Below are 144,179 nucleotides of genomic sequence, written 5' to 3'. Positions count from 1 at the left end.
AGGGAAAGAATGAGTCTGCAGAACAAGAAGGTCCCACCAAGGAGATACATGGCAGGTGCTCCACGGGATACCCCCCTTGCATGAGCCAGTTTGAGCTGGACTGGAGCTGAGGACCTGGGCAGAAGCCCCTTGAGTCACCCTAAAGTTACCTTTAGCTCATGACAACACTAAGATCTCTTTCCATGGGTGGGGTTTTCCATCATTTTTTGGAACATACAACCTATGCACTAGCGTGTTGATATGCTAAGCATGCCCAGTGGAACAGAAGTGCCTAAGAAACAAAATATGTATCAGTTCCTTAATGTGTCAAGCCCCCTGCCCCTGCCCATTAGCACACTGAAAAAAGTTTCCTGCACTAATCTTAAAAGGAGACAGGACTTTGAGAAATCTCTCTCTGTCTCCTTACATGCTGCAAGGATTACAAACTTTTTGCTCAAACCAGGAGACTTGGGCTGGTCTGTTGGACGAGGCACCCCAACTGGTGGACTCTTCACATTTGGGGACAGTTTGAAAGTGATTACTCAAGAAAAAGCCCTCCATGTTTTCTCCCCACAACACTCTTGGGATATATTTGGCATTTCTCCACCTCAAATTTCATTCCTTTTGAATGTTTCAGTTCCCATTTCCCTCCCCAAATGTAGACAAAATTAATTAATGAATTAAGCAAGGTGTTAGAGAGGAGGTGGCATTTGAGGGGGGCCTGACATAACTTTTAGCCATGGAGTACCCAAGAGGTAGGGAAGGGAACTGTAAGCAGAAGGAATGTAGCAGGAGAGGAGCAAAGGCAGGATCTCTGGATGCAAGGACAGACTGCTGTAAGAGGAGGTTTTGGCCTGGTCCAGGCTTCCTGATAGGCAATCATGCGATGGGAGATGTGGCTGCAAGGGAGGATCTCGGAGAGGCCATGAAGGTTCTCTCTGCCAAGCAAAGGAGAGTTAGCACTTTATTTTGTGGGCGGAGAGGGTGTGATAATAAGACAGTCCTTTATGAACATGAATTTGGTAGCCATGGGTAGAATGTTTTGGGGGAGCAGACCATAGAGGGGTGGTTACAAAGCAAGTCCCTTGGCACAGGCAATAAGTTTGAGGGACTCAAGTAGGAAAAAGGCAATGGGAATGGAGAGATGGGGGTGGATGGAGCAAACACTGCAAACTGGCCGCTCAGGATGATGGATGGCGCTGATATGTGGCCAGGAAGTGGAAGAAGAAAATGGTGAATCCAAGCCCGGGCAACCGCAAGAATGAGGATCCCATAAACAGAGTGAGGAACGCAGAATGAGCGGGTCTGGAAGTTGAGACGACTGTGGGAGATGTTCCAGGTACAATAGATAGGGCTCTACAAGTACCCAAGGTAATGACAACAGCAAGAAAAGGCTCAGCAAAGTTTTGAGCTCCAAGCTCTAAAGAGAAAAATGTTCAGGTGCTGTAGAGCTGTGAGGAATGGACTTGAAGAAAATGCTCGCCTGGCCACCTTTGTAAGGAAGGTTAGATTCTTGTTTTTTTGTTTTTTTTAAAAGATTTTATTTATTTGTTTGAGAGAGAGTGTGAGAGCACGAGCAGGGGTAGGGGTAAGGAGGGAGGTCAGAGGGAGAAGCAGGCTTCCCACTGAGCAGGGGGCCCGATGTGGGGCTCGATCCCAGGACCCTGGGATCACGACCCGAGCCAGAGGCAGACGCTTTGCTGACTGAGCCACCCAGGCGCCCTGGAAGGTTAGCTTCTAAATCTTCTCAATCCATTTGGCTAGGCGGGTAAACTTCTTCTTAGAAGATCTCGCAGGAAATTCCGTTTACAGCTCCTTACATAATCATCAAGTATTTACTTTCTGGCAAGGAAATTCTATGCCAAATAAAGAGGATCCCTTGTGTTTATTATTACAACTAAGTGGAAATAAATGCCAAATAAGGTGGTTCTTACAGTTAAAAAAAAAATTACACTGGAGCGTCCTTTCCTGAGTGCTATTAAGGTTCTATTGAGGAAATAGCACGATTTACTTCTGAGTAAGGGTTAATTATCTCTGTCAGGGCACTTTTTCTTGCAAAACAGTTAATTTGTTCCCCCGTTTCCCAGAGGTCTTAATTATAACGCAACAAACCTGTTACAGAAAACATATAGATGGTATTATTTTAAGTGGTTTTTTAAAGTGCATTTGAAAAAAGTCATGGCAAAAAATCATACTCGTTTATTAGGTAATTTTAACATTAAGTTGTTTTGTAGTTCTCTTTCTAGAGTATTCTCTTCCAGTATGTGGGAATATGCCCGGTTAGATACTTAACACCTTAACAGGAGCTGCAAGTATTTCACAGAGAACCCCGGTCATTTTTCTAGCACATATTCGGTATGCATGTACAAAATGCCGTGTTAAGTGCCTGACAGGAAACACTTTACTTACCCCTACGAGCGGAAGTCGGTACTATTATTACCATTAATCTTCAGTGGGTGGGGCTTGTGTATTTGGAAATTCACCTACTTGCTAAAATTTGTTTGTAACCACAAGTCAATACCTGTGGTCCTTTCGCAGTTGACCGTGGGCAGGCCCAGGTGCCGAGCAGGCAAAAATGTGAGTTGTCTGATGCACACGCTCCCAGGTGAGGGAGGCCAGGTGATGCTCTGCCTTCTTGTTTCAGTTCTTCCTGAAGTGATACAAGTGATACTTGTAAACAAGTGTCCTTTTGCAGTCTAGTTAGCATTGTGTCTTCGTCTTTTGTTATGTTTTTTGCATTTTTGTGTTTTATGTTGGGCATTGCCTTGTTTTAAAATGGCCCCCAGGCGAAGTGCTGACATGCTGTCCAGTGTTCCCAAGAACAAGAAGGCCACGATGTGCCTCGTGGGGGTGTTAGATAAGCTTTGTTCGGGCATGGGTTACGGGCTGTTGACGGTAAGTTTGATGTCAATGAGTCAATATTAAGCGAGGTGTCTTTAAACAAACACACATAAAACAAGCCTATGTATTGACAAGTGGACAAAAATACTGTGACCAGAATCTCGCAGGAGCCTAACGTTGTATTTCCGGTGGGACGATGGTTCAGTGACAGTGTTCACTAACTCACTGTGTATAGCAACTTATAGAACGTAACTCCCGTGAATAGGAGAATCAGTTGGTGTCTCTGTATCACACAAGGGGAAGCTGAGGCCTTGGGTCACATGCCTAAGGGCTTTCTGTAGGTAAGTGGCACAGACGGGATTCGACTCAGGGAGTTTGTTTGTTTATCTATCTATTTATTTATTTAAAGATTTTACTGATTTACTTAAGAGAGAGAGACCCCGAGCTGTCCCATGGAGGGAAGGGCAGAGGGAGAAGGAGAAGCACGGGGCTTGATCTCAGGACCCAAAGATCAAGACCTGACCCCAAGGCAGACACTTAACCGACTGAGCCACCCAGGCGCCCCCAACTCAGTGTTAATGTCTTCAGTGCTTTGCTGCCCCCCAAAACCTAGTTTAAAATTATTCTCTTGCTCCTTCCCATAGTCTCCTGTTGTTTATATTTTCTACTTCAGCCATTGCATTCTGAGGAACATTTCTTCCACTCCTGAGCTTGAACCGCTTCAAGTCCTACTGGCTATGCTTCAAGTGCATAGCAATTTGGGCTGATGCTTCGTAACAGACTAGTGCTGGGTTTTCTGAACTCCTCAGCTGCCATGTCACCCACTGTCCTGAGCCCACAGGGCATGAGTGCCTCTCGCACCTGGAAGTGTGGGCAACGGGTTGCTGGGGGCAGGGGAAAGTCAGTCCCTGCATAGGTTCAAAGGAATTGTCAAACTTTGTTCTTATTCCCAGAAATTCTGAGCACAGCACCTGCAGGAAGTTTTAGTGTTATTGGCTACATTTTACTCCTTGGCCAACATTTTATTCCTTAGCTTTTTGCTTCAACCCACTAGTAACACTGAGGACTCATCCAAAATTTCCCTCCAAAAAATCTGTTTTTAACCACTGCAGGGAAAGGAAGCATTGTAATTTGTTAACACAGAGGTAGCAACAGCACACATTTCCACCTACCACGTTACAAAGTTGATACACACACGGTTGCAACATATCTGTGACCACACAGCTTTGCTCTCCCAGAGCTCTAAGCTTTCAACCAACCACTGGCATCTACACTACTAAAATGACTTCAATTGTTTTGGAAATTTCTCTTTTGTGAATATAAAATTTACACACACATATATGTAGATTACTTGGGAAGTATAGCTAAGCAAAGAGAAGACTATAAAAGGTATTAGTTGGTCCATTATTCACATATAATCCCACTCAGTGTGTGTCCTTCCAATGTTTTCTCCCTTATATGTTTTCTCCCTTGTAGTTTATACAGTTCGAAACGCTGCATTCCAGCCTTTTTTCATGCAATACTATACTACAAATATTTTTCCACCTGGTTAGATATAGTTCTTGCTATTAAATGATAGCAAAATATTCTAGTGTTTGGGTCCACCACAAATTATTTAAAGATTTTACATAGCTATATATATTCAGGTTTTCTGCTTATTTTTATGTTATAAAACAACTCTATAATAAGAATCCTTGTAGCTAAATCCTTGCACAAATCTCTCATTATTTTCTTTGGAAAAATTATTAGAAATGAAATTGGTGGATCAACACTGCGCACATTTTTGAGGCCTCGGAAAGACTCACACTCAGCGGCAGTGTAAATACTGGTTGAGATCTAAACACCTTTTACTCTAGCTGAATCTCCTCCATGCCGGCAAACCTATTAGTGGTATGGGGGACAGGCAGGGCGAGGTTTAGGGAAATGTACTTCAAGGACAGTGCTTTGGAAGAAAAATCACTACCGTTTGAATCTTCCAAGGATTGATGGCAAAACGATAAGGGCGAGCTAGAACCAGATAAACTGTGTGTATATTATAAGGGGCGCATATTTTCCTACAGCAAGTTCCGGACCATTCTGAATTAGGGTGTATACTTGAACTTGGCCTGAAACAGCTGCTGAAATGGGATAGTGACTTTTGAACACTTTATACTGATTTTCTACTCAAAACCCGCCACTTCTCCTTTAACTGGCGAAATTCCCCCCAAATACTCATCTAGAGCTTGGAACACTTTCTTAGAAAAGCAGCTTTTGCAGGTGTAGTTGCTGCAGGGCAGAGCTCCATTGGGTAAGCTCTCCTTAGTGATGCGATAAAATCGTTTAGAACAGAAAGATTGTATCTGCAGCTGTCCGGATCTATTTTCATAGATAACTGTTGTGTCATCAGTGTACAATATCATGGGCTAACTTGTGACCCTTGTGCCTCCAGAAAACCACCACCACCGCCATCCTCACTACATCAATCTTTCTGCTGAAAGAGTAATTAACGCTCCATTCCTGGGACAGGATATGTGCTGTTCACATCTAGCAATAAAGAATTTCCTTGTGGGATTTGAACAAATCGGATGGCAGAGAGCGAGAGCGTTCTTCCGTTTCACCAAGACAATTTTTATTGTGTATGGTATTAGTGCATGCATGCCCAAATTTGACACAAAGACAAGAATTTGGTCCTTCCTTTTTGTCTTCTGAGTAGCTGATGGTGGCAATGAATGGTATTTGCTCTAGAAGTATGCTTGCAACTAGAATTCACGTAAGCATTGGCAAGCACCCCAAATGCTGGTTGTCAGGGCTGACAACATTGTGCGGTAGGGCTGTTTGTCTTCGAGATTACTACTTCCCCTTCTTGTACACTTACTTCATTTCTCTCCTTCCCACTTCCTCTCTTGCAACCTGGGTCACAGAGGAGAAGGATGTGATAAGCGACTTTTCAGTAAGGTGATAATAATATATGTTACTCCTCCCAGGAATATTTTAATTTTAAAGTAGGTCCACAAGAAGGACGCCCTTAACAAAAAAGCAATTAACTTCCAGCATGTGCTTCACTGCCATTGCCACGTCGATGTCTATGTTTATAAAGAGGTATATTCATTTTGGTGGTAAGAGGGTGAAAAATAGAATCATGAGTAGAAGAATATAGCTCTGTAATGGCATTATCTTTATTTAGCCCAAGGGATTGTTGATTAATCTGACAAACTGTCAATGTAAATCGCCATGTGGTTAGTGGAAGATTCATTCTTCTTAAATTAATTGTTCTTTATACTCCATCCATTTTCCTACTATTACGGGAGCAGAGTTTAGAAGCTGTAAAAATTTGATAACTATTAAAACCACTGGCTTTTTTTTGCATTGTTAAAACAATTCTTCATGGTTCCTTTCAGCAAATTTCTGCTTGATCATCCTGGAAATGTTTCCGTCGCTTATTGTTTTCTTTCTGAACTGGGGAAAAGTTTGGTACAATCCCTATTCACTGTTGGAACATATAGAAGGTTAGCCGTGATAACACCATAAATGTACCTGGTCCTCTATTCTTATTACAACCCTTCCTGTTCTTTTAGAATTCAAATTTCTTTTTAGTTCCAAGTATCTACTCAGAAAAAAACAAGGGAAGATTGAGGAGACTGTTCAAATAAAGAGGAGCTTTTCTAGTGTGATTTTATATTACGTATCTTTTAAGTTATTTAATGTGTTTTTATTAAGAAGAAAATTTACTTTATCCTTTTGGTAATAGGCAGTATACATTCAAATGAACAGGAAGCATTTCATCTATTTTTGTCTTTAATTCTAGTTAGAGGAGTAAACTCTCAAAAAATAATTATCATTTCTTTGTTCTTTTTTTTTTAAAGATTTATTTATTTATTAGACAGAGAGAGACAGCCAGCGAGAGAGGGAACACAAGCAGGGGGAGTGGGAGAGGAAGAAGCAGGCTCATAGTGGAGGAGCCTGATGTGGGGCTCAATCCCATAACGCCGGGATCATGCCCTGAGCTGAAGGCAGACGCTTAACCGCTGTGCCACCCAGGCACCCCTCTTTGTTCTTTAAAGACAAAGTATATATTGTACAGAAACAGCTCAATACACATTTTGATTTTGTTACCCAATTTTAGTGACTTTATTTTATTTCAATGTACTAGAAGCCTCTCATACGGTGGATTGAACTATCAAGGTTCTTCTTCAATAGGAGAAAGTAGTTTAGTGACATAAAAGAGAATGTGCCTTATAGCTTTTATTGAGCGTACCTAGCACAATTCAGTAGCTAAAATCCAGGAAGGTAGTAAATATCACACAAGATCAAGACGGTGGTCAGAGGCTCTTAGTTTCTACGGTTGTTCCTGAAGAATTCACTTAGTTTCTCAAGTTGTATCAAAAGTTGCTCTGATGTTTTATTTGATTCATTCTTTCCAAACATCAATAGCGTTCACCATAGGGAGGTCCACTAACATGTTGGCATTGTGCTGTTTTCTAAAATGGGTCATAGCGTTTACAAAGTGCATTAACACCACCAACACCAACACCATCAACAACTTGATCTGGCTTGGGCTGAAGGAAGTTCATCTTTGTGGGATTTCACAAGGCAAAGGTGGAGCAAAGATATATCTCCCAGTCATGCTGTGGTTTACTAAAAACATGGATCCTCAGAGGACTGAACTTGCAGCACTTTAGAAATGGGTCAGGTCAAGCAACTTCATAATTAATTGGGAAAAGAATTCACCATGAAATGAATGGGAAACTCATAGGAAACTTTTCCTGGAACTGTCCAGGAAAAAGCTATGCTCTGGTTAGAGCTGTTCAAGTGCTTATCAAATGTTGGTCCTTAAGAGATTAGGGCACTGTCTTGTAGCTCCATAAAGGGATTAAGGAAAGTGTATCATGAGATTTCTGGAGAAAGAATGTATTAGTCTTTTAGTGAAAAAATTAAAGGGATGAATGGTGACATGCAAACTTTTTATAATGTGGAACTGAACCAATTCACAGTTACAGCATTCATGCTTATGTCCCCAGGATTCACGCACTCATCAATCCAAGAAATATTCGGTGAGTGCCTACCATGTGCCTGGCATGGGGATACGTGTTGGACGTAAAAGGTGCATAAAAATCTCTGTGCTGGAGTTCACAGCCCTGCGGGAACATAAGACTTCACATAAATAACCATGGAAATTAAAACAGGCATGAAAATTGCTGTGGTATCTTGATGGACTAACTCCAAGCTGGGGGAAGTTAGAAAAAGCTTCACAAAAGAGGTAACCTTTGTTGGAGCTGAGTCTTGAACAATGAGGGGAAGTTGGCCAGGTGCAGAAGGGAGGAAAGCAGCACAGGCAGAGTGAACAGCACGTTCAAAGCCATGAAGCCAAGCTTCCCAAGTCTATCAGAAGTACCACGGGTGGGGGTGGTGCTTTCTCAAAATGCAGATTCCTGCGCTCGTGCAGATATATCTGGAATCAGAAACTCATGGGCAGGGCTTGAGAATTTTGGCTAGCATTTATATGTATTCTTGTGCATCCTATAGTTTGAAAACGATGGGCATGGAGGGAAGACAAGAGTTTCTGGATATTCCCCGAAAACAGCCAGTCCTGCAATGGAATGTAGAGATTTTGCAGGCACTTCCAGGAAGACAGTAGACGCAACGGTTGCCATATGTGTAAAATTTTTAGGGAGCAGGACCTCTTCTCCAAAGGACTACATCTTGCTCTTTCTACCATGAAGAAGGAATCACAATACCTATCCGGCCTCTTTGGGTTCCAGAAGCAGCATATCCCACAGCTGGGAATGTTGCTCCAGCTCGAAGACTGAATGGAGCAAAAGGCTACCCGCCAGCTGTGAATATAGCCACAGTAGGAAAGGTCGCTGCTGTAGGCTTTGGAGGTATCAGCGGTGGGTAAAGATGGCTATTGACCACTCCTTGTGGGAGAATCAAAAAATAGTTCCCCAGAGTTCTGGAATAACGCCATTTTGCCAGCAGCATAGAATGACAGGCTTTTTAAAAGCATTTTCTGATGTGTTACTGTGCTCTGGTAGAGACAGAATGAGTGATCAAGAAACCCTAAGTGACCATTGAGCTGGATCTGTCCATCGCGAGCTGGACAGACCTCGGAAATCGTACGTTCAGACTGGCCCAGCATCAATACACCGTGGCGGTGGTGAATCGGCTGCATCCAGGATTGCGCATGAACAGCACTAGTGGGCGTAAGCAAACGGCGTGAGCAGCTGTCCAGGTCCCAACACATCCACGACTGCTGTACAGTGCTCCCTCTGCTAATCTTATGGCTCTGTAGGGGATCCTACAGATGGAAGAAAAGGCCCAAGCTTGCTGTATAGAGGGTGAGCTTGTTATATGGGTGGACACTGCAAATGGATGACGGCCACGCTGCATGTTCCCTCGGAGGGGGCCTTGGTAGAGCGTGGGGAGAGAAGAGCCTTCCAATGGGCAGAGAAGTGGCCCGTGGCTAGGAAATAATGAGAATCATGGGGCACCTGGAATGGCTTGGCCAGCTGGTCAGGGGTGTGGAAGGAAAAAGACTAGAAGCTTGTAGATGCATGTAAATGGACATATGGAGCCGGCCTGAATGTGAAGACCTTTGCAGCCCATGTTAATACCCACGAGAGAGGATCCATAGAAAAAGTACTAAACAGCTGAGCAGACAGAATGATCCAGCAAGTTTATATCAGCCAATCTCCATCATGAATCACCCTGGTGCTGACATGACCCATGAATGCAGTCACCACGGTGACTACGCATGGGCCGGATAGCACCAACTCCCACTTACCAAGACCCATGTAACCACTGCTGTGTCATAGCCTGTGTCAACGCTAATTCAGAGAAGAATGCCATGAGCTTTCTTCTTCTCTGGAGCCCTGCCCTTGTGCCCTTCCAGTTCCTGGCTTCAGTCTATATCAAAGGGCTCACAGATTCATTCTTAGGGTAGCCTGGAGAAAAGTCTGAGACATGGTTCACCTTGGCCTTATTACCATTATAGCCATAATACTTAGAACTCTTAAAACTTTTCCCTTGTTGAGCTGCTAAACCAGAAAAATCCAGTTTTAGTCCTAGTAGATATGATTTGGCTTAAAATTCTTTTTTTTTTTTTTTTAAAGAATTTATTTATTTGACAGAGATAGAGACAGCCAGCGAGAGAGGGAACACAAGCAGGGGGAGTGGGAGAGGAAGAAGCAGGCTCATAGCAGAGGAGCCTGATGTGGGGCTCGATCCCATAATGCCGGGATCACGCCCTGAGCCGAAGGCAGACGCTTAACCGCTGTGCCACCCAGGCGCCCCTTGGCTTAAAATTCTTTTGGTTGTCTTCAGACAGTTGATAAGTTGACTGAAGTTAACACATTTATTGACGAGGTCAGTTTTCACAACACTAAAACAGCATCACAGAAATCTATTAGAAAAGGTACAGGGCTCATGCACAGCACCACGAAGGAGAAGGTGATTTCCTTTAAAATTCCACTCTCCCCATCTTTGTGCATGTGTGTGCGCGTGTGTATGGGGGAGGGGAGAGAGAGAGAGAACACGTGCACACTAAGGGGGGGGGCAAAGGGAGAGGGAGAAAGAGAATCTCAAGCAGCCTCTATACTCAGCGTAGAGCCAGACTCGGGACTTGATCTCATGACCCTGAGATCATGACCTGAGCTGAAATCAAGAGTCATACACATTTCGCCGATGGAGCCACCCAGGCACCCCTAACATCCCCCATCTTTTAAATCAAATTTAACTCAATTATTGCAGGAAAACTCAAAAGCATCAATATTTTCTTTGATCAATTCACAGTATCTCATAATAACGGGTTAAAATCTTACAGGATGTACTTTAAAAGACCAATGTGTTTGAGAGGAAAAAAATCAAAGTGGTCTTTCATAGAAGCCATTGGTCATACATAAGACCCATTCCATAGCTGGGAAAACATAAGACCATGTATTTGTAACATCCATAATCTGTCAAGATGGTAAATATCTCAGAGTCTAGCTTTTGAGAAATCTATTCTTGACAGCAGAGTAATTTCAACTGAGGAAAGTAATCCTTGAAAGAGTTACGGAATTATCTACAGTTCCAGCAACCAGATAAAGCCTGCTTATTTGTGATAAACCTGCTATGGGGTTTCAAGGTTTGTAAAACTTTGCCCTGCCTTGTATTTTGAACTGATTAAAATTACCCTCAGCCAAAAAAGTCTCTGTATGGTTGCCTTAGAGACAGAGCACCTCGTGTTGGCCCCCGGGGTCTGGTGTAACCGCAACACAGGACAGAGGCTTCTCCTGGTTTCTACGCTAGAAAATGGTGTAAGCTGATACCAGAAGAGGTGCCTACATTCTTTCACCTCCGGCAACTAGAGGAGAACAACTGAACTCTCTGAATGCCTAATAAATAATCCAATGGCAAAAAGAACATTAAAGAGAATGGGAATTGCTTCAGGCATTTTCCAAATACTAATTGTGCCTTTGGGAGACCTCCGATGTTAGAGATTTCAGGAGCAAAATAATCAATTTTTCTCATACTGAATTAATGGCTTAAAATTGAGGTTAAGTCATATTGGGAACTTACGTTTTCGCTTAAGGGAAAACTTCGCTTTGCACTTCCTGGGGTTCCAATACCCATGTGAAAATGTGTACACCTGCCTTGTCAGTGCTTTTTCTCAGCATGCTCTCGGCTGGGCTCTCTGTCTCTGCCTCCTGCTGTGCCCTAAATTCTCCCTGTGTCTTAATTCCCCCAAGTCTTGGCTCTGTCGGAAATCCTTCCCTGTCACCCCTGATATGAATATCAGTTCCTTGAAGAAACCTTCTCTGATGCCCACAACTGCGATCTGTCTCTCCGTGCTAAGATCGCTCCTATGCACAAGAACTATTTAGTACATGTGTATGTCCTTTTCCACATCACAAGCTGAGGTAGGGACAGCCTCCCCCTCCTCTTCCCCACTCCTCCTGTTCCCTGCGATGCACAGAGCTTCTGTGGGCCTGTGCTTCTCGGATAATGACAACACTTAACACAGATCCCTGCTACTGAGGGCCTAATTGTCTCCCTACCCCCACCCACACCCCCCACCAGCCCTCAGGTAGACTGTAAACTCCAGGAGGGGTGGTCCTTCCAGAAGGATCCTGAAAGCCACTGTATCCAGTGTCCAAATCATTTGAAGAGCACCTGACCCACAGAAGGCACTCGACAGGTACTTGTTGCTTTATCCCTCTGCAATTTCTCGCATAGTGGATTTAAATTGATACATTTTTTTTTCATTTGGGTCAAACCGTGTTTATTAATAAACCTTTCCCATCTGTCAAGTGCTTTTGGAAATGATATAATACCATTGTTGTCTAAGCCCAGCTCGGTTCCTCTAAAACATAGTTCAGGCACTGTTAGTCATGGCTTCAATGCTTTGGAAGATTACCCGAATGTTTATGTAGTCGAGATTGAACTCTGTGGGCATTCGGCCTCTATTAAGTCAGCAAAAGCCACCCCGTGTGATTGAAAAGAAGCTAAACCAATGAACACAGGGCACGTTTCCGACGTTGCAGCTTTTCCTTTAACAAAGGGATTATCGGAAAGCAATTTGTAATTCAATGAATACTCCTAGAACTTCTCAACATGTAAAAATAAGAAATTGTGGCAAACTGACAACTGGCATATCCAACACTAAATACATCAGAAACGTGTGAAACGTATACCTGTGGTTTTCTGGTTTTTGTAACCTGTAATAAAACTGCCAGGATTTGGTACAAGAGTTGGCAATGTATTTTAGTCCAAACACTGCTGCCTAACCCGAACGGCTGTTCTGTGCAGGAAAATGGAACTTGGGAAAATACTTCAACTGAATGGCCTGAGTGTGGGGAGTTCTATCCTCTCAGCCACAGTGAAACCCTAGTTTACTCAAGTCTAGAAACTATTTACATAAAATAACACTGAATCTTAGAACTGCTCAGATGTGCAAAACCAAGATTCAACAGCATGAACGCCACCATCTGGAGAAAAGGTGTTTACTCCTCTTTGAGACAGGCCTTCTCAGGCAAATGAACTGGGTGACCCTCCCTGCCCCCATGTTAAAATTGGGTTCCTTTCAATTTAAGGTTGCTGTTTGTTCGTAACATTTGTTCACTCTTCTCCCAGCTGCATAATATCTTTGGAACGTTCTCCTGAGCGAAAGACCCAGACTTCTTCACTCCAGTGAAAAGATCCAAACCCAGAGTGGAGATTTTCCATGCCCAGGTGTATATTTAGAACTCTGGAGAGGGAGGTCCGGAGACTTCCCCTCTCCAATTCTTTCTTAATCATTTCTTACATTTTCAAGGACAAGAATAATGAGGTCGAAATGCAATGAGAACTCATTGTGTGTTTATTTTGTTTTATTTATTAACTTGGCATTAGGGCCTGTTGGGGGAAGGAAAAGTTCACGCCATGCTATCCCCCGGAACGACAAACCACAGTGTTATTCTTGCTTCCTTCTCCCCTCAACAACCCACCAGAATGATCCTCTCTGGGCCTGCACAGGCTTTTCTACCGTCTCTCCTACCTAGGAGTTGGCCCTTTTGTGCAAACCTTCTCCTTTTCAACTCTGGAGCCATTATAACTCTTTCAATTCTGCTCTTTAGATAATTTTGTGCATATTCCAAGTGCTTGAACACATCACAACCTGGGAAATGCCTTCCTTAGGACAGTTCTAGAGCGGCGGTTGAAAGCGTGGGTTGAGGACTCAGAAGGCGTAGGTCCAAAGCCCGATTCCACTATTTCGAGGCGGTGTGACCTCTGCCATGGTAGTTAACCTACCCAAGCTTCTTTTGAGCATCTCTAAATTGGAGATAGTAATCGAACCTATCTCTCAGGGCTGTAATGAGGATAAATGAGATAATGTTTGTGAACAGCTCTGCAAAGTGTCGGCCACACAGTTCATGCTCCGTAAATGTTAGGTATTGTTTATATGTGGGTTACCATTACTGCGCAGGCTTCTAAGTTTTAACATTCTGTTGGGAATATCATCCTGTTCAGCTCTTCATTAGAAGCATAACTGGGTCACCCTAAGTTATCTCTGCCAGAGAGGTGCTTCGGGCCTCACCTTACAAAGCGCTAATATTAATTCATCTCTTTTTAATTTATCAAGGGACTTCCACTAGCTACTAATTTAGCAGAGCCCAGAGTCTCCCTGTGTGTCCTTGAGCTGAGATGTAGGAGACCAAGTATGGAGGAAGAAAAAAAAAACTAATTGCTTAGCCTTCCAGCTGTTCATTTTCTTGTTTTTCAAAATGGCTCTTAGCAGCAAACAAGAGACAGGAAAAAGGTTGTTCTAAATTGGAACTTGATTTAATGTGTTCTGGACACAAAGCTTTCACTTTTTCAGCCCCCTTTGGGCCCAAAATACATGAACTACAACCTGTAATGTATTTGGTAAATGCTGAGGAAGCCTAGAGGTCAGGGGCAGCCTGGCACTAGGGGCACCCGGTCTTGGTCAACAGCTGCTCTTGCAGGCTGGCTTTAGACTGGGCTTGACCGTCACCTTGGTTCGGGGGAGGCAGGAAGAGGCCCCTTTTTGGAGCAGGGAGAGAAAAGCCTCTCCTGATTCCTTTCTCCGTCCCTTAACGTCTGACTGCAGGGAGACTGAAGTGGCTGGAGCTGAGGACACGGTTCCCCTTGGGTCCTGGCAGAAGGGACAAGTGTGGTAGTTACCTGTGGGGGTGGGGGAGCACGCTCTGTCCACGCCCAGGGGACAGGGCATGGCCTGATACCACGGCAGGGGTCATGTCCTGTCGGCAGAGATGGGGAGAAACAGCTGCTTCCATTTCATTTAGAGGAAAAATGGTTCTCTGCTTTGTTCTTCCGTTTCAACTTTCATTATGGTGAAGAATCATCAGGGGTAAAATCTAGAGAATCTTCAAAGATGTTTATGACAGAAGACAATCCAAGGGAAAATTCTCCTTTTCTCCACTCTGTCTTTATTCAGAAAAAAAAAATCACATACAATGAATTTAGGATGAAACAGGAATTTTCATAGTTGAAATTATAATTCTGATGCTAAATAGTTGTTTTACTTTGGTCCTTTAATATTTCTGGATGTCATTTTCCTCAGATAGAAAATGAGGGGCTTGGAATGGATGAGCTGTAAAGCCCCTGTCAGATTTAAAAACTTCATGGTTCTGCTGGAGGCTCAATTTATAAAGAAATATATTGTACCCCTACCCCTACCAGTCAGTTTCAGATAATGTGCTATTTTTCACAAACATTGCTGATAGAGCATCTATTTTCAGTTTGCAATGCAATGGAGAACAATGTGACCCATTTAAAAGCTAGCTTATAAGAGAATATTATCCACCAGTTATCAATCCTTCTATTTAATTTTCTTGATAAGGACCATATGATAGAAATATTTCCTTGCTACAAAACTAATAGCAGTCTAGACTACAGTTGATAATACTGTACATGCACTCTGTGATAGCTCTGAAAAACGATTTCGTATTTGTTGCCAATTCAATTTGGATGAGCGGAGAAAAAGGAAAAAACACTTTTGTGCTCATTTGTCCTGAACAACTGAACAGTTAAAAAGACATATGGTTTCTCCAGATCATTAGAAACTGTAATTGTTAATTTCAATTTGGATTGCTCTTGAGTTTATGATCCAGAAACGATTGCTATTAAGATCATAAGAAATTTCTTTTTCAGTTTTAAGAAAATATTCTTCTGTTCATGTACATGCTTTCTTAGAATGAGTTAGAGGATGTTTACTAAGAAAGATGGGAGAGTAATAATACATAGGAAACAGTATTATTTTAATGAATAATTCAGTTGATGGATACAGTTTCCTAAATTTTATCTATCTAAAAATGATTTGGCTAATGTCTATCCACTGGTGATAGTTAAAAGAATTTGAAAAAAAATTGATTCCTTAAAGACTTGGTCATATTGGATAAGTGATGTCAATGGCTCCTCGTTTTCATATTCAATTTTAGTAACAAAGTTCCTACCCCAGGTTAAGGGTAAACACCAGAATATGTGTTTTTAATGATATATTAACTTCGAAGTGCATAATTTAAAAAATACCATGGGGACATCTGGGTGGCTCAGTCAGTTAAGTGTCTGCCTTCGGCTCAGGTCATGATACCAGCGTCCTGGGATCGAGTCCCACATTGGGCTCCTTGCTCGGCAGAGAGCCTGCTCCCTCTGCCTGCCGCTCCCCCTGCTTGTGTGCTCTCTCTCTCTCTGTTTCTGACAAATAAATGAATAAAATCTTTAAAAAATAAAATAAAAAATACCATAAAATGATGGTACATTAGCTAATAGATATCCTGTTCAAGGAGATGCTTAAGAAATGCTTTATAAAAACGAAAATTGGGGTGCCTGGGGTGCAGTCGGGTTAAGCACCCGACTCTTGGTTTCAGCTTAGGTTGTGATCTCAGGGTCCTGGGATCGAGTCCTGCATTGGGCTCCGCACTCAGCGGGGAGTCTTCTTAAGACTTTCTCTCCCTCTCCCTCTGTATCTCCCCCTCCCTCCCTCTCACTCTCTAAAATAAAAAAATAAAATCTTAAAAAAAAAAAAGAAAATCAACTCAGCAATACTGACAGTATTACTGTTAATCCTTTCCAATTTCTGATACTCTGACCAGGAACAGTTCATATACACACAGGCACACACACACACACACACACACACAGAGTCTCACATGCACACACCACACAAATGCTTGCACATAGATACTACACACAAACACACACACACACACACACACCACACATGGTGGTGCACCCCTTCTACACATATACACACCCCACAGGCAGACACACACAAACACACACACACTCACACACCACATATGGAGGTGCACCCCTTCTACACATATACACACCCCATAGGCAGACACACACACACACACACACACACACACACACACTCCCTGAGTTATTGGCGATGGGACGGAAGACACGCCCTGAAGCGGCTAAAGTGTCCGGTAAACACAGCAGTGAAAAGACGGAGTGGTGCTTGGAACCCAGGTCATGGCAGGGAGCACTGTGTGGGCTGCTTTCTCACCTTCAAGGGCAGCTGGCGAAAAAGATTTCCAGGAGAGCTGAGAGCAGCATGGCCTACAGACCAGGGGAGCATAAATCCGCAGTGCTGCTCACAGATGATGCTTCTGTCCCCAGCTCATGTTTATTCATTTATTTTATATATATATATATCTTTTTTTCTTTAAAGATTTTATATGTTTATTTGAGAGAGAGATAGTGAGAGCACGAGTATGGGGGAAGGGGCAGAGGCAGAGGGAGAAGCAGACTCCCCACTGAGCAGGGAGCCCAACACAGGGCTCGATCCCAGGACCCTGAGATCATGACCTGAGCCGGAGGCAGACGCTTCACCGACTGAGCCACCCAGGTCCCCCTCAGCTCACTTTTAAAATCAGTGGTATGGAGAGATCCAGTGAAGAGTGAATGCAGGAAGAACAGGACGGAGGTGGGGAGAAGGGGAGCGAAAGGGGGAGAGGCACCCCCTAAAGCACTGCCTTGGCCTAAGAGGAGGTGACTAGACATCCTGGTTTGCCTGTTGTCCTCATATAATTAGAAACATCATTCTCTCCAAGTGTCCCAATGTGGATGATAAATTACTATCCTATATACATGCGTGCCCCAGATACTGGTGGCCCAACTGGTGATGGGTCACCGGTCCTGGGACTCTAAAGGGTCAAGTGGTGCAGCAGGGAAGGAAAATTGCCGAGGATGTGTGGATAACTCAGACAAAAGGTAAGAAAAAGTCACTGCATTTTTCTTATGTATTTGTACAATACGATAGACTTCTTGCAGCTTGGATATGCAGAGAAGTGTGTTTGTATTATAAATCAAACATGATCTGATGCTTAGATAAGACGTTTCCCTCATCACATCTCTCACGGTCTCTGTCCTCCTTTGGCCTCTAAGGCAGCCCCAGTGGTACTCATGGCCTCCTGTTATCCCCTCCCTGAGTGCAGGCTGGATTTCTTGACGCCTTTCTAGCAAACAGAATGGGGCAGAGGTGATGGGATGCTTCTTCCAAGATTAAGTTATAAAAAGACTCTGGATTCATCTTGGCTCTCTCTTTCTCTCAGGGAAACTGGCAGCCATGTTGTGAGCTACTCTGTGGAGAGGTCCATGTGGAAAAGTACCAACAGTTAGCAAGGACTGTCTCCAGCCAACAGTTAGCTAGGACTAAAGCTGCCAGCTGCCATGTGAGGGAGGCTGGAAGCAGATCCTGTCCCCATGGAGCCATGAGATGACAGCAGCCCCAGCCTGCCCCTGACTATAGCCTTGAGAAGACCAGAGGTGGCATCCAAGCTGTGCCCAGATCCCCAACCCACAGAAGCCATGGGATGGTTAGTTTTCTTAAGCCCCTGAATTTTAGAGTAATCCATGAATCAGCAATAGATAACTGGGACAAGCACCATTTTTGTCCCCTTGCAGCATTCATGGATTGGCTTCCCTACCTCCCACTGACCAAACCTGATTAAAGCAGAAAACCTACAACTGACTGCCATTGAGCAACAGTAACCAGATGCCTACAGTTTAGTAGGAGGGCAGGAATTTAAACAAGTTTCTGAGGGAAATGGCCACAGTGAGAGGATTTATATGCAGGGGAGGCTTCCTCGTGGTGAAGTGCCCCAGGGCAGACCTTGCCGTACTCACTGACTAAGCCCTCCAACTCCTACAGCTCACACAGTCTGTATAAGGCTGCCTCTGGACTCCTTGACGCACCCACTTCCATTACTTACGGACCTGCTTTCCAGCAATGGAACACCTCATCTGCTTTTTTCCACGGGAGACTCTAGCCCTTCTAGTTCCCTTCATTCGGGGCAGAGGCCAAGGCCAGGCCTGCAGTGCTCTTGCTCTTACTGCGTTTGAAAAGCAATGATTCCATTTCCTGCAGCTTTGTAGTAAAACCTTTGGCTGCCTCGTTACACATTTTACTTGGTTGGTTTTAAAGCACAGTTTACCTATAAATGAGGCCACGATTTCTCTTTCTGATAAGGACTCTTCCCTGGTTTTGTTCACTCTTGAGAGACAACAAAACGTGGTGGTTTCCAGCTTGGCTCTGGATCTCACCTTCCTGGCTTTAGGTTCTGGGTCTCACAGTTACCAGCTGTGCAACCTTGGGCAATTCGCTTCACCTCTCTGTGCATCTGCTTACTCAAACAAAAATTGGATGGCAATATAACTGTTATTGTGCACCAGCGAGCATATGTCCCTTATTTATAAGGACTAGAGCTGGTGAGTTATTTCAGAGTGCCGAACAATCAGGAAGACATGGAGCACAGTCGCATAGGGTGCTGGCACTCGGGCATGAGGAAATTAACATATGCAAATAGTCCCTGGCTCTGCGTGAGCACTCTGTGAGCCCCACCCACAACATCACGGTATCACCTGGCACAAATTATAAAGCAATCATTTTTTAAAATCAGAATGATTTCTTGGGGTTCCTGAGTGCCTCAATAGGTTAAGCATCTGCCTTTGGCTCAGGTCATGATCCCAGGGTCCTGGGATTGAGTCCCTCATCGGGCTCCCTGCTCAGCAGAGAGCCTGCTTCTCCCTCTCCTCTCTGCTGCTCCCCCTGCTTGTGCGTGCTCTCTCTCAATCTCTCTTTGACAAATAAATAAATAAGATCTTAAAAAACAAAAAACAAAAAACCTACAGCAGATCTTAGTCTCTTGGAAGACCAGCATTGGCATCATCTGGGAGCTTGTTAGACATGCAGGATATAAAAAAAAAGAAAAAGAAAAAGAAGAAGAAAGCAAAAAAGGAATGCAGAATATCAGACCCTGAACTGGACCTACTAAATCTGAACGTGCTTTTTAACAAGATTGCTAGGGAACTAGTTTTAGAAGCACTTCCTGGGAAACATATTAGATTAAAACTCAAGTTCTTATAGCAGCACAGCATAGCAGTAAAAGCAGGGAACCTGAAGCTAGAATGCCTCTGTTCACTGATGAGCAATACGAATCATACAACTTAACCTCTCAGAGACTCAACTTTCTAATCTGTAAAATGATCATGGTACTACCCCATTGGGTTGTAATTGAATTAATAATTGCAGAATGCTTGGAACAGTAACTGGCACTTAGCAATTAAGTGCCATATAAGCATTGGTTAAATATGCTTTCCTAAGCTCGGTGTCACATAGTCAAGAAGTTCTAGAACTTCTTTAAATAATAAACTTACGGAATGATTACCAAGGCCTACGTGACTCATTTCTCCAGATCTCACTCACTATTTCCTTACTCCCTCTTCTGAGCTGCCTCTGAGCCTCACACATATTCAACTCTGGGCTTATTACTCCGCAGTGTAATTATTTGTTTATCACTCTGCCTTCCACGCTAGACTATGGGCCCTTGGGAACAAGGTCTCTATCTGGTATCCGTTTAGAGTCTGGCACAAGTAGGTGATCAACAAATGCTTTTACAATGAATGAATAGATGTTTGATTCACCACTGTTTCTATTTCTGCATCTTTCTCAAGGCCAAGACACCTCTTTCTTTTTCTCATGCATTTTTCTCTTTACATTATTTAACACCATCAATTGATATTCACGGAGAGCCCTTTGTATATAGCTGAATACACTTTTTAAATTTACTAAATACATTTTTGCATAATTTATATCGGGTTTGAACGTGGTGCCTGGTAGTTCTGATAATGCAAAACCCAGAAGATTTCTCTAATGTAACTATTCCAAGGAGAATTTCTGCTCTAAGTAAGTTTGGCCCTCGTATCCTTTACTACCAGCAGGATGTGACGTCTTCCAGTTTTAGCTCCTCTGAATACACATTACAACATGTGTTATGCACCTAGATATTTGGACCTAATTAAGGCATACATTCTTACCTTTGAACACTCAGCAAAAAACTAGCAAACCAAATCCAGAAACATATAAAAATAATTATATACCATGAGCAAATAGGATTTATTGCAGGACCACAAGGTTGGATTAACGTCAGAAAATCAATAAAATTAGTAATACTAATTTTAATATTGAGAGAACAAAAGACAAAAAAGTACACGAGCATCTTAATAGACCCAGAAAAATATGTGACAAAATCCACCACCTTTTCATGATAGACACTTAGCAAACTAGGAAGAGAAGGGAACTTCCTCCCACTGATAAAGAGCATCTACGAAAAACTGTCAACGAGGACCATACTAAATGGTGAAAGACTGAATGCATTCCCCTTAAGACAGGACAAGACAAGGATGTCCACCCCCACCACTTGTTTTCAACATTGCACTGAAGTTCTTCCAGGCGGAGGAAATGGGAGTGACCGCTCATGGATTTCTTTTTGAGATGATAAAAATGTTCTCCACTTAGATGATGGTGATGTTTGCACAACTCTGTAAGCATACTAAAAACCATTGACTTGTACAGTGTAAACAAGTATATTTTATGTTATGTAAATTGTATTTCAATGTAACTGTGAAAAAGTCCCTGTAATACAAAATGACAAGTGACAAATGTTATAATAGCCCTTAACCTTTTCCTAAGCACCCAGGGCATACTGTGCAGTGCACTAAACTCTTTAAACGTATTATCTCCATAATCACGTAAAAGGGAAATGTTGCTATTATCCCTATTTCACAGCATTTGACAGATGGGGAAACTGAGGCTTAGAACGTTTAAGTAACCTTTCAAGGTTATACAACAAACACGTGGTGAAGGAGGAATTCGGTCCTGAATACTACCAGGCTACAATGTACATTGGGAGCAAAGGGGAAGGACCTTCCAAATTCTACTGTTAGTGAACACATGCTTTGATTATTAAACCTTTATACCATTATAATTCTGTGGAGTTATACAGGCCGCTTCCTTTGGTATGAGGTTGGGGACTGGACTTGGAACTGGGGGCTCATCGGAGTCATAAAATGTTCTAGAAGTGGGCTGAGCTGAAACACAGATTTAGGCATGGTGAGATCACACGCCCTTTCGTTCGCCCTACAGCAATGATAACATCCTACCCAAATCATCATCAGCACACACAGGCATAACAGTAAGGCCATCCTCTTCCTTCAACTCCTGGGAAAACAACAGGAAGAGCGACATCTGCAGCGTCACATTCTAGCTCTTACAAAGCAACCTAGCCCACGGAAAGTGAACACTCATGAAGAAGGGATGGGACAACAGCAGGTGAAAAGGGGCTGTGGGAGATTTTCCCTCCTGTTGCTAAAAAAAATGGGACTCCATGAGCACTGAAGCACATGGAGCTTCTCTTCTGCAGAAATCTTTTACCCTCGCCGATTCTCTCTGCCCCTGCCTTTTATTTTTGAGAGAGAGAGAGAAAGTACATGTGCGAGCTGCAGGGGAGGGGTGCAGAGGGAGAGGGAGAGATAGAATCTCAAGATCTCAAGCAGGCTCCATGCCCATGTGGGCCCGATGCGGGGCTCAATCTCACGAACCTGAGATCATGACCTGAGTCGAAATCAAGAGTCAGACACTTAACCGACTGAGCCACCCAGGAGCCCCTCTGGGCTCCCTTTTGTGACCTGTCTTTACTTTGAGGGTCTTTGGATGTTTCTTTTCATGTGTTTGTAAATTTTGAATTGGAAGGTGAGAATAGGACAGGGTGAGAAATCCGGGTTTGCTGGCTCATCACCACAGGCAAATGTTGCATGGCAAGTGACCTCTGAGGAAACGAGAATGCTGCTTCTGGCCTCCCTCGGGGGCCCTGGATCCATTTCTTTTGAAAATTCCTGTAAGTGTTTTTAATTACAAAGTAAGACATCTTATTTTGATACATTCCACCTCAATTACACCTACCTGTCAATTTCAGAGCAATTTCCCTATGGTTTTACCCTGGGGAAAAAAACCCAAGTAAACTTCAGGCACTAGGAAACAGCTATCTATGGGGCATCTACTTATTTATTTATTTATTTGTTTATTTATTTATTATTTTAAAGATCTTATCTATTCACAAGACACACACACACACACACACACACACACACACACACACACACAGAGGCAGAGGGAGAAGCAGGCTCTCCACAGAGCAGGGAGCCCAATGTGGGGCTTGATCCCAGGACCCCGGGATCATGACCTGAGCTGAAGGCAGACACCCAACCGACTGAGCCACCCAGGTGCCCCTCTATGAGGCACTGAGAAGGGAAAACTTATAAAATAAGCTCAGAATAATTTTTAAGTGATTCTAAAAAAAAAAAAATAGGTGCATGGAGTCTTATACATATCTTTTGAAAGACGTGGGGAGCCACAGAAGTGAACGACATGAAACTTGTGACATGTGAACAAAACCAGCAGCACCAGGTACTGGGGACAGGACTTTCTCTATGCCAGGAAGCCTGCTGACCTTCAGAGTGCAAGCTTGGGCTCCGGGTCCCTCATTTTCCTGGGGTCCCTTGCAAGGCCCTTGGAGAGGCTCCCAACAGTTTTACATGCTTAATTTTATATATTTTTGAAGAGTGTCATTTTATTGAAGTATGATATCACATAAAAGAAGGGTAGACAATTTTGCATTATTCTTCCCGAGCAGGACCCCACACTCCCGAATCGTGTAAGTTTCAGGCCCCACAAAACCTGCCTCAGCCTCTGCTTGAACTTGCTTCTAGAGAGGAAACTTCTCCTCCATCTCTCCCGTCCTGACCGTGGGGCTAGATCTTGATTACCAGAAGCCTCCCTGAGCTCGAGTGCTTTTGGCGTGTGTTTTGCACTTTGATCAAGAGAGCTAGGAAGTGACAGTGGTAACCTCAGGCTGGAATAATGTGCTCAAATTCTCAACATTAAATTTAAAAGACATACTGTCAAAAAAAATTTCTAGCATTTGAGTTATAAAACAAAAGGTACAGGATAGGGGAAACTTGGCTGGAGTGTCTTCTGTGAAGGAAAGAATTAAATGTTCTGCTTCACCGTAGACTCAGTGTGGCAGTAGGTGCTAATGAGGTTACTGGAAAGCTCTGGAGTTAGGGGACGTGCAGTAACCAGGCAGGCATGGGCAAGTGCACTGTACTCAGACCCCATTTAGTATACCCTACTGTGTTCTGGGGAGCCTGTCTCAGAAGTGTGGAAGCATCGTTTTCTGAAAGGTAAAATCACAAAAATAAAATGAACAGGTGTCAAGTATTTTATTTAACTCATGAATTAAAATCTACTTAAAATGAAATTTTGACTTACAGAGATTTATGTCCTCTGCCAGACAAAATGCATTTGCATTGCCATGAACAGGAATCGTTTGCATTGCTATGGGCGAACATTTGCATTGTTACCCATTTTCTATAACTTAAAGTCTATCCCTACCGATTTGTAAAATAGCCACGTGGATCAAAGACAATCAGAAGTGCACACCCCTATAGAATTAGATAACCCCAGAGGGTCTGCTAACAATGCTCTGAGCTTCACTGAAAGGATACCAGAAATCAGTTTGGCCCATTTCCAACGATTTGGACCATTTTTCCTACATGAAAGATATTACCAAGGAGGAGAACATTTAGCATGGAGTAACCGTGAAAGTAGAAACGCCTGCAATCATGCATTATACAGACAAATGACGGCGGGGGTGGGGGAGAATGTGTGGGATATTTTCAGCCCAGGGAAGACAGAGTATATTGCACTGGGGATATTTTCCACCTGGCAAAGATAAGATACACTGTTGACAGTGATTCAAGTTATACAGTATTACACAAATGTCATGAAGCAAAGGGTTATCCTTTTCTCTGTGGTTTAAGAAGTCAGAATCAGGATAAAGGGAAAACAAACAAAAAAACCCCAGGAAGTTACAGCAAAGCAGATCTTGATTCAATATATGAACGTGCTGTTCGGATATGAAAGTGCTAATTTGTGGGTTCCTTACCATTGGAAATATTCAAGCAGAGGTTATAGAATTTTTAATAGGAATTTCGTGGAGCCAATTGTTACACTTTTTAGAAATTTGGTCTACAGCAGTGTTGTCTCTTAGAAATACAACACAACTCGTGGAATTTTAAATTTTCTTGTAGCCAGATTAAAAAAAATACTGATTACATTGATTTCAGTAATATATATTATTTAACGTCATACATCCAAATCATTATTATTTAAGCATATAATCAACATAGAAACCACGAATGAAATCTTTTGTTCATTTTTTGTGCTGTTTCTGAAATCCAGGGTGTATTTTCCTCATGGCAGCACATTCCAGTTTGGACTAGCCACATTTCAAATATCCAATAGCAACATGTAGCTAGTCATGACCTTATTAGACAGCACAGGTCTGGACCACTGGTTCTCAAACTTTAGCCTGGAGGACTTGTTAAAACATTATTGCTGGGCTACACCCCATTTCCCCAGTCTGGAATGAAGCCCACACATTTGCACATCTCATACTGATACTGCTGTTCTGGGATCATGCATTATAAACCTTTGCTTTAGGCAGACCTAAGATCTTTACACACAAGGTGAGATATGCTTCTCTTGACAATGGATGTACATTTCGGACATCTGTCACTTACTTTTTGTTAAATGATGGTCTTTGTGCAATAAAATTGAGATTTTCTGGGATGACTCCAAAATGATTGACTTTTTCAGTCTTCTTGAAAGTTTCTTCTCTTATATCATGAGCTCCTAATGTTTTATTTGCATTTGATTTTCAACTGAGGTACTTTTACAAATTTCACTGAGACTATACAAACATTAATATAAGAGTAAGTCAAAAGGAGAGTTTAAGATTTTTGTATTCTTATAAAGGGCATTCAAAGATGGGGCATGATTTCCCAATGCGTTAGACCCCAGAGATATAAATCTCTGTTTTTCTTTTGTAACATATCTGTAGGCTACTGAGTTTATCTAAATCTTTCTTGAAACTAAAAATTTGATAAACTACATCATAATTTTATATCATACTTTTTGAAGCTTAGTAAATATATAAAGTAGGCCTTCTTGTTGTTTTTCTTAAAATTGTATCTTTTGATTTCCAAGAGGAAGCCCTCTTACTTTTCTTAGTCCAGGATTTGGCAATAACATCTATATCTGATTTCCTGATACCGCATCATTCCCAACTAGAATGTGTCTAGATGTCTCCTTGGGAACTTTAGTTAGGGTCTTAGCCAATGATGCTTATCCATTGGCTATATCCATCTATATCCATAAGGAATTCCATTTTCGATGTATGCTATCAAAAGCCACATTTCTTGTGCAGGTGTTTTGGTTTGGCCTCTTCAAATGATCAGTGAGCACCAAAGCAGTGATGAAAAGGGGAAAAAAATGGGTGGGGGAATTGCATTTCAGTGTTTTGGGAAAGGAGACAGGCCTGGATATTCTTGGTAGCCAAGAAGACAAAAGTTTCTTCTCAGCCGACACAAGAAACACAGACCTTTATTTTCATGTAGCCAAGCAACAAAAGTTTCTTCTCCTTTGTAGGAAGTTTGGTAATACAACAGGGGCCATTTTCTCATGCTCTTCACAAATGCACAAGGTTTCCATCAAACCCAAATATAGATGGGCTCGGATGTGCTGTTTAGTCAGGGACACCAGGTTCCCGTCAGGTTTTTGTTAGAGAGGAGAAGCTTATTCACGCTGGGGCGATTCCCAGGGAGGACCAAAATCAATGGTTTAAAAACATAAAACATAGGCAGTTTAAGAATGTAAATTAAAAATTTACGAAGCTTTTCTTAAAAAAGAATTCAGTTAGGTGTACTGTGGCTCAGAGATGCCATGTGAGAGTAAGACTTTGACCTTGAGAGTATGTGCCAAATGAAACAATATATTTGCTGGATTCTTCTCAGGAGACTCAGAATTTTCATTTTAAATTACGGAGGTTCCAAAACATGTCATTAAAAACAAGATTAAAATCTTGTCATGTGTATTGGTCAACAAGCATTTAACGTGAGCGTCTACCATGAGCCTGACTCTTACTAGGTCTTTGAGATTCAAAGACAAATGAAATGTAAGCACTGACTTTTGAGAGTTTGTACTCAAGTGCTAGAGAAAGACATGTAAGTGATAATTATGGTGCAAATGCTTTGGGAATAGCACCTGCTTTTGCAAAATGTAGGAGTTGGGGAAGGCTTTGCAGAGAGAAAGAACTTGAGTAGAGTTTTGCAGGGAGTGAGGGGATGAGGAGGGTTGGGGGTGGGGAACAGAAGAAGGAACAAGAGGTGCTCTCCCTTTGGGTGGAGGGAGCATCATATGCAATACATATAATAGGAACTACATGGCATTATAAAAGGGGACCAGCAATTAGTTGGTGTTTTAGGAGTTCTAGATGTGGCTGATTCAACCCAATTGAGATAGATCCTGTGTGGAGTGCATGGGAGTTTTGAGAGTAAGTGGCATTCAAGATGGAGAGAATCCAGAGGGAGAACAGCTCGTAGGCAACCACAGCAGACAGGGTGAGAAATGGCGAGGTCTAATTAGCTAGCATCCTGCTACTCAACTGTATCTATCACTAAGTATCTAATACATTTGGAATGTCAAATGCATTTTTGAAAAACAGATTTGAGCTTGTCAACAATCAATCAGCAGCTATTTATTAATTATCCACGTATTTCTGGAGTTACAATGTTCTATTACCAGAGTGACGAAAGCCATACCATCTTTGAAGCTAGCTGATTGTGAGTGCATGTTTCTTTTTAAAGATATTTATTTATTTATTTATTTATTTATTTATTTATTTATTTATCAGAGAGAGCACGCACAAACACAAGCAGGGGAAGTGGCAGGCCGAGGGAGAAGCAGGCTCACCACTGCGCTGGGAGCCCCATGTGAGACTCGATCCCAGGACTCTGGGATCATGACCTGAGCTGAAGGCAGACGCTTAACCACTTGAGCCACCCAGGTGTCCCTGTGCTTGCATATTCTAATTTCACTGCTTATTGCTTCTGTCATGTTGGTTTAGTTACATGAACTCTCTGAGCCTCAGTTTCGTCATCTGTACCATAGAGATAATAATACATCACAAAGTTGTCATGAGGATTAAATGAGCAAATAAGTCTAATGGAATTTGATTCACACTTGGTATTCAGAATGTGTTCATTGCTGCTCTTGCCCTAACCCCTTCCCCTACTTTGGTGTGAAACGTGGTTTTCCTATGTCTGTTCATAGGCTTAACATTGAATTTATTTAAATAACTTTTTAGAATTTCGTAGCATCTCTGGAGAAACTGGAGACACTTGTGGGTTGGTTTAGTGAAGGTTTGCTCTAGCCCAGTGATTTTTATTCCTGCTTATATTGATCTTTTTTTTTTTTAGATTTTTAAAAATTTACTTATTTGACAGAGAGAGACAGCCAGCGAGAGAGGGAGCACAAGCAGGGGGAGTGGGAGAGGAAGAAGCAGGCTCCCAGCTGAGTAGCCCGATGTGGGGCTTGATCCCAGAACACCGGGATCACACCCTGAGCCGAAGGCAGATGCTTAACGACGGAGCCACCCAGGCACCCCCTTATATTGATCTTAATTGGTGGAGCTTTTAAAAATTATGATTCTTGGCTCTGACCCTCTCCCGTAGTTTAGAACCACTGCTGTTAATTCATTTAAAAGAACTCTTCTGAAGATACAACTGATCTGGGGCCATTCTTTTAGCTTTTCATGCAAGCTAGTCACTGCTTTGGGTATTCTGAATGAGGTTCCCAAGGGTGTTTTTGCATAATGCATATTCAATCTGGAGAATCATATTGATAATTTAGAACAGCATTTAAGTTGTCATATGACTGTTCCCCAGTACCTATTTCCCAAGTTCATTTTATCATGAGACGTTCCTTTTCTGGGTCACAACACGAGCTGGGATTTTTTTTTTTCCTAGCAGAAGTAACGTACTAAGATTATTTAATTTTTTCACTTGGGATGACTGTAAGAAGTACTCAGATTAGAAGACTTCGTTATAGTAGGACAAGGCTCAGCTCTGCAGATGTTAGTAATATATGAGTCTATTCAAAAAATCAATGGTGAAACTATTAGAGACATTGCTGGAAGCATTTGGATCTTTCATTGTGTTTTGAGTATCTGGGATAACTCCAGGAATTACAAGGGAACTCTTACCTCTAGAGCCCCTGCGAAGAGAGTCCAAGAAAGTGTTGTTGGAGAAACTTGGAAACCTAGGGAGCACCAATGGGAAGAAAGAAGAGAAACTTGCTAGAATTCTAGATTGGAAGTTTCTCGATACAGAGAAATGCCAAAAGGCTTTACGACAGAGAGTGGAAAGAATGTCAAGCGTTAACAAGAGACCTGAAACAGCTGTGTAAGCCTGGGGGGGTGGGGAATCACATGACCTCTCTGAACTCTGCCTTTTGCAGATTTTTTTTTTTTTTTTTTTTTTTTTTTGAGAGAGAGAGTGGAGGAGGGGCAGGGGGGAGTGGGAGAGAGACTCTTAAGCAGGCTCCATGCCTAGAACAGAGCCCAATGCTGGTCTCAATCTCATGACCCTGAGATCATCACCTGAGCCAAAATCGAGAGTCTGACACTTAAAGGACTAAGCCACCCAGGGGCCTCTGAACTCTGCCTTTTAAGTGAAGGGATCTGCAAGGGCTTTTCTGTCAGGAAAATTTGTGAAAGACATTTGAAACAGGCAAAAGAGATTTCTGGATGTCCTTTTGATGGAAATCTGGCCACTGTGTGAAGGGCCTTCCCAGGAGAGTCAGCTTCTCTGCTGCAAAGTCTTTGATTGTCTTTGCTCTATTTTGTAACTCTGTAGCAATAGAAGCGGGGCCTTAAAGTCATCAGTTTATACATTTATTGAGCTGCTGGGAAACTATAGGGTGGGAAACTACCAGACCCTAGCAAAGCATGTATAGATAAATGAGATAGGTTTGCAGTCAGTTCCCAGCCTAGGAAAAGTGCCCCATAGCCCCACTGATAGCGTCTCCCTTTACCTGTGCACCCACCAGCTTCCCCATCCTCAAAACCACCCAGGAATAGGGACTAGGTCAAAGAAGAAACATTATGCAAAATGGTATGGTGGGCATGAAAACAACTGTGAGTATTTTATAGTTAATGATAAGTTTCGTGGGGTTAGAGTTTTGGATTAATTATGGAATGGATTTAATGAAGCTAGCTGGTAAGATTTGGCCAGCTTTTTTAAGGGCCTTGTATTCCATACTAAAGAAAGCAGATCTTACATACCATAAGCGGCAGGGCATCAGCAGGGATTTTTAAGCAAGAAAGAGACAGGATGGTACCCTCACCATTGATTCGGAAGATGAGCCCCTGAGGAGAGAGCGGGGGCAGGACTACCCAGGTAAAAGCTGCCAGAGGTTTCCACTATGACAGTAGCTGTGGGAATGAAAAGGAAGGTGGGGGTTGAGAGATGTGCTTGGAAATGGAATTAACGGATTGAATTAGAGAGGAATATTGCATTTGTAAGAAGGGAGTAGTGCAGGTTGAGGATGAGCTTTCTATGTGGTACCAAGAGTAGCTTCCCCATTGGTAGTAAAGAACATAAGAAAAGTAAGTTGTGAAAACAGATCGGGTGAGTTGGGATTGAATTTAGCTACAGACATGATTTGAGAAGCAACTTAAGAATCATGATTATGAAGCAAACTTACAGTTGTATAATTATTTATAATTTTTAATGATCTTCATATTTTAGAAATAATTGTGAGTTGAGTATCATATTTTCGTCTTTCATCGAGGGGACTGCTACTCTTGTCAACACCATGAATGTCTGAATGTGGATTGGGCAATGTGTGTGTGTGTGGCTCTTTTCACAATGAAGGCGCACACTGTTGTGCTTTGATGTGCGGCTGGAGCGTCTACAGATTGGACCTTCCCTGTTGACGGCTCTGTGGGAAACCTACAAGCTCCGCATCTCTGGGATCTTCCCCAGTGGTCCCACCGTGATTTGTAAGGACTGTTTCTCAATCAATAAATGCTGCCTGAATGAACGGATGGTTGAATGAAAGGGCACGTTCAAGTCATCAAAGCTTAGGTACAGCTATAGTTGCAGCACTGATGGACCGCCTGAGAGGAAGTCCGCACTTGGTATTTGTATCTTCATTGTGTCCTTGAGGGTTGCTCACAGGTGGCTCGGGCTTTTGAAAGTGCATAAGAAGTAGGACAGAAAGCGTGCAAAAATTCACTTCTCAAATGATCTTCTTGCCTTCTTCCCCTAACCTCAGCTCCTCTGGTAAACTTACTGATTACTTCCCTTGTATCTGAAATGTAAATCTCAACCCCCCAACCCCACCATCTATACGATCATTGGTTAAAGAGGCTTATGGAAAACCAATCTAGAATACATATAGTTGTCTAAAACCAAACTATCTCAAAGTCAAATACCTAGAGTCACCTACTGATTACCAGCAGGTCCTATTTTTATCTTTGGTCTCAAAGGGATATGGTCAACATCCTGAGGCTTGTAATACATTTGAAATCCTTAAGTGATGGACTGTTCTTGTATTGTTTTATGTGCTTTGGGCAATCTCACAAATGAGCAAAACTTAAAGACCACTTCTGGCTATGACTATAATAATAACGACTATTACTAATATTATAGATTGTAATCAAACTACTAATGGTAATAATCAAATTAACCCAAACATAAAACGACCTAAGGAAATATCCGGGTCATACACACTAAATGTCTGTTTCTTATAATTACCACCATATAATTTTATTATTTGGGTGTTTATGACATGCAAGGTAGAGTCAGTTTTGCTATAATGTGACACACGTGTTCTTAAAGACCAATGTGCTGTGCAAAATTGGCAGTAACCATCACAGGGCTTATGGAGAAAATGAGTTTAGGGGCACAAAGCTCAAAAACTTCATCAGTGACACATTAAAAAAAAAACAAAGGTAATAGAATGGTAGTTTTGTACACAGATATTAAGATGTGCCTAATTGCTAAAGTAAGTGTGGCATTCTACCTCGGAGAAGACTGATGCTTGCTTGTGGAAGCAGGTGCTAGAGGGGCTGCAGCTTGCGAGTGACTGTGAAGGGGTGGGAGGAAGGTTCCTTGCAATCTAATGGACAGATGGGACATCAGATGAGGATGGCTTGACTGCTGACCCACGGCGAACTGACGTAGCTGTAGACTTCTGACGTGTGCGCATATGTGATTTAGTGTATTCAGTTCAAGCGGGTGCAGTTCATGTGTCAGTTTGGTGTTTCTCACACACAAAACTGCATAAGCAGCAGGGAAGTCTTGTTGTGCTCAAATCATTCCTCAGATACCAACTGCATCGGAACAAATCTGCATTTCCAAAACAAACCTTCTATTCGAACTGACTGTTCTAGTTCTAGTGCGTTATCTATGTGAACTTATTTAATCATCCCGTCACCCTTTGGGTTTGGTACCATTATTGTCCCCATTTCATTGATGAGGAGACTGAGGCAAAGAGAGGTTGAATAATCTGATCAAGATCAAAACTTATTAAGTGACCAAACCCATTATATTACACTACACTATACTGTCTTTCAATGTTAAATATTAATAATAATAATACATTTAATGAGAGAAGTGTTTCAATCAGACTTTTGGAGAGGACTTTAAATAATTTTTACGGTCCGATTATCATTGTGTCTCACCAAAATCTCTCATGCTGTAGTTTTAGTCTATTTTTCTGTTATCTCTTTTGTCAAGGTGGGGAATATCAAGTCACAACGTTGTACGTTACTACGCCTTGAGTAATTAAGGCCCAGTTGAAACGAGTGCAGTCAGTCTTGTTTAGTGCTTAGCATGTACTCACACCAAGCTACACTTTCTCTTCCATCACTGATAATTATGCTAAAAGTAATATTCAGTGAAGTCTAATCAATGGGGTTCCAATCATAATGTAAACATGCTGTGCTCCATTAGCATTAGAAATGTTTATTGCTTTGTGTATTTCATTAGTGTCCCTGGTTCCTCCTCATTACACAAACTCTTTATGAAATAGAAATATTTAATATAAAACATCTTGAACGCTTTCTGTTTCTGAGGAGTAGCATTTTAGGTTGCTAAGTAGGCACTTAATTCGTATCCCATTGAGAGTTGGTTGCAAACGTGAAAGGATGAATAACTAATGACACTTTGAATGGGCTTTTGCTACAACAGCGGCTAAAGCTTGGCTCTGAGTGAGAGGTGGGAGAGGGTTATGGAATAAGCCTTCCGCTGTTGGACTTGGTTCAGATTTTAATTCTTCCATTTGTTAGCTGTGTGGTCATGGCTAAAGCACTTAATTCTCTGAGTTTCAGTTTCTTCACCAATAAAAAAATACCTTTTGTCATATTATGAATTAATGAACTAAATCTCATTGCGTACTTAATACATAATAGGTGATTAATAAATCACCAGCCAAGGAGGGAAGACTCTGCAGTCCACCAAGAGACATCTAATCCTGGGTTGTTGGTCTGAGTAGGGCAAGCCTGAGGTTGAAGCCAAGCTGTGGACCGTGTGCCACGAGGCATAAAAGCTAGAGAAGGGGCAAAACAGACAGGGGCCACAAGGATAGAGAAGGGAGAGGTCAGAGAAGCAAGCCAAGGTGGACTAGGGCTGCAGACAAGGGCTGGTTTTGGAGCAAATCTCTTCAACATAGAATTCCAGCCACTGATTCCCTTTTCTAGACTTAAGCACAGTTTTAATACATAGAAGGTAGGACAGGAAGAGCGAACCTTAATATAATCTATGGGCTTTAGTTAATAACAGTGTATCAGTATTCTTAGCTCACTGTCTATGTAACAAATATACCATAGGAATGCAAGATGCTAATAACGGGAAATTGGGCTGGGGAAGGGGGTAGGTGGCAATTGTGTGTACTTTCTGCTTAATCCTTTTTGGAACCAAAAAACAGCTCACAAAATAAAGTTTATTATACTTTAAAAAAGGTTCAGTTGTTGTAGGTCTTTTTCCAAGCTTCCTTTTTTTAGCTCCCTTTACCCTTCCCTTTGAGCCCTCCTGCCAAGACTGGTCCAGTCCCAGTTTGCTCAGAGGCAGGATGCAAAAGGGCTGGAGTGTGCATGTCAGTTGGTGTTTGAGTCTTAACTGTTCCTGCATCCCACATTCTCTTGGTGGTGGTGATGGGGCACATTAGCTGAGTTCACCAACTCTAAAGGTGGTCAATTTGGCAGCTCAGAGCCTGGGCTCTAGGGACAGACCTCACCCACCACCTCTGTCTGTGGCCACGGACAAGTCTGAGCCTTTTGTTTTGTCACCTGAAAATGAGCCCATATTGCGGCTCTTACGAGAATAAAAGGAAACGGCGTGTGTGAAATGCTTTACACAGTATCTGCTAATATAGGTAAGTGCTTGTTTCAGTTATCCATACTGCTTATCAACCACTCCAGAGCTTCCTGGCCTAAAGCAATGATTTATGACTTCTCACAGTTCTGGGGCCAGGAGTTTCGGCAGGGTTTTTCTGCTACAGCTGGGGTCACTCATCTGGCTGCATTCAGCTGGTAGCTAAGTTGGGCTGGAAGGTCCGAGAGGGCTTTATGCAAGCTCCCATGCCTCTGTGCTCCTCCATCTGTCATGACCCACCTCGCTTGCTCTTCCTCACAGCATGGCGTGGGCTCACAGTAGTAGGGTTTCTTCCATGATGATGAGTTTCTGAGAGCAAGAGAGGAATTGGCCAGCCCTCCTGAAGGCTAAGCCTCAAACTGCACAGGGTCACTCTACCACAGTCTGTTGGACAAAACAAGTCACAAAGCCAGCTCTGATTTAAGGGGAGGGGAAAGAGCCTCCTCTCTCGAATGGGCGAGTGGCATGTGTCTACAGGAGGACAAGAATGGTGGCAGCCATCTTTGGAGACAGCCACAGTGCTCAAACGATTACTTTCCTAGAATTGGTTTGCCTTCTTGCATAACAGGCATCCCTTTATCTCCTACCGCTAAAGAGCCTGTTGTAAGGTCGAGTGAGGTATCCCAGTCGCTGTGGGAACTAAAATATGGGTATGGCCAAGGCACTGGTCTAACCTGGCCACTGCATTGCCTTGTAATGTCAAAAAGGGCTCAGTATATTTTTAGTATTGTTGTTCTGTCAATACTATGTCCTCACATAAGCATGTCATCTACTGTGTATTTTACTCCACGTCATGAGATTATTTTGAGGCTTTTTAAAAAAAGAAGTCACTAAGATAGACATACACACATTATTCGCATGTGTCATTTTGCATTTTTATTAATCATAGAAAACTTTCTATTAATGCCATAGAAAAAGAAAAGTTGAAGCCTCACTGGCTTCTGTATTTGAGTTTTTGCTCTGTATTTTTCCTTTTGACTAGAATGTCCTTTTTACCTCTTTCCTCTTCCCTTCTGTGGGCAAAGGAGCACTTACTTATCTTTCAAGACCGTTTATATGTCCCTTCCTTTATGAAGCCCCTATTGACACACCTGCCACCAAGTAAACTGGACCACTCCCTCTTTTTGTGGCCCCACGGCACCCTGAAAGCTTCTACCTTGGTAATCATAATTTTTATTGCACTAATATATTTATAAAGGCTAATCAGGTCACCATATGGCTGCTGGCACAGGGAAACGAATTCCTAAGTGCCTACCATGTGGGGAATACAAAGCGGAATAAGCTGAGTCCTTTGCTCTTGGGGACTCATCGTCGATTAGAGGAGGAGATGGCTATAAGGTACATATTTCAAACACAATCTTAATTTCAGGGCTAGAGATCTGTACACGGTATATGGAAGCACTTTAACCACTTGTGTGGGGTTTCATTTGCCAGAATACTAGAAGGCTCCCTAAAAAAAGTTTGGCTGCCTAATACAGGTAGCTTCAAGAAGTATCACTATAATGATCTCACATTCCAAATGCAGCCTTTGTCACTTTTGGGCCCCACGCATAAGTGGTATGACCTCAGAGAAGCGAAGAGAGTGATAGCTCATGTTTACTTAGAGCGGATGGGGATTTCCGATGGATAAGGGCTGTCCCACTGTGCGGTGAGACTGTGAGGATCCTACTGGGGGCCAGGGATTCTAAGACCTTCGTAAGGAGGGATAAGGGCCCCGCTTGAGACTTTAGTTCAGTTTCCTTGCAGGCCAGAGAGGTACTTTTACGCCGAAGAAAAAGACAGATGAAAAAAGCATCTGAAGACATGAAAATTACCCTTGAACTCACCTTGACCAGATGGGCTCCTGTAACAGCTCGGTTGTACTGGGTTATGGTGCTGTAACAGATTATCCCCAAATTTCAGTGGCTTATAAAACAAAGGTATACTCCTCACGGACATTACACGCCAACTTCTGCTTGCCTGGGGCTCTGATCTACGCGTCTTCTTCATGCCAGGATCCAGAGTGACTGAAGAAGCAGTCTCTTTCTTGGATAATTTGGGGACAGAGGGACAAACAGGATGGCAGAACTACATGACAACTCCTGAGGCTTCTATTGGAAGTGGCATGTGCCCACCTACCCATATTCAATTGTCAAAGCAGGTCCCATGGGCAGTCAGTGAAGTATAATCTCGCAGAGAGGGGCAGCGAATGACATAAACAATAAAACAATCCGCCACAGCTACACCAGCTGATGTTCAGAAGACAAAGACCGAGAAGAGGTCAAACCAAAATAGGTTCATAAACAAAACTGTAAGCAGGCAAAATATGAGATTAATCTGATAAGAAAAAAAAAATAAGAAAGCATCGGAACTTCTGGCCTTACAAGCAAAGCTTGAAAGCGTCAGAAATCAAAATGTACATAATAAGAAAAATTTTGATGTTGTAAAATTTAAGAAAGGAAGCCTCACTAAGACGGAGTTGGGAGGCCAGAGGGGGAATGCAGAAAGGGGGAGCCTTATCTCTCAAATGTCTATTAGAGGAAGAATTGTCCATTGCAGACTTGAACAGAAGAATTGTTGACAGGAAAGAACCATCAATTACAGGCCCCCATAGGGAATGATGTCCAATGTATCTCCTACAAGAAATGAACCACCCCTGCAACTCAGCCGAGAAACCATTATCACCTTTAACTCTCGCTTTTCTCCAATGGGCTTTCATTCAAAACAACCCCTTCCAACCTCCTCCTCCTTCTCCATAAAATAATATCCCTTTCTTTTGTTTGTTGGACTTGCCTCTGGTTTTGCCGTGGCTTACGTGTTCTAATCGCAATTCTCTGATACTCTTGAATAAATCTCTTTTTGCTGGTAAAATAGGTGACTGCTTTGTTTTAAAGACATTTTAACAATGTCTTTACTGACAGAACAAAGATCAGACTAACAAAATAAACCAAAGAAATGTCGTACTCCAGACATGATCCCATTGAAACACACTTATTTTGAGTAATCTAGCTTGGTCTTGGCAGGTCACCGAGGTACTTCGTGGAGAAACGGATCCACAAGGAGCACTTCCAGGGTTTGGCATCATTATTTGTGCTTGAAATGCTGTTTGCTCACTCACTGTCCTCTAAATCCTACTCATCCTTTTGCATTTGCCTTAAAAGCCATCTTTTCCAAGAAACTTTTCTAGAATGTTCCCATCTATATTCATCTCATCTTCCTTAGATGTAATGGTGCTTGCAACTCTATTAAATATATTGCCTTTATTATAGTTAATTATTGACTCCCTCTTCGCCCCCCGCCCCTGTCCCCCAATCCCGAGAGAACTACGAATTCCTTGCGCGCAGAAGGAGTGTTACTCATTTTGGGGTCTCCCACAGGCACAGTGCAGAGCAGTGCACATGAAGGAATGTAATTCATTGTTGAATCTCAGAAATTTACAATCCGGTTAGAAGCCACTTGACATACATATGTTAGCTCTGTCCTGGAGGTGCTCCCAGAGCATAAGATGCACACAAAAAGAAGGTAATAATTGTTTGTGACTGCTGTAGGGCCGAAACTCGTGAACACAGCAAGAAAGCCTTGATTAGGTAGGCAGAGGAGAGGAAAAAATTGGGAGGAGAAGGGTGTGTAAGTCAGGGGTGCTGTGAAACAATCTTAGTGTCTCTTTGTCCCTGTGATATCTAGATCAGTTTGTCCCTTTGAGGTATTTCTATTTCTTTCTTTTTTTTTTTTTTTTTAAGATTTTTATTTATTTATTTGACAGAGATAGAGACAGCGAGAGAGGGAACACAAGCAGGGGGAGTGGGAGAGGAAGAAGCAGGCTCCTAGCGGAGGAGCCTGATGTGGGGCTCGATCCCACAACGCTGGGATCATGCCCTGAACCGAAGGCAGACGCCTAACGACTGCGCCACCCAGGTGCCCCAGGTATTTCTATATCTATTTTCTTAGTATCAAATAGCAATTAGTTATATAGGTCTTAGTTTTAACAGATTGTTCTACTGATGTGGTTTGACCTCAGTTATGCAAACACTAAAAGCGAGCAATAGAAAGTTAATTTAAGGAATCGAATATGATATTAGGTTGAAATATTTAAAAAATTACATACGGGGATACGAGGAGTCCTTATGTTCATAATACAGAGCATGAATATTTTTAGATTTTCTGATATTAGATTTAGGTGTGTTTGTTCTAGTTTATAAATTAGAGAATTGGCCTATATCTTCGGTCTGTGTGTTTAGGTTTTATGGTGACAGATACCTTATAATAACTAGAAATAGAAATTCCATCTTTAGCAATAATATAGTACAGGGACCTGAGAAGAGAAGGTCTGAAGGTGCTGTTAATTAGCAGAAATCTGAAGCACGCAGTCTCAAAGCAATTAAGGCTGTTAATTGAATACTTGGATGCAGGGTGGAATGGTTCATATGTTGCTGGGTAGAGTATCCTAGGAGCTACATTATACACACGACGTTGAATAATTTAGAAAGAACAAGTATGGGTAAACATATGTTTGTCTAGTAGTTAACTGCATTTATAAATAGTGATATATTGTTGGCTATATACGAAATGGTCTATTAGCTGCAAAATTCAATATTGGTAATTCAATCTTTCAGCCTGTCTGCAGTAAATATGGCACACCATTTGCTCATGGAACATTGAGTTTTTTGCCATGGTGATTTTGCTGTCCTCTGGTTTGGTAAACATCTCTATAATTCATGTGATACTTTAAATGACATTGGTGGTCACACAATGGTTACAGTTTGGCATCTATGCATGTTTGGGCCGAGGGGGATGGACATTGCTGATGAGCTCAGGGTGGCAAAATGATTTTATTATTTTTTACAGGTTCCATTAGCTGCAGCATTTGATTAATGTGTGAATATACTTCTAGAAAGAAAGTTTTATGAAAATTTCAAGATTGTGAAAAAGTTTTCAACAATGGAAAGATATATGAAATGTTCCTTTTAGAAGAACTTCAGTGAAAACTGTTAATACTTTGGGTAGGGCTTATTATTTTTAAAAATTATAGCTTTACGGTAGCCTTACACTTCTTTCAATCTCAGGCTTATTAAGGAACAGAGGAGAGAGGCTATCCACTAAAGAACACCCAAATGGCAGTGAGTAGAAGAATGAATTTCATCTCTCTTAGACTGTGATTCAAGTCCTCCTAATGGTAGACTTTCTAGTCTCTATGTTGAGGGGGAATGTTTTTTTTTTTTAACTAATGCTTGGAATCCTCAAAGCTAAAGCTGACCAATAGTTTTCACCTATTTTGCTAAATGTTCCAGAAAGTGTCAGAATTGATTGATTTGCGCTCCCTCCTTCAATCCCAACCCACTTTGTGGAGTAATTTCTCATAGCCTGTTAAGCGGCTTTTTTAAATGTGGGGGGCTGAGCAGGCCGTGAATGGTAAGGAGCACAGAACGGAAAAATCCCCTGGAGTATCTCCATCCTAAGAGGAATTAAGCGTTCTTAAAGATGGGATGATTTAAGAACCGGCTATTCAAACTGCTAACAGACGTTCTGGTGCGTGCACAGAACATATAAAAACAGATTCTGCTTAAGGTCCAAATCTGAGCTTCTAAAAATTTGCAGTTAACCTGGTCAGGGGTTATTAGCTGGGGCTTTTAAAGCGCATTGCAACATTAAGTCGTTGGGAAGCATGTTTAAGAGGTAACAATGCGACCTCTTTGGATCAGGAAAGTTCCTGTCTGTTATGCAATGTGTGCATTTCATTATTTACACGATTTCACCTGGCGTTTGGGAGCTGGGTACACAGCCAGCTGGGCCTGCAGCAGCACCCCACACTCCTAAACTAAAACCAAACACCCTTTCTTTATTGCTTTTCACTACTCTTGCTTTTGAGATAATTTCTTTCAGGGAAAAAAAAATCCCCAAAGTATATCTACTTTTCTAGATTAAAACAATTTTGTCTTACATGTTTTAGGAGCTACCAAGTTTCTTGGAAATTTTTCCATTCTCTTTTCCACCGTCCTTTAAGGACGAATGATAAAGTAAATAGCCAATAATAAAAATTCAGAGCGGGAAACTTTTTACGGGGTCTTCCCAGCCCTCTCTTCTCTCTTATCCATGGCAATTAATCTCTCTTCTTCCGGACCCACCCCTCCGCTTTTTTTTTTTTTGGTATTTCCGGCAGTAAAGCCGAAAGTAAGTAAGGTAGAAAGCCCCTGGTCTAGGGCCTGCACACACTGGTCCTTGGACTACTCGCGGGCTTCTGGAAGGTAAGCGTGGGCCAGCCGCCAGTGGGGAGCCGACCCCGCAGGTAGGGCGACCCGGTTTCTGCAGTTTCGTTGGTGGGGCCGGTAGCCCCAGGCCCTTTCTCCGCTGTCCAGCCCCCGGCGCCCGGGCCATCGAGCGAAGGGGGCGGATCCTCCCGTGCCAGACACGCCCCGGTCGGGTTTATAATCCGCCGGCCGCCGCTCCTGGAGCTGCGGCACCCCTCGCCCAACGCCGGGACTCGGGACGCGCTCCCCGCCCCGGCCGCCCGAAAACTCCGGCCCAGCCCGCGCCCGCTTCGCCCCGTTCGCGCGCTCACACCCACACACCCGTGCGCTCGTACCCCCACGCGCACCCGCTCGGCCTCACACTCACACGAGCTCACACGCCCACTCTTGCCACTCTTGCCCGCTTCCCTGCGGCCGCGCAGGCACCGCGGGCGAGGGCGCCGAGGGGACCCACGGCTTTTCCCATGGCTGACCTGAGCTTCATCGAAGATTCCGTCGCCTTCCCGGAGAAGGAGGAGGATGAAGAGGAAGAGGAGGAGGGGGTGGAGTGGGGCTACGAAGAAGGTAACCGGCCGCGAGTCGGGCGGGCTGTCCGGGGTCCCGGGCCACGCGAGTGCGTCTCGCCGAGCGCGGAGTTCCTGCAGCTCTTGCGCGCTCCCAGCTCCGCCGCCGCGTCCCCTCTCTCCCACGTGCGTCTCTGTCGCTTTCCCGCTCCCCAGGCCGGATTTGGGGCCGAAGTGGCTCCAGGCAGAGCGGGCGTGCCCGCCGCCTGCGTTCGCGTCGGGGAGCCTGGCCGCGCTGCCGGGCAGCAGTTGGCACCTGCGGCCGTGCGGAGGGCCAGGCTTAAGCTGCGCCTGTAAGCCTTCTGTGCACTGAGCGCCCGCGAAGAGCAGCGTTACGTTCCACTCAGCACCTTGGGTACACAGTGTTCCCGAAACTACTCGTTTCTTGCTTGCTGTGAGGACTCTGCTGGGAGAAAGCATTCTTGCCACTGCTCTTTCCATGAAGGATACTAACGGTGTTCAACTCTTCCAAAAGAAGTCCTAAATTTCAAGCTGAATCAGTGGCCTTGGTCGGAAGGGGGTTGACTTTTTAAAAAAGTTTTGTTTGCTACGTCTATCCCGGAAGATATAGGACTCTTAATAGATTTGACCACTGGTGCTGATGTCGAAATACATGTGGAATTTATAACTTTATAAAATATGCCAAGAGAATATATGTATATATTGTATGAATATATCGGTGTGCGTATATATATGCATATGCCCACTTCAAAATTGCTGTATTTGCATTTCTGATAAGAGGTGTTTATTCACTAGCATCAGATTTATGGTATTTGGTTCTTGTCAAGCAATTTCAGAGTTTCAGATATTTTTCAAGTACTGCATGTAATTGAACTAATGAGCAGAGGAAGTTTTTGTGGAACTATTGATTCTTTTTCAGTCACTTAAAGATGACCTAAATTTCCTAGGGTCACATAGTATTACATCTATGTGGACAAATACAAGTAGAATATTTTGTTAGTACAATACTTTGCATGTGGTATTTGATGGCATTAAATCATTGAAAATATGAATGCAGAAATTCATACACATTTACCATATTTCATCTCTAAGGAAACAGTAGTCATAACCTTAATAATGTCAAGGATCATAAACAGTGTCTAAACTAGCTTGTACATGTGAAATTTTATTGGAACTCGTTTTAACCTGTTCTAAATTTGCTTTATTTTGTGCTTAGGTGTTGAGTGGGGCTTGGTGTTTCCTGATGCTAATGGGGAATACCAGTCTCCCATTAACTTAAACTCAAGAGAAGCTAGATATGACCCCTCACTACTGGACGTCCGCCTCTCCCCAAATTATGTGGTCTGCCGAGACTGCGAAGTCACCAATGATGGACATACCATTCAGGTTATCCTGAAGTCAAAATCAGGTATATGAGAAAATGCTTTTGCATGCCCTTGACCATTAAAAGTTCTTATGGAGCTATTGAATTGATTTGGCTTATATGACTTCAAAGGTAGAATTAACATAGCATCATCATCAGGATAGCTTAATATACTATAAAATACATTTTTTGAATTAATTTCTAAGATCTTTTTGAAAGGATAAAAGGATGAAATTATGGAAATGGTAGTTTGGTTGTTCCGTGTTATATGATGTTGCTGGAACAACCTGAGTTGATCAACTTAAACTTTGTGGGATTTAGGGAAAAGTATATGCAGGTGTACTAATCTGCATTTTGTCCTAAGTGGTTCATTAGCTTAATTCATTCAGAAAGTTATAATTCTCTGTTTCAGTGCTCTGCAAAACTAAAGATTAGGATTTATTGCCATAATCTGGCATTCGGGATAGACTTCTCAAATTAATTTTCTCTACTGTATTAATGTGGCAAGGGGAATTTTAATAGCAATCAAAAACATCCTCTAAACTTAGAAAAGATTTAAATGGCCAAAGCTTGTGTTTGTATTTACTTATTTTTAGCTCTTCCTCTCCCTTTGAATCTGTTTGAGATAGATTTGAAATGTTTTGTGGAAGAGGTGTTGGAAATTTCAAGGAAATTGGCTTAAATGTAGGGGAGAAGAAAGAAGAATTTAAAAAAATTAGCGTTAATTTTATGCCTTTCTTAGTGAATAGTTGGATTTCTCTCTTAGAAAGAATATAAAATTAGAGTATGTTGAAATACTAGGAAGTACTACTGAACAGAGATCACCTGTACTCAAAATTAATTGTGAATCAATACTTTAATATTTCAAACCATAAAGTCTTTAGGTTTATTATTTGACAGGGCAGGCACTGGTTTCCAACCATGGAATCTGTGTTTTAAAAGTCATTGTGAATGTTCCTGAACTTTAATTTAGAATCCATGGACTAGTCATAGATTCATGTAGTCTTTCCTGATGTTCTGAGTTGAGTCAAGGTATGGGTATCATCCCAAACAGAATCCGGTGTTATTATGTGTAGTCAAAGAGAGACAGCTTCAGATGTAAATGTGAACTTAAATAAAACTTTTTTTTTGGGGGGGGTGCTATCCTTGAGGGACATTAGATATTATTTTTAAACTATATAGTAAAATTATTAAATGCTGACTGTCCTGGTTTATAAAAAGCATATTAATGTAATATATGTGTACTAGTGTGTTGACATGCCTTTGTATTTCTGGAAATAAACATTTATATATCCGTACAACAAAAATGCATTTTGCATCGGGCAGTGTGGTGAGTGAGTATAGGTTGCATACAACTGCATAAGACCATTCTTGAGGATTCATAGTTTAGTTAAAAGACAGTCCTTTAAAGTATTAGTATAAAAATGTTAGAGACGAGTTATGAAATATGGAAGCACGGAGGAATGACTGAGTACAAATACTCTCTGCTCTGAGATCCAACTTACTTGATCAAATTGAATTTAATATTTCCTTCTGGTACCTTCTCAAACATTCGCGATTTTCCTTGTCCCCCTCTCTCATCCCCAAAACAGAGACTCTCAAGTAGTGCCACGACTCTCTAAGCACAGGTTTCCCCTTGCAGTCTTTGCCACCCCCTCCCCCCCATCCTCCAACCCTAACCAGCAGCGGAGAGCTCTCTGTCCTTCCCAGACTAATTTGGATACCCATGTTCCAGACCCCTTACTCCTGCCTCCTTAGAGAGCTTGCTCCTTGAGATGCCCTGTCTCCTTTTTGCTGCTGGAATAATGTCGTCTTCGCTGTTTCTGTCTTTTCCATATTTCTGAAACTTAGAAAAAAACAAGGGAACAAAAAAATACCACGTGTGGACCATTTATTTTCCTGGGATATTTAAACTTCTCAAAGGAGTAGTCTGTGAGCCCTGAACACCGTGTCCTTCATTTATTTAATTCCAGGCTTAACTTTATCAAAATAGGATATACACATAATTTAAATCTTTGACTAGTGCTATATGTTGTTTCTCTCTGCCCTTGGTGAGACCCCAACCCCCCAGGCCCCACCTAAAACTTTTTTGCCCTGGTGACAACCACTGTCAACTCTTAGCTATGTCTCCTGTCTCCATCCCTTATGGGTATGTTCATCCTGTCCTGCTTTGCCATTTAAGATACCTGTGATCTCCCTGCTATGGAAAATGAGGCTGGTTCTCTTACTACCCTCCTTCATCTTGGTTTTCCCCTTTGTTGTCCCTGTATACTTAAATTACAATTTTTCTTTAAATTAATACTCAGTATTTTTATCGTTATGACCATGTAGCTGTTGTTTCCAGCTGAGGCTATATTCTGTTTCCTTTATTGAACAATGTGAAGTTTTTCTCCCCTGGAGTTAAGGCATTTTTGGTGATTTAATTTCTTACTTACCTATCATGATTTTAGTTCCAGACTCTGACAGATGGCTGCGCTGCACCTAGAAGTCCTTCCCTCCCGCCCCTTGGTCCTTCCCACCTCCCCTTGCAGGCCTCTCCCTTCTTCTGCCCCTCCGGACTGCTTGATCTCTAGGCCTGCCCTCTCGCCTTCACCTGCAGCTCTCTGGACCTTACGCCTAGGAGGTGCCCTTGCTTTTCTCTTGTGTCCAATCCCATGTTTCCTGGATGCTGGGAAGCCACTTTTGAGGGTGATCCCTCATTTCAGGGAGTTTCTTGGTTTGGTCCCTCCATCTTCTAGTAACTTCCTGAGGGCCAGCGTTTGGATACCTTGTGTGTCTCTGTGCTGGGTGCTTGGTGGCCCTTTTGATCAGGATAATTGTATCTTCCACTTTTTAGGAATTTCCTTATATTACTTAACTGATAAGTTTTCTGTTTTTCCTTTATTTTCTTCTTGCATAACTCCTCTATTTTTGTCTTTTTGTTCTGCTTCCTGGTAGATTTCCTCAACTTACATCTTTTAATCTTTCTATTAAACTTTTATTTTCTGCTCTTACATTTTTAACTTCTAAAAAAGTTGTGTTTATTCTTCTTTTTTTTTTAGTTCAAGTATAGCTCCTGGTATTTATTTCATAAGCGCACTCTTTCTCCATTCTTTTCTGTATTTTTTTTTCCTGTTCTTTGTCTCTGTTCTGGGTTCTTTCTTCTATTTGGTCTCTCTCTTTAAGATGGGAGTTTTTCTCAAATGTATAGTTATCTTTGGGTCTTTGTTCATATCTAAGAATGGGTCTAAAAATTGGATTAGAAGCTCTGTGCGCATGGTCAGGGGTTGCGATCTGGTGGACATCACAGTAATGTGATTATGTAAGGATCTGGCCATGTTGTAAAAGGAACTTTTGTAGGTTTATCCATTATTCTGGGGAAAGGGATGTGGTGGCTCACATCTGGCTGTCAGCATTCTGGTTGTTGACCCAGAGGCAAAAGAGTCAAACCATAGTGGTGCATTTGTTACAGTTGATGAACCTGTGTTGACACATCATTGTCACCTAAAACTTACAGTTTGCATCAGGGTTCACTGTTGGCGTTGTACGTTCTATGGGCTTCCACAGGTGAAATGACATGTCTCCACCATTGTACTGTCCTACAGAATAGTTTCACCCTTTTAAAACTCCTCCATGCTCTACCTACTCTTCCCTTCCTCTCTCCATCTCCTGGCAATCACTGATCTTTTTACCATCAGCATAGTCTTGCATTTTTCAAAGTGTCATGTGGTTGGAAGCATACATTGACTTCTTTCACTTAGCAATATGCATTGGCTTCTTCTACTGGTTTTCTCTGGCTTGTAGGATGTAGGTGGCAATCTTTGTTTTACCTTCTGCAAGGTGTTACCTGTTTTGGATCAGGTAAATTGAGATCAGGCCCCCAAATTGCCCTCAAGAAGATTACAGTGGTGGATTGTGAAAGATAAGTGTAGAGGAAGAGATGATTTTTGGCTGCCATGATTAGGGAAGGATGGGCAGAGGAAGCAGCATTTGCAGTGATCACTGGAGGTGAAGAGCATGTGGATGGGGAAGATTAGAATGTATGGGAAGAGAGGGCAATAAGCGAAAAGGACACAGCTATGGGAAGCTCTAGACATTGGATGAGGACAAGTGAATCCTGAAGTGTATCTGGAAGAAAAGATGGATGCACGTTAAATGAGGTTAACACATAAATTGAGAGGCTGTGTTGGAGCAAACTCATGAGGGATCTTGAATCAAGTCTAAAGAGTAAAACCTTTTTTTTCCCCCTGTAAAATATGTTGTTTTAGGAAACCCCACCTGGCCATACTGAGTAAGATGGGATCTGGGAGAGAGTGGGAGCTGCTGTGTTGGCAGTGGCAGTGGAAAGGGAGGGATGACACAGGGAGTTTTCTGAGATGTCATCCACAGGAAGACGGCGATTGGCTCAGTGGAACAGGGGAGAGGAGGGAAGTGTGGGAGGGAGGCGCTGGGGTGGAGCCCCTGTGACTGGACCACACTGTGCTTCACCCTCTGCTCTGAGCTTAGTTCAGGGTGGCAGAGTGCCTCCTAACATGGAGTTGAGCCGAGCATCCCATACTAGGTCCTGTCGTCACCTTGAGTATGGAGAACGTTATTAAGGCTGCCACGTCTGTCATTTAATCTCTCTGTCGGACACGTGACTCACTGTAGCACAGGACTGTCCACGTTTAGGGTACACGAATGAAAGTCAGACATGTTACAGCAGAATAAAGAGTAGCTTAAGTATGAAAATACAACTATAGATTTCTAGCCTGAGCACTGATACTCAAGTCATGAGAAAGTGTGAGACTGGCCAAGCTTCTGCAAAGAATGTCATTCCATCTGGTGACAAGCCATGTGTTAAGGGTAATGACATTTTTAATGGGCCATCGGTAGGGGAGAAATTGCTAATCAGGGTAGGTCATTTGTGTCCTTCACTGTAACTTATTATAGAAACCTTAATTAGTTTTACTTCTGGGTCTCTTATAATTCTCAATATTAAATTTAGGCTAGATTACTTTTATTATTAATCATACTTTTTTTTTTCAAAAACATGACAACTTTTTTATAGTGCTTCTTAATAGCCTTGCTGATTAGAAGATGAAGTTGTCAAAAATATCTTAAAATTATTTTCACTTAGGAAGTGGCTCTGTATTGTTTACCTATATGAGATGTCAGGGTTGAATTTCTTTATGATTATCCTTATTATTAGCTAACTTTTATTTTTTATTTTTTTATTATTATTAGCTAACTTTGGGGGTCTTGCATTACGTGGACAGTTGCCTTAATCTGCTTCCCTTCGCTGATGCAGAGCCAGGCTAACTGGCCCCCGCCCCACACTGTCAGTGTTATCTCCACTCGTAAGAGCTGACCATATTCGTTCTTTAATATGAAATGAAACTGTAGGTTGGAAGCTAAAGGCAATAAAATAGTTGATTTTTGCTTTTAAGATTTCAAATGCTTTTTAGAAGCACTAATTTATACTATTTTTTGGCATGTCTCGTGAATACATTTTGGATTCCTTAAAAGTTAAACTGAGGTTATAAAATCTTTTATTAGGTTATAAAGTCGAGAATGAACTGTTTGGGTCTTTAGATCCTTTGGGGGACGCATCAAGGACCCTTAACAGTTTCTCTCTGTGTTGGAGACACGGCCCTGGTGGACTCTGTCTCCGGGCCCCACCGTCTGTGCCTGGGTTATGACAGCCAACTAGTTGGCTTGCCCTTTGCTGGTCCACTGTCCATGAAGGTATGGAAATAATATATATATATATTTTTAAAGATTTTATTATTTATTTGACAGAGATAGAGACAGCAAGAGAGGGAACACAAGCAGGGGGAGTGGGAGAGGAAGAAGCAGGCTCATAGCAGAGGAGCCTGACGCGGGGCTCGATCCCATAACGCCGGGATCACGCCGTGAGCCGAAGGCAGACGCTTAACCGCTATGCCACCCAGGCGCCCCTGGAAATAATATTTTAAAACGCAAAAGATATTAGTCCTCTGCTTAAAAGCTATTGGTGATTCCCTGCGTAATAAACTCCCAGCTCTTAGGCATAGCCTACAAGTCCCCTCCTGGTGCTTGCATCTTGAAGCCTACCTTTATTCTCCTGAAATACACACAGGCCTTTCTCAGCCCCTTTTCTCTGCTTGGAGTGTACTTATTCACTTCTCTTAGCTTACTCTTCCCGACTCTGCTTAGTGATCTTCTCTGGAAGGTCGTCTCTGACTTTCCGATGCCCCCTTGGTTCTGGCATGGTCCTTGCTGGGTGCCCTGCTGGTTCCTTGGTGCTTTCCCTTACTGCTTCTCATGTAATCTGTTTAGATGACAGTATTAAGTTTCTTAAGCACTGAGAACGCCCTGCCAGCACGGAGACTGTGTCCTTCTTTTTACATCCTTGGTGGGCAGCACAGGGCTGGGCATGGAGTCCATCTTAAAACGCGTGTTGAACTCAAATGCCACGAGGGGGAATACTCCTTAATCAACAGCCGTTGAACTATCTGGCAAAGGCTTGCGGAAACTTAGCTAGAGTTAGGTAAATGCCTATAGAGCACGTCTTTATGGGGTTCTCAGATTTTGCAGAGGCTTCTGAAAGGAGCCCTTTTTATATGTATAAGCATAATAGCCATGCCTATTAAAGAGCATTAAAGAAAAAGCAGCTAGCGGCTGTGGCATCAGCTTATTTTTTTTTTAAAAGATTTTATTTATTTATTCGACGGAGATAGAGTCAGCCAGCGAGAGAGGGAACACAAGCAGGGGGAGTGGGAGAGGAAGAAGCAGGCTCCCAGCGGAGGAGCCTGATGTGGGGCTCGATCCCATAACGCCGGGATCACGCCCTGAGCCGAAGGCAGACGCTTAACCGCTGTGCCACCCAGGCGCCCCTGGCATCAGCTTATTTTATATTCTATCCACAGTGTGTTAGTCTAAGGAAGTGCAGCGTGTCATCGGTGGGAGTTTCATGTTGTTTCATTGTAATTTTATTGAACATAATGACACCACAACTAATAAACCTGCCATGTGGTGACAAAATATCACTCGGCAAACTTTGACGCTCATAAATATAGGAAAAGCGAACCCCTTTTGGTAGGACTAGTTTCCTTATAAAAAAACAAGCTGTGAAAAGGGAGAATAATGCTTTAAGGGGATGTTGCCAAATGGGTAAAACAGAGCTACTATTTCTTTTTAGTCTATCAATGCAATCATTCTTGGGGGATGAACAGGTAATGCTTTTAGCTGGCACCTCATAAAATTCTGAATTCAGTATTTTGTTATTTTTTATGGCTTTGTACAGCCATGTGATTTTAGTGTGGTTTAACTTTGGACTATTCATCTGCAGCAAAAGCGAAAGGTACCCAGAGCCTTGATTGCTGGCTGAAAGCTGCGTCTTTGTCACCTCTCCCTGGGGACCAGGCCTGGGCACAATGCTTCCCTTCTTTGTGTTTATTTTCAACCCAATGGAGTGTAAGACCCATGAGGGTCTTATTTTATTATAATTTTATTGAACATAATGGCTTCACAGCTAACAAATCTGCCAGGTGGTGACCAAAGACCACTCAGCAAAACGTTGATCTTCATAAACGTGCGGATTTCCATTTCACTGTAATAGAATGTAAGATTCTGGAGGCTGGTGAATTTGGTCAGTTTCAGCCAAGTCAGTGTATCTTAAGCATTTAATGTGGTACCTGGTATAAAAATATTAGTTGAAAGGATGAGTAAGTGAAGCCCTGTGGGCCTGGAACTGCTCCCTGTCAGCACATAAATTGGTGCAGTTTGAGTTTCTAGGGCGTTGAAAATAGCAGCTCTGTCCTCCAGTTCTAGACGAAAGGCTTGGTTCCTAGAAAAGCAATACTGGGCATCGATCAGATGGGCGTTGTATTCTGGGGCCCCGAATTCACTGTCAAGGTCACTTTCCTCCGTTTCTGTAGGAAAGTGTTGGGAGACTGCTCCAAACCAGCTCAGAAATACCAGGGGCTTGTGTGCACGAGCCCTACGAAGAGGTTTTGGGGGAAAGATTTTTCAAATCCTCTTTCCCATTTCACATGTGCTTCCTTTCACAATGCTGCTCTTTCTTTTTCCTCAGCCACGTGGAGCTAAGCCTCCTCTAAGACAATTTCCACCTTCTGTTGAAAGCAGAGTCTTAGGGAACCGGCCTCCAGGTCTCAGGTCAGGGCCTCCCCACCCCAGCGAGGGGTGTGTTTTCGAATTCTGATGATGCAGGCCGGGGTGTGGCATGGGATGTTACAAGAAGCTTTTTCCCATGTATTCTTTTTGGTTTGGGAGGTGGGGTACATTCCACCTTTGGGAGTGGGTACAGTCCAGACTTCCTTCCTGGTTTTTCTTAAGACCAACATCGGGCAGCCAGTGGGAAAGAGTGATTTTTGAGGTTACTCACAAGCTGTGGCATTGCTGGTTGAAATACAAGCATTTCATCCACAGCGTGGGTGGTTATTGGAGGAGAAGATGCCGGGCGCTTGCTCTGCAGTTGGGAATATCTGTAAACCTTTGTGATCCATGTATTTCCTTTTTTTTTTTTTTTTAATTGTTTTGGGAAATAGGATGAGGTGTAGTGCTCAAAGGAGGGACTGCAGTTTTGAAACCCAGGCTTAAAGAACTCATTGTTTTTTTAGTTCCGGCTCACAGATGCAGAGATTTAAATTTCCCTGTCCTGTCTCAGTGGGAGATGTGGGTCAGAAGATTGGAGCTCCAGGCTCCTGAAGCTGGCTAGCTGGGGGCCCAGGACAAGGCACACTTAGCCCGTCCCAGCCACAGTTTCTCCCCTGTCCATTGGGATGGTGACAGTGACCCCTCCAATTTTTTTTTTTTAAAGATTTGTTTATTTGAGAGAAAGAGAGAGAGAGAGAGTAAGCAGAAGCAGTGGGGAGAGGAACAATCTCAAGCAGACTCCACGCTGAGCACAGAGCCCGACGTGGGGCTCGATCTCACGACCCTGAGATCATGACCTGAGCTGAATGAAACCAAGAGTTGGATGCTTAACCGACTGCACCACCCAGGCGCCCCTGACCCCTCCGATTTGTTGTACAACTTAAAATAAGACCGAGCATGAAGAAAATATAAAAATCGTGTGAGGTGGTATTCTCCAAAAGGCCATGTGTCTCCTTCCTTTCCTCCTGGAAAGGGAAATTATAGTTGTGTTCTGCTGCCCATGTTCTTTTTCTTCTTTGAGCTGGCAGAAAGCATAGGACCAAACGTATAGGGTACTTTTCGTAAGGACTTTATGGCATTCATTTGTGCGGTAGCCTTACTTCTCCACCTGTTTTCTGTCTCTGTCTTCGTTTTTCCTTTGCTCTTCTTCCTGATTTATGTCTTCTGGGTGGATGACAGGTACTTGATGTAAGGAGCCTTGAATTCTTTTTGGAACAAGTCATTAGAAGACGAACCAGCCAAACAAATAAATATTGCTGCTCCCATTCCGTTTCCTCTCCTCTAAGGTTTAGGGTAAGGAGGGACAGCAGGCCTGTTCCGGTGTGTGGCCCTCAGCTCTGGCCACTACCACTTCCTCCACAACGCTGGCCCAAGTATGGATGCTCTTCTCTTTCAGACACTGCTTCGTGGGGGAGGAGATAAATTTTATCAGCTCTTTGACTAAAAATAACTTCTAATTCTTAGCTGATACCATTTAGAATTAACAAGTTTTTTTTTTTTTTTTTAAAGATTTTTATTTATTTGAGAGAGAGTGAGAGATAGCATGAGCGGGAGGGGCAGAGGGAGAGGGAAAGAGAGAGAATCTCAAGCGGACTCCATGCTGAGTGTGGAACCCAAAGCAGGGCTGGATCATGACCTGAGCTGAAACCAAGAGTCTGATGCTTAACCAACTACACCACCACCCAGGCGCCCCTAAAATTAACAGTTTTTATAGGAAAAATGCAGACCATCTTTATTTGTGTCAGAATTGGTCATTTGTAATGAACTAAGTTTTTCTCCATGACATCAGGGTGTGTTTAACTAATGAAAGTGTTTTTATTGCTTCAAGATAGGTTCTTACACAAATGTATTTTCATCACCCCTTAGAGTGCTCTTGTTTGGGACAAAGTTCTGGGTCCTATCCAGAAATAAGAAATAGAGGCAGGGCCCTGGAGAACAAATGTTAACATTTGAAATATTGTTAATATTTTATCATAATTTTACTTCATTTGCATTTCTGTGGTACTAAATGGTAAATAGCTTTTTAAGTGTGATTTTATTATCGAAAAATCACTTTGGTGTAAGCGTTCTTTTCATGAGTAATGCTGTTGGCTTATGCTTACTCTCTAAATTGAGAGTATGGTACAAATGGATGATCTGCAAGCAAGATTTAATGTCTCGATTGGTCAGTAGCAAATTACTGGTCAGTCTAGACGCAAACCCTATCCGCATCTCCTGAGCAGTGCTAAGTGTGAGTCTCGAAAAATAGGTACTCTGTGTTTTCTTTGTCCATTTCTGTACCTGAAACACACAGGAAGTTGATGGTACGCAATATTACCAAGTATTTCAGAGTTTTTGAACGTCTGTATCAATGTGATAGGGTAAATGCTTCTCAGTTAGAATGTATTTCTCATTTTGGCTATATGAATTTAATCTGTAGAACTCATGAGAGCTTTCTGGCAAAAAATGTCCCCCATGTTTAGAATGCTGTACTGATGAATATGTTTTCTGTTACTTAAACAGAACTTACTTTCTTTTTTCAGTTCTATCAGGAGGTCCATTGCCTCAAGGGCATGAATTTGAACTGTATGAAGTTAGATTTCATTGGGGGAGAGAAAACCAGCGTGGTTCTGAGCACACAGTTAATTTCAAAGCTTTTCCCATGGAGGTAAGAATAACAAATCATCTTGTAAAAATCTTATTGTTTATGTAAGGTATTCAGCAATTTACTGAGAATGGTTGAGTTTAGAAGTAGGGGTATAGCATTTAAATTTTATCAATTTATATTAAAATAATGAAGTGCTTAAGGAAATGTATGCCTGGGTAGCAAATGACACTTCCCATCGACTTTGGTGAGCTTGGAGAATGCACACGGGCAATTGGCCATAAAGGTAATCTACACTACTAAGTTTCATTTCAGTATTGTTACTGTTCTAAAAATTCTGCTGCCTTTGCGAATTCAGTAGGTCATTTTTGTAGGTGCTACAAATAGATGATAAACTGAAAACCAATAACTTTTGGAGAAATCTCAACGTTAGTCCAAAGTCCAGTTTAGCTCTGATTAAAATTGGTAGGTTGGTTTTATTCACCGTAGGCAATTAGAGAGAAGGAGATTTTTTGAGAGTCTTTCTTTTGTCTGAAGAATTCCCTCTTCACGTACCTTCTTAGTTAATTTCTACTCTTTCTTCAATACCTAGTTGAAGTATCATTTCTTTCACGGGACTTTTTCTGAGTCTCTTCCTAAGAAGAATTAATTTCTCCCTCTCCTGTGTGCCCAATGTATTTGACAGATTGTTGCCATGGCACTCATAGATTATAACCCTTAGTGTCTACAGTGTCTATCTCACTGATCCTGTGGGTTCCTGTTATGGACCAAAGGGTTGGTGCCTCCTCCCCCACAATTGTCTGTTGAATATGATGGTATTAGGAGGTGGGGCCTTTGGGACATAATTAGGGTTAGATGAGGTCACAAGGGTGGCCTGACGAGTGGAATTAGTGTCCTTATAAGTCCAGAGAGAGCTTGCTCTTCCCTTCTCATTGCCATGTGAGGACACAACACGATGGCCGCCTACAATCCGGGAAGTGGGTCCTCTCCAGACGTCAGTTCTGCCAGCCTCTTGATCTTGGATCGCCCAACCTCCAGAACTGTGAGAAGTGAACGTCGTGTAAGCCACCCCATCTACGGTCGTGTGTTGTAACAGCCCATGTTGACTAAGACTGCTCCTGAAGAAAAGTCTCCCTCCCATTCTTCTCTTTACACCCATCATTTAGTCCACTGCTGGGTACATCAGAGACAGTCCATGTTGGTGAACTTCAGGTGATGTCGCTGTTGGTCCAGGCCTTGTTACATCTTCCTGTAAGGACCCACAGTTCTCTCTAGGAAATAGCACTTTGGTGGCACATAGCAGTATATTTTGGGGGCTGCTGGAGTGCCAGTCTTCCTTCTCTGTTGTTCCCAACTGCCGGTATCCTTAAGTATGGAACTGAACATGTGTCCAGTCCCACCTGAGTGACTGGAAATCACTGTTGTGTAATTCCTGCAAGTGATACATGTACTTCACAGAATCAAGGTAGAGGAAGTATTTCTCCATATTATTTTAATGACAATGTTGAAAAAGTGCCTTTGGAATCTCAGGATGTTCCTTTCATTATAAAAGACTCAATTTTTTTTTTAAGATTTTATTTATTTATTAGAGAGAGAGAGCACAAATGGGGGCACAGGGCGAGGGAGAAGCAGGCTCTTCGCTGAGCAGGGAGCCCGACACTGGGCTCGATGCCAGGACCCTGGGATCATGACCGGAGCCGAAGGTAGATGCTTAACCAACTGAGCCACCCAGGTGCCTCAAGACTTGAGTCTTAAAAGTGAAATATTAAGTGTTTTTAGGAGAGAAGGGAAGGGGAAACGGTTGCAGTAAGATGAGGAGCCCCTGAGTATGTGATTGTGCCCTTGTGATTGTGCTTTAATGCCTTGATGGGGAAGGTTGGGTCTTCATCTGTGACCATTCTGGGGACTACTTTTCTCAGTGCCTACAGACATTGTCTCACTTCTACTACCTTAATATAGTTCTGCCCTGTCTCTGTGTCACCTCTGGCTTCTGTGCTGTCCTCATCCAAAATGAGAAGGAGAAGCACACACCAGGATGCATCAGAGAGGAGAGAGGACACAAAGCAGTCCAAAACAGTTCAACCTGCAGGGTGGGGGAAGCCAGAGTGAGGGGCTGAGGACACTGGATGGGCAGGGCTGCCTTGGGTTCGTAAGACTGTTTCATCATTTCCTCTTGACCAGTCTTCAAAGACGTACTTGTAATATAAAAAATTTAGGGTGAGATGGGAGTAACTGGGTAGGCAACAACTTCCGGACGAGAATTTAGTGGCTTTGCTTGCGACACACAGAATTTACAGCCTTGGGAAAGCTTAATTAGATTAAGCGAGTCAGCGGTGTGTGCTTTTTGCTCTGTGGTCGAATAGAATTTCCAGACCACATGTTCAGACTGGTCCTGTTACATGGTGGCGTTCTAACTGCTCTGGTCCATTAGACACAGGTAATAGTTTGTTTTGAGTAAAGATTAAATTCTGATAGGCTTTGTTTCTGCAGAAATATTTATATTTAGGATAATGGAATTACTGGCTGTAATTTTTCCAAAATAGGTGATGAATAATATTTATACTCTCTGTTATCCCAGATTATCCCTGACTCAATCCTAGAGAGAATACTTGTATCATCATCCGATGTTTGTTTAGTGCTCTATGCTACTGAGTGCATGAATCCAGGGGCAGGGCAGAAGTAGAGGGAGAGGCTACAAGCCACGTGTTTTCTATTTGTTTTGTTTTGTTTTGCTTTGTTTTCATGGAGGCTGTGAATACTGAGCTGAGTTTTATTTTATTTTTTTTTAAAGGTTTTATTATTTGAGAGAGAATGAGCTAGAGAAAGCATGAGCAGTGGGGAGGGGCAGAGGGAAGAGGGAGAAGACTCCCCACTGAGCGCAGAGTCCGATGCAGGGCTCAATCCCAGGACCCCAAGATCATGACCTGAGCCGAAAGCAGATGCTTAACTGACTGAGCCACCCCTGAGCTGGGTTTTAAGGAAGAGAGGGTTCACATGGTGTGCTCATGGAGTTCACATGTGTTCACATGGAGAAGAGACAGACACCATGTAGAAAAGTCCAGGAGGGAATGAGAAGGCTAATGTGGAGATAGGTAGGTAACTTGCCACTGGTCCCCTGCTCCTGAACAGCCCTCACGGGCCACCTTGGAGACAAGAGCCACCTTGCCCATAGAATAGTGGAGAGTGAGGGGATCAGGTAGGTACCTTCTTGGGTATGTGATTAAAAAGTTTTAAGACCCTTTCCATGTTTTATTTACATTTTAGGACTAACTTTAATTTCCAAATTACATATGTATGCATATTTTCTTTTTGTTTTTAAAGATTTATTTATTTGAGGGGGAGGGGCAGAAGAAGAGAGAATCTTAAGCAGACTCCATGCTGACTGCAGAGCCCGATGTGGGGCTCAATTCCATGTTCCTGAGATTGGGACCTGAGCTGAATCCAAGAGTCAGAAGCTTAACTGACTATGCCACGTGGTGCCCCAAAATATTTCGTTTTTCTTGATTTCACTTAAACTTAAACGGATGGCTTACTAAACGCTGTAGAAAGTATTTTCCATGCCTGTTACATGTAACACAGGAATGGTTTTTAACAGTAATTCACCAATGTCCCTCAACTTTTTAAAATTATAAATACAGTAAAAACAATCCTGAATGTATTTTTGATACTACTAGTAGCCAGCACCCACAGCATTTCAAAAATTAGCAGCTTGTGACTTGAAACAATTTAAACCGCAGCTCTTTTGCTAAACAAGATGGATAAAGCAGGCCATTTCTGTGTTTCCTTCTTGCAGTGTTTAGTTTTGAGAAACACACGCGCTTCCATGGCATCTGACATTCTCACTGTGCTTTCATCGTGCAAACCTGACTTCTATTATTAATATTCTAGGCTTATGCTTACATGACAGCACCTTAGCAAGAGAAAAATAAATTGTACCGCATTTTTCTTCCCGTTACTTGAAAACCTAATGGGCTTGCATGTATTAACTGTATTCTTACGAACGTCTGAGGCATGTCTACCAGCTGGAATTCTTTTGGTTAGTGTGCGGGTATTTTGCATTGTGGTATTTAATCAAGAAGGCAACAGGAGTAGAAGGTTGTTGATTTAAGAGAAGTCTGAGATCCAATCAGATTGATTCCTGTGCCTTTGTCCTGGTGGCCGCAGAAGCTTCATATTTTCTTCGGACATCATTAGATACCACAGCTCTTGAAGTCCAACTCCAGTGCTCTATGAATTTTGCCATTTTGCTCGCAGTGGTATGCTCCATGCATCCACCATACCACTGGAATTATTTATTCTGTTCCCATTAATTTGTGTTACAAATCTGACTGATAGAGGAACTTCTGAGTAATTAGGTTCACATTCAACTTTCAGGCTGTGTATTCTCTTTCTGTCACTTGTCTGAGAAGACTGTCAGCTTCTTTGTGACTTCAAGGTAGCTTAACTTTGTGGTCTGTATAACTCTTGGAAATTATGATTAATCTTTACACATGAACTGCTACTTTCATACCACTATGGAAGAGGGCTTCCCAGGCATTTAGATTTTTTGCTGGAGCAGTAAAATTAAAAAGGAAAATTAGGGGCGCCTGGGTGGCTCAGTCGGTTAAGCCTCTGACTGTTGATTTCCACTCAAGCTATGATCTTGGTGTCGTGGGATCGAGTCCCACATCAGGCTCTGCGCTCAGCACTGAGTTTGCTTGGGTTTCTCTCCCTCTGCCCCTCCCCCTGCTCTCTCTCTCTCACTCTCTCTCAAATAAATAAATAAATCTTAAAAAAAAAAATTAGAGGATGGGGAAAACAATAGTGTGGCCAAGTTTTATTTTTTTCCAAGTAAGAACATATTAACTATGCTGTCCCCATCATTTTAGAGAGAGAGCATCTCTATTGGCTAAATGTAGGAAGGATACGGTCTGAGAATAAACATAGACCTGTAAGTTGAACAGATTTTAGCTTTTAAAAAACTCACTACATTCGTTCTATTTTCTCACTTCACTGCAGATGAATGATAGTCTTGGCAGGATGGGCACTGGTCCTGCCCACAGACCAGCAGGGAATCATGCATGGTGGGTCTGACTTTCTGGCCCTGTGGGCCTAAAAATTTATAATTTGAGAGTGAATTACCAAGAAAGAGCATATTGTAGGACACGTGCTTATCTTTCTCTTGCCTATTTAAAGAGCAGCCATTGGTCTGTATACTCTGAAAGGGCTCAGTGGTAACTGGGACACATACCAGCTGTTTACGGGAAGTTGAGTGCATTAGGTAAATATTAAAAAAAAAAGAAAAGTAAGTTTGATTGTACAGAGCAGGATTCTTCAGTCGTGAAGAGTCTAGGCCTTGGTTGCTGAATAGGCCAACAGAACATTGTGAACAATGTATCTCGTAACATAGTGGCGGTCCTGCATATTCCATTCCCCACCCTCCAAGTCGCGGGTTTTCCAGTGATCCTCTATTTCTCTTTCCTCTTCAGGCCAATACTAGCTTCTGCCAGTTCAGTTTTCTTTTAGTAAAAATGATCTGGCCTTTTGTTCACTGCTTCCCAGGTCATTTGCATATTCACCTGACTGAAAGACATTTATCCTGTATTCATTTATTTTACTACTCTGGGGAGATACCAGGAAGAGTTTGCCTGGGTAACAGTGAAATGAGAATCTTTTCAAGTTACATTATTTCCACGGACAGCTCAAGTAGAGCTTCATGTTTGTGAATAGCTTCCAAAATAGAGCCTGCTATAGACTTTCCTTGACTTCAGTGAGAGAACAGGATGAGATTAGATCTATGAGATATATAATCATTATTATTATTTGTTAATAAGATATATAATTAATTTATTTTCAAAAGGAGCTTTAGAGCTCACCCAGCGCAAACTCCTGTTTAACAAAAGAGAAATCTGAAGCTCCAAAAGGTTAAGGGTCACAGGGCAACTTCTAGGAAGCTATAACGTAGGGAAGCCTAGGTAGAGAAGGGGATATTTTGCCTAATTAAATATTCCATTTAAGAAAGAATTATCCCTTAATATTGGTCTTTTCTCTAATAGGTTAGATCGGAAGAGACAACACAACAGTCTTGGTTTCCCTACCTCCCCCACTCACTGTGAGGTGCTTTTGTGTCTGCATGGGCCCGCATTCAGAGGGGGGCATACCTTGTGTAGGATTGTGAAGCTGTGGCATAGGGCCCTGGCTTTACAGGCTGTGAGGACAAAACTCAGCGGCTTCGTGAAGGTACAGGACCGTGGTGTCACGAAGGTGGAACCCTTGCTTGCCCCCTGGGGACCGGGGTGGGTTTAATGGATTCTGTAGTCCCCCCACTTTGCCAGGGTGCTCACTGAGGTCTGGAGAAGAAGGAGACTAGCTCAGGGTCGTACAGCTAGGAAATGGCAAGGGCCACACAAGACGGTGAACTGACTTCTCCAAGGAGTGCTTTTTTTTTTTTTTTCTTCACTTTCCAAAGCCGATTCTTACTGGGAAAACCAACAATAGTGTTGAGATTTTATTTGCAATGGTAGTTAATACTTTGGGTAGAGGTTGCTTTAGGAGAAGAAGAGGGAAGGAGAGTTATGAGTGATAACTAAAGGACAGGATTCAAAATTTGAATGTTCAATTTCTCTGGGAAGTTTTATTATTTTGATCAGAAAAAGGAACAAATTGTCCATATAATGATTATTATGATTGTAATTTGGCATCCTGGAAACTTCCACAGGGCTAGCAGATTGAGTCTCATGGATAAACAGACGAAGGAGTTAGAACCTTGTGCTATGGCCTTTCTGTGGTCATAATTGTGGAAACTCCGTCTCAGATCTGGGTAAAAAAAAAATAAAAACAAATTTTATGTTTCCTGAATTCTGATGAACACTTGCATTTTTACTCCATAAAAATCACAGTTCTTGCTTTGATTTACCATGTTTATTTTCTTATTTATGAAATAGTATTTAGTGTAGAAACTTCACGGTTTACTGAATAGAAAATAAATTACAGTGTTGAACAAACAGAAATGTTCTTTTAGCTGTACCACATGATGTGGCAATCTGCCATTCCCACTTAGAAATAGAAGTGTGTAAGGCCAACTTGACCTTTGGGTAGTCTTTGAACCTACCTTTGATTTTATATCTGTAAGTATTCTTTTTTAGTAGATTTTTCTTTGTTGTTGTTTGAAGATGTGGAAAATGTTTTTGGTAAACTAAATTTGAAAGACTCCTTTATATGTATATTTTTACAATGTAGGGCAAATTTGTACAAAATGAAGAATTGTTTTTGTAAATGTATATGATATATAATCTATAGGTGGTTATAGACTTACAGATTGAAAATATTTTAAGTTGGGTTCTAACAGATCTAAATTCTACAATAAAACATATCTCCTAAATATGTCTTCATAGGGGCACCTGGGTGGCTCTGTTGGTTAAGCTTCCAACTCTTGATTTCTACTCAGCCCATGATCTCAGGGTTGTGAGATGATCCCTGTGTCAGGCTCCGTGCTAGGTATGGAGCCTGCTTAAGACTCTCTCTCTCTGTCTCTCTCTGTCCCTTCCCCACCCTCTAAAAAAATAGTCTTCAGGTAAAATTTAGACTCTGATTTAAATATATGGGCTGTAACCAAGTGACCATCTCTAAAATAACTCACTTCTGTCTATTCATCCATTTGTGCATCTGTTGTTTGTTGATCCATCTATCCATCCATGCATCCATGCATCCATGCACACATCCATCCATGTATCCATGCATCCATCCACCCAAGCATCCATGCATCCACCCACCCATGCATCCATGCATCCATCCTCTGATGCATCCATGCATCGGTCCACACATTCATCCATGTATCCATCCATCCACCCACCCATGCATGCATGCATCCATCCATCCAACCATGCATCCATGCATCCGATCAGGTGTTTCTTTGAAATCTACTGTTCATGCTCTGGGCTGAGTGATAGGGATACAACAATGAGTGGGAAAGACAGGTAGGGTTTATTACATTGGGGGAATCTGAATGCAGTGTATTCGAGTTCTCTCCTCCCCCCCTTTCCCCTAGATTGATGAGCATTGAAATCAAGTGTTTTCATGGCAGTTCAAGGGTCTCATGCCCTCTACCATGTCTATGCAGTATGCAGACTCTGGCTGTCAGAAGCCAATTAGATGAAGGTTTTGAAGACATTTGTTAGAAAGCAGATACATTGTTTGAATGTAAATGATTATCAACTAAACAAAATATCTATTGACTAGTATGTGAAAGGCACTGTGTTAGGTGTAACCCCACTACAGGGTTAATTTAACTACAATAACTTAACATAACTAGGCTCAGTGAGGCACATGATAGGAAAGTTTTGATGGTGAGGGGAAAGTTAGGAAAGGCCTTAGGTTCTGGAAAGCTGCTGGAGAACCCATCCATTTACTGGTGGGACTGTGTGGGAGGGGTCAGAGTGCTCAGGTTGGTGAGAGTTTAGGCTGGGAAGGCAGAAAAACCAGGACTGAGATCCCAGCTCTGCGACCTTGAGCAAGCTAGTAAACCTCCTACAGCCTTGATGTAAATCGAGTCTGTGTAAGGGGCTCAAAACTAGCTCAGATGTTGGCAAGGAGTAAACCTTTTCGTATATTAGGAAGGTATTTTTATTCCTATTATTATGTTATTCATACGATTAGGAAAAGATGGGAGGGACATCAAAGGGGCCATTGTAATTGTGATGGTAAAAATCTAGTGAAAATATCCTGAGGGGAAAACACAAGGTTTTGTTGTTGTTTTGTTATTACATAGAATATGAATGGTGAAAAAATTTGAAGTCTTTTTGTTTTCTTTAAAATCCCTGTTCCCCCCTTTTCTTGAATATGTTATCCTCTACAAGTCTAGTCAATATATTTCCTGAGGCATCTTTTTATGATTATTATGTGTGTGTATGCAGTAGAATTTGTATCATCAGCTTATTTTGTAGTCAAAATCAAATATTTCCTGTGTAAGATAGTTGAGTAATGGCATGATAAAACTTCTAACCAAACAAGAGAATATCAAGAGATCTTTAACTCTGTAAGATCTTAATTAGTATAACAGCTATGTAAGTTTGTTTTGTTCTGTTTTTTTATATTTAAGAATGACACTTAAGGGGTCACTCTGTCAATTAAGCGTCTGCTTTCGGCTCAGGTCATGATCCCAGGGTCCTGGTATTGAGTCCTGCATTGGGCTCCCTGCTTAGCAGGGAGTCTGCTTCTCCTTCTCCCTCTGCAGCTCCCTGTGCTGGCTCTCTCCCTCTCTCTCTTTCTCACTCTGTCTCTCAAAAAAATAAATAAAATCTTAAAAAAAAAAGAATAACCACTTAAAATGGCACAGTGATATTGGTAAGATAATTGTGCCCTGGCCACAGCTTTGCTATGCCTGCACACATTTTTTCTTTTAGCTTCTTAGGGTGACACACAATACGAGCTCACAACGGAAACCTAGAACAACATGCCGTGAGCCTTATGGGAAACTCGAATTTTTTGTGCCATGGTTTTCCAGGACGAAGCCTGCTCTGGTGATCGGCACTGTCAGTCAGGGGGAGCCACACTCTTTCCGGTTCACTATGGTATCTGCTGTGGGTCTTACGTGTGGCCGTTTAAGCCCCATTCCTGCCCTGGTACCTAAGGATAATACAGTCGCACCGACCCTTATGAAGCTTAGGGAGGGACTATAAAAATTAATGGTGTAATATTGGAGGCACCAGCCACTAAGTGTCTCATATGGTGGTTTAAACACAGTCTGGTGTTCACTTCACATACTTTGTAAAGGCATTTTAAGGGCATAATTAGCTGCCTTGGATGTAAATGTTGTAATTTACAACAAGATGGTTGTTTTGGTGTTTTTTGCTTTTTTTTTAGAAGCTTTGAACAGAAGAGAAATCCAGATTTTAAACTGTTGATGTAAACATTAGGTATAGAAGGAAGACATTTATGCTTGTAAGAGCTGACAGATGAGAAAGATGGACCTTTTTTTTCCCCCATCAATTAATGTTTCCACTTGGGGACCCTGAGGCAAGTATGTTCTCCAAACCGAGCTTAACAAGTCACTTAGCGCTCCGGACGCTAGAGTTCATCAGAGGAACCAATTTGTTTGGCTTCCAAGTTCATGTATTTTGTTATGAACATTCCTTGATGAGTTCTCTAAATCGATGAGCTCTCCGAGGAGATCCATATGAGGATCTCTTTCTCCAGCCTGAGTTTTGAACAAATTAGGAAATAGGGCATGATTAGAGTCCTCATACAGAGAACAAAACATCCCCTGTATGGTGACTAGACCGACATTGAAGACACACCTTTGCATGAGAGAGAAAGGGCTCTGGCCACGCAGTTATAGGCAAGGGGAGGGGATGCGAGGGAGGACAGAGCTGATAGTGGTGGGGAGGGTTCCAGGTAGGCTTATTAGCCTGCTCTCTAAGGGTAGCTCAAATTTCAAAAGAAGGGAAAAAAAAAAAAAGAGGAGGAGTTAGTTGAAGGAGTGTAGCGGAAGTCTAGCCCTGTTTAGGGAAAATCCCTCTTTACAGGAACAGGGAACAGGGAAGAGGCATTTCCTGTTAATAAGACTCCACATACCCTTTAAAATCAATGGCACTAGATGCTAGCAGGAGACCAACTACGTTTGGGAATCAGTGGGGGAGGTTCTGTTTCCTTTTATTGCGGATTTGCTCATTTTAGCCAGCTGGGACCAAATCCCTTTTTGCTTGCTGCTCCTTTGTACCGAAGATGGCCACACAGTTTCCCACTGTCTAGAAGTTGCTGGGAGATGGAGTGAGCAAGGGTTTTGATGCATGTGGAGGATTTATTTTTCTTTCTAATTTACTTGGGTGGGTTTTCGCCCAATATGCAGCCTCGCAGCTTGGGCCAGTGACTGTTTAAACCAAAGCTGTAATTGTATTTACATATATAAATAACTGTTTTCACTTTTCAAAAATGGTGAGCTGGGTCCAGGGCTTAAATGATTAATCCTGTTCCAAATTTGGATTGTACGGTGCTGGAACTATTTTGCAGTAATTTTTAAGAACAAATGCCACTTATTCACCTTGTCATGGAGAACAAATATCACAGATTTTTATCAGCAGGCATTGTTCCTAACCCTGACGGGCTTTAATGGTGCTCCCAGTCTTGCTGTTTTCCAGCTGATCTAGAGCTTGCCCTGTCGGTCAGTGGCTTGGGTCTGGAATAAAGGCTGTACCATTAGTAATGTCTTCTGCCTTTTTCTCAGCTGAGCTCCAGTGGGTTACCTCCTTTGAGGTTTTCCCTTTTAGAGGCTGTCTTCCCCACAAGCAAGTGAAAAGAAAAATATGACTAGATTTTGAGTCTCTTAGGAAGGCAAGATGGTGGAGGGGTGCGTACCATTCAGTTAGCAAACATTAGTTAAGGGTCTGTATTTAAAGCCAAACCCTGAGAGATATACAACATGTAAGACAGCAGCATTTGTGTTTAATGACTCTGTCGTGTGGTTGGAAGAGGTGGAATTAACATAAAAACGTGTGAAGAGATAACAATTGGAGGGTTAGATGTAAAACGATTCAAAACGCATTTTGGGGCAGCTACTGTGTATTTGCTGCTGTGTGTGGTGTTGATATATGACAATAAATGAAAAATAATCAGGTCTAGAAGAAGTTCATATTCCCAACAGGGTGACAAACCTTTTAAAATGGCTATTATGGAGCACCTGGGTGGCTCAGTAGGTTGGGTTTTTGATTTTGACTCAGCTCATGATCTCAGTGTCTTGGGCTGGAGCCCCGTGTCAGGCTTTGCGCTCCTTGGGAAGTCTGCTGGAGATGCTCTCTCTTCCTCTGCCCCTTCCACCCTAAAATAAATAAATAAATAAATAAATAAATAAATAAATAAATAAATTCTTTAAAAAATGGCTATTATATGAGAAAAAATTTTTAGAGGATAAAATAGAAAAGGGAACACATATCACGAAATAGTGGATTTCTGCTAGAGTCAGAGAAGGCTGTGGAAAGGAATGAATGTTGGAGCAGGGCCTTGACAACTTGGTAGGACAAAGATGATATGGGAAAGGACGAAGTGGATGCAAGACATATCATAAAGGACAAGTGGGATAGGGCTTGATGAGTGATTTGCAAAGGCCAATGTGCTGAGAAATGGAACTTGAGTAATTGAAATAGCTGTGGGACAATTAATAGGAAAATGAGGGCATCAGAAAGTGAGGTATAGGGAGAGGCTGATGAATTTGGGTTAATAAATGATACTATTTTAACAAGCATCACTTTACTCAATTACGTCCATACTGTTTTAAATCCCAGGACACTCTCAAATTAGGTAAAAAATAGCACAAATTAGGGTTGCAGTTCCTTGAAAGGTTGTAAAGGGGCTCTCAGCTGTAGGTAAGGTGAAGAGAGAAAAATATTTGAAATTCTCCTTAGCCTTACACAGTATGGATCTTAATGAAAGCAGGGCTAGGCTTTCTCCACACAACGGGAAAGTATATTACACAGAGGATTGCCAGATTTTACTTTGTGTTTATTGCTAATTAGAGTTGATTTGTTTTCTCAGGGAAATAATTTTCAGCTTTGGGATTTTCATCCCCTCTCTTTACTTTGATGGTCTGAATGCACTGATCTTCCCCGGGTAGCATGTATTTCTGCCTTGGGTTTCCTAGGCAACACCCAGCAGAACCTCTCCTTTCTGGTGGTATTTTGAAGACTTTCTCTTGATAATCTGTGCTCCTTGGAATTGCTACAGCTTGCCGTTGTCAGTTGCTGTTTCTGGAGGGGCTCCTTCTCCTCCCTTTCCTCTGGCCATGTTATTTTTTTAACATAGATGTCCATGCCCTGTCAGTGCCCCTGAAGGCTCTGAGAGGTTTCTGTATTTTAAAAAATTAAAGGGGAAGAAATAGGAAAGATATTGACATACGAGAAGGTGAATCAAGTTACATGGATATTTACATGTCCCTATGTCTAAATTTTATTGGAGACTCGATTTTGAGTTCGGTGTGAAACTGTGTTTGTGCAAACAACGCAGAATTTTGTTTTAGGTTAGTAGGATTGGCGTGACAGGCGTTACTGGTGTTACTGCTCTGGTGAGCCAGAAGTCTCTGGTGAACTAGATTTTGTGCTTCTTGATTCCAGTCAAATTTGAACCACCTTGACAGAAAGAATTATCCTTGGTTATTTGAGTCTAATATCAGAAACATCTTGGTTGCATCTCTTACTGAATAAATATTGAATCCTGTGGGGACAAAAATTTGAGATAATGGTAGACAGCTTTGCCTTTCTCTTCCCAGCCTTCTTTTTGGGGGTGAGGTTGGGGAAGATAGTAAGTATCAAATTGGGCTGATATATAATTGGGGGGTAAGCATGTACATAGCGTTCTGTTTGTCAAAAAGGAATCAAGATTTTGAGCAGGTGGCTTTGGGAGCCCTGTGTGTTGTGAAATGACATGGAGATGCCAGGAGGGAGAGGGAATTGGAGGAAAGATGTCAGGGTCAACTGAAGTCATGCTGAATTTGAGATTGGTTGAAGTTTTTATATAATTAAACTCAAAGGTAAATTCTAGGAATTTTCACATTGGGAAGTTTGTTTGATTTCTAATAGAATCTCAAAACCTTTCATACAGAGGGCTCTAAATAAATATAGACAAGTGTGTGTGAAAGAATAGACGGGAAAGTCCTAGGCATAATGCCAACTTCTGAGGAGATAAATAGGACAGTTATGACCTTCTCCCACCTTGGGAACTTTGCCCTTGCAGTCCCCTTGTCTGGAATATTCTCCCACCAGATAGCCACACAGCCTGCTCCTTCAGCACCTTTGGGTCTCTGTTCAAATGTCACATAATCAGTGAGGCTACCTTGAGCTTTCTTTAACTTGCTGTGTTTTTCTCCATTGTATTTCACAGTAATTTAATAATAAATATAGCTATTTATACATATATACTATATACGTGTAAACATATAAACATAGCGATTTTATAGTAATCTATTGTAGCTGGAATTTGGGGGATCTAGAAATTAAGTAGCTGGAGATACATTTTGAATGGCAGGTTGGGGACAAAGAATGGAAACTCGTGAATGTCAGGATTATATTGATACGCTTTTCCTTGGTCAGATGTATGATGTATATTATGGTGTATCTGGGCATTTCACTAAGGGCAGTGGGGATCACCATTCTGCATTTCACAGTTACAGATTTTTTCATGCATTCACTAAATATTTATTGAGCACCTACTATGTATGTTGTAGGCAGTTGTAGGTATTAGGACGACACCAGTGACAAAGTATGCAAAAATCACTTCCCTCCTAAAACTGGGCTTCTAGGGAAATATAATCATTTTCATTGATCAGAAAGGTAATGCTTTGGGGAAGTCATTTTAAAAACCAGGTGTAATACAGCTGGGATGATGGCCTTGACAAAGAAAAAGAAGGGAATGTTAGAAACATTGTGGGGAGAGAACATTCAGAGCTTAACCAAAAAGGGTTTTGATAGTTTGTCTGGAGATCAAGTGAAAGGAGGAGTCAGTGATTCCTCCAAGATTTGAGCCTTGGTAACTGGAAAAATGGTGGACCTTTTAAGGGATGTCAGAAAGGGGGACTGTTTTGGTGGGAAATCGTAGTGTATACTTTGATATGTTTTGAATATGACATCCAGGGCGCTGTTGTGGAAAATCGTGGTGTATACTTTGATATGTCTTGAATTTGATAGCCTCCTTTCCTCCAAGTGGAAATGCCCAGGAAGGGACTGGAAATGCAGATCTGTAACTCAGAAGAGAGGTCACTAACCAGGATTTATTGCAGCAGCTGATATTATTTACTTATGCATCTATTTGAATCTGGCTCTAGGTGAATGAGTTAGTATAAGAACACACTCTATCTTTTCTTCATGCAATGTCATGGGAAAACAGTTGCAGTTTTAATTTGGAATCCTATCACTACTGCTGCTTGGTATCACAGGAGTATGTAATGTTCCCTAGTAAGCCTAATCATACAGTACTTTACCAAGGGGAAATTATATTCTTCATCCTAGGTAATGGCTATTTTATGCCCTTAGTTTACATATTACGACTGTAGCTATCGCTACGATAGCATATGTTTTCTTCATCCACATCGATAATTAATCCATTCTTGAAACTTACTAAGCTACTCACCTCAGTAATGAACTACTAATAAAATCCACAGCTTATTAATGAGAAATACTAATGTGAGCATAAGAGATTTAGGACGAGATTTATAGTCCTCAAATTGCTGCGCTGATGATATATTTTCTGCTCACTGGTAACTGGTTTATGTTTTTCATGTCTATTTTTCAGGGTATTAAAAATGATGATATAGAAAATTCCCCTTAGATTAGTTTTGTGAAAAGCTCTCTGTCAGAGCAAAAAGCTCCATCCACTTTTGTCTATTCTTGGACAGAACTTTATTTTCAGGAAATATTCCGTTTTGTCTACCAGGAGCCCAAATTTGAATTGTAATAAAATTTTTCTTTTACTTATTAAGTTATTCTGCTATGTCTCCATTGAAGAGATTTGATGTAAGAAGCCAGTGGAGTGTTTTTGTTTAGCATTCTCTGTGTCTTTTAGACGAGTGCCTTGGTTTCAGGCAAGTAATAGGAAACAGAGCTAAGAAATGATCAGACTCTTTCCTTTCACATTACAGAAAGCCCCAGAGGGCGGTTCCAGGGTTTGGTTAATTCAGCTGCTAAGCCATATTTCTAAGGGCCAGTTGCTTAGTTTTTCTGCTAAGTCATTTTAGGAGTTCGGCTTTTTGCCTTTGTTCACACGTGGTGGCAAGATGACTGTATCACCTCTAAGTGTCCCATCCTCACAAATTAATGATTGAAAGTTGTATTTTCTTGCATTAAAAAATCGTTTTACAAGCAATGTCACAGTCTCTTGCTATTACACATTAAAAAAAACAAAAAAATCGTTTTACGGAGATAGAATTTACATACCATAAAATTCACCGATTTAAAGTGTACAGGTCAGTGGCTTGAGTATATTTACAGTGTTGCACAGCCATTAGCACGGTCTAGTTTTAGAACACTTCCATCACTCCGAAAGAAAAAGTTACTCCCCACCCCCTACTCCCCACCCCTTGTCCTCTGCAACCATTAATCTGCTTTCTGTCTCTGTAGACATTTCATATAAATGGAACCACTCAAGGTTTTCAACATTCATTTATCCACGTTAGCCTGTATCAGTCCTTTACGACTTTTATTGCCGGAAAGCGTTCCATTGTATGGATATACCACATGCTGTTTATCTGCCGTTGATGGATACTTAGTTTGTTTCCACGTTTTGGCTGTTGTGAGTCATGTAGCTATGAACATTTGTGTACAAGGTTTTGTGCCGACACACGTTTTCATTTCTCTTGGGCATACACCTAGGTGTGGGACTGCTGGGTCGTATAGTAGCTCTGGGTTTAACATTTTCAGAATTGCTTATTTGTTTTCCAAAGGGGCTGCACCATTTTACTGGTCCCAAGAGCACTGTATGAGGGTGTCAATTTTTCCGCTTGTTACTGGACAACACCTGTTATTGTCTGTCTTTTTGTATAGCCATTCTAGTGGGTTCGAAGTGGTATTTCTTGGTGGTTTCAATTTGCATTTCCCTGATGATTAGTGGTGTTGAGCATCTTTTCATGTGGCTGTTGGCCATCCATATATGTATTATACTTTCATTTCGTTGAAGGTGTTGCTTGATGTCCAAAACTTTTTGATTTGGATGAAATCTAATTTACCATATTTTTTCTCTTACTGGTTGTGCTTTTGGCGCCATCTCTATTTTTTAGAGTAAAAACATTTTCATAGGTAAATAATATATGCACAGAAAGGTTGCCCAAACCACAGATAGAGAATGCATTGCATTTTCAGAAAGTCAACATACCTATGAAAAACCAGCACTCAGATTAATAAACAGAAATAACCAGTAGCCCAGAAGCTCCCTTCAAGGTTCCTCCAAGGTTAGCTGTGATCTTGACTTCCAGCATCATAGGTAAGTTTTGCCTGTCTTGGATTTTATAGAAATTGCGTCATGTAGCAGTTGTTATTTTGTGTCATAGATTTTTAAAATCTGCCTTGTGTTTATAGAGTCTTCTACACTGTGGTGTGTACTTTCTGTTTGCTTACTTTACTTTCATGTGTAGTATTTCATTATATGGATTTTCCACAGTATATGTTTCTACTGTTGTTGGACATTTGGATTACATTCAGAATCTGGTCTGTTAGGAGCTTCTGTGAATATTCTAGCCTTTCGGTGCGCATACACTTAGAAGGGTAGCCTGGGTTGTAGGAAAGCCATAGTGCAGCTGTAGTGGATGCTGCCGAGGAATTAACCAAAGTGTTTGCCGTAATCCATGTTATTACCAGTCTTCTGAAGCCCACACATCTTCCTCACCCCTACCATCCCGCAGAATTCCCCTCACGTATCATTGTCCAGAATTTCTGTACATGTAGATTCCTGAAACAGTCATTTCAAGGTCAATGGCAAGGTTGAAATTCTTAGCTTAAATCAGGTTCACCCTGTGGGGCTGCGGAGGGGTCTAGCCTTCCCACGAGCACTTGGCCTCCTGATACATAAAGGCAATTGAGGTTCTGTCTGCATGGAGGGAAGGGGAGGGGCAGGATGGCAAGTGGAAGTCAGCTGTGTCTGCTGAGAGTGGGAGCATCCATTCAGACCAATTAGATGCGTACCGGAAAAGTGGCTTTTTGCTCCACAAGATATCTCTTCTGAAATTATTTTCAAAATATAACAGGCCTTTGGTTTTCAGGGTAGCTAAATGTAGTTAAGTGCTAAATAAATATTTTCTATAGTGATTGTGCTTTTCCCATTTTAATTTGTATTTTTCTAACATTACATTTTCATCAGGCCTGCTATAATAAATTGAACGTTGACCTTTGTACAGGGTAGCGAGTCCTCACTCTTATCTTCATCACAGTGCCTTATTGAAGACTGCTGGGAGCGCTCGTGATGAGGTAGTTACCATTTTCCCACAGAAACAGGGTTTCCATTAAATGTTCATTCCTGTTTAAGGTTTAACCACAAATTAATTAAAAATCTCACATATGGCGTTCTATAAAAGCAAAGGTAATAAAGTGACTGTATGCCTGTAGAATAATTCTAGATAGCAAAATTATCTTCTGAGTTATGTTACTGTCGAGCAAGGAAGGGTCCTTGCTTTTCTTAGGGGCCCATCTCTAGGACTGCATGAACACACAAAAATACAGTTTACTCACTGATGTATTTCAGTGGTCTAAAACAAATATGCTACCTACACTAAAGACTTCTGGAAAAAAAATAATTTCTCTTCAATTAGAATTTCAAAAATTCAATTAGAATTTTTGAGAGTGGTTTTGCATGGCCAAGATGATAGAGGCATCAAGTAGTCCAGCGAAAGTACTTGTTTGAAACTGTGACTGGACCAGGGGAATAAGTGTCATAAAACAGAGACTCTAGTCAGTCCTGGAGAGACAAGCCCCATCGGTAGGCAAACTCAGGACTAGGTAAGGGTCTCCTCTTCTAACCGGTGTTCCCATATCTGCCCTCTTAACATTGAAAGCACTGTGGTCACTGGTGATGATTCATTTTGGACTAGGTACCACGTGTAATCACCTTGTTTCAGAAATGTTTTTCCCCTAAGTCAGTGTGCGCGGTGCAAAGTTGAAATGCGCTGCCGCATTAGCACAGGTTAAATTTCCTATCTGAATTGTTGTGCTCTTTCTGGTTCACACCCATTCATGCCTTTCCTGTTCCTAGTTTGACCTTTTTTTTTTTTTTTTTTTATTTTTTTTTTTACCCAAGCTGTTTTGGTACAAGTTGCATCTCAGTCAAGCAAAGTGCTACTTTACCCTGTCATGGCATTGAAAAGAAACCTGGACTCCTTGTTTTAGGTCAGTTGTAGGTTAAAACCGGGTTTTCTAGAAGGCCTTTTGCAATAATTCGATTCGCGTATGGTTCTCTGTAGCATTGCTCCTGTGTTGGCCGGAGAGCCTCACACAGATTCCAGGGAAACACGGTCCCCTTCAGTTAGCACTGGAAGTGATGTGCTTTGGAGTGAGTTTGCTGGAAGAATGGTTCTTTGTGCAATGCTCTTGAGCAACAAGGGAGTCGGATTAGTTTGTTATGATTTTAAAGCAAATTACAAAACTTATGTAAATAAGGAAGTACTTGTGGGAAAAGCATAGGTGTAGATTTTTGCTGGGGTTTTTGTCTTGAGGACTAGGGCCGTTCTCCGTTTTCATCTAGTTGTAGAGCCCGGGGGAAATTCCTCTCTTGGTGGGGGAATGTTCTGGTGAAAGTCTGTGACGTGCGTTTCTATGTATACATTTATTTCGTTACCTTGTCAGAGTTCACTCTTCTCAGAATATTTCGAGGATACATTATGTTTTTTTGTTGTTGGAAAGTTTTATGTCCCTTGCATTAGCTCCCATCCATGGAATTAATGCAAGACTCACTTTACTGCAATCCTCAGGGCGTTGGGGAGCCAGCATTAATGCTTCTGAAGACCATCCATGTGCCAGGCATACGCCATATCTGACTGAATCGTTAAAATAGCCCTTAGAGCTAGATGTTATGTGTATTTTTTAGCTGAATAATCCGGTCAAGAGGCGTTAAATAAGTTGCCCCAGGTACGTCAGTAATGGCTGAGACTGAGACCAAGTACCATTCTTTCCCCTCTACAATATACGCCTTCTCATATTTCTACTAAAATGGTCCTGATTTTTGCTCTAGATAATTGCAATTCAAAAAGTAAAAGTAAAAGCCTCTGAGTACACTGTGTTAACAGACAAGTACCTTTTCAGGTGCAGTGAGGATTAAAATGGATTTTCTTTAACGTTTTCAGATAAATGCATTTTATTGTGAATTGTAATATTTTGAGTATTGTAATTGGATTTAAAATATATTTCCTGAAAATTAGGTTAAGAGGCAATGTATTAGGTATATAAAGATGGAATATGAAAATTGACAGAGGTATTTTACAGAGAAATGAAATAGTGTTGAATTTGAAGCCCAATTAAAATCGCTTTATGTGCATTCTTATTGCTAAGAGCTTATTACTGTAATTGTTATCACCAGCATACATGAAACAGTTAATATGTATTAAAGCCGGCATACTTTTGAAGATTACAGAAAGACATCTTGTAGCGCACTGTGTATTAAACAGTGTGGGCTGTCCCCCGGGGGGAGTAAGAAGCCTCAGATGAGCTTTCCTAAGGAGGGTGACATGATCAGATTTGCGCCATATAACTCTGCAAGGTGGGGAACGAATTTGAAATGCCAACTGTGGAGGCATGGAGATGAGTTATGAGACCTGGGCCGTAATTCTAGCAATAGATTACGGATATCTTAAACTAAGGAATTGCTCATGGGAATAAGTCAAGTGGATGGATTTGGGAGATTTTAAGGAGGTAGAGAATGGCAGGACATAGCTCTTGGTTGTTTGTAAGGGAAGAAGATGATGAAAGAGATTTCTGGCTTGGGTCTGTTAACAGAGCTAGGAGCAAAGGGGGACATGGCTCTGTGGACTGGTGGAGGGACGTCAGTGATGAAATGCCAATGTGAAAATATTTCAGTGGGCAGTTCGGTAAAGGGATCTAGACTCAGGACAAATTTTGGTGAAAGATGTTGATTTTGGGCATCTAGATGGCCAGCGAAGACCTGGGAGTTTATGGGATCCCCCAACCACAATATGCTCGATGGGACGAGAAGAGGCAAGAGGATGTTTTTCCTGGCTCTCCCCCTCCGTGTTCATCACGCGCTTTCCCTCATTGATCAGCCTGCTTGCTGGTGGCATTTGGATTTGTGACTCTGATAGAAGTGATACGCTGTATGGAAAAACTTGCTATAATGGAAAAACTTAGTAGTTATATTTAACCTTGAGGACAATAAGTAGGTGAGTTCAGCAGCATAATGAGAAAATAACCAAAAGGAAGGTAGATGAGCATACCTTTGTTTTCCAAGACTTTCAATACAGTTTTCATACAGTACCTTTCTGTTGGCACCTCTTGCTTCTCCCCACTCTCATGGGCTCTAGCCAGCACTTTGTTGATATTTCCCCAGAGCTTTCCATGTCGTATCTCTTGCCCTTGTAAGGGCCTTGAATGTTAGCTAGTATGATCTCTCTTTTACAGCAGAGACTCGTAGAGCTCTGGTAGTTCGCCCAGGAGCTCAGAGTGAGTAAGTGTTCATTCACAGCAGGTGTGTGCCTTGGCACCCTGTGCTTTTGACATCTGGCACAGCCTGACTGGATTACTAGCTGTTTCTGGGTTTGTACACCCTTCATTCTTTCTCCCTGGTTTGTTTTTGTCTTGAGAGAGAACGTTGTATATCATTCCTCCACGTGCTGTGTGAACAGTTAAGCTGCGAAAGCTGCCCTGATTCTTCCGCCTTCCCTCTTTGGAGTAGAGAGCTGCCACGGCAGGGTGTGTGTGTGTGTGTGTGTGTGTGTGTGTGTGTGTGTGTGGTGTGGAGCGCAAGCGCCTGGGCCACCTCCGGGCTCTTTCACTTGTTAGCTCTGTGACCCTGGGCGGGCTACTTTGCCTTCTGTGCTTCCATTCCCTTCCTGTCAAGATGGGGTGTTGGTGGCAGTCCTAGCATCTCGTTAGAAAGACAGTAGTGAGGACTGAAGTGAGGTCATGCTTGTAATGAGCAGCGCCTGGTGGAGAACGTCACACACTAGAGCACATCAAATAAAAGCAGACACCAAGGCATCCTCCATAATTTACATTGCATCTGACCCTTTGCACGCATCTTTTTCTTCCATTGAATTAGAAGTTTTATATTTTTATTTATTCATATCCTGTATTACAAAAAGATTTGAGGTCTTTGTGTTTCCAGTGTTGAAAGCAGTGAACACTAAAGCCCAGGGATTACTGGTGCTCAGTAAATGTTTTGTTGAATGCTGCCATCATTTCAAACTCTTGTCAAATGTGGTTTTTATTTGGGGCAGTGGGGAAAGAATATAGACATTATTTATCGATTCACCGTACAGAGCAAGCAGATGCGGTCTATAAATGACTTCTGTTCTATAACATCGAGACCCTTGGACAGCCCTTAGCCTGCTTTATTTCATAGAATAACAAATGAAATGTAGAGAATTTTGGTTACAGCAAGTGAATTACAGCCCATAACCCACACTTCAGATTTTCTTTTTTTCTTAATAAAAATAAGACCGGGGATTAAAAAAAAGATGGGGGATATTTCTTGGAAAGCAAAGAAACCAATGTTAAAGAATTTGTTTTAATTGCTTTTGATCTTACATTAAATAGAAATTAATTCAAAATGATGTGTTTGTTTCCCTTGATTCATGACTGCTCCAACAAGCCTTTTCCAACCTTTCCTAGTGAATTTCCAGAAGGAAGCTTCCGTTTTTGAGAGACTAGCCCTACCAGTATTAAGATGCCCTCTTCCAAAGAGGACGGCAACATCAAAGCAAACGAAAGGAAATTAGCATTCAAAGAGGAGGTCATTCTGCTTTGGAAAAAAAAAATCTTTTTAGAAATACAGAGAACTCCAGTGCCTTTTGAATTGACAATTCCGAACCCTAAGAACACTATAAATAGCTTTTTATATTAATATATTAATAGATGGAGTTGGTCTGAAATGTTTTAACAGACCCTCCTATTTTTCTTCTACCTATGTAAGAGGATACATAATTAAGTTTAGGCAAACATAACAAGTAAGTGACAGCAGAGATAGAATTTCAAATAATTTATTTTCCATTTCATGCTTTACAGCGCTTTGTCACTATTCTATCTGTCTGCACCTTGGACGTCCTTCTCTGAGTAACAGCTGCATAATATATTGACAGTGACATCTTAAAGTGCAGCAGCCCCTGGAAATAATCCACACTAAATCTCAGTTTATCTGCAGATGAATGGCTGCTTCATATAAGGAGGAGTGGATCTGCAGAGAGCGGCTGCTCTCTCTGCTCTTGTTCAGTTAATTATTGCTCCCACTTTGTTACTCAAAACATTTCACTTCCAGTTTCCCATTCTTTTTAAAATTTGAATACTTAATGTCTTCTTTGTTTCAGCCCTCTCAGTGTAAGAGTAGCTGAGACATGATCTTTTCTTTTCCTTTTTTTCATTTCATTAGCTCTTGCCCAGTGCTCCGAAAATGGGTGTTTGGAGCGCAATGGAGCACGCGTGCGGTGACACCTTGGCTTCCGAAGCTCAGAATCTAGCGGGAGATGGGCTGCAACTCTCCATCCTTGCATTTCCTTGGGACTAAGGGAAGCAGTTAAGCAAAGTCAGGACACAGAACCCAGGATCTTTCCTTGAGGAATCTAGAATAGGTAGTGGCCCAGCTCAGAGGAAAGTTCTCGATGACTTTAGTTTGGCAGGAAAATGGTTTTCAGGGGCAATTGCATCTGAGTTCATAGGTGCACTGAATACTTTTGATTTATCAAAACTTAGAGCAGTTTGTGATTCTCTCAGGTTTTGCTTTTGCCCATTGAAAGAATAGATTAAAAGAATACTAAAGGCAAAGGTGACTTTTACTTAAACTCAAGTGTAGTTCTCCTCATTAAAAAAAAAATCACTTTGCACTCACAGTTACCTCTTGATTTGTTTTCTGATACTCCCTGCCCACCTTCTTGGATGAGTGACCTTGTCCTGCAGGTTTTATCCTAATGTCTTTAATATTCTGCCTCTGCCACTTTTATCCTATTGCCACTGCCTTCTCAATCATCCTTAAAAAGAAATAAATCCCAAATCTCTTCCGTTCCTCATTTTCTTTTGTTTTTTTGTAGCTTTGTAGCAGAGCCTTGACACCGTTGACCACAATTTCTTCTAGAAGGATTTTTCTCTTTTGTCCAAACAAGACTTTGCAATTTTCTGGGTTCCCTCCTGCGTATTTGATATTCCCCCTGTTCTCATCTGAGCATTTCTGAAAGCTCAGTCTTCGCCCTTCTGTCACTCTTTTTTGTGACTGGATCCATGGGTGAATGGACTCTGTAAGGCTATCTCTCTCGATATCTAAGGACATCTGTAGTCCGTACCTTCAGCCTTTCTTCTTAAGGCAGTTCTTCATTCTGTTTCACTTACTCACGGGAGACCAGTTGGACTGTTGTGATGTAACTTTCAACTCTTAGCTACAAGAGAACTCACCTTACTTTTGGGGAGTGATATGGGGCGGAACCTCCAGTTATCCCTTTTCTTTTGTGTCTGTTGGTTCAAGTTGTATCTGTTTCCATCTCCATATTCGGTCTATTTCTCTGTGAAATGTCTGTTGAGGACCAGGAAGATAGGTAGAGTTTGGATAAGTCTCAGGACAGAATGGGGAATGGCGTTCCAAGTGAGTGGGACATAAACAAAATAGGGAGGCTGTTGTGAACGGTCAGGAGTCTCACTTGGTCGAGTATTTTGGAGATAGGATGGGGAGGGATGAGGTGAGAGAAATTTAATCTTGTGTGGGCAGGAAATAAAGCAAATTAGACATTTTTGAACAGAGGAAATGTGGAGAAAGCTGCATGAAATAGACATCAGTTGAGCTTTATAATGCAAACAATTAAGAGCCAGGAAAGGCATGGGTGAGTTGAGATAAAGAGGTTGGGGCGGTTCAAGGTCTCAGGCCCACAGGGTTAGAGCTCCGTGGTGAGACGGTAAGAGGGCACCTTTGAAGGGTCAGTTCTAGTGATACCTGGACATGAAGCCGTTGGGAAGAAATTGTCCATCAAGCGTCTGAGAACAGGAGATAGCACAGAACTTGTGCGAATGAGTGCACAGGGCTGGGGAACGAAGTTTGTGAGTCATAAGTGTCTTTTCAGCCTTTACTGCTTTTTCCATTCCTCATGATTCATTCTTTTGTACTTTAATGCTGTCGTGTTATTTATGTTAATAATAAACCTCATTTATCTTGAAGATAGCTTTCTGTTAGGCTGCCATGAAATCTTCAAACTTATATTTCTCGGTGACAAATAAGTAATTATAAGGCTATGGCTTGTCACAGTTTCATAACTTCGGACAAATTTATCTATCGCTGCGAGTTAAGTACATTAAGATTAACGTCTCACGGGTACTAATGGCAGAGTGGCATAATCAATTGCAGGAAATTTGAATTTGTGAGCCCTATAGCAAAGGCTCCCAGATTTTCTCCGAAACTATAAAAGGAAGCTTTACAGTTGTTATCATATGGTCAGGTGTTGTTGTTGGTTTTTTTTTTTTTAATAGGAAGGAATGATGGTCATGATGCTGATAAGAGTAATAATGGATCTTTGCTTTCTTATTTCTCCGTAATATGCACATTGTTAACTCAAGGCCACACACCTTGAGGTCTCATGGTTGGGCAGTGGTGGGGGCTGCGGGGAGAACAGTAAGAAGTGAGGAAAGATTTGGCTTTGATAGAGAAAACCACTTTCTTGTACTCAGACATACCCACGTTGGGAGGAAGCCAGCACCTTTTGTCTTTTTTTTTTTTTTGAACTGCAGAACTGAAGATTTTATTATTTTTTTATAATAATATTTTTTATTATATTATGTTATTCACCATACAGTACATCCCTGGTTTTTGATGTAAAGTTCCATGATTCATTAGTTGCGTATAACACCCAGTGCACCATGCAATATATGCCCTCCTTACTACCCATCACACCTTTTGTCTTTTAAGGGCAAGTCTGAAGGGAGCGTGGAGAACTGCCCTGTTGTTTTGGTGGAAGAATTCTCCTCTCTTTTTCAACTACCGTTATTGGTAGCCGTAGCAGGGGTTGGGGTTCAAAGGGCAAGAGACAGGCCCCCTGCCACTTGCCGTGCTGGGTCTTCAGGCTCCGGAGGGCCTTAGTGAGGCGGGGCCCTGCCTGCAGTCACCTTCAGTCCCGCAGACCCTGACACAGCGGGACCGTTGTGAGTCTGGGCGGCAGCTGTAGCGATAATACTGTCTAACCCCCAGCCTCCTTCGCAACAGTCAGGGCCACGTAGACACTTGGCCTTCACTATCAAGTAAGCTGCTCTCCATTCTTGAAATTCTTCACCCTGCTTCTGGGCCTCTGCTGCCTGCATATCATTAATGCTAATGAGCGCGAACCGTGAGAGAAATCTAGGAATAAAGAGCACTCGGCGGGCAGGGAGAGGTGTGAAGCAGCCAAGCTGGGAAGACGCAGCTCTCCTTATGTTACAGATCCCGATGCTCAGACAAGTTAGAGACTTGTGAAGTTCACAGAGCTAAAGAGCTGTGAACTGAACCAAGACTCTAGGACTTGATCGCTGGCTCAGAGACCTTTCATGAGCGTGTGGCCTCTCCCCGCCTCTGCGCTCTGTCGTGGACCGCGGACCAGACACACCCCGGAGCCTGCGGTCTACTGTTAGGCTTTGAAGTGAGTTTCCAAGTTCCCTCGACTGATAATGACAGTCTGCTTGGACCTCTACAAAAGCCTCCCTTTGACCAGATGGGCTGCCTCATCATTTTCTAAACCATGTTCGTAGTGTCACACGCCTTTCCCTTCAAACTCCTTGGTCCCTCAGCAGATCTTGGAGCAGGATCCTCACTATTGTGCACATTCATTAATAATTTATATTCACGCAGTCCTATGGATTTGATCCAGATCTGTCTTTTTCTGTATATATAATTATTTTGTGAGGCATAGGGAAACAAATTTAAAAAAGGACAGAAATACATGAGCACAAATTCTGGTATGTATTTTCTGATCATGTGTGGATTGTTTCGTCCCTGCATTCCCCTTCCCTACAGGAACCCCACTTAGGCTTAGGAGAGTAAATTCCAGATACTGTCACTTTAATCATTAGAGTCCTTTGTCTTTATTCTTGTGGCTACTAGCCTTGTTCATATTTAAACCTCCATTTGTCTCCACACTTCCAGTTTGTTCATTTGTCTGCACAACCTGTGTATTGGTCAGGGTTCTCCAGAGAAACAAAATATATATTGAGAATACATATCTGAGACAGAGAGAGAGAAACTAAGATTTGTTTGGAGGAACTGGCTCAGTCCCAAATCTGCAGAGCAGGACAAATATTGGAAATTCAGGTAGAATTTGTATGTTATAATCTGGAAGCAGTATTTCTTCTTCTTTGGAGGACCTCAGTCTTTGCTCGTAGGCCTTCAACTAATTGGATGAAGCCCACCCACATTATGGGGATTAATCTACTTTACTAAAAGTCTCCTGACTTAAGTGTTAGCACATCTTTAAAGAATACCTTGCCAGCAACAACTAGACTGGTGTGTGTGTGTGTGTGTGTGTGTGTGTGTGTGTGTGTTTTAAAGATCTTATTTACGTATTTGTCAGAGAGAGAGAGCGCAAGCATACAAGCAAAGGGGCAACAGCAGGCAGACCAGGCAGAAGCAGCAGGCTCCCCCCGCTCAGCAGGAATCCCAGGACACCGGGATCATGACCTGAGCTCAAAGCAGACGCTTAACTGACTGAGCCACCCAGGTGTCCCTAGACTGATGTTTGCCCAAGCAACTGGGCACCATAGCCTAGCCATGTCGACCCACAAAATGAACCATCGTGCACCTCTGGCGTGATTTTTCAGCTGCAGCTTTTGTGGTATCCTCCTAGCTTATCTTCCAGCCTCTTAAGTCCATCTTCCACTTCTTTTCTACCCTCATACTGCCACAGGACTTTAGAAGGGCGGATATTGGCGTGGGCAAATTTGATTCTAAGCAGCATAAGTAATAATAGTCACTGTGCTAAGATATTCTTTAGTGTTCCCCAAAATACAGTTATGATAAAATTTAAAGTTCTGTGCCACCCTCTCACTTCCAGCCTCATCTTTCCTGTCACAGTCAGACGTACACTCTAGCTACCCTCAGAGGTGCTTTTAGTTCTTCATATACACTGGTAATTTCCCATCTCTATGGCTTTGCTTTATGAAATAGAATCGAGAGTAATAGAAGACAAAGTGTAAGACGATAGGAATAAGGAGGGGGCTATAGGAGAACAGAAGTCGATATGAATAATTCGTGCTTTCGAGATCTGAAAAAACTTCCATTAATGTCGGGAGAGAGGAAAGGGTGAGGTACATGGTGTGATGGGCTGCATTGTGCCCCCCTCCCCATTCATATGTTGAGATCTTAGCTTCTGCTAACTCAGGATGTGACCATATTTGGGGACAGGATCGTTATAGAGGTAATTACGCTAAAATGAGATGGTTCGGGTGGGCCCTTATCCAATATGACTGATGTCTTTATGTAAGAAGAGGAAATTTGGACACAGACGTGCACAGGGGAAAGATGATGTGAGGTCACAGGGAGAAGGTGGGCCTCTACAAGCCGAAGAAAGAGCCCTCAGGGGAAACCAAACCTGCTGACACTTTGGTCTTGGACTTTCAGCCTCCAGAACTTGGAGAAGATACGTTTCTGTTGTTTGTACCTCCCAGTCTGTGGTGGTTTGTTACGGTGGCCCTAGCACACTAATGCAGGTGGAGTGAGGAAGGGCGCGGGGAGCACAGTGACGCGGAGACGCAGCAAAACGTGGAGTGTTATGTTAGTGGGTCATGCATCTAAGACACTACTACCAGGTTATAGCTGATTTCCAGAATGTGTTGGAAATTTGCCTGGACCTTGAATTAACCGTGTTCTAATGGTGTGGAAAGAGGATCTCTAATGATGTTGGTCTTAAAGTGAGAGAGGATTTCCAAGTGAAGAGGATTTCCAGTAAGTGCCAGAACAGAGCTGTGTTTCGCAATCTTCAGTCCCTTGTTGATTGTGCGGGAAGAATCTCTTCTGACACTGACTGGTTAAGACCCAGATGGTAGAATGAACAACAGGTGGGAAGGTTCTCTGGCTGGTTCATTTGTGTTGTGAGGTAGTCACACAGGAGTCTTTGCGATCTTCCAATTACCTTTTTTTAGCTTGGGTTGGCTGAGGTGCCAGCATTCTCTCCCCCCCCCTTTTTTAATAGACCTTTTTTTTTTTTTTTCTAGAGCACTTTTAGATTTATAGGAAGACTGTGGAGACAGTCGAGGAAGTGCCCGTATAACCCATACCCAGTTCCCATCTTACCGTAGCATGTTATATTTGTTAGACTTCGTGGGCCAAAAACTATACATGAAGTTTGAATTTTATTCAGTTTCCTTAGGTTTTTTTTTTTTTTTAAAGATTTTATTTATTTATTTGACAGAGAGAGAGACAGCCAGTGAGAGAGGGAACACAAGCAGGGGTAGTGGGAGAGGAAGAAGCAGGGGGAGTGGGAGAGGAAGAAGCAGGCTCCCAGCGGAGGAGCCCGATGCGGGGCTCGATCCCAGGACCGCAGGATCACGCCCTGAGCTGAAGGCAGACACTTAACGACTGAGCCACCCAGGTGCCCCAATTTCCTTAGTTTTAAACTAACTTCTTTTCTGTGTTCCAGGAGCTCATCTGTGGTACTGTGTTACATTTTATTTTCGTGTTTCCTCAGGCCCCTTTCATCACTGACATTTTCTCAGGCTTTCTTGGTTTCTGTTGACCTTGACGGTTCTGAGGAGTACTGGTCAGGTATTTTGTAGACTGTCCCACTACTGAGATCCGTGTGATGTTTTCTTCATTTAGATTAGACTGGGCTTATAGGTTACTGGGGGGAAGACCACAGGGGTAACACGTCGTTTTCAGCACGTCCTGTCAAGGGTGCACGCTGTCAATGCGACTGATGACTGTGGCTGCTGACCTTGCTCTCCTGGCCCAGGTAGCGTTTGTCCGGTTTCTTCACCGTAAACTTACTCTCTGAAACAAAGTCACCGTGTGCAGCATCTGCTTTACGGCGTGGGGACCCTCAAAGTTTTAAACACAAAAAGACCGTGGAGCAGGTGGTGAAGATCATGTGTGAGTAAATGATGTTGCTGAATTATAAGGAGTGGCAAGATGAAACATAAGAAGAAACCAGGCTTTTTTTTTTTTTTTTTGGCTTGTTTTGTTTCAGAAAAAATACCCCGTAATGTTGCTATGAGAAGTAAGAAAAACGTTGATTTGAACTCTGTAATTTGGTGAATAAAAATAGATTTCAACCTTGGGCCTTCTTTGTTTATTTAATTAAAGCAGTCGGCTCTTATCTGTACACTGTACACTTATCTGTACCGCTGGGACTCCATGCTATTGTTGCAGCCAGAAGCGGAAAGATTAAAATTGGTCTGTCTTTCATTATTAATTGAAACATTATAGAGCATTGTTTTCTCTAAGGCAGTGCCTTGACAGTTGCATTCGCTGGGCGGTCGTGGTCCATGCTGGTTTTTCACAGCCTGTCCCAGCTTGGCCTTGAATGTGGTCTTTTTCTAGGTGACGGTTTCTTTTATAGGCAGAGGACTTCACTACCTCCCTCTAGCGGTCAGTTTGATAATCTCGCATTCTGGTAGGACAAATTCCGCAGTAGAGAGAGCAAATCGGTGATTATTCTCATGGTAATTGGCCTTCACATTTTCATATGGGTGCTAAAATGACATGGGGATTGAATTTTAGCGCCGTCCTTTTGGATTAGAACTGATTTTTAAACGAGGCAGTGTTTTAACGTGGTAAGAAATTATAACTTGATTAAAAGCTATAGTGATGAAGATAGCATTCTCGGCAGAAGGTTTACCTAGCTACGGTTTTCCTAAGAACCTCAGTGGGCATTTGACTTTAACCAGGGAATTGAATTTGGCATCTTGCGAGTCTTTTATCAGTGCTGTGGGAGCAAGTGCATATTCTAGATAAACTTGAAAGCTACAGAGCTTTCTGAAGCTAGGAGTGAGGATTGTTTGTCATTCCTTCTAGAGCATTGTTTGTCATTCCTTCACAGATAAAATTTTATCTCCGGTGCAGGAAATGGCCTTCCTTTAGAGCTCTGCATCAACATTCATCATATTACCATGACTTTAAGAAGTTGCAGCATTATAGGGTGCTATCTCTGTATATCCTTAGAGAGTTGAAGTAATTATGGGAGCTTGAGGCTGGCTTTGTCTTATTTTGGATGGAAATACAGGGTGACACAGTATGTGATTTTGCCGGTACTGATCCCTGGAACGAGAGCTGGTGTTTGTGCCCAGACCCGAAGTTTTGTGCTCCCGAGAACCAGAGGGGATGGCATTTAAGGAAAGGCAACTAAATCCATGGGCAGGCTGCCAGTCTCCTTAGATACGCTCCTGATGAGGACTAAAACGGAGCTCAAGAGGCAGCGATCCACTGAGTGTTGCCTCTGTTCAGAAGCAGGAAGGGCAGAACGACAGAGGACCTGGATTAAAGCAGTGCTCTGTGTGTGTCTACTTGGGATACTTCTGTGCGTGTGGTACCCTAGAGATGTAGCCGATACAATTAAGGAGAAGTCGATCTGTCTTTGTTGTTCTCACCAGAAATGCATTACTCATGAGACCACCTGTCTGTTGTTTACCCAGCTCCACCTGATCCACTGGAACTCCACCCTGTTTGGCAGTATTGACGAGGCCGTGGGGAAGCCACATGGCATTGCCATCATTGCCTTGTTTGTCCAGGTAAATGATCTCCTGCCGTGACTATTGTATTGTTCAGAGATGCTTACTTCTAACTCCTTTGCAGACTATTTTGTGTTCTCTCTCAATTTTATGACTTCTGAAACTCCTTGTACAGAGAACACAGGTGATCTGAAGAGAACACTTGATTTTTCTGGCTTGTGAGAGAGCAGCCATATTCATTGGTAGAAAATGGTTCATTTAGTTCGTAGACATCTTCTTCCAGCTGGCCTTCAGGGTCTTTGGAGAAATGATGGAGAAAATGTCTCCTGAAGGCAGAGTTCATTTTATTAATCAAAAAGAATTTTAGAAAATGGTTTTGGACCCTCGCTTGCTGTGAAATCGAAGAAAAATCAATAACGTAATCACGTAGTCGGCTCTTTTAGCTCTTTGTTATTAGTAATTTTCACTCCAAGGTGATTTGACGTGTCCGATAGGAAACACTGATAAAATAGACTGGCAAAGATCTGGGTGGATATAGTCAGTATAAAGTTTAGATTTGAGCTCTGTGGTGGGCAAAGGATAGTAATTAAATTTTGTGGAACATACAAAAACAGACTACATACTTTAAAAAGTAAAGATCTCATCTGGTTCCCCCCACCATGAATCTTTTTAACTTTGTCTTATCATCTGTTGGATGTCCTAAAAGATTAAGAGGTGGACGAGACCCTGCTTTCTCCTTCCCCATCCTACAGAAGAGAAAGCAAGGCCCACAGCGGTCAGTCACTGGTCGTAGTCACACACAGATTTGGGGTCACTGTCAAGACCAGAAACCATTGCTGTAACTCTGCAGTTCTGCGTGGTTCCGGGCTGCGTCTTGGAGGACGTGGGACTAGAGCAGTAATATTAGCCCAGTGATTGTTAGTAACTTAATTTTCTGAAGAGAGTGGGGCCTTTGCAAAGGGTCCCCTGCTCTTTTTGTGTTGTATATATTTCAGTCCTATTATTCAGCACAACAATTTTCCATTATAAATTTCTTTCTCAGGTATTTGTCTATTGACGTTTAGAAGCAGCCACTGAATATTTTAGCCTTTTAATATTTTAATTTTAAGCCTTTTCATATTTTAAAGTTTTAGCCTCTTAATATTTTAAAATCAGTATCTTAAAAGTATGACACATCATAGAATTTAAAAGCAAATTCTTACAGTTTTAAATGAACCTTCTTACTGTTTACTTCACGGCTTTTTTTTTTTTTTTTTTTTTTTTTTTTTACAGGCAGGGCCCTGTATTCCTTCTATTTTATAACTGCATTGTATAAGTAGAATGAAATCATGGTATCAGGGTATCGGTAAAAATGTTTTGATCATCTCTAGTGTACTAAAGTGGTAACTATTGATGTCTACTTTTGTAACCTGAAGAAGTTAATAAAGCGCCCAACTTTGAGAAGTTGAGGCAATAGCAGTAGAAGGCAATGTCTTTTTTTTTTTTTTTTTAAGACTTTTATTTATTTATTTGACAGAAAGACACAGCAGGAGAGGGAACACAAGCAGGGCTAGTGGGAGAGGAAGAAGCAGGCTCACAGTGGAGGAGCCTGACGTGGGGCTCGATCCCAGGACCTTGGGATCATGACCTGAGCAGAAGGCAGACGCTTAATGACTGAGCCACCAGGCACCCCTGCAATGTCTTGTTATTAAAAAATAAGAATAAAATAAAATGATACAAATAACTGAGCAGTCCTGTAGAGAAGGGAAGTCAACATGTTTGTTTTACCTCTGGAGTTGGTATTCAATAAATATTTGTGAGTGGAATCAAATATGAGAATATTTCCATTTACTGATCCTTAGCATAGGACAGGTGGTGTGGACTAATGGAGAATTAGACTGAAAGCCAGGACTCTGGGAACCAGCATCAATGTTCCAGGAAGAAGCTCGTTGTCGTAGGCCGGGGAAGATAACGAGTCTGCACACTTGTTCTAACTTTCCCCGAGGAGAGAGTAAAGTTACAGAAACTCTGAGAGCAGAATTTCATGAAGGAAAGAAGGACTGATGAGGAGTGTCCACCGAAGCAGAGAGGAGAGGGACTGCAGTCCATCTGGGGCTCTCACACTTCGGCAGGAGGAGTGGGAAATGGGCGGGGGAGAGGCAGAGGCAGAGGCAGGGAGCGGCTTCCCTTTCAGGAAGCATGGCTCAAGAAAAGAAAGACAGATGGGGTAATAACTCGTGCTGATGTACAGAAATGTTCTCTTTGTTTCATTTCAAGATCTGCGATCTGCCTGTATTTTTATTCTGAGCAAAGAGCGCTAGTGCAGAGGCAGAGTTTAAAAATACTGGGGAAAAAGGGATACTTGATACATAAGAGTTCTGGAGGAGACGAGAGGATGCAGGATAGAGAGCTTTTGTGGATAGACTAACTTCGGAGACGAGGGGGCTCCCACCCTTTCTCCAAAACAGAGGGTCAGGAAGGAAGAGTGGGTAGAACTGGGATGGATTTAAAGGTGAAGAAAGGCGAGAAGTTAAAGGAGCTTGTGCCTGATGACCATCATTATCTCTGAGACATACAAAGCAGAATGATTTCTAGAGCAAGGGAAGCATGGGTGTGGGATTGGGTTTTGAAATAGCCCAGGAGGGGAATGATAACAGACTCGACAGTCAGGATGGGAGACCCACTTGCCACTGAACATCATAGATGGTACAGGACAAGATCTTGTGGATTGTTCTCTAGCCAAGTAGAAGAGCAGAAAATTCCCACAAATGGTTGCATCGATGTCTTGCGGAACAGAGGATTTAGGAGGACCCAGGGATGAAAGACGCCTTCCAGGGAGTTGAAGTCTTCTGTACTGATGGCAGGCGGGGATGACAATGAGGGAGTGACCAGTGGGTCATTTTTTAAAAACAGTTTAATTTCCCCAGAAGTAGAGCATGGTAGTGTCTGAGGAGAACGGTCCACTCTGAGGAGGATGGCCTTGTGCCTGGGCTCAGAGTAGCCATCGGAGGCCCAGCAGGGCACTGACCACAGCTTTCAACCCTGTCCCTGGGGGACACTGCACAGCGTCCACTCGGAAGGCCCGGGCCAGCTGGGCCTTGGGCAGACCTGAGGGGTTCACACAGAGCAGCAGGCTGTGGCACCCTGTTGCAGAGGGCACAGCGGAGAGGAGGTGAGGTCAGGGTGAGAAGTGGCAAAGCACAGGACCAGGGCAGGGCGGGGCTGACGGGTTGCATTTTGGATGGTGAGAGGTAAGGAGGTGACGGGTCTCATGGTTCTTGGCCGACTCGTGACACCAGGCTGTGTTGTCCTCGTACAGAGTAGCGTCTGTACTTGCTGTGTGGAGGTTATCACCTCTTCCTACAGAAATCTGGCAAAGAAGGAAAGGGAAGAGAGGGAGCAACAGCTGGAGTTTGTTGCAGATTGAAACCTCTTGCCCTTAAAGGGCAGAATCTTCACGGGAGGAGGAGCCTGGAGGGTTAAGTGCTGCTGTAGGGAAAAACTGTATTTGGTGCTGTTTGGCATTCTGAGCAAGGATAATAGTGGGTGATATTAACTGAATTCGGATGGTCCACGTCCTCTTCTCAGGTCTTGGTGGTAGTCGTCTCTTCAACGCTGTCACTTCTATCCCCCCTCCCCGCCCCTCCGCCTCTGGATAGATGAGGCAGCTGGAGGACAGAGAGGTTAAGGAAGCTTGCTTAAGGCTAAAAACCGAGTCGGGATCCGAACCCCGCAGGCCAGCATAAGCGGCCTTGCTTCTGAACCGCTACAGCATATGACCTTACAGCATTCAGATAAGGGCTCTTCAAAGAGTTATCATCTGACAGGAGATGCATGGAAGGAAAACACGCCAGCCAGCCGAGGCGTGGTCGTCCAAATGCTCCCGCACGGGTAAGCCAGTACAGCGGAGAGAAGATCGGGCCCAGGCTTCGGCACTCACGCGTGCCTTTGCCTGAACTATTATTTTCTTAACCTAGAGGATTCATTTTCCATCTTTAAAGCCTGTCTGAGGAACTGCAGGCCCTTGGGAAAGAGTTGAAGTCTTGACTCTTTGGAACCGATTGGCCTGTCTTAGGTTATGTAAGTGTCTTGTCTCTCGTCTTTCCTCTCTGATGCCCCTTCACCCAGCATATTTCACACGGGGTGCATGTGGCGAGAAACAGGGAATGGGGACACGCTGACAGCTTTTCTAGCCCCTGTAGGTCCTCCTGCACAAATTTGTGTGGAAGAGAAAAAGCAAATGATTAACATTGTTTATCTCAGATTTTAAATTATGTCCTGTCGTTATTGTCCTCCATTATCACGGACCATTGAAACCTGGTTGAAAAGTGGAAATCAGATGGCACTTACAATTTTTAAAGTTAAAGTCGAGAATACTTAATGTCACATTTCTTTTGAAATCTCACATTCTTTGGAGCATTTTATACACTAAAAATATGTAATGATATATAATGTTTTAAAATAGCTATGAACAGCATATTCGGATATATTTAAGAATAAAATGGTGATTATACAATTATATCCAATCTTTTTAAAAAGATTTTATTTATTTATTTGAGAAAGAGAGAGAGTGAGCGGGACTCGATCCCAGGCCCCCAGATCAACCTGAGCTGAATGTAGATGCTTAACTGACTGAGCCACCCACCACCCCCAGCATGGGTACGATCTTTGTAACAGTGATCTAGAAATGTCAGAGGTAAAAAATGAAAGGGTTTGTAATCTGATCAATTTTAATTCAGAAATATCCTTGAGATGTTTATATTGTAGTATTATATCATTTGATACACAGTTGGCCCTTGAATAAATATGACTTTGAACTCCATGGGTCCACTTATACATGGATTTTTTTACAGTACTGTAAATGTATTTTCTCCTTCTTATGATTTTCCTAATATATTTTTTCCTCTAGCTCACTTTATTGTAAGACTAGGGTATATCATACCATGTCACATTCAAAATACGTGTCAATCGACTATTGTTAACAGTAAGGCTTCTGGTCAACAGTAGGCTATTAGTAGTTCAGTTTTGGGGGGGAGTCAAACATTATACGTGATTTTCAACAGCACAAGGGTCAGTGCCCCTAAACTCCTCATTGTTCAGGGGTCGACTGCAGATGGCACAGTGGGTGATAATCTGAACACAGTAAGATGAATTTAGAACGAATTCTTGAAAATGTCTAAGAACTAATACTTTCTTGTACTAGCCTCTCTTACAACTTTAATCGCCCTATGTAGCTGTTGACCTGGTTATTAGTGAAAAGGTCATTTACTTATTCCTGGAGAAGGAAATTCAGGTGGACTTGAGCTTAACTTTCTGTTAGTTCTTTTGAATGAAAGAGAAGTATTTAAAGATTGTTGTATGGTTTGTGCTTTTTGTATTGCAGATAGGAAAAGAACACGTAGGCTTGAAGGCCGTGACTGAAATCCTCCAGGATATTCAGTACAAGGTAAGTTCTTATTTAAAAGAAAATAAAAATACTGGTTATGAAAGCGGTTCCCAAGACCACTTTCCGATTTGATGGTTCTCTCAGAGGACTCACAGAGTAGCTGTTATTCTCATGGGTGTGGTTTATAACAGAGGAAGGATACAGACCAAAAACAAGGGTAGTGCAAAGGTGCGTGGGGCCGAGTCCAGGAGAAACCGGGCACAAGCTTCCAGCTATTGCCCGACCAGTGGAATCACACGGGGATGAACCAAAATCTCTTGGGAGTGACATGCCACAACACGTGTGAAGTGTGACCAACCAGAGAAGCCTCGCTGAGCCTTCGTGAACGGGGGTGTTATTCGGGTCAGTCATGTGAGCGTAGGCAGTGTCTGTGTAACTAACCTTCGCTACTCGGACCCCATCCCTCCCACCCCCAGCCCCAGCCAAACCAAGCTTTCATCATTAATCACATTGTCAGGATAAACTGATCTGGCCCAACAGCGTGGCCCAAGGCCTCAGGCTTAGGGAAACACTCTAATCAGGCAGAATAGTCCAAGACCTCAGAGCCGATCAAGGCCGGGCCTCAAGACAGCTTTTTGAGCAATCCGGGCCTGCAGAGTTAACCCTTTCAGCCCACTGGTTATAGGAGAGTTGTGTAAATGAAACAAAAATTATGGCAACTGTACTTCAAAGCATTTATGTTAAAAAAAGAAAAAAGACAAGTACACCTAAGCTGTGAGATCACCTATCTCAGAGAAGGTGACTTAGTTTGAGATGCCTCTGTGGTGATTCAGCCCCGCTTTGCTGGGAAGCCAAGTTCTGTTATAACCAGTACTTTTTACACTCACGGTGCATCGACTGAATCTGAGTGGCCTTGGAGGGCAGTAGTTTAGTCCTGGATGGGCTACTGCAGATGCAGCACAGAGATTCAAAGACCCAAGGCCGATCCAAAGTCAGTCTGGGAATGAAGTCTCATTAGCTCTAGGCCAGCGCAAGCCCAGGCATCTTGGACTAGGCAAAAACAGCTACGATAGGTTTCTCGAGCAGGCTTAGAATGAATCCAGCTACCAAGGGAAAGCACAGACTAGTCAAAAAGCTGGTAAGAAGGGGGAAGAACACATCTTGACTGACATTTGTCCAATGGAAGTGGGTTGAGAAATTTTCTTTTATTGCTTCAGCTCACAGGACGTCAGTCTTAACAGGAATACAGGGGGCTGGTGGGAAGCAAGTAAGCTGGCTTCTTTCATGTGTCAAATAGTTCCTGGAAGTAAGGAAGAGACTCCGAGGTTACGCATTAACTTGCCCTGTTGTGTCTGCATTAATAGAGAAATCTTAGAGCAGACCTCCACCTACCGGGACAGGTCTGTTTGCCTCTAGGGCCTGAGCAGTTTAAGTGGCACTATTTAAAGTAGAGATTGCAAATGTGGCTATTGAACAATGGCACAAATATTTTATGAAATTATTTATTTATTTTAATTCATTGACATTTAAATACAACTTTGATAAACAGTTGATTAGAATTGAATATTTTTTTTAAAAGATTTTATTTGAGAGAGAGACAGCACAAGCTGGAGGGGCAGGAAGAGGCAGAGCAATTCTCAAGGAGACTCCATGCCCAGTGCACTGCCTGTCTTCCGGCTCGATCTCAGGACCCTGAGATCAAGACCTAAACCGAAACCAAGATCAGATGCTTAACCGACTGTGCCACCCAGGCACCATAGAATTGAATATTTTTCATTCGGGTGTTAGTTTTCCTTCTGTGCAGGAAGAGAGCTTCTAGACTAGATCATAGAGACAAGTTAACCAAATGCAAGTGAAACAAAATGAGAATTTAAGAGGCAGGTTGTAATGCCAAGAGGTTAGGAGCTGAGGTCAGAGTAGCAGGAGGAAGGTCATTTCAAAAGAATTCTCTGAACCAGGGTTCAGGCATTTTACACCGAAGCCCAAGTCTCTGGTGTGGATGTGCGAGGAGCAGGAAAAGTGGGACAGACGGACGCTAGGCAGACAGTTGTAAGTTTCACTCTGAAATTATAGGGAACACTGAAGTGTGGTCGCAGAGAAATAGCCATGGACTGAGAGCAGGGTGTCTTGTTGGAGTCAGCTGCTGTGGCTCCGGGGAAAAGATAGGGAGACATCTACTGACCTGTGGGGCCCAGGATGCCATTCAGAAAAGATGTCAACCTGGATTTTTAGTGCTAATAATTTTTTTATTCTAAAATTTAGGAATCTTATGATAACATAGGGTGAATATTTTTCTTTTTCAGGGGAAGTCCAAAACAATACCCTGCTTTAATCCTAACACTTTATTACCAGGTAGGTGTTAGTCTTGCTCGCATAAGATGAATTTTAACTGTGTGAATATGATTGCATTGTTCACCTCCAAATACATGTAACTATAATTAATCAAGTTTCTTTATAATTTACATTCTCTGTAGTAGGTAGCAGTTTCAGATTGCTCTAAACATGGGAGTAAACCTTTTGAAATAATAAGCATTTTGTCACTTTTTCTATTATTCTCTCAAGAGTTTCTTTTGGATTTTCATTTGCAAAAATTTCTACCTCTTTGTAAAGCATGAGCATAATAACATAACTGACATACTTCTAGGATTGGTCAGTGAGGTTTTTCTAATCTCTAGTGAAATAAAGTTTATATCTAATTTTATAAGGTAAACTCTTTGCAGTTCACCTGTCATATAGATGTTATTCTAATTATTTAGGTATACCTAAACGTGTAAGAATTGTGTATAAAATACTCAAAACATACTTTGTAGTTAAAGGTTGTTTTGTACAAAATTTTGGTCTTCACATTTTTCTGCCTAAATTATGTGCTGTTTCTTGGTGTTTTAAACTAAATCAAATAGGCTGATACATTGTATCTTCTATAGCCTACATTTAATTGCTTTACAACAACCAGTTTTTGCCATGTGTTGAACATTTATCCATCATATTTGACCGTGAACTCCTCTAACGCAGAACTAAAAGATTTCATAAGAATGATTTCTTTTGTCCTGTCATAATAGGACTTTAGTATTTTGCTGTTGAGGGAGATAGATCTAGAGAGAGCTAGAACAGAATGTTTAAAGACACAGTCTTTGAAGTCAGACTGCTTGGTTTTGAGTCCTGGCTCTGCCGGTTATTAGCCGAGTGACCTTCGGCAAATTACGTAACCCTCTGTGGTTCAGTTTTCCCATCTGAAAAATGGGAACCTCCTTCTGAAAAGTGTTGTTTAGACAATTTGTAAGTTTGACAATTATTGTTGGCATCTTCAAAATTATTATTAACTAACTTAGCTTTTCGTGACATGTCCACACGGTTGCACAGATCCTTTGCTGCGGGATTATTGGGTGTACGAAGGCTCTCTTACCATTCCACCTTGCAGCGAAGGTGTTACCTGGATATTATTCCGATACCCTTTAACTATATCCCAGCTGCAGGTGAGTACAGCACGTTAAATCTTTCAGAAGAAGTTCTGAGTTAAAGGTTAAATATTGTTTCTGTAAAAGGGAAATGTCTGTGTTATGTTTTAGCTCCCTTTAGATCAGTCACATCTTCACAGATGAAAGTGAGATGTCTTGAACCAGTGAAAGCAATTGAAAGGTCAGGGATGAATAAAACCCAGCTATCATTTATGATCTGTATTTTAAAAGTTAGTTTTTACAGAGTAAATAGAAGTCACCGAAATAGTCAGACTTTTGATTAGTCTGGTTATTTCTTTATGTGGGATTCCCCAGGAGTGGAGAGGAGAAAGGTCTTGGAAGTGAAAATGTTGGTTATTTCTGTGAGTCATGTGGGCTTTGTTATACTTCTTCCTTGGCTTGCACGGGAAATGTTCTGTAAGCCAGGAGGGTGAAGGGGGTAAAAAGCATGCTCTGGAAAGAGCGGGACTGTTCTCTAGCTCCCCTTCTGGTCACCTGCTTCTCACCTTGGGCTTTGTATAGGTGCTCTAAATGCTGATGCACAGTGGGTGGGGGCACCAAGTTGAACTGTCATGGGATGTTAGCTGGTGGAACATGAGGCAACATCATTATAATGGGTTTAAATAATGATTTTGGCATTATTAGAAAAGAGGTGCTTTAAATGTCTCCTATCCTCCAGAGATCTAAGGGATGTGTTCTAAAAGGCTATAGTTTTTCCTTCATGATCAACCTCAGAAGGCTTAGGCTGTACTCCAAACAAATGAAGTTTCCTTTAATGATTTTTTACAAATTTTTATTACATCCTGTATCACTGTCTAAGAACTTTAAGTGTATTAACTACTCAGTAAAGCCTTCCCTTTGCTTGTCCTTAAATCTTCAAAATCCTTTCAACCTTTAACAGTTTCTTCTTATTTTTCTTTTTCTAAGGATTAATTTTAAAACTTCCCAATTTAGCTTCTCCATCCTTTTACAGACTTTGATCATACCACCTTTAGGCTTTCATATTTTTAATATGACAAATCCCTTATTTAATCATTTATCCCTATGTTCTTAAAAGAAACTTTCCCTGAGTGCCAAGGAGGCGCACGAAGAATACAGAGATGAAAACAGTCTTGGGGCGCCTGGGTGGCACAGCGGTTAAGCGTCTGCCTTCGGCTCAGGGTGTGATCCCGACATTATGGGATCGAGCCCCACATCAGGCTCCTCCGCTATGAGCCTGTTTCTTCCTCTCCCACTCCTCCTGCTTGTGTTCCCTCTCTCGCTGGCTGTTTCTATCTCTGTCAAATAAATAAATAAAATTTTTAAAAAAAAACAAAACAGTCTTTACCCTCGAAATATTTACCATAGAGTAGAAGAGGCAAGCAATCATATAGATGGTTGTGTTGATGGTGAGAAGTAAGGTGCTCCAGAAACACACAGGAAAGAAGCCCAACCTGCCTGGGAGGGACAGGGAATAATTCCTGAAAAATATTAGGAGTAAGTCTGGTAAAGGACAGGGAAGAAATTAGAAATTTGAGTCCAATGTTAGGGATAGAAGTTTGGGCTAATAATTATGGGTTTGGATTTTAACCACAAAGATGGTAGCTGCTGTAATAGATGGACCTCAACATTTCCTTGACCTATCACAGAAGAGATTTATTTATTTATTTTTTGAAAGATTTATTTATTTATTTGAGAGAGAGAGAAAGAACACGGGTGTGTGCACGTGCAAACTCGGGGGAAGGGACAGAGGGAGAGAGAATCTTAAGCAGACTCCCTGCTGAGCACAGAGCCTGATGCAGGGGTCAGTCTCATAAACCTGAAATCATGACCTGAGCTGAAACCAAGAGTCAGATGCTTAAGGGCTGCGCCACCCAGGCACCCCAGGGGAAATTTATTTTTCATTCAGAATCCATCAAGTGGGTTTCTGATTCATGGTGAAGGCTTCTCTCTGTGCAGTTTTTCTGGGAACCAGGTTGAGAGACACTCTTGTCTGTGCCTCGCTTCCAAGATCTCCCTAGATGTGGGCACATAGCTGGTAGAAAGGGGAGAGTGAAGGATCTCCAGGGGGATTTTGTAAGGGCCAGTCCTAGAAATGGTGAACACTTACTCTTTGACTTCTCTTTCTGGAGCTCCACCACATGGGCACATGGGACTGAAGGGGAGGCTGGAAAGTGCATTCAGGATTCATGTGCAGGAAGAAGAAATGGATTTGATGATGAGTTGAGCTCAAGTAGAGGAGGAGACAAGACAATCAGCTGACTGCCACACCTCAGTGCTGCTGGAGGAGATGGCACCATGCAGGGAGCTAAGAAGGGCTTGAGGACAGCTGAGAGGGAGCGATATCGTAAGACCCGGATGGCAGAGAGGATGGCCAACATGTGGAGGAAGGAAGTTAATAGTGACAGTTGCCTCAGAGAATTTAAGTAGGGTGGGTGCTGCCCGTCCAAGTGACAAATAACTGTACCTTATAGAAATGGGCCCAGATGCCACTGGGTGGTTTTGGGATCCAACCCAGTTCATGGTGATTATCAGTGTTGGGTGCTTAACCACTGTCCCCTTTCAACTCTTGTCCTTTATGACATCACAGTTCCTTTGAGACCCTCTTTCTATATGAGACCTTGTCAGGAAGATCTCACTGGTACTAGAGAAGGTTTCTACCTTTATGGCCTATGTTTTGTGTCCTCAGTTGGAGGAGTTTGGTTTCTTTTGACAGAAACACAGAATGAGACCTTCAGAGACTGAGGTGGGCATACAGATTTAGGGATCATTGGCATAAGAGAAGGAGCCAATGGACACAAACAAATGAGATATCCAAGAAAAAAGTATGGGAAAAGAAGAGTGGAGAACATGGGAGAAACGGTCTCTTGGGAGGTTTTCCTGAGAAAACTTTTATAAGAGAAGTCTTTTATAAGAGAACTCTTCAAAGCTGGTAGGGTCCCATGGGACCCACTACTCTCCATTTGCCATCTGGTTACTCCAAGTCACTTCTCTCGCTGACATCACATCTCCAAAGCAGACAAGAAGGTGTAATGTCGAAGCCAAGGGAAGTGTGAGTTTCAAGGAGGAGGGAGTGGAGAGATGGAAAGTATCCCATTCTGCACACACATGAAGGGAAGGGCAGAAAAGTATTAATTGGATTGAGCCATGAGGAGAGGCCTCAGGCATGGAGATGGAATAGAAGCAGCTGAGTCTACCGTCCTGTTTGTTCAGCATTGCTTCATTTTGGGGTATTTTTCTAAAATAGATCAAACCTTTTAGTGGAAAATAAAACTTTATCACCACAATAAATTTCTGTTTATTGAAGTTAGCTGGGATTAACCTTGTGGAGCCACAAAAGAGAACATTCTCAATTCCTCTTGGAATCCCATTAAGGATTCCCTTGCTAGCATGTTAGTGCATGGGAATGTTACTGCTGAACTCTACCGTGAATGTTAACTGGTGTTCTGTAAATGTGAGCAATAACGTTGTACTCCCCTGTCGACTAGCACGTTATGCCAAAATTCAGAGACAAATCACTGTGCCTGCCTTTGTGTCTGGCTGGCTTCAAAGGGAACCTTCCTTTCTATTGTCCCTTTGAGTAAGGCCAGTGACAGACTCTAATAACCCTAACCCACCAAGTCATGTTCCTTGATTGTTGGGAAAAGCCCCATCTTCCCAATTGGGAGCCACATCCAAAGGGATGTGTATTGGAAGGAATAACATCAACTGCTCTCGAAAATAGATGACTTTCCAATTAGCTGCAGGTTTTTAAGAAAAAAGATTTAGGTAGTATTAGCACCAAGCTCTATTACAACAGCTGTTCAGAGAGCAGGGGTGTTAAAGTGTGCACGCGTGTGCACACACACATACACGCACACACATATTAAAATGCAATTTAGAGTGATTTTGGAAAAAAATTATAATTTTAAGAGAACATAAATTAGTCTGTTCTTGACTCAAATGTTTCACTGTTGCTGCTCATATAACTTCAGAGAAAGCAGAGCAAAAATAGAAAAGGTTCAGAGAGGGCAGTAAAAATGAGACGGACCAAAGGGAGAGATGGGATTCCAGAATTTAGACCAAGAAAAATTGAGACCTCTCATATTATTGCTCTTAAAGAGGAACAGAGACAGAGGGAAGGATTATAAAATATTATTTGTATATAGAATAACAAAAGGAAAGGCAAATAGTAGGTAGAGTCTGCAGAGCTGAGTATATATAAGAAATATTAAACTTTGTATTGAAGAGAAAAATGTTTCCTTTAGATCATAGGGTTAATGTATGTAAATTAAGCTGCTGGGTATTATTATGAAAACAATTGGTGTCTTGAAATATACCATCTGCCATAGGATAAGAATGTCTGCACTAGCCACATTAAAGAAAAGGCTCTAAATCATCGTAGTTTTTAATGAAATGCACAGTAGCTCCATTAAGGAGGAGTCATCTGCTGTCGACGTGTAGTGCTGACAGTTAGGCCTATCATGGAACATTCACATCTTCCTGGTACTCAGAATTCTAGAGGAAGCCTCTGCTCAGTTGAATTTTTTCATCTTATTCTTGGTTAGCATATACCATATGCTAGGGGAGAAAAACGTGCAATTGGATGGATTTGAAGGAGTGTAATTTTCTTTTATTTTGCTGTGATCTATAACTGTTAAATTACTTTTCAATAAATAGTGGTCGAAGCATTAAGAAGCTGAAGGAAAAAAAATTTTCAGCTGAATTGTTATGTTTGGAGATGAGATTCCGAGAACAGAATAAAAAAATACCGAATATCATCATTACATATTTCTTAGAGGTTGAGAATGGGACACTTCCCAGGACAGCCCAAGTAAGGGCATGGTGTATGCTTGGCCGGTGGGATCTGAGAGCCCACCTGCTCCTGGGCGACCAATGAGGTCTGATTAGGTCCAGGACTCAGCAGCAGGGCCTTTCTTGTCTCTATGCTCCCCACATGGGTTTTGAGGGGCTGTTAACCCTGAAGACCCAAGTTGCTGTGGGACCACCGCATGGTCATGTTTGAAAATGATTTCAGCGGATTGGGAACATTTGTTGTGAATTTTCTTCTGCATCCGTGATTCTCAAACTTGGGTGGGCTTGTTCGAACACAGATTGCCGGACCCCACCCCAGAGTTGGTGATCCAGTAGGACTGAGGTAGGAACTTATTCCAGGAAGCACACTTTGAGGACCCCCATTTCTACTGGCATTTACCTCCATGTGTAACTTAGAACGGCACTCTAACACCAGAATGCAGAGTTTCTTAAGGGAAGTGTTGAATATCCAATGGAAACACCACGTGAGCCACATATATAAGATTAAAATCCTAGTGGCCACAATAAAACATTCTAAATATAAATAGCTGAAATTAATTTAAATAGTGTATTTTAATCCAGTAGCCCCAAAACCATTTTAACATGTAATGAATATAAAAAATCACAGATGGGATTGTTTACACGGTTACTTCATGCTAAGTCTGACTTCCAGGGTGTGTCCTGCATTTCCAGCTCATCTCAGTTCAGACCAGCCTCATTTCAGACGCTCAGTGACCACACTGAGAAAGCGCAACTCTAGATTCTCTCTCCTGGGACGCTCCCTCTTCCCTTTCTTAAACTGTGTGGTTTTTAGGCACTTGGAATTTTGGATGTATTTCCTCAGTGTCTCCCATGATGGAGAGCACCTCCTCTGGGGTCACGAACTCTAGACTGTAATTCCTGACGAAGTTTGCGTATGTGTGGCTCATTGGTCACAGCCCTCAAGTGAAGATGGGAAGACCCGTGGCGGAGACCAGGACTGGGATCGGAATAAGGGAAGGTTGGCATCAGTCTTACTGGGCAGAGGATATTCTCTTCTCTGAGCTCTTCCTCAGACAAATCAGGAAGATGAGACTAAGGAGTCAGTGACAGAGGTGTTGGTTTATGCATGAGAAGTCTTAAAAAAAAAAAAAGCAATGATTTTAGAAAAAAAGTGAGATAGTGGGTTGAAGAAAATGAAATAAACAGAAATGGTAAGACTGAGTACATAAAAGGTGGAGAGTCCTATCAATGACATATAATCTCAGTATATATATGTATTTATGGACTATTTAAGGATAGCTGGCTTTTGACTCTTCCTTGATTGCTGCCATAAAGAATTATATTACTCTAATTCATGTATTGTCATTGCCTGATAATAAAAGAAAATAAGATGAGAACGTTGACTTTGATGTGTTCTTTTTCTCTTTTGACGTGGTAACAGAGATGCAATTGAAAAGAAGTCTGTTAGAAGATATGCACAGGAACTTGGGAACTTTTAAAAATAATTAGTGCCAAACCCCAAGTCCTGTTAATTAGCACTTTAAATGCACTCCTAAAGAAAGCGGTTTTAAAGCTGAACTTTGAATAATCTGGCTCGTGAGTCAGTGAAGGTTGGAGTCAATGCTTTAGACCAAGTGGAGTGCACGCCTGATCCAGAGAGTAGCTATTCAACACTGCTGCCTTCAGAAGACAAGCATTTCTCCCCGAAGCTTCGGTCTCTGTACTCTCTCTCTCTCTCTTTTAAATTGGTTAAAAACCAATAGCCATGTTTAAGTAGAGTAGCATTAAAAATTGACGAAATCATCCCTACTGATACGTGTGATAGGGATAGTCTCTGTACGGCCCTGACATTTGAATTTCCTTGCAGACTTTCATCCTGAAACATTATTCCGCTCGTTTCTCACTCTCTCTCTTTTCAGTGGGAGATAACGCGCTTGAAACCATTTGAAGTGACTAAAGGTTTTGAGGGGTGGTTACTTCAGAAAAATTGGCATTTCAGAAAGACGTGTTTTCCCCTCGATCTCTGTTGATGTTTGAAGTCTTCAAAGTGTTGCTATGATCAGAGAAAAACATTTCTTGTGAAACAGTTCTCTCCAAGAATGCAGTAGATTTGAGACTGGCTGGCTGTGGATTCTGTTCGTCTGTCCTAGAAGAAGCTGTTGTCACAGCGTTTGCTTCAGGCTGAGGTCTGGGGCTTGAGAGATTTATCGTCAGTTCAGAATATGTAAATATAAAATTAACCTAGCTTTAATGTAAGTCTCAAAGTCAATCAGAAATGGAGTCTTTCTTAAAATATGCTTAGGCAGTGCACTTTCTAGTCCCCGTTGCTCATCAGCGACCCCGTGCATGGTGTGTGGATCCTACTTGCAGCCATTATGTGTGATGACACGTAAAGGGGGCGCGAGGAGGGCAGGACTTTCTGTTTCCTCAGTCAGTTGGTTTATTATTTCCTGTCTACTTTTTGCATAGAAAATTGTAGCTAAATATTTATCGCAACATGCTGAAAGGTTTGACTTCAAAAGAAGTTGTGCCAGTATCTGCTGAACACTCCTGTGTGCTGTGGAAGTATGCTGAGTGATTCTCATGAATTATCTCGCTGCTTATACTGTCCTTGCAAATGCTATTATTGTCATCCCTTATATCCATGTGAAAACTGAAGCTTAAAGAGATGATGTAGTCTGGCCATTTGGGTCAGAGCCAGGGTGTGAACTGGGCTTTTTAAAATTTTATTTATTTTATTTTTATCTTTTGTAGAGATTTTATTTATTTATTTGACAGAGAGAGAGAGCACAAGCAGGGGGAGTGGAAGAGGAAGAAGCAGGCTCCCCGCTGAGCAGGGAGCCTGATGCAGGGCTCCATCCCAGGACCCCGAGATCATGACCTGAGCCAAAGGCAGTCACTTAACCAAGTGAGCCACCCAGGCATCCCTGAACCGGGCTTTTGATGCAGAACCCAGCTACCTTCACCTCCATATTCTCCTGTTTGAAAAAGCCTGGCTGGGTTCCTTTCCACTCCATGCTTAGACAAAACTCAGTAAAAATACATTCCACAAATAATGACGGGGGATTCTCATGCAGCCTTGGCTCTGGAAGTTTTCCAGGTGCAGCAAACAATAGGTGATGCCCATTTTCCCAACATAAGATCCCAAGAAGGTCTAGGGAAAAACCACTGTGTAGAGTAAACAGCTAATTGCTTATGTCACTAGCACTTCTGTAGAAGGACAGCATGCAGGTATTATAAAAAAGCAAACCAACAGGGCAGTGCCAGGTGGGTCAGTCTTATCCCATGTAGGGAAGTCAACATTTAGGGAAATCATTTGGAGACATGAGAAAATAAGATCGTAGAGGTTAGATTTCTAACTTGCATTCTGATGTAACAAGCGACTTCCTTTTCCCTCAGCTCTGTTTCCCAACATGTATAAATAGTTGGAATATTAGAATCCTGTGAGAGTCCATTCTTTTGGGGCCTGGGAACCTCTTCTTAGGAAATGCACATGTAAAATTTTGTATTTCATTCAGGGGTTTCATGAGCTCTTAAAGTCTCGGGGAGTTTCTAGACTTTTATTAGAACCCCTAATTCGTGGCTCTCCTGCATTTCATTTTAGTTCTTGGAGGGCAGATTTCCGTGGCTGTGCTATAGGAAGAACTTTTGTAGATAAAGCCCTGTGATACACACCTGGCGGACTTTTGGGGGATCGATGCTGTTTAAAGCACATTTGTTCCACATCCTGAGATATATGGAGGATACAGGTTATACTGGGCTGATGAGAATTTCTGAAGACGTGGCAGTGGAGTTGGGAGAAGAGCAGGTGGACTTGGACTTGTCAGACCCAACTAACGTGGAAACTCTCTTAATCTTTCAGTTTCCTCTTTTGTGAAAGGAAGGAAGACTGTGTGGGGCATTTAAGTGAAATGGCAGACAGTGAGTCCTGTAGATAAATCGACTGATGGGAATGAGTCTGGGGAATGTTCATCACGTTTGCTTGTTGTTCAGCTCCTGCTCGGAGGGTCCTGGCAGGATATGGATTCTTAGGAGGCTTGGGACTCTGGGACTCTCGTAACGAGTAATGAGAATCCATGGGATCTGGGGAGGCCATCTGAGAAAGGGAGATGAACGTGAAAATTGATATTGCTAAGGGAGGAAGTTGGGCTTACATTTGTGGAAAGTTGGAGGGCTTCATCGGACCTGTGCTCTCCAAAAAGCTAGAAGAGCAACTGTGAGAGTCTTGTGATGAAGGACTCCTCCGTCTGATAAGTCTAGGGCCTAATCAGTGCTAACATACAGTAATACTAGAACTCATTAATTAAAGCTATGCTTGGACCACTTACTCATTTGTTCGCCTCTTCTTACTATGTAACAGACAGGCACGAGAGCTTTTTGAGAGGTGTGTTTCATTTTGGCATGAACAAATCCAGCAGGTTTCTGTGGCTGTCGGGGTTGTCTGGAGACCTTACTATCTCTCCTTCCGCTGTCTGCATTCCTCGTGCAGCAGCGATGTCTAATGTCTTAGGTTTGGAAGGATTAAGTACGTCTTACTCTCTTGGAGATTAATTTTCATTTTCTTTTTTACAAACTGTTAAAATTTATGCATATTTTAAGTCACTTAGGAAACTCCAGTCTTGTTCTTGTCTAGTAAGTAATCAATCTGTTTTGCTGTTTTTATTTTCAGATCGAAGAATTTCGAAGGCTGAGGACACATGTGAAGGGAGCAGAGCTTGTGGAAGGCTGTGATGGGATTTTGGGAGACAATTTTAGACCCACCCAGCCACTTAGTGACAGAGTCATTAGAGCTGCATTTCAGTAGCCAAAGAGAATAGGAACAAGACGGTCTTCATCTGGGTATGTGCAGATTAAGTAAGGAAAATGGGGCTCCCAGTTACATAAACCTGTCACGCCAGAGTTGTTCTCATGGTGATCCTGATAACTTAGCAGTATGAGTGCACTTTCTTTCGATAAAAGTGATGACACATTCTCAAGCCCTATTAATTACAAGTCAGGTGGCTTTAAAAAATTCATGCAGTTTTGAAAAAGAACCTCCCGTCCTTGTATTTTCCCACCAGAGCAGCCTTTAATTCCCATTTTGCTCTAATACTGGCCTTCATAAGGGGAGGAGCCCCAAGGCAGAGGAGTAGCCCCTCTCTACTCAAGGTAGAGAGGTAAAGTCCTTTTTAGTGCTCCCTATGCTGCACCCTTGAAATGGCAGCAGTCACCTCCTGATGACTGAGGAACATAAAGGGAGCCACTGGAGGGGTATGTGAGCCTCGGAGCTTGACCTCGTCTACTGCAGATTCAGTCCTCTTTCCTGGGGTAGGTGAGGGCAGATCTGGCCTGCATTAGAAAATCTTTGTCCTATGAAGTGCTTTTATTTGATAGATCAAGAAGCACTAATTAGGTATGCGAATATGGTACGTTTCTTTATTGACTGAAATATAATCTATGCATTTTAATATATTGGATTCAATATATGTATACCTTACCCCCAACAAAATAAAACATCACAGACATGGGAAGGATTAAATATACATAAACGACTATATACTGGATTATTTCTTTACCTTGTGAATTGCCTAAGAGTGCATACATAGGTCAACACACGTAGCTGGCCAACCACTGCTTCCCACAAGAGGAGAGCATCTGTTGGAAATTACGTAGATAAACAGGACAGAGCTTGGACTTGGTTTAATGGATCATGGTGAGTATGAGCCCACATACTGTGCGAGTGGAACAGTAAAGACTGGGAGTCACAGATGAAGAGAAATTTCTGGCTTCGAGCAGCTCAACAGTCTCTTGAGCTAGACAGTTGACATTGGAATTTTCAAAGGTGATCATTTTGTCCATGTGTTCCCTAATCCATTTTTCTTGCCTCTCTATTATTATGATACCATTTATACCCAGTAGTCCATCCAGACTGTCTTTTTTCTTTTCTTTTTTTTTTTAAAGATTTTATTTATTTATTTGACAGAGAGAGAGACAGCCAGCGAGAGAGGGAACACAAGCAGGGGGAGTGGGAGAGAAAGAAGCAGGCTCATAGCGGAGGAGCCTGATGTGGGGCTCGATCCCAGAACGCCGGGATCACGCCCTGAGCCGAAGGCAGATGCTTAACCGCTGTGCCACCCAGGCGCCCCTGTCTTTTTTCTTATGTGAATGTGCTTTGCTCATACAGTCCTTCCCGCCCCTCCTATCGCCTGTTGAAATCCTAGCTACCCTGCAGGCTCAACCCAAATCCTGTTCTCAGCATGAATTCTCTGCTTCTCCCTTAAATTGTACCTCTCTATTCACTTTCTTCGTCCCATTTATCTATTTGTGTATTTCTTATGTTCTGTGTTACAAACTTTTGAAGGACTGAAACGTGTTCATTTTGCTTTGAATCCATCATGACACATAACACTGTGTCTTGACTGTCTGTTGGCCAGTTAGCAGTTCTTTAGAGCTACACATAGCATATATCAGCCAGCCACATGCCCGTCATTCCCTGACTCTCTGTTTCTGAGTTAGCTGGTACAGTTCTTCCTCTTCTGATTTTGGAGATGGTGAGGCTAGGCAAAGTTACTTTGGTAGGACTGAGAAGGGACTTTCAGTAATTCATTTGTGGTAACACGAGGGAACATAACATCCAAGACTGCTTTAAGCTAAGCCTTATGGTGGAGGAACTAAAGAATTCAAATTATATTTGATCAAAAATCATTACTGTGTGATTGGTTCTGGATATCCAGAGGTCAGAAGAACAGATGTCTCTGCTCTCAGAAAACTTGGAATATCCTGTGGGGAGCCTGACAGTGGAAAAATAAATACTTCAAAAAACATACAACTACAACTTATAATAAATCCATGAAGGAGAAGAACCAAAAAAGGCAGTGAAGGAGATTTCAGATAGAGGCAATATCTTTTGCAAAGGCCCGGAGGGGCTACTCCGTGTGGAGGTAAGAATTTGATGCACTGGGGTACACAGGAAGGCCAGTCTGGGGTGTAGGAATCAAAGGGGCAGGGCTTTTATCTTGGAGGCTCTGTCAGCCACTTGAAGACATCTTTATTTTGCTGTTGATGCATTGAGAACCTCTAAAGACTTCTACTCAGGGGTGTGGCCTGATCTCATGTACATTTTCAGTAGATCACAGTAGCTGCAGAATGAACAGATGGGATTTTAGTGGGCCAGGGGCTGGAGCAGGGAGATATTTTAGAAGTCTGCCGGATAGCCAAGGTGAAAGACACAGAGACTCGAATACTAGACTAGGAGCAGTGGAGATGGGGAGAAGTTAAAATATGTTAAATAGACTTTGAAAGTGATACCTAGTTGATGGTGGAGAGAGATGGAAATATCAAAGATAACTCGTGGGATTTGGGGGCTTTAGAAACTGCGGATGAAGTGCCTTCACCGAACGACAGCAGGAAAGCCAGGGGAGACTCTCGGAAAGTTAAAGAGTTGAGTGGGGGCTCGTTGAATGAGAGATGTCTGTCAGTTGCAGTAGTGGACCCTTCATGCAGCTAGCTGGAATTTCAAAGGCGGAGATCAGAAAGGAGGTCTGAACTGAATGTGGGAGTCATTGAGTCCTTGGCCTGGAGCTTAGATATACATGTATCACGTTCTAAGGCTGCATGATTGTCTCATTAAGCGTTCACAAAATTTAATGTGAGATTTTATAGATAAATTCACAGAAGCATGAAGAAGTTAGATCATTGGCCAAAGTAATGTCGTCTTTGAGCAGCAGAGCTGGAAATTGGACCCAGGCAGCCCGGCTGGTAGAGCCCTTTTTCTTACCCACTGCCCGGCAGAGGTCACGGAGCGTCCCCAAGCTGGCAGGGAGGGTGATGTGAGGAGCAGAGATGCCTGTTGCAGCAGGCTGAGGTTGAGTGGGAAGGGAGGAGGAGGGGTACCCTGTGATTGCAGCTGTTGATGAGTTGGGTGGGAGGAGAGCAGAAGGCTGTTGCAATAGAGGGGGTGAAGGGATTGAGGGACACTTTATTTTTTCATCTTTTAATTTAAAAAATTTTTTTAAAAGGTTTATTTATTTATTTGAGAGAGAAAGAGAGACCGAGAGAACGTGTGCGTGCCTGCGCCCGTGGGGCGAGGAGCAGAGGGAGAGAGTCTTGAAGCAGGATTTCCCACTGAGTGTAGAATCCGACATGGGGCTTGATCTCACAACCCATGAGATTGTGACCTGAGTTGAAACCAAGAGTCAGATGTTCAACCAACTGAGCCACCCAGGCACCCCATGGGGGAAACTTTTTAAACAAAAAAACACTAGCCCTTGTCTGTATGTTGGGGTAATGAGCCAGTCGATGGGAGGTGGTGAAGATGCCATTTCTTAGGGGGGCTAATGGTAGCTGTGAAATCTCTGAAGACTTGAAAGGGGATGGAATCTGGGGTGCCTCGCTGGCTCAGTTGGAAAAGCATGAGCCTCTTGATCTGGGGATCTTGAGTTCGAGCCCCACCCTGGGGGTAGGGATTACTAAAAAAGAAAGGTAACGAAATCCTAAGCAAATGTGGAGACTGCCTTTATTATGAGAAGGGACACTTTCTGGGCTGTAATAGGAAGGGAGATGGAGGTGGTGGTTTGTAGATTTAGCGTTTCCGTGACTTGCCTTTATTATTTAAGGAAGAACGGGGCTGCAGCTAGGAGAGGTGAGAGGAGGAGGGAAGGTGGGAGACTGGAGCAGAGGGAAGTGGGGGTGCGGGGGGGGCTCACAGGAGCGACCCAGTAGGAGGGGCAGGCGGGCCGGCAGGAGGTGCATTGAGGTTTGGTGAATGTGAATTTATTAATTTCTCCAGTAGTGTACTCTCTGAATATCTATCAGTAACTGTAAATGACACTTTTAATGAAATCAGATTATTGCCTTGAATTTTTGATCCGTATCTAACCCTAGACCAGAGTTGTCTTTCCCTAAATATCTAAATAACCATCACTCTTTTATCTCCCCCTCATGTGCACACAGACTGAAATGTCGTTGATGAGATTATGTGTATTTCAGATGCTCCATATTCCTTATATGATAGGAAGATAAGGTATAATTTTTCAAGGCTTTAAATTAATTACGACCTAGGTCTTTTAAAAGGATGGATTTGCATCCTTATCTTGGTGACTGAGATTACTTAAAAGGGGTCACTTTCACCAAAATTCCTAAGAATGGGGCAGGAATTCTTTCAAAGCCAACTCCAGTTCTGACTTCATCCTTCTATGAATACATTTTTGACCCTTTTATCTTGAAATGTGTAATACAAATCTAGTCATAGTTCTACATAAAAATTATATTGGGAAATCAGACTTATGGATGTGTGCTTTTTATTTGATATTTAATAATGCCCTAAGGCAGGTAATTCAAATTTTTATTAAAGTGAAATGATTTGACAGTCAGACTTTGAATTTAATGCATGAATGTTTCATTTAAGCTCTTGGAACTGAAAAGGAGAAAAAATTTTTTTTCTGGTGGTTCTCTAAAAAATGTTCAAAATAATTCAGATTTATTTTAGCTATGTCTTACTAAAATAACTTTAGTTTTTGGACTTAAAATGACTTTTTTTTTTTTTTTTGCATGACATGTCTAGACATCTGGAGGGCTTTGATAACCAAGACTTATTATTTCCATGAATAATCTGTGACTTTTTATATTACCATTTAAGAAGTCTGAACTATGGTTTTATACTTGTTTAACGAACTAGCACATAACTCATCCAGGTGCTGGAAATTCTTTAGCTTGGCATCGCTAGTTCGGATTTCTGGGAGCCAGTGGACATGAAATGATCCTTTACGCACAGAATTTTCTGTATGAGAACCAAATCTTCATAATAACAAACAAAAAATAAGACCAAAGTTTTGGTCCAGTTTGCTTGTTGCTCTTGGTATCTTAATATTGGTACTTAGTTCTGATGAGATGATTACTTGCCTGTTTGTTTCATGAAGTTTTAGCCCATTATTTAAAGCTTTTCCGACTGTTCAAAGGCTTGTCTGTTTCCCTGTAACTCAGATATTGTCAGGCTGCACATGCGTACAATAACTGTACTTAGTTATAATTATTTATTTTCTGTAAAACCAATGCCACAAGGCGCTTTACACAGTTTCCTTTCTTCCCTCCTAAAAGGGGGAAGAAATCTAAACATGCCTCCAAGTAAATTAGGGGAAAAAACAGAAGAAGAAGAAAAAAGAGGGTTATTGACCAAAGGACTCTGAATGATCCCTTTATCAGGCTTGCCCTCATTTTTCTTTCTGGGTCTTTGAAGCCATCCTTGACCGTGTTGAACTCTTCCCCCCATATACTTTGGCAATTAATAATGTTGTCTTTTTAGCTTTAATAATGCTATTGCAAGCATCAATTTCTTATCCGTTCTCTTTTATAACGTAAAGAGTTATAGGTGAGAAGAGGATAAGGCATTCTAGAAAAGGAGGGGCTATGCGGGGAAAGGGAGAGTGTCAATTCTGAATGACCAAGTAGGGAAAAGCTATTATTCTGCCCGGACAAATGGAAAGCTCAAAGCCATATTTTCAGTCAATAGAACTTGGACTTTTCCTCACTCTAATAATTTAACTTGGTGCACAGCATTAGGGTGAGAAATGAAAACTCGATGGATATAGCTCTTTTCTATTTACTGTATCATACAGAATTTCTTGAAAATGGAATGGATTTCCTAAAGGATTTCAAAATGATTTCAGAAAAAGGCCAAAATATCAAGGGTGCTCAACCTGTCTATTATGTTTCGATTATGTGATATAAAAATTGTTATTAACCCAAGAATGAAAAGCTTCAAAGCTGTATAGGCATTTCTTCAAGATGACTCAACAAGGAACATCCCTACTTCCCTGTTTATCCTTTTTTCCTTGTTATGTTTTAGAAATTTTAATGATTTATTGTGGATAAAAATTGCAGAATGATTTGGATATTTTCTCTCCCCCTCCCCCCATGAATTCAAAGAAAATTGTGTTTAGGAGGAAGAAAAGAGAACATTGTACAGTCCTGGGCCACTTGTATGTTGAACATTCATATATTCTGATACCTTAAATATGCTAGGTTTCATGATTTTAAACCTAGAGCATATATTTCCCGTAAGAAAATTACTGAGACCAGGTGATCTCCTCTAAACATATTCTCTTATGCCTTTTGCATCACGGGTGCTCGTTTTTTGTAATTTCCTCGCATCAATTTTTTAGCTCAATTTTTCCGCTTCGAGACTAATTATTAAGAAAACTGTGCTCATAGGAGGCATTCATTTCAGTTTCCTCCTCATTTATTTGCTGTCCATTCTCTTGAGTTTCTCTTTTTCCTGATGGAGTTTACAGAGACTTAGGAAAGCAGTCATTCTGGAACTGGGGAGGTATAAAAGCTCAGTCCTCAGATGGACCTTCCAGGAGGCCACTTCCTGTTGGAGTCCTCACAGTTCAGCCTGTGAAGAGGCATGCTGTCTTTGTAGGTGATTCTCCAAACCTGCAGTTTCTCTTCCCATCAACTGCAGACGACCCATGCATTTGTAGTCCCAGACCAGGTCTCTCTGTTAAGTTCTAGTATTGAATGCCCAGCTGTCTGTCTGACTTTTCTTTTGGATGTGTCAAAGACATCTTAAACTCACTATATATGAGAGTGAGTTTATGATCTTTCTCCACAGACCTGGCTCTCTTCCAATTTTCTTAGAAACCCGAGTTATACTTGACAACTCTTCCTCATCTCACCTCGCGTTTCCAGTTTATCATCTAGTTTTGCAGATCTGCCTCCCGACAGCTCCCAAATCTGTCTCTGGGTCTCCATCCCCAACATCACACCCCATGAAGTTCTCCCCATTTCTCACCTAGACTGTCACAAGAGCACGCCCCTTCCACATAGGATTATTAAAGAAAGATTGATAAAAATAAAAGACATGGAGGACGTGGTGCCGTCAGACTTGCGTGTCAGCTGTGATTGGTTGAAAAGAACACTGACTCCACCTCTGAGCACAGTGGGAAGGAGTGCTGTGACTAATTGGCTGCACCTGCTGTTGGGAGTTTGGTGGTGGTGGTGATTGCCATCCATAACGAAAGGTACTGTTATTGGCATCTGACTTAAATGTTCGCTCTTAAGGTACAGAGTCTTTTGAAATGGGCTTTGGAACACCTATCTGTATGAGAGCTTCTGACACGTAGCTAGGTGTTAGCAGTTATCCAGGAAATATGGAAGCATGATGAAATGACTGAAGTCCTCCTTTTAATATTTTCATGTTGTTATATAATAGTTATGGTCCTGACGATTCTATATAGCAAATTGCTTACATATAGCAAAACCTGGGGAATCTGAAATCTCAGCATGGAATTGAAATGGCATGAGGGTGAGGAAAGAATTATGGCGTGACAGTGAGGAAGAAACTACCCCAGACCTCTCTGTTAGGGATAAAAGCCATCTCCTGAAGAAGGGAAAAGGGTGAGTTAGAGAAGAAACCATGGAAGAGAAAGATAGATATTGATCAAACTCTCAAAAGTGTGAGAATGTATTTTCAAATATTTTGAGTAAAAATACGCCATAAAAAGTTGTTCGTTTAACTGTGTCGGTCTTGGAGGTGTGTGTGTACGTGTGCAGGTTTGCCTTATTTTGGGGGATACTTCAGTTTTAGTTAAACGAATGTTCCAGTTAAAACTGGTTTTGGTAACATACAAAGCTAAGATAATCTAGACAACACCCAGTATCTTGGGGCAGAATCTGATGTATTTGTTAGGTAATGTGGAGGTTTCTCTGACCAAGAAATTTGCCACTAGGTAGGTAACACCGTCTCAAAATAAATTGTGAAAACAAGAAAACCACATTGGTTTTGTATGGGTCTATTTTCCATTACAGCCCTTCTTTAACCCCCTTCAAAATTTCGGAATTCTTGTTTTACTTTTAGTGATTAGAAACTCATAAAGGGGCTTGTCTACAGGAAATATTTAGGACATCTTGGAAACATGGAGTTGAACTGGACCTGAAAAAGTTACTTAATCTAGTCATCTGCCAGAGGAGGGCTTCAACTCAATTATTTCAGATGGCTGCTCCCCTTATCTATAAGCAAGCAAACAAACCTTTGTTGTTGGAGAATATCTACTTCAGACTTTTTTTTTTTTTACTCCTGTATAATGCAAAAAGGGGAAAAAAAAAAACCTCTCATGAAACAGTCTGTCTGTAAAGTAGTAACTAACTTGGAATGCCATTTTGATAGTAATGTTTTTATGGTTTGCCATAAATAAATATTTTTTATTAATGTAACTGATTATATTCCAAATTTATGTTTTTCTTCTGTTGGCAGCATGTGAGAATTCCTATAACCTTTATGCTGCAGAGAAACTCATCTAGTCACTGATGCGAATGTTCATTCTGATTTTGGTACAACTAATGATTCTCTAATGGTATCTTTTCTTTAAAGAATGATTATATTTAGTGGGTCCCAGCAATAAAAATCACTGTAATGAGGAATAAAAGATTGTAAATAAGAATAACAATGTTATTAATCATCTAAATTAGTCAGTTATGGCACATTCCTGTACCTGAAATATTTCCATAGGAAATAATGCTAAAATCCACATTTACTTATAATTAGACATAATACAAACCTTTTCTCATTATAATAGTTGCCCAAATCCCAATTCAACTTAATTTCATTGACTTTGATTTCTGGACTAAAAGCATTAAGCTTGAACTAGTGAAAAATGTATAATATGTGCATTCAATTAAGAAGTAATTAGATACTCAATCACCCTTATAACACACTAGGGATTAGGGAAGAAAGAAGAAAAATGTGACTCACTGTAGTGTATAAAAGTTTTGTTAATTGGTTTACTGCTAATTGAGATTGAGAAAGTGTCAAAGTATCATAACATAGGTTTGCTACTGAATAACCTTAAAAGCGAAGTTTAATGTTTTATGATGCTCTGATGCAGAGTAATGTAGAAATTACCAAGCTGCACGATTTATCTTAAAGTTCTGATTAAAGTTTATGTATTCATTCTGTTACACATATTAGCGAGTGGTGGGAAGAAAAAGAATGAGTGCTTTCTTACAGTTCAGACGTGGTGCTGTATTTTATCTCATTTAATCCCTACAACAGTCCTGTGAAGCCTGTGTTTTGATTTACGGTTTAGAGATAAACCAAGGCTGAAAGAGGTTGAGTAACTTGGTCAAGGTCACGGCCAGTAAAGTACAGAGCAAAGATTCAGACCCAGGTAGGTTTAACTGCAAACCCGGAGCTCTTGCCACTACACCACATTTCAGATAACAAAGGGCAGAAAGTTATGAAGTCCTTGTATATCTTTGCCTCCTTATCTCTTAGATAATTTCCTGGAAATGAGATTTCTGGGAAAAAAGGACACTCATGTTTTCATTTTTGGTAACATACTGCTAAAATACAGGGTTATGATAATGAGGCTTATGCTAATGATGCAGGCTGGCTGGGTTCCTGAGGACCCAGAGTGGGTCCCATAGGACCAGCTAACCTGTCCTTGGCTTGGTGCAGGATGGAAAGCAAACTCGAGCCAAGAGGAAGTGAGAGCAGAGTTTATTGAAGACATAGAGCGAGTGCGGATACAGAGTATCTGGGAGACTCGGAAAGGAAAGGAGAGGAGAGTGAGTCTCGTCGTTGCTCTGGGTCTGGGGTTTTTACTGGGGATTGTGGTCCAGTGCACATGTCTTCTCAGGCATCCGGAACAAAGATGAGTGTTTAGGTGTCCTCCATAAGTCACGTATGCTCTCAGTGAGTCGTGGTCTTGGAAAACGTTCATGATGACCCTGCTTGGTCACTGCTAAGATGTTATCTATTGGGCTGGAAGACTCCAGAGATATCACTAACTGCATGACCTCTGCAAGTGGGTTGAGACATTATCTGTTCTGTGAGGCATGTGGAAAGGGGGGGGGGGTAGGTCCTAGCAAGAATAAAAGCATAAGGAGCAAAAAAAAAAAAAAAAAAAAAGCAGTTTTTCGTGGGTCCCTTTATGTATGTATGTATGCTTGTACCATTGATTGAATATTTTATAGAAGGTGTTTCTGCCAATTTTTTTAATCACTCAGTATACTTTCCACCTCTTTTTTGTCTCCTCTTTCCTCCTCAATTTCTTGATATGTGTTCATCTCCCATCTGCCTCTTGAAATTGCCATGGCAAGAGTCACCTTTGATTTCTTTCTTTTTTGTTCTTTGTTCCGTGTCTCTAAATGAGATACATGTTCGTGACAGAAAATTCGAACAATATAGAACAAAATAAGAAGCAATGTTTTCTCAAACCCTCCTGTCAGTGACAGCCATCACCAGGACTGCGGTGAACATGGAGGCCCCATTGCATAGTGGGGATGTCTCGGGTTCCATTTGGACTCCACCACTAATTAGTTGTGTGATCTTGAAAAAGTTACTAATATCTCTAAGTTATTTTTTTTTCATCAGTTAAAAGAAGTCCAGAAGTACCGCATAGTGTGATTGTGAAGATACAATGACATAATGTAAAGGGCTTAACATGTTTTTGGTCCATGGAGGAAGTATTCAGTGAATACTTACCTTTATTGTTATTTTTGTCCATTTGATCTCTCTTTATGCATTTAACTTCTATGGGATATATAGACATAGAATGTTCCTTATGGGATTAAATTCAGGCTATTTTTCTTTTTCTTTTTTTTTTTTTTTTAAAGATTTTCTTTTTTTTATTTTTATTTTTAAGTAATCTCTACACCCAACATGGGGCTTGAATTTATAACCCTGAGATCAAGAGTCACATGTTCTACTGACTGAGCTGGGCAGGCGCCCCACAGGATTTTTTTTTTTTTTTTTAGGTGGGCTCTATATCCACTGTAGGGCTTGAGCTCATAACCCCGAGATCAAGAGTTGCATGCATGCTCTACCAGTTGAGCCAGGCAGGTGCCCCAGGCTATTTTTCTGTTTTTTTTTTTTTTTAAAGATTTTATTTATTTATTCGACAGAGATAGAGACAGCCAGCGAGAGAGGGAACACAAGCAGGGGGAGTGGGAGAGGAAGAAGCAGGCTCATAGCAGAAGAGCCTGATGTGGGGCTCGATCCCATAACGCTAGGATCACGCCCAGAGCCGAAGGCAGACGCTTAACCGCTGTGCCACCCAGGCGCCCCATTTTTCTGTTTTTCTATCTGCTTGATAATATATCTTTTTATGCCATTGAGTAGATATATGCCATACTTCTGAATGATTACCTTTTAAATAAGTTACCTTTAAGTATGTACCAAAATTTTATTGAGCTATTCCTCTATTATTATTCAGGTAGGTTATTCACAGTATTTTGCTATCCTCAATGATATTGTGGTTGATTTATGCATCTGTTTCCTTAAAAAATTCTTAGTAATGAGATTCCTGGGTCAGAGAGTTTCAATTATTAGTATATATGTATGCAAATTGCTCTTTCCAGGAGTTGTATCCGTTTATGCTTCCACTAACCACAGTTCTCCTCACCTTTACCACCATTAACTATTTTCAGATTTTTCATCCGTGCCCATCTGACTAAAAAGGATAAACATATGTTACAGTATTAAATTCCGTGACTGCGTGGTGGTATTCCTGAAGTCCCTCTCCTGTTCCATCAACCTGCCTTCTTATGAGCGTTGCTCGCAAAGTTTGTGGCATTAGTGTCAGTTTCAGTGTTTGGTAGGATAAGATCCCTTACCTGGTCCCTTCTGCAGAATTGTCCTGGCTATTTTCACATGCTTAATTCTTCCAGAGAAGCTGTAGGATCATTTTATCTGAAGGGTCGAAATAAGAAAGAGTAAAACAAAGAGGGGGTGTGAGAAAGAATTTGAGAAAAGAAAAAAAAAATCTTGCTAGAATATATTTCATCTGGATTGCATTGAATATAGAGAGTAATTTAAGGAGAATTGGTGTCGAATTTTCCTATCAAGGAACAATGCAAAGGTCGGTGCTTGGTAAAGTTTTTATGTTCTTCATTCATTGGATGGTTCTCTCCTCACTAGACTTACTACAGGGTGTGCATTTGGGCTCTCGAGTCAGCCTTGGGTGTGGCTGGACGGGGAACATGGCACCGCCTTCTGCTCCACAGCTTGGGCAAATTAATGATACTCAGCCTCAGTGTCCTCATCCATGGGGTAAATATACTAAGAGTATTACCTCCCAGAGATGCTGTGAGGACGAAATGAAATAAGGTAAAATGCACAGCACGGTGCTTAGCAGAGGGTTAGCGTTCAACAAATGTGAGCTGTTACTATTATTGTTTTTCTTTTTTTTCTTTTTTTTTTTACTATTGTTACTGCTGTCATTATCGATTCTGATTAGCGTCATTTTCCATTATATTTTTCTATGGGTTAATATTTCTTCATTGAACAAACAGTTGCTTAGGTTTGTCCTTGGCTTTCTTAACTGACCTTTCACATAGTTTCCAGTAACATTTTAGCTGATTATTTTGAATTTTCTAAACAGACCATGATCACATTATGTAAATAATGACAATCGCCTCCTTTCTAATTTCAATACTTACTGCACCATACAGTACTTCCAGAATAATGTTAAATAATCTGGCACCCCTTTCTTATTTCTGATACGCTTTGACTTCTTTTTCCAAACACAGTGGCATTTTCTCACACTCTTTTATTTGAATCTTCAAATGCATTGGACACCCCTGACCTCTTCCTTTCTCTTCCTCCTTTCTCTCTTTATTTCCTTCCTCATGACCTGATGGTGTTATTAGTGGGTATATTGGGGGAAAAAAAGGTGGCCATGTGTCCTTGTTTGTCATGGAAGGACATTTATTTTTAGCCTTTTGGTTTGTGTATGATTGTATTCTAAGGGCCGTGTGAAAATGAAAACATCATCAGACTCTCCCCAAAGGGGCTTACAGCCTTCTGTTGGGAGTAAATCATGGCTAACTCCAAATTAAAGCAGCATGTGAAAACTCCCCCGAGAAGGTGTTCTTCTAATGTACAGGACAAAAGACCATTCTGAAAGAGAGAATCCTCATGTCTAACATATCACTCTTTCTTTCTTTCTTTTTTTTTTTTTTTTAAGATTTTATTTATTTGAGAGAGAGAGCACAAGCAGGGGGAGAGGCAAAGGGAGGGGCAGAGGGAGAAGCAGACTTCCCGCTGAGCAGGGAGGCTGATGTGGGGCTCGATCCCAGGACCCTGGGATCATGACCTGACCAGAAGGCAGATGCTTAACCGACTGAGCCACCCAGGGACCCCCATCCTATCTCTTAAAAGATTCTTATTTTGGAGATTTTACCCTGAATTATCCTACTTAGGGAGGGAAACTTTAATGTATTATCGGTGAGCTGAGCCAGACTAGCACTTAAGTCAGCCCTGGGACCTGCGGTGGCCTCTGAGAAGTAGGGCACGGGTGCACGCGTGCCTTTTTATTATTTTATTATTATTTCTTTTAATTTTACATGCTTGTTTATTTTTGATAGCTTTTCAGGAAATTCTCCCAGTAGTGATTTGATTTGCACTCATTCCCTAGGGTCTCTTCATAGAAGGTAATTTAAAGTTCAGAAATACTCACATGTGAAAGATAGCATCTGTTAAAATTATACTGAAATAACAGATGATTTAGAGGGCTTCTTAGGATATGGACATACTTCGGGGTCTCGTTATGAACAGTGATCATCATATGATAGAATGTTCTTTTTTAGAGTTAAGCTTTCTTATTTTTTATATACACATAAATGGGTATTTGGAAGAAGTCCCAAAGGGGAGCAAGTCAGTCTAAGTGCCTTTGTATAATGAAAGTATCATTTCTTTATATGGTTTTTCTGAATAAATATATATTCTGATTATCAAGTAATATAGTTATGGTAGAAACTTGAGAAAATACACAAATATATAAAAATGAACTTTTATATTAAATAATGATAATCCACTGAACATAGGCAATTAATTTTGTTTCTACCACAAATTGCATTAAAATAACAGGAAAGGTTTTTTGTTTTTTGTTTTTTTTAAGTGCACAAACCTACAAGGATAGAGAAAACAAAAGAGACAACAGCAAAAATATTTTGGAAGCTGGAAGCAGATGGTTGTGAGGTAACAGACTTAGCAGATGTGAGGAACAAGCCTGTTTACGTGACAATCTCTCAAAGTCTCAGGAATTGGTGGTAACAGATAATCTCTAGATGTTGGAGTGAGAGGAGACTGAGATCCTGTGTAGCGGTTAAAAGCTGATGAAGAGAGAATCTCCCTATTAGGGGACCTAGGTGCAATTGAGTATTAGGGTAAAATGGGGTAATTAAATAATATCCTCATGCCTTATGTTCTCTCCTCCCCCACTTGGCCTCCAGGACACTGGCAGAAAGGCCTTTACTCTTTAGACAGGGGGCAGGGAGGGACTTTCTGGAGAATCTGAGCAACTGCTGCGACTTCTTCAATGAGATGGCCCAAGTGGTACCTTCTGTGGTGAAGGCAGGACTGAAGGTGAAGGCAGGCTCTGTGTGCTCAGAGCCTCCACTCCGGTTTTTTGTTTTTGTTTTGTTTTTGTCTCTTTGTTTTGTCTTTTTTTTTTTTTTTTTATAGCGGTTGTTCCCATTCTTGGGTATGAACAATTAAGGACATTTGAAGAAGGTGTATATTACATAAGAGCCCAAAACAAATAGAAGAAGGCGAGACATAAGAAAGAATACTTAGAAAAAGTTCAAAAAAGGGGTCATTCATATCTTCAGAGAGGCAAGGGAAGAAATTGCAACCATGAAATGGGAATTGGATGCTTTGAAGAAAAGGAATATTCTAAAAAGCTTTTGGAAGTGGAAAACATGATAGCAGGAATGAAAATTCTGTAGTAGAATCAGAAGACAGAACTGAAATTTCTTAGAATGTAGACCAAAAACAGGAGATGAATAAGAAAATTGGCAAACCAATGCAGGAAGTCCATTATCCAAATAACAGGAAAACTAGAAAAACTAGAGAAAATGGAGGAGAGGAAACAGCAACAAAATCACTTAAACATTTTCTCAGGATTCATGGACATACAGTTGCAGTTTGAAAGGACCCATTGAATTTCCAGCACAGTTGATCAACATGCCCCCACAGCAAGGCACTATCATTGTGATATTTCTAGACACTGAGGGACGAATTTCAGAGAGAAAAAACATTGGAGGAACCTGGAATTTGAACATCAGACTAATAAAGAGCAACACTGGAAGCTAAACGTCAAGCATGAATTCTGAGGGAGAATTACAACTCACCTAGAATTTTTTACCCACACTTCAAGTAGTCATTTTTAAATATCAAGATCATTGAAAATAATTTCCTAGGAAACTACTAGAAGATGTGCTTCACCAAAATGGAGAAAACGGGGGATTTGGGAAACAGGAGATCGAGCAAAGGAGACGCCTAGAACGATTGTGAAGTGGAGTTGTAGGGATGGAGGCGGTGAGTCCAGATGTGGACAAATGAGAAGGTTCTAGAACTTTCTCCAGGAAGATGAAATTGGTGGACTGCATGATATATCTTTAACTTCTTGAGAGTCAGACGGTTGGGAGGTAGTTTTGGACTGAGTACCTAGAAAATCAAGGTGGAAAAAACCCAAGATAATTATAGCTATCCACTCCAGAGGGGAAAAAGAAGTGCAGGGAAAAAATGATACATTAATACACATAATTCAGCTCTGGATAAGATTTACATCATCACAATAATAAAAAGGATAGAAATTGACCCAGCCAAAATTACTATAGAACGGTATTGTAAGGATGGAGTGAGGGAAGAGTTTATATGTATGTGGGTGGTGTGTGTGTGTATGTGGGGGGGTGGTCTCTGACAGGAGGAAAGAGGGTCACATCTTCATTCTCCATGGGGAAAGTCAAGAGACAATACTAAAAACTGAAAAGGAGTGTACAGTCACATTCTTTAGCTCTGTGGTGTTAATAAAATAATCAGTTAAAAGAGTTGAGGGAATTGGTGGTATAAGAGACAGGGACCTGCTAGTTTTCATAAACGTAACGTTCTAGAACTATTTAACCTTTTATGTGAATGTGTACTTTTGATAAAATTTTAAAAATTAAATAAAATTATATCATAAAGTTTCCCCTGTCATTTTGTTATACTTTTTTATGTATGTACACACACACACACACACACACCACACTCATGCATGTACACACACTTGCATGTTCTTGGAGTGTTTGCCATGGGCCAGATATTGCATTGGACCTTGGGAACACAGTGCAAATGAGATGAAGTGTAATTTCCTTCCATGAAAACTTTCTCTGAAATTCTGAAAAGTAAATTTTGAACACATGCTATGGAAAATAATAGACCATAGTGTAGTTCAATTTTCAGCTAGTGTCTGTAGAATCAACCGAAATCCTTACTAGTAGCTCGATTATGTGCCTGGGACTCACTGTTGTTCACCTTTTTATCTGTTGTCCTACTACATTGTCACACAACCCTGTGAAGTTTCCATCTGGCTCTGCTATCATCTGAAGCTCAGAAAGGGCAAGTCGATTGCCTAAAATCTCACAGCAAGTTGGTGGCAGAGCTGGGATTGGAACCTTGGTCTCCCTGATTCCAAATCCATACCCCAGATTGTGATCAATTGAAATATTTTCCCAGGTAACTTGGTCTCTGAGTGAACATCAAGCATCTGTCCCTGGGGGAGCTAACATAAAGATCATCCTCCCAGTGCCTTGTAGAGGAGAAAAAGCTCAGCAAGCAGGGGGCATTATTATCTTTAGATTCTTCTTGAGGGAGATTTTAGCAGAGTGAGTACCTAAATTTACCAGGAAGAGCCCACACTCTGGTAGATTAGAATTCACTTGGCATCTGTTGAAAACCATTTACATCAGACCCTTAGAACTTCAAAATGAACGAGACACCAATGGGCACGTGCATCTGTTGCACTCTTAAAATGCTTTGTGTTAAGACCTGAATTTGTATGATTAGGGAGATCACGTATTAACTATCTTTTGTTTAATTGGTATTTTGGACCACTATAGTTTAGTTTTTAGAATGGCTTCATATATTCTTGAAATGAAATTTCATTACTTGATAAACTTGGAATATATATTCCTGTAGACTGGCCTTTTCCAAATGTGTTCTGCGGAGCCATTAAGATACCGATTAAGGTGTTTGTTAAGTCAAGAGCTGATTGTCTACAAATTCGGAGAATCCTGGATATAATAACCTCCTTTTGGAGATTTATAGTCACATTAGCATGTTAGAGACTCTGAGGTGATTTTGTATAGAAAAACCATATATTGCTGTATTTAACCAGAGTTTTCAGTTTTTTTTTTTTTAACATGGATTCATTTTTCCAACTAATTTTTACTTACATGGAACACATTTTAGGAAATGGGGGACCCCAGGTTATTTTTCTTTTGCAAAAAATGTATACATCATGAACTTTAGGTTCCTTTTAGCTCTGAAATGCTGTGGCTTCACAATTTTGGTCGTCAGTTTCATGTGAGTCACTTTGACTTACAATTTGCTGGGTTATAATTGTCAAATATATGCACAAAGTCCTATTTTACCTTTGAAGTTCTATCTGAGATCTGAAAGATTTGATTAGGATTCAATATCTTCTTTGAAAAATATACCCCACATTACAAATACTTTCTGATAAATTGTTCCAGAAATTGCACGTATCTCTATGTACATATGCATACGTGGGCAGACATGTGTATGTGAGTATGTACAACATATCCATACACATATGGCATATGTGGACATTTTTCAAGTACTCTATCGTGTCCTACTTTATTAAGGAAGGAAGTCATTTAATTGCTGCAGTGACTATCCTAACATAAAAACTTAATATGATTGGATGGTTATATCTGTACAATAAGCTGCTAGGAATATAATTTCAAGTCAAAGGATATGCATCTGAATTTTAATAGGTATTTATTGTCCAGAAGAGTGGACCAGTTAACGTGCAGCAACTATATGAACGTTGCTTTCGCCACTCCCATCGCTGGCAACACAAGTAGATGTTATTGAACTAAAATCTTAGCTGATGTTGTTTTCCTAAATGGGAAATCACGATCTCAAAAAAGCCTATTGTTTCATGTATTATTTTGTATTTATTATTATCCATTTATTTAATAGAATTGCAAAGTTCTTTGGGGGCTAGCAAGAAGTGGTCTTTGGATGCAATCAGCTATCATCTGCGATTAATATACATGAAATTAATGTAAGTTAACAATAACTTAAAGCTGAACTTTATTATGAAACATGTTTCAGAAATTTTTGGTTTAGCAGTTGAAGCATTTACTTCAGGTGAAAACACTTACTTCTGTGAAGTTTTGCATTAGATTTGGCCACAGAAATAAAATGATGGTAGACTTTATGGAAAGAGTGCAGAGATGACAAACTCGAGTGTGAAGATATTTTTGAAATTTCCACATTTTCTTATGAAATCTTGAGTTTTCACTGTCTCTTGTTGGACTGCAAAAAAAGACTTTTCAGTCGGCTGTGGAGGGATGTCAGTAACATAATTGATTCATTCTTTTTGCCTCGAGGAGGAAGACAATGATCCTACAGTGCCCTTCAGTGAGAAACGGAAACTTTGGACCTGCAGCTTCAGTTTGTCCTCAAAGCCTGCATTGTCTGTCTTCATCTAATCCAGCTTTGATGGACATCTGTGACCGTTGGCTGTTCACATGCGCTAATGAAATGTTAGAAATGGCTGTACATTCAAAAGAAACCCGATACTGTATATCCACACCACTGCTGCTAGGATTCAGATTTTTTGCACATACTGTTTATTGCTTATGTGTAGAAGAAATGAAACTAGTTTTCAGAGTTGTTATTAATATGAATATATATCATGTATTAATACTGAGTCAGGAAAAAGACCTTCCCAGTGTTAGCGATCCTTCATTTCCTGTCTCCAAGAGAAAATGCACTCTTTCGGAGAATAATGTAATTCTTGATAATAAAGAAGAGTTTTGAACAGGAGCAGCATACGGCTTGCAAATGGAATGTGAAGGATTAGTAAAAGTCATATCTCATGTTGCTTTTCAGTCCTCATACCACAATTAATGTCGGGCTGGTTATTATACAAAACAATTTGGGAATTAATGTAAGAACAAAATCACTTTATATATTTCTCAAAGAATCAAATTGAATGTATGAATCTAATTGTATTTATTTGACAGATTAGAAGCTCTGGTTTCTAGGAGTTTGAGAAAGGCATAAAAATGGGATAAAAATTACTTGGGTATAGCATACCAGAAACTGCTTTATTTTCCATGATAGAAACATAAATTTAATAGTAACCTATAATAATTCAGTGTTGTACATTTTGTAAGATCTTAAAATATTTTATTCTATGGATTTTACTTCAGTATATTGAGCCATTGCTTTCCAAGATAATCAACAATATCTTTAATTAATTTTAAGTGCTACTGGCGAATGTAAGCATATGCTTAGAAGCAGTTAGATGTGACAGAATGAGATAATTTATGTAAATCAGTAGAGTGCCTGGCACAAAGCAAGTACTTAATAAATGTTATTTGTTATAATTATTGTTGTGAAACTAAAGACTTCATAGTCCTAATTTGGAGGGATTTGGGGATGCAAAATATCTAAGTTAGAAGTCATGCAGGTGCAAGAAGTATGTGTTGTGAGACTTTAGATGTGTTGGGTAGAGGCTGTGATAACGAAAGCATTAAATACAAACAAAAATCACACCGAGAATCCCTGAAAATGACCGCAAAGGAAGATCCTGGTAGAGTGTTGTGCAGGGAGAGAAAGGACGGGTATGGCAGCGGAGTGAGGGAAAGGGGTGGGGGGGGCTTGCGAAGGTTAGGGGTCGCCCTGAGCCCCGGACCATAGGAGGGCAGCATCGGGCAGAGCCTCTGAGGAGCAGAGAGAAGCCCTGGGTTCTTCTTCCTTTCTGTAGTTTCTCGTATGCAAAAATGAAGAAATGGCAAAGCGTGGTTGCAAAAACTGCAGCATAAAGACTTCTCTCCTAGCCTAAAACACGCCACACACGTGCCGAACATTAGTCGTAGGTGTCGCCTCATTTGTAGCTGACATCCAAAGATGACCTCCAAAGATTTCGTTTTCTTGTGGATGAGAAGCCAGTCGAAAGGCGCCCTGGCACTCTTTTGGTAGAGCCCGTGTTCGGGCCTGAAAGCGGGGTGCAGGCGCCCGGCCTCTGCCCCCATGCGCTTGGTACTGAGCAGTCAGAGGGTTGGTCTGGGATTTAACTTCCGGTGCCTCCTGTGGTCTCCAACCATCTGTCTCTGAAAAACACAAGATAAGCATAACAATTCAAATGACCTTTAGGGAAATACCTACTTGCCCGTATTTTTCTACCCCATGTTTTTTAATTGAAGCAATCAAATTTATTGATCGTCTATCTTTTGGGTCAAAAGACTGACATGAGCTACTTGATTCCGCTCCTGGTGTATCCCTTGGTGAGGTTCGTGAAGACTTACTAATCTTTAACACAGGAAACCCTTTCTTCCTTCCACACTTCGGTACCTCAGACTCCGAATATGAATACTGGTGAGAGTGATGCTTACGCAGGAATGAATTTGAAAGTGTAATTTGTAAATCAACACAGATGTAAATAACTGATCTCAAATCTATCCTGCTTTGAGGGTGTCTGGCAAGCAAAGTAGAAGGTATGTCATGGGCCCTGAAATTGAGGAAGGAGCCTTCCAAAGCAAAAGTGTGTGTGGGGGTGGGGTGGGGGTGGGGGGTTAGCTTGGGATAAATGACAAATTTCACGGGTCTTGAAATGTAATTTAGGGTGGATTTGTTTACCTAACAGGAAAAAAAAAAAGCAACAAACTGAGGTGCTTTTTCACATAGCTTACACATCTGAAAGCGTGTCTGACTCATGGTGATTAATGTACCTGATGGTGTGTAAAGTAATATCGTCCTCAGAAGGTTTGTCAATTAAGATAATTTGAGTCTTTTTCCTTGTTGTTGGTCAGTCAAGCTAAAGGCTTGCCCATAGTGTTGCTCCTTCCAAAGAACCAGCATTTGGTTTTGTTGGTTGTCTCTACTGTGTTTCTATTCTCTAATTCATTAAGTTCTTCTCTAATCTTTATTTTTTCCTTTCTGCTTGCTCTGGGTTTGGTTTGTGATTTTTCTAGTGTCTTAAGGTGGAAGATTAGGTTATTGGTTTGAGATTTTTTTTTAATAAAGCCATTTACAGTTATAAAATCTTCTCAAAGCATTACTTTCTGCTGCATCTTATAAGTTTTGCTTTCTATGTTTTTGCTTTCTTTGTCTCAAAGTATTTTCTTTTCTTTTCTTTTTTTTTAAAGATTTTTTTATTTTTTTATTTATTCAACAGAGATAGAGACAGCCAGGGAGAGAGGGAACACAGGGGGAGTGGGAGAGGAAGAAGCAGGCTCATAGCGGAGGAGCCTGATGTGGGGCTCGATCCCATAACGCCGGGATCACACCCTGAGCCGAAGGCAGATGCTTAACCACTGTGCCACCCAGGTGCCGCGCTTTGTCTCAAAGTATTTTCTAACTTGCCTTGTGATTTCTTCTTTGACTTAATGATTATTTACTTGTGTGTTGGTTAATTCCCACATACTTATGAATTCCCAAATTTCTGTTAATTGATATGTAATTCTCCTCCATTGTGGTCAGAGGACTAACTCAGTATGTTTTCAATCCTTTTAAATCTATTGAGTCTTGTTTTATGGTCTAGCATATGGTTTATCCGGGAGATTGTTCTATGTGCACTTGAGAAGAATGTGTATTCTGCTGTTTTCTCTAGATGTCTGTTAGGTCTGGTTGGTTTATGATGTTGTTCAATTATTCTATTTTGTTGATCTTCCTACTTCTATTATTAAAAATAGGATATTGATGGTTCCAACTATTATTATTGAATTATCTATTTTTCCTTTCATTTCTGTCAATTTTTTTCTTCAGGCTTTTTGGGCTCTATTGTTAGGTGCATATATGTTTATAATTTTCATATCTTTCTGAAGGAGTTCTTATATTATTATAAAATGTTCTTCTTTATCTCTAGAAACATTTTTTTTTTTTTGCTTCAAAAAGTACCTTGTAAGATAGTAGTTTAGCCATTGCAGCTTTCTTATGGTTGGTATTTGCATGGTCTGTCTTTTCCATTCTTTCATTTTCAGTGTATTTGTATTTTTGAATCGAAAATGTGTCTCCTGTAGACAACTTAAAGTTGACTCTTGTTTTTTGATCCAGCCTGACTTTTGATTGGATTGTTTAACCCATTCACGTTTAGTGTTATTGTTGATATAGTTGGATTTATGCCTGCCACTTTACTTCTTGTTTCCTACATGTCTCCTGTCTTTGTTGTTCTTCTGTCCCTCCTTTGTTGCTTTGTTTTGCATTAAGTGAATATTTCACATTGTACTATTTAAATTGCTCTAATGATTTTTTTCTTTTACTTTCTTTGGATTTTATTTTCTTAGTGGCTGCTCTAGAGCTTACTATATACGTGTTTAGGGCTTTTTTTTTTTAAGTTTATGCATTTATTTATTTATTTAGAGAACATGAGCAGGGGGAGGGGTAGAGGAAGAGGGACAGTGAGAATCCCAAGCAGACTCCGTGCTGAACTTGGAGCCTGATATTGGAGCTCATTCCCATAACCCTGAGATCACTACTTGAGCCAAAACCAGGACTTAACCAAGTGAGCCACTGAGGTGCCCCATAGAGTATACATGTAATTAATCAGAATCTTCAGATTTATACTAACTTAATTACAGTGCTATCAGAAATATTAACTTTATATTTATGCACTCTTCTTCCTTTTTGTGTTATTATTGTTTTATATATTACATATCTATATCCTACAAACCCAGCAATATATTGTTATAATCATTACTTTATAGAGTTGTTTGTCTATTAAAGAAGCTAAGCAAAGAAAGGACAAATAGAATTTCTTACATATAGAATTTCTTATATTAGCCTTCTTATTTTTCATTTCTCGCTCTTTTAATTTGGCCTTGTGGGTTCACCTTGCTATCTGTGTAATTTTCTTACTCCATTTTCTTACTCCGTTTTCACCTACCTCATATATGTTATTATTGTCAAATATGTTGCATTTCTATAAATTCTAAGCCTAATAGTACAGTTATATAATACTGTTTTATACAATTGCTTTTTAAGTAAGAGATGGAAGAAATATGCACTTATACTATCTTTTATAATTACATAATTACTTTTACTAGTGCTCTTTGGTTTTTGGTATGGATTCATATTACTGTGAGGGGTCACTTGGTTTCAGGCTGAAGAATTTCATGTAAGGCAAGTCTACTAGCAACAAATTCTTTTTGTTTGTGTGGGAATATATTTATTTTATCTTTATGTGTGAAAGATAGTTGTTGTATATAAGATTCTTGATTGACAGGTTTTTTTTTCTTTTAGCACTTTGAATATGATATCTCACTGCCTTTTGGCCTCCACTGTTTCCATTGTTTCTCATGAGATGTCAGCCATTAAACTTAGTGGGGTTCCTTTCTACATGACAAATCATTTTTACATTGCTGCTATCAAATTCTTCTTTTTTTTTTTCCTGCCCTTCCTGTTACCTGCCCTCTGCTACCCATTCTTACTATGATGTGTCTGGGTGTAGATCTGTTTGTGTTTATCCTACTTGGAGTTTGTTGTGCTTCTTAGATATGTAGATTAATATTCATCAAATCTGGATGTTTTTGGTCATTCCTTCTTTAAATATTTTTTTCTGCCTCTCTCTTCTCCTTCTGGTACTTCTATTATGCAAATGTTAGGACACTTTTTTTTTTTTTAAGATTTTATTTATTTGAGAGAGAGAGAGTGTGTGTGCGTGACAGCCAGAGCAGGGAGGAAGGGCAGAAGGAGAAGCAGACTCCCCACTGAGCAGTGAGCCCAATATGGGGCTTGATCCCAGGACCCTGAGATCATGACCTGAGCCGAGGACAGATGCTTAACCGACTGAGCCACCCAGGTGCCCCTTGTTAGGGCACTTGATAATGTCCCATATTTCTCTGATCCTCTGCTCATTTTCTCCCATTTCTACCCACTCCACCCCCTGCTTGTTTTTGTTGTTATTTGCTTTGGTTATTTGTTTAATGACTTGACTGGACTATTTTTTTTATCACATCTATTACTCCATGCACTGTAAAGCCTATGATGTGGCTCCTTAGAGAACTGCAATTCTGGGCATGTGCACAGTCATCCTAGGATGACAGTGATGTAACAGGACTCTCTTGGGTGGTCTCTTTCCTTGACGTCTCTGCTAAGCTCTTTGCCTCACACCCTAGCTGTTAGGTCCACTAATTCCTGGCTGATTGCTTCATTGTTTTTGACAATGCCCTGAGACAAAAAATGCTCCACATCCGGTTCAATTAAATTTGGACCCCTTTGCTGGAATAGTTTTGAGGCCAGCTGTGAGATTTGGTCTGATCCTAGGAGGGTTCTTGGCTGTCTCTTTCCATGGTTCTGTCTGATAAACTAGCTAGCGATTTAATTTGTTACCCTCATACAGTTAATATTCTCCTCTTAATTACTTGCCATCAAAATCTCCCTTGTTTTCCAGAGCAGCCTCAGGCTTGAACTTCCCCACACTCTGTTACTAATAAAATTAGTTCTTTTAGAGAAAGTTTTGGTACTTTTTGCTCTTACCACCTGCCTCTTGCCCTAGGCAAAGTCTTTAAGTCACAGCTCTTGAGCTGTGGGTGGGGTCAGTGGCTTGCTTCTTATGGAGTAACACTCCAGCTTTGCAAATAGGGCTCTGGGTAGGGGCAGTAGCCACGGATCTTTGTGGTTTGCCTCTCCCAGGATGGAACTACCCCTGTTATGAGTGAGCTGGAGCAAAGGTGATCAAGGCCCCAGTATTCTCAGCTTGCTCTACTTGGTGTACAACCTCTGCTCTGTGAGTGCGGGCTTTGGAATAAAGGGGCCTGTAGTCCTCAAGGGCTTAGCCTCTGCAACCTTTTGTATCCCTGGATTGGGAATTGAGGGGAGCCCTATCTTCTTGGTTATCCCCACCAAGAGTGGAGATTTAATTGTGCTAAGCCTGGAGTAGGGGAAGGGAAGGAGTGGGTTTATGGCTCAAATTCCAAATACTCTTACTGTTCTTACTGAGATTTAGGAGATTTTCTTGAAGAAGTGTTTCTTCTTTTGCTGTATGTCCTTAGAAAAATTTTCAGACTTTTAAATTTCTTCTTTTTTTCCAATTCGGTCAGTTATGGTGGTTTTGCTGGGGAGTAGTTCTGTGAAGCTCTACATGTTGTCATTCTGGATATAATTTTCTCTCATTTAAGAAAGTGTATTAACTCGAAATGTCTGGCTTTCATTTCCCTTTTGGAATTTTCACTTGAGTGAGCATATTTTCCAGACTTTTGTGTCAAATATCATTATTGTGATTGAGGGTAAACTCATGGTTTTTGGTAAAATTTCTTAAAATGAAAATGACCTTGACATAACAATATTAGTCATTAACTTATGGAATTAACTACCCTGAGATCTTATTTCTCTATTTAACCATCTAATTAAAAGCAATTAACTAACATGTGCTGATGATTTTCAAGTCTTAATTTTACAAACTGAATCCCGAGGTGGCATGTACATAAATAGACTCCTGATAAATCTCATTTTCCTTAGAATCTATTCACTTCTCTTAGAACATATTAATATAGCAGATATTCCTATGATGAAAAGCAACCTATATTTAATTAATTAAATTTAATTAATAGTATAGAATGTTATGAAAAAGATGAAGTATTGTATACCGATGATGTAATACCCCTAAGGATATGCATGGGGAAACATTCTTTCCTTCCTTTCTGTGTTCCCTTCCTTTGTTTAGAGTTGTTTCCGGTGCTACTTTTGTGTGAAACTCTTAACTGGCACTCACTGAGGTAGTGAGGCAGTGAAATATGACCCTTCAGACATTTTCAAGAAAGATAAGAACAACACAGAAGAAGGGATTTTAAATTGGAAATTTTGTGTTTATCAGGGTTAGATTATGTTTTTTATTAAAGCATCCTAGAAGTTTTATACTTCAGGCTGTACAGGAATGCCCATTTGGAAATGACATTATCAAGTTTTAAGAAGGTTTTCAGTTTCTGAAACTTAAGTGACTCTGTATAAACTGCCTTAAAGGCTTTTGTCCTCCCTCCCTCCACTGGAACACTATAGTTTTAGTGAGTCAATAGAACTGAAGAAATTTCTCAGAGCTGCTCCAGAGACCTAATATGCTTGTTTTACTGCCTTTGGGCCTGATTCATTTCCAGAATAATTCTACTGCATAATTCCTTTGATAAACTTTAATTGCTTTCAAATTATATTGGAATTCAGTCAGCCTCAATAGGAATTTTCCTGTGAAATTGTATTAGAATCCGGCCCAAAGGGATTTTCTTAAAATGCAGATTAAAGTCTATACATTGCATGAAAAACATTTTATCTTTTATAACATAGAGATGCTTCTTTATGGCATAAAGGAGATCTACAGTATTATTGTAGCACAAGACTGAGATGAAAATTGATCCCTTGAAATTTCAGTCATATTAAATAAATTTCCTTATGAATACTTTTTTGAACAAATCTCATTTGAATGAAATGATCTTAATACAAAAAACTCTTGTAATATACGTGATTTCTTTCCCCCTTTTTCTACTCATACTTAGAAATTATTTTCAGATGAAATGGTTCCAAATATTCAATAAATATATTTGAGGCACTATTAAAAAAATTCACACGCAAGTCTAGGGAAGTGTTTTGTGATGGCTTTGCAGAAAGGAATTTGCCTCTGTTCTGAGGCTCAGTAGTCAAGATGGCCAAGCTCAGCCTTCCCCCATAACCAGAAATGTGAAGCACTCTGGGAAAAACAGAGACCAGGTGAGAGAAGCCTATAATTCCACATGTTTATTTTCTAAGTTACCACAAAGGAAATGTAAATACAGTTCTTCTTGTGGGTAGATTGGTCTTCCCAGGAAGAGAAATTAGTACTTCAGAGCACCAAGGAGGTGATTTTCTCATTTATGTAAGTGTGAGAAAACATCCTAAGTGGTACTCTGTTGGGTGGGACAAGAAGCAGGTGAGCAGTTAGCTCCAAGGGACGGTACATCACACCCAGGTTAGGACCATTATTACTGCTAGTCCTTGCACAAAACCGCATATTTGAAAACATCTTATGGACATTGATTACACCTATTATTTCTCACTGTAGTTCTGACCGTCGGGTTCCACCTTTGCCTCCCTCTCTTCTCAGAGCCTCCTTGAGACTATAGGATACGTTGTTGCTAACTTACACATCTTCAGCAGGATGAGACATATTTTCAGTGCTACTGTCGGAGAAGTTTTCTTTCTTCTGGGTTACTGACAATTGGTCTGTATTTTTATATTGCACGCATTTGTAGTAAATATATTTTTTCTCACTGTGATCTCTATACTATAAGAATTAGTTCAAAGGAGGCAGGCATGGTGATGCCAGAAGAAACTTTTTCCCCCCCTTTCTTTCTCTCTAAATCACCTTTTAAAAACTATTGAGAGAGGATGACATAATTGATTTCTGGAGTTTCTTACTTCTGTCCTCTCATTTAGCCAAGGGAAACTTTCTTTCCTTTTCTTGACCAGAAAGAAAAAAAAAAATGTGTCAAGTACCTATGGTCAAATCTCTGCATCTGATGAAGAATTATTTGTATTTTTTATTTCCTTTAGAATATTTCCAATGTGTTGCACAATATTCTGGAAAAACAAAAACAAAAACCAGACTGGCCTCAAAATCATTAGCTCCTACCATTACTGTGTGAGGTTGAAGAGTCAGGAATAGGAAGCTATGACACTCTTCCAGCTGATGTGTCGAAAGGAAGCACCAACGTAGCCAACTGGAGGGAAAACAGGGCCTGCATGTAGAAAGTGATATATAGTAAGAGCACGCACCTGAGGCAGGTGCATGAATGAAAGGAGCTGTGGAGACGTCACAAAAGGAACAAAGAATTTCAGTGAAGCCAGACCAACAGAAAAGTAATGGCTGTAGTAGATACAGGTCAGTATCTTAGATGATTCAAAGTGGTACTCATAATATCATTCTCTGGGCAAAGTTTTTGACTGACTCCAAGTTATGTGCCCACATCATGTCAGGTGGTCAGATGGGCAGGTGTTCTAGAGGTTCAAGGCACAGACTGAAGCCAGACTCCTTGATTAGAATTCTGAGTCTGAGTCCTGCCAGTGACATGTGACCTTGGGCCTTGTACTTAATCTCATTGGGTATCAGTTTCTTCATTTTTGGATCTCAAGATTTAAATCTTAGGTTGTTCATTTCTAATACATTAGCACTCATGGGAGCATCTGAATTAAGTGTTTGCTATTATTACTCCATCACTTACAGGAATGTCTAAGACATTAGAGAAGCTCTTTTACAGTACAGTTGTCTTAATAGTGTATAAAAGATGTATTCACTTGTCCAACCACTGTTGGTTGCGCGGTCTTACAAGTTCCAGGCATTAGCGAGGTGATGAGGATATAGTGATGAATGGGTCAAGGCAATCCCCACTTTTATGGAGTGACAGGTGTTAAGTGGGTAGGCTTCCTGGGACCTCAGCTTCCCCACCCATTCTGCACTCTTTCTGGAGACTTGGCAATGTACACAACTCTGCGTTCAGCCTCTCAGCGTATCCAAGACTGCATAGCTTTCCCCAGATCTCATTTCATATCCCAGACGATGGAAATCCAGTTCCAGTCTTTGATTCCTCAGTCAAAACCCTGAGAGGCAGGTTTGGTCTAACTTTTAATAGTCTGATGACAAAGTAGCAAACAGAAGCTTTCATGACCCTGAGTACAATATAAAGACTGAAGAACTATAATTGTCTGGTATTTTCATTGGCTTATCTGGTTATCACATGTATTAACTCTGTCATGAGATTGGAATGGACCATCCTTATGGCTCTGTGTTTTCCTTGTCATGGTTGGCAGGCCCACGTGTCCATGGATGAAGGAGGCACTTCATACCACCAGTGCCTAAGGCCCTGGGCTGTTGGAACAGGACAGCCCAACACAGTCTCCTTCCTTCTCTTCTTTATCACTCACTTTTGCCTTTTTGGAAGGCTCATCGGTTTTGTGCCCACTGGCTCTCCCTGGGCTTCCACAGTCATGGACCTCCCTCTGTGGCACATGCCGTATTAGTCACTCCCATACTGAGAGGGGAATATCACTCCCCAAGGCAAAATCTCCTGAAGTGTTTCTCATCATGTTTTGTCTTCCCACATGCTGGGAACTGAAAGTAGCTGTAGTCCTTAGGAAGGATCAACCTCAACTAGGTGCCTGGATATCAAATTACTTGAAGGAAGATGATGAAATAATTTGTGAAGGACGAGTGAAGCCATATTCTGAAATGAAGAGTGAAAAGGTTTATTTAATTTATATGTTATTGTCTGTTGATGCAGACAAATAATTTAAAAAGCTGACTATGCCTACTTCTTGTGTGGTTAGGGAGAAACAATCTCCCAAGGGTAACTTCCTTGTGTTTCAGAGTCGCTGAGGGACGCCCTCTTACAGATGTATATGTAGGCACCTAGGTACGCCTCACTTAGAAGGGTGGGCACAGAGGAGTGTGACAAAGGGGAACTCCTCTTGGTAAGCAGAGCTCTGGGGTAGAGTTGACCTATTTTCATAAAGAGCTAGGGTCCTTCTGGGGAGGGAAGAAGCTAAGACTCTCAAGAGAATTTGAAAGTTAGTGGAACCTGTGGGAATTCATTGCTTGGGAAGGGCACCCCGAGGCCCAGGAAAGCAAGGCACCACATGGGAGGTGCAGGCTGATCTGGTGACATCCAATGAAAACTAAAGCCTAGGGGTTGTGGGCTAGGACTGGCTGCAGGATTTTGGGGGCTGAAGCTGGAATCTTCTCTGGATCTCTCCAGCCTTCACCCTCTTGAATAACAGTGCAGAATGTGAGTGACTCTGAAGGCTGTGAGAGAAACCAGAAGTGCCCAGACTGGCTCCCCTGGGATGAAAATGCTACCTGCATGGATAGCATTCCCCAAGGGGATACTTAGACTTTCTCTGAATGAGGATATGTGGAGCTGCAAGTGCCACATTAAAAAAAGAGGTGATCAGTTTTGATGCCCAAACTGGTAAAGTTAGTCCTACTTGTTATTTATACCCAACAAACTATAAAGAAGACATGGGATTCAGATACAAATCTGCAGTTCCTCCTCACTAAGGAAGTGTTATCAGTCCTTAAGCAATGTGGCAAAAGGAACAAATGTCGTCCTCTCTGGATCCTGTCCTTGTGTTGCAGATTGTTCTCTTCCAAGCCAACTCCCTTTTCCCTCAAAAATTTTTCCTCAACACTGATAATTCTTAGATTTTTGCTTATGTACTTGTTCAAAGTGCAATTATTAAGTCCTGAGTCTTTCTCAGCAGATTGTCTTGAAGGCTCTCTTCCCGCCGCAATGTTTTGTGAGATGATGGCTGCCACACAGACTTGTTAGTGGAAGTGGCCATGTGAAGCCACAGCTCTCCACCCCCCTTGTCCTGTAGGTGCTCTCCATGTCCTCTTTGGCGTTTCTCTCTGGTGATATCATTCTCCACTGCGTCCTGATGGATGTCATACTTAGCACAAATCTGGTTGGAAAAAGTCACTCTCTGCTTGGAATCTGACTGGACTCTTATTCTCCCACATTCCCTAACAACACACCAGACTTCTAGGCAATAACATGAACTCTGGGTAGCATGGGGCAATATTTTTAATCAATTAATTTCCAGGATTGTGTGTGCTAGATAATGGTTAGGTTAAGAATTTTTAGCGTGTCTTATCTCAAATGGAAGTAGAATATTTAATTTCCAAGCGCCACTTAGATGAGAAAGTTGAAAACTCTGTGATGGTAAGTGGAATTGTTATCTGGAGAACTTCCTATATTCACTAAGGATCAACACTCATTGCTTTGACTTCCAGTGGAGAGCTGGCATTTGTTTCATCTGTAGCTGTTCATTGCCCACATTAATGAGGCCTCTCTTGGGGCCAGATGGGTGAATGCAAGTAATCTCGATTGGCCATCTACATCCATAAGTCAGACTTCTTCATAATGATAGAGCACCAAAGGCAAACAATTGCAATGCATGGACTGTTTGCTTCATCTTGGGGTGTGCAAAACAATGAATAAGCCTGCACAGAGGTAGCTTTTCAGTTGCCCTTCATCCACCAAGCAAATATATAACGCTAACAGAACTTTCCCGTTTCTGCCTGAAAACACTCTATCTAGCAAGAGAATCGGAAGCAGATAAAATTGATGGTCATTTGGTTCTTGTGAACTCGAAGCTACTGAATTCGATCTAGTTCTAGCACATTACAATTTTAGTAGCTTTGTTTTCGCTGGGCTTTAGACAAGGTTCTAAAAAAAAATCAGCAATTACTGAATTACTGAATTGCATAGTTAGGAAATGGGCAGGGCCCGTTGCAGTAGCACATTGAGTACAGAATTAAGTGACAAGGAGATTTGAGGGTCACCCTGGGACTGAAAGTCTCATTCACTTACACAATGGACAAGTCCCTTCTTGGACAGGATGTCGGTTTGTGGGAGGTGATCCAGAATACAAGTGTGAGTTAACAGTAGTCCTTTTAATTCCATTCTCCCATATTTCTAATTAATCTCACCCCATTGGAACACTACCTTATTGTGTTCCTTTATACATTTCAATCACAGAACCCCAACTGAGAGTATCACCGTTGGTAAGTTTTCTCAATGTACACATTCCATTTATTTCCATGCCCACTCTCTAGTCAGGACCAGTGAAATCTGTGTAACAATATATTAATATATGCTTCTCAACTTTCACCCATCAGAAATATTTAACAAGAACCCTATGTAATACTGTGAAACTATTCCTAAAGGAGATTATTTTCGTGGATGCGTTTAGTTGTTGCATGATCTTTTTTAAGACATGGAGAGCTTTCTAGGGAGCAGTCCCACTGACAAGGGCCTCTAACTGATTGGGGTAAGTGGTACTGCTCACTGAGATGCCTCCTGGGATGACGGCCAGACTCCCTTTGAAGCCGAAGATAAAATAAAATAAGGTTTACATGTTGTTGGGGTCAGACCAGCCCATTAAGATGATTTTACTTAATGCTTGCCATATAGTCTGTAGTTATCTTTAATATCATGCATGTCCTGATGCAGATTTTATATTTCGGTGAGCAGGGATCTCTAGCCACAAATGCAAGGGCTGTTGCACAGTAGGAGGGGTATATGCAAGATGGCTGTGATGGCCTTGGAAACATGGGCAAAGTCAGTGCGGTAATTAGGCTCCTCCTTCTGTTTGTTTCTCCTCTTCTAGTGTTGTAATTAAACACGATTGGTAACATCTGACATTTCTCCCTTGCCAGTGAGGGCGACAGCATGCAAGTATATCATTTACGTATTCCATGAATACTTATGGAGTTCTTACCGTGTGTCAATTAACGTCCTGTGTTAAGGGAAATTCACTTCGTGCCTGAAACACACCTAAGTATAATTCGGAGCATCGTCTATAGTCAGATGGATGGTGCAAAGTGTATGTTCAAAAAAGGAAAAAAAGAACATTCTGAGGTGAGCAGGGACTATTTCATGGGGACGGTGGCATAGGACTTGAAAGTTGGAGAGGAAGGTTAGAGAGGCAGGTGAGGAGAAGGCATCCAGGTACGTAGACCAGTAGGAAGAGAGGTGTGAGGAGGGTGGGGTACAGAGTTAGTGACGGGTCATTTTAGCTGAATCTACATATATGCAAGAAAGTGGAGAAATAGTATGATAAAAGGCAGGTGAAGGAATCACACTGAGTACTTTGAGAGCTAGATTATGAAGTTTCACCTTTGTCTATGCACCGGAGATAATGGATTCATTATGCAAGTTCATTACGAGCAGGTAAGTAGCATGCACCATAATAGACACTGGAGACACTGGAGAATAAATGATACAGAGCCAGCAACAAGGTCCAGAAAAATTTTGAACAGGGGATTGAGGTTTTGGGAGATTAGCCCCCCATGTTATTCATGGTGGTCTGGGAGGGGTGAACCTGGGAGCTGGCAGGCCTGTTGCCCAGAGATGTGTGTGGGCAGAGACAGCACAGGGCCGAGAAACAAGATGGCGAAGCCGATGAGGTGGGACGGGGTCCTGCTCCACCTCATTGAGAGCCAGGGTCTGAGGCTGCCTCCTTGCTCGTACAGGCTCTTCTCCTCACGAGTCGCTCGTCTGACCAGCAGATGAGTCTAGCTGTCAGTGAGCTGCTGCCCCTCAGCTTACTTTGTGGGGCGGGTCATTTGCAAACATTTCACATTACTCCACAGATTCCAAGAAATAGAAAACAGCTCTCTTGTGTGCCTTAAATGTCTTACTTGTAAATTGCCCTCAAAAAATTGTATTGGGCCCATGTCTGCTCCTCACAGGTAGCATTTAAGCACCTTGAAAGTAAGGACTATTTTCAGTCTCTTTGGTAGGTTCCCACAGCATGTTTTCTCCCATACACTTCGGATGCCTGACAGAGTTCCCAATGAGGTAATAGATTCTGAACTCGCTATCAGACACAAACAAACCTCAGTAACAACTCAATACAAATTCCCTTGTCTTTTCAGAAATATAAAACATAACGTGTGTGTGTGTGTGTGTGTGTGTGTGTGTTCCCCCCACCCCCCATCTCTTCTCAGCAATCCTTGCTGAATCCATGATTTCACGGTAAAAATATTTGTGATCTGGAAAACACCCAGCAGCTTGCTGGCCTTTCCCATTATCCTAAAGCCACATCACCCTTCTTCTTTTCGACTTGCTGACAACACAGCTGTTCAGGGTCATACACTCAGGATGGGCGTGTCTTCTTGATAAAAACTAAGGGACATGTGGTTGTTCTATCAGCTTCTGACCTTGTTTCTATTTTCTAAAAGTGTTCTCGAAGAGGATGCATGGGCCTGGCCCCCTCGGCTCCCCCTTAGCATCCTGTAACCCTGTAGGTTCCCCATTTTCTCCAGAATCAGACTTATCCGTGCCGTAGAGGACAAATCCAAAAGGGCTTTGGAGATAAGCATCCCCAGGCAAAGCAGAGGAGGTGGGCACTGGGCGTTCCTCTGCTGGCCCATGGAGAGTTGCTTGAACAGAGGGGTCCCCAGGCTGAGGGTTACTGGCTAGGGAGACAGCACAAGACCAAAGGGTGGACAAGCCCACCATGGTGCTCTCGTGGTGCTCATCCCTTCCCTGGTCAGCCTCCAGTCTTCTACTCACTTTTTTGCTTGATTTTACACAGGTCTCCTCTGCATATTTGTATTCTTTTAAAAAATGGATTTATTCTATCCGCTTTATGCCACACGAGTGATTTTTCATTTAATGTAAGCTAGTGCACTATTTCTCATTTTGATGGGGATTTGTCTTCGGAATTAATTTCAGTCATTTCTTCCTCTCTTCATATCTTTAGCAACTTGCAAACATTACTTGGAAAGACTAGTTTATATGATTTATTGGATCTTTAAAAAACCATTAATATCTCTTCCCATTCCATAATTATTTTACTTAGAAGGTTATAAAGTTATACTTTTTTCTTATTTAGAAGTGAACGTAAGAAAACAGCGTCATTCTGTGTATGTGGTCAATACAGGATAAAAAAAATGATTAGGATTAACTTGTTGTGTCCACATACTTCAGTGGATTTTCTTCAGCCTTTGCAAAGACAGGAGCAATACTATTATTTTTTTGCCTATTTTAAACCTACCAGAGAAAAGATACAGCCCTAAGCAGTTTTTCAGTGCACTTAAGTCTTTCTTTATACAAGGGTCTAGTAAGAGTGTTGCCTGAAAGCCTTGTCCCTTGATGTGGCAGTGAGGAGCCATGCCTGGCCCCTTGCACTGCTTCGCCATGACACCTTTCTCTGCGCGAGCATTCTGAAATGACTGTCGTGGATGAACTGTCTTCGAAGGACAGCCTCCTGTGATTCGTAATCCCAGCACCGCAACCGTGGCAGAGCTGCCTAAGACAAAAAGGCTTTTTTCAGCTTTGTGTGAATCATCACTCAAGCATTTAAAAACATGGAGTCTGCTCTTTTCAGCTCAAAGCACTCCCGTTAATGCTAATGAAAAGTCACACATTTACCTCCAAGCCAGAAAGGGTGCCTCAATCTTTCCCCGGGAATCCTAGATTATAAAGAAAGAGTATCTGTCCTTTTTTTGTAGCGTAGCGGACTGGAATAATGCAGTTTAGGCAAGAGGCTAGCAACATTTAAAATAAAGCTCTCCATTTGTTGACATTAGAAAAATACTTTCGTGTCAGCGCATAAATGCAAATGGCCCCACCTTTGCTTGATATTTCTTAGGCTTGTCTTTTTCTCCTTGAAGTGAAAAGAAAAATCATTTGGATTTTTGCAAGATAAAAGGGAGGCTTAAAAACATTTTACAGGCGCTAGCCACTCATTTTCTCACTAATTCAAATCAAGTGTCTTATCAATCAGAAAAGGAGAGAAGACATAATAGATGAAAGGCAGAAATAGTAGCAACACGATGGTCCTGGTCCTCGTCTCTTAAGGGGATGTTCTATCATTCCTGTTGAGCGAAGCTACCTCTGATGTTGGCTGGCTAAGTGCACAGAAGATGAAGCATTTTCAAACAATTAGATCGGTTAGCAAATCCTTACAACCAAGCGTAATGGAAAGCATTCGACAGTAGGGCAATATTATGTAGCACTGCTCTAAGAATGACCATTCTTTTTATTTTAATGTTTTTTTTATTATATTATGTTAGTCACCATACAGTACATCCCTGGTTTCTGATGTAAAGTTCCATGATTCATTAGTTGCGTATAACACCCAGTGCACCATGCAACACGTGCCCTCCCTACTACCCATCACCAGCCTATCCCATTCCCCCACTCCCTGCCCCTCTGAAGCCCTCAGTTTGTTTCTCAGAGTCCATAGTCTCTCATGCTTCATTTCCTCTTCTGATTACCCCCCTTTCTTTATCCCTTTCTTCCCCTACCGATCTTCCTAGTTCTTATGTTCCATAGATGAGAGAAATCATATGATAATTGTCTTTCTCTGCTTGACTTATTTCACTTAGCATTATCTCCTCCAGTGCCGTCCATGAGGCAGCAAATGTTGAGAACTCGTTCTTTCTGATAGCTGAGTAATATTCCATTGTATATATGGACCACAACTTCTTAATCCAGTCATCTGTTGAAGGGCATCTCGGCTCCTTCCACGATTTAGCTACTGTGGACATTGCTGCTATGAACACTGGAGTGCATATGGCCCTTCTCTTCACTACGTCTGTATCTTTGGGGTAAATACCCAGTAGTGCAATGGCTGGGTCATAGGGTAGCTCAATTTTTAACTTTTTAAGGGACCTACACACTGTTTTCCAGAGTGGCTGTACCAACTTGCATTCCCACCAACAATGTAGGAGGGATCCCCTTTCTCCACATCCTCTCCAGCAATTGTTGTGTCTTGCCTTGTCAGTTTTTGCCATTCTAACTGGCGTAAGGTGGTATCTTAATGTGGTTTCGATTTGAATTTCCCTGATGGCTAATGATTTTGAACATTTTTTCATGTGTCTGTTAGCCATTTGTATGTCATCATTGGAAAAGTGTCTGTTCATATCTTCTGCCCATTTTATGATTTCTTTATTTGTTTCTTGCATATTGATTTTGAGAAGTTTTTTGTAGATCTTGGATACCAGTCTTTTATCTGTCGTGTCATTTGCAAATATATTCTCCCATTCCGTGGGCTGCCTCTTAGTTTTTTTGACTGTTTCCTTGGCTATGCAGAAGTTTTTATCTTGATGAAGTCCCACAAGTTCATTTTATCTTTTGTTTCTCTTGCCTTTGGAGATGTGTCATGAGAAAGGTTGCTTTAGCCGATGTCGTAGAGGTTGCTGCCTATGTTCTCCTCTAGAATTTTGATGGATTCCTGTCTCACATCGAGGTCTTTCATCCATTTGGAGTTTATCTTTGTGTATGGTGTGAGAGAGTGGTCAAGTTTCATCTTTTGCATGTAGCTGTCCAATTTTCCCAGCACCATTTATTGAAGAGACTGTCTTTTTCCCACCGGATGTTTTTTCCTGCTTTATCAAAGATTAGTTGCCCAAGGAGCCGAAGGTCCATTTCTGGGTTCTCTATTCTGTTCCATTGGTCTATGTGTCTGTTTTTGTGCCAGTACCATGCTGTCTTTGTGATCACAGCTTTGTAGTACAGCTCGAAATCCGGCATTGTGATGCCCCCAGCTTTGTTTTTCCTTTGCAACAGTTCCTTGGCGATTCAGGGCCTTTTCTTGTTCCATACAAATTTAGACTATTTGTTCCATTTCTTTGAAAAATGTCATCGGTATTTTGATCGGGATAACATTGAAAGTGTAGATTGTTCTGGGTAGCATGGACATTTTAACTATGTTAATTCTTCTGATGCATGAGCATGGAATATTTTTCCATCTTTTTGTGTCTTCTTCAATGTCTTTCAAGAGTGATTTATAGTTTCTAGAATATAGATCCTTTATGTCTCTGGTTAAGTTAATTTCAAGGTAACATATGGTTTTTGGTGCTATTGTAAATGGGATGGATTCCCTAATTTCTCTTTCTTCAGTCTCATTATTCGTGTATAGAAATGCAACTGATTTCTGAGCATTGATTTTGTATCCTGCCACATTACTGAATTGCTCTATAACTTCTAATAGTTTGGGAGTGGATTCTTTTAGGTTTTCCATATAGAGTATCATGTTATCTGCGAAGAGAGACGTTTTGACTTCTTTGCCGATTTGGATACATTTTATCCCTTTTTGTTGTCTGATTGCTGTTGCAAGGACTTCTAGTACTATGTTGAATAATAGTGGCGAGAGTGGGCATCCTTGTCGTGTTCCTGATCTTAAGGGAAAGGCTTCCAGCTTTTTCCCATTGAGAATGATATTTGCTGTAGGCTTTTCATAGACGGTTTTTATGAGGTTGAGGAATGTACCCTCCATCCCTACACTCTGAAGGGTTTTAATCAGGAAAGGATGCTGTATTTTGTCAAATGCTTTTTCTGCATCTATTGAGAGAATCATCTGATTTTTGAAATTTTCTATCTGGATAAAATCTAAGACACTGATAGATTTGCAAATTTTGAACCACCCTTGCATCCCAGGGATGAATCCCACTTGGTCATGATGGATAATCCTTTTAATGTACTGTTGGATTCTGTTAGCCAGGATCTTGTTGAGGATTTTGGCGTCCATATTCCTTAGGGAAATCGGACTTTAATTCTCATTTTTGATGGGGTCTTTGCCTGGTTTGGGGATCAAGGTAATATTGGCTTCATAGAATGAGTTTGGTAGCTTTCCTTCTGTTTCTATTTTTTGAAATAGCTTTAGGAAAATAGGTATTATTTCTTCTTTGAATGTTTGGTAGAATTCCCCAGGAAAACCATCCAGGCCTGGAGTTTTGTTATTTGGAAGGTTGTTTATCACTGACTCAATCTCTTCATAATTAATTGGCCTGTTTAAAAAATCAATTTCTTCCTGTTTCAGTCTTGGTAGTTTATAGGTTTCCAGGAAGGCCTCCATCTCTTCCAGATTGCTTAATTTCATTGCATAAAACTGTTGATAAAAGTTTCTAATAATCCTTCCAATTTCATTGGTGTTGGTTGTGACCTCTCCTTTTTCATTCATAATTTTATTAATTTGGGTCCTTTCTCTATTCTTTTGGATAAGTCTTGCCAGTGGTCTGTCAGTTTCATTGATTCTCTCAAAGAACCAGCTTCTAGTCCTGTTGATCTGCTCTACTGTACTTCTGGTTTCTAATTCATTGATTTCTGCTCTAATCTTGATCAACTGCTTCTTCGTGAATGGATTAGGCCCGTCCCTCTGTTGCTGTTCCAGCTTCTTGAGGTGAGAATATAAAAACTGCATTTTAGATTTTTCTATTCTTTTGAGTGAGGCTTGGATGGCTCTGTATTTCCCCCTTAGGACTGCCTTTGCAGTGTCCCATAGGTTTTGAACCGTTGTGTTTTCATTCTCATTGGTCTCCATAAATTGTTTAAATTGATTTTTGATTTCCTGGTTTATCGAATCATTCCTGAGCAGGATGGTTCTTAGTCTCCAAATGTTTGAGTTTCTTCCAAATTGTTCCTTGTGGTTGAGTTCCAATTTCAGAGTGCTGTGGTCTGAGAATATGCAGGGAATAATTTCAGTCTTTTGGTATCAGTTGAGACCTGTTTTGTGACCTAGAACATGGTCTATTCTTGAGAATGTTCCATGGGCATTAGAATAGAATGAGTATTCTTTGGTTCTGGGGTGTAGTGTTCTATATATATCTATGAGGTCCAACTCGTCAAGTATGGCATTCAAAGCTCTTGTTTCTTTGCTGATTTCTTGCTTAGGTGATCTGTCTATTGCTGATAGTGGAGTGTTGAGGTCCCCTACTATTAGCGTATTTTTATCTATATGTCTCTTTATTGTGGTTAAGAGTTGGCTTGTGTATCTTGGTGCTCCCCTGTTGGGGGCATAGATATTTATAATTGTCATATCCACTTGTTGGATACATCCTTTAAGAATAATATAGTGTCCTTCTGTGTCTCTAACTATAGTCTTTAGTTTAAAATCCAATCTGTCTGATATGAGAATTGCTACCCCAGCTTTCTTTGGAGGTCCATTGGCGTGAAAGATGGTATTCCATCCCTTTACTTTCAGTCTGGATGTATCTTTAGGTTCAAAATGAGTCTCTTGTAGACAGCAAATGGATGGGTCATGTCTTTTTATCCAATCTGCAACCCTGTGGCATTTTATGGGAGCATTTAGGCCATTTACATTGAGACTGATTATTGAGAGATATGATTTTAATGATGCCATGTTGCCAGTAAAGTCTTTGTTTCTATAGATTGTGACTTTCTGTTCTGTATCACTCTTGGGGCCTTTTTACTTTTATAGAACCCCCCTTAATATCTCTTGTAGGGCTGGTTTCGTGGTTATGAAATTGTTCAATGGGGAATCTGGAAGGTCTTTATCTCTCCATCCATTCTGAATGACAGCCTTGCTGGATAAAGGATCCTTGGCTGCATGTTTTTCTCTGAAAGAGCTTTAAAAATGCCCCCCCACCCTTTCTCTCATTCCAGGTCTGTGTAGACAGATCTGACGTAATTCTGATACCTTTGCCTTGGTACGTGAGAAATTTCTTTGCCCTGGCCACTTTCAATACTGTATCCTTGGATCTAATATTTGCAAAATGCACTATGATGTGATGTGGTGTAGTTCTGTCGTGGTTGAGCTTGGGAGGGGTCCTCTCTGCCTCTTGGACACGAATGTTTGTTTCCCTTGCTAGATTAGGGAAGTTTTCAGCTACAATTTGTTCAAATATCTCTTCTAGACCTCTGTTTTTCTCCACCTCCTCGGGGATGCCAATTAGTCTGACATTAGATTGTTTCATTGAGTCAGTAATCTCCCGTAACCTACATTCATGGGTGTGGATTTTTTTGAGTCCAGATTCTATTCTAGCTTTCTCTTCTACTAACCCATCCCCCAATTCGCTGATACGTTCTTCTGCCTCATTCACCCTGGCCATCAGAGCCTCTAGTTTTGACTGCATTTGTCTCATAGGATATTTAATTTCTGCCAGATTCGCTCTCATTTCCACCCTTAGAGATTCTATATTCTCATTAACATTTTTGTTAATACTTTTTCCAAGTCTAATCATCATCTTGACCATTGTTACTCTGTATTCTATTTCTGATAATTTGGTTATATCCATATCCATTAGTTCTGTGGCAGAGGCCACAGACTCATTGTCTTTTCTTTGCTGGGGGGATTTCTTCTTCTTGTCATTCTGATGAGGAGAGGTTGCGGGGTTGTCCAGAGCCCAAATTATTGACCGGGACCCAGGCCGTGTGCCTTGTTTTATAGGGATTTTAGGGATGTGGGCTTCTTGATTTTTCAACCTGCCTTTTGGGAGAGGGGCCTGCCGGGCCTATACTCAGGCAACTCTGTTTGGGTAGAGTCTCTGTGTCCCCTGCGAGGGGGATGGGTATGGGCACCCTGTGGGCCGGTATTTCCAGGCTTTTGTTCTCTGGCGGCTTTCCCTGGTGGTTTGCTGTGCCTCTTCTGAGAGTCAGAGCAGCAGTGGCCGAATCTCAGCCTCTGTCTCAGAACAGAGGGATCGCGGACCGTTCTCTATTGATGTTCTGGCCACTTTAATTCTGATTCTGTTGGTGCTGCTCAACCCTGCAGTGTCCCGGGATATGCGCCCCACACCCGGTGTCCCAGCCCTCACTTCCAGGGCCAGCGGGTCTCTGTCCTTTGTGTTTCTTTTATTTATTTATTTATTTATTTATTTATTTATTTATTTATTTGACAGAGATGGAGACAGCCAGCGAGAGAGGGAACACAAGCAGGGGGAGTGGGAGAGGAAGAAGCAGGCTCACAGCGGAGGAGCCTGATGTGGGGCTCGATCCCATAATGCCGGGATCATGCCCTGAGCCGAAGGCAGACGCTTAATCGCTGTGCCACCCAGGTGCCCCTGTCCTTTGTGTTTCTAACACTGCCAGCCGCCAGCTGCCAGCCGCCCCCGCGCGCTCCCGGAGCTCCCGGTCTCAGTCTGGTTCCAGTGAGTGCACCGGAGCTCCGGTTTTCAGTCTGGTCATGCGCATTCCCAGCTCATGGTCTCAGTCTGCTGTTTTGCGGGTGCCGGTCTGCGAGTCTGCCCGCTCCCCCGTGCAGGTGGCTACCTCTTCCCGGCACCCCAATCTGGCGGCTCCCTCTCCCTTCTGTTTATCTTCCAATATCTGTGCACGTTTTTCACGGTTCCCCACTTCCTACCTCAATACTGAGCGCTGAAGATG

The 144,179-nt window shown here is 41.5% G+C and overlaps 1 protein-coding gene across 3 annotated transcripts; it reads left to right on the top strand.

The window, feature by feature from the left end:
• The first annotated feature begins 40,350 nt into the window (after window positions 1-40,350).
• Window positions 40,351-121,970, top strand: CA8 (carbonic anhydrase 8). 3 transcript variants are annotated; one of them, XM_026516436.4, is made up of 9 exons: window positions 40,357-40,715; window positions 41,892-42,083; window positions 52,679-52,803; window positions 83,973-84,068; window positions 89,371-89,433; window positions 91,677-91,725; window positions 92,734-92,846; window positions 102,253-102,422; window positions 120,969-121,970. In XM_026516436.4, exons 1-8 carry the CDS (start codon window positions 40,616-40,618, stop codon window positions 102,385-102,387), a joined length of 873 nt encoding a protein of 290 aa, XP_026372221.1. In that variant the 5' UTR covers window positions 40,357-40,615; the 3' UTR covers window positions 102,388-102,422; window positions 120,969-121,970. The 3 variants fall into 3 exon arrangements, with proteins under 3 accessions (XP_026372219.1, XP_026372221.1, XP_026372220.1); XM_026516435.4 differs by having other exon boundaries at window positions 120,966-121,970; XM_026516434.4 differs by lacking the exon at window positions 120,969-121,970 and having other exon boundaries at window positions 40,351-40,715; window positions 102,253-103,117.
• Window positions 121,971-144,179: the final 22,209 nt, after the last annotated feature.

Source organism: Ursus arctos, unplaced genomic scaffold (genome assembly GCF_023065955.2).
Source record: "Ursus arctos isolate Adak ecotype North America unplaced genomic scaffold, UrsArc2.0 scaffold_6, whole genome shotgun sequence".
In the NCBI taxonomy this organism is placed as follows: Eukaryota; Metazoa; Chordata; class Mammalia; order Carnivora; family Ursidae; genus Ursus; species Ursus arctos.
This window is presented reverse-complemented; position numbering and strand designations above follow the sequence as displayed.

Coding starts and splice junctions, on each gene's coding strand:
- CA8 (XM_026516436.4), top strand. CDS start 40,616: ATGGCTGACCTGAGCTTCATCGAAGATTCCGTCGCCTTCCCGGAGAAG. Junction 40,716..41,891: donor GGAGTGGGGCTACGAAGAAG/GTAACCGGCCGC, acceptor TTTTGTGCTTAG/GTGTTGAGTGGGGCTTGGTG. Junction 84,069..89,370: donor TCATTGCCTTGTTTGTCCAG/GTAAATGATCTC, acceptor TTTGTATTGCAG/ATAGGAAAAGAACACGTAGG.